Raw genomic sequence first — 144,179 nt, 5'->3', positions numbered from 1 at the left:
CAGTAAAGGCAGTCAGCACCTCTGAAGTGTTAGGAAGAGGTGTGTGTTCTCTGCACTGCTATCCACTGCAGAGGGCTGCCATCTCATTTGTTTTTGAAGATTTGTGTCAGTGTAGCTGCAGTCAGGGATGTACACAGGATTTTGAGGATACAGAGTCTAAGTTCAAAGCACCCCACCTTGTACCCTGTATTATTTGAATTTTCTATGTTTTATTTGTTCGGGTAAATTATATTTTTATTTTATTAAATTTTATTGCATGACATGATGGTTTAAATGCGTTTTCAAAGCTCTCTTTACCCATAAATTCTACTGGAAGAAAAGTGAAATAGTCGAATTTAGCCTTACAAAAATTGTTAAAACATAACTTACATTTTTACATTACATTACATTCAAATGTTAAATATCTCACATGTGAATAACACATTTGCCTGTATATAAATTTATTCAACATTTTACAACATGTGTGTGTGTGTGTGTATTAATATGTGAGAAAGATTATCAACACCTGAAATAGGTTTTATATTTATCTCGACGGCGACTGCCAAACTGGAGATGCCAATTTTTTTGGTTGCCATTTTGCCAATTTGTGATACACCGTTACTGCAACAGTCTGTATGTCATATACTCAAATGAATAAATACATAGAATAAAATGAATAAATGGAAACTGAAACTGTGAAATTCCCTCTTCCTTATACATATGCAGAGCTGATTTTTGGGGTTAGGGTTAGAATTGCTGTCCGTCAATAGAATGATGTAAAACCAAGGCTGTTGTTGTTGAGGTTGTGGATGCACAAACAATGCTGAACACGTGAAGTGGATCTTCTCACATGTGATATTTAAGATTTCATGTGATTCATTGTGATTCATTTTTGAACATGTGAAATGTGTGTGTCAGCCAATAGGCTACCCACCATATGTACATTTTAATTCTAGAAACACAGCCACAACGCCAACATGATGACAAATTAGACCTTTTTCATCTGCATTTGTTATCATTGAGCGCAGCACAGTAAATATTTTACCATTAGAATTTTTGAAGGCATCGTTGTTGATGGTGTTGTTGTTGGGGAGTTATCATCCTGCTGCAGTTTTGACATCCATCTTCCATTAAATTTGCCATCCTTCCCCCTCACACCTGACACAGCTGCCTCTTTACATGTCAAGTTGATTCCTTCTGTGTCTCTTGCACAGAACAGAACCACATGAAATCTACAATGTAGAGAGACAGAGCTTTTTTTATTTAACATTCCTTTTCTCATGTCCCATCATTGCCTCCAACTTCCAACTGCTTTCTGTGAAAATAGCCAAAATCAATTGTTTCCAGTCAAGTTGGCAAAATGAGGTGTGTCCCGCTAGAACAGAATTTTGCCATGTAACACAAATTTAGCCCCTGCATCATTTCCTTTCCCCTTTGTCCTGACACTGCAGCTGAATGACAATAGGACTGGAGGTGTCTCAGCATCACTCATTTCTGCAATGCCTGAAGAGAGGGGAAGATTGAATGCCTCTCCAGGCATCTTCATGTGTTGTCTCCCAAATACAATCAGCAAGGGCACTGAGCAGTGAGGTGCCACATACCTCTTCCCCCTGGGGTTGGAATTTGCATGGAGATAATGTTGATCAAAGCAGGCATCACCTCCTTTTTCTCAACACATCTATCACACAACAGTTGGAAAGACTAGCATGGATTTTAGCTGCAGAGGAATATTTGTGAAAGGCTGGGAGAGACAAGGGATGCTGAGGGTTTAAAATGCTTTTAGTGACATCTCACTGCATGAGAGATCACGAACTGAATACTGGCTTTGATGAAAGATAGGCTTGTGAAAGAGCAAAGATTGACTCTTTTTATTACTGAATCTTATGTTCTCATTAAAAGGTGGTACTACATTATCCATTATCTCATTATTTATAATGAGACTGAAAGTTTTGGAAGAGCAATTGGCCCATTCTTTCTCTGGAAAGTCGATTTTACATGCAGTAAAACTCACCCACATTAATTGAGTACACTCAGGAATCTTACTGCAACAGTCTTACTTGTTCTGGTATTACCAGTAGCTTATGTATTTTTGATGTTAGCTAATTTTAGCCAACATTAGATATTGCTGCACAACTAACACTGCTGACTCTGAGGACTGACTTTAAGAGGCTTCTCTTCTTGTGCTGCTGTTACACTGTTACATCTTTTAGCATAAAATGTTGCATAGTGTTTTGGCATTTCATTATTTTCCATTCCAAAATCCAAAAACACCTTAACTCAGGGAACCTGTTTGTTGTCCAGTTCCACTCGCTTCCAGTCATGTCGCTCACTGATAACTGTACCAAAAGAATGTTGGAAAATGGAGGAAAATGTAATGTTCCATTGCCTTTTAATTCTTTTATTAGTGGCCACAGTGGCTGCTGCTCAACGAGTTTAGTTTAGTCTCACTTTTGAGCTTTCCCAACATTACTGTATTGCACAGCGCTCTCATACTCATAGCCCATGCCCTCAGATTTGAAAACTGTGTCCTTGCCCCTATGTGCTTAAATGATTGAAACGTACAGTAAATACAACAGTACCCAAAGAAAGCTTTGAAACATCCAAAGCACAACACAGTATAGCATAAAATCAAGCCTGCAATCTTGCACTCAGCAGACCTGGTTTGCATGTGAAAAGCACAACAAATACGTTACACAGTGAAGGGGTGTGCACGCTGTAAATTGTCCGGGTGCTGCACTACGCATAGTGTAACTCCACCTCTTTGTTCACATCAATGTAGGAAAGCAATATTTGAAGGAACTGCTCATCCAGAATACTTCACACTCAACATTCCTTGGATCTTCAGCAGTACACCTGCCAAGTTTGAAATCCATCGGATGAGAGACAGAGACAGAGAGACAGACAGATATACAGTATATAAGTTTCTTTAATAGTTCTTTTCAAATTTTCATTGTTGAAAACAACAGAGAATAGATGATAAAGGTAGTAAGGATAGAGAATGATGAAAGTGTACTTTCACTCTAAAGAACAGACAAATTACATAAATACACTGAATTTATTTTTTCAAAGCATGCCCTTTTCTCTGGCACAGATATGTGTGTCTGGAACATGAAAGACATAAACACCATATAAATATAAAAACAAGCTCAGTACAGTCAGTATGTCCTGGATCAATGCATATCATATTTTGAATTAGGCACAACTATAAATCAGATACTGATTAATTAGTGGAAGTCAGATATTGGCTGAAAAATGTCATTAAACTAATTGTCAGTTTATCCCCAGTAATTATACTTAATCCTGAAGTTTAATATGATTTAATATTCATCAGAGTTAAAACTGCATCTGGCTGTTGATCTGAGTTCATTCCAACAGTCAGAAAATACATTCACCACTGCAGAATCTCTCTCTCTCTACATACATATACACATATTCACACACAGACTTACTATATTAAACAGAACTGTACTGTGTGAAGCACCTTGTAACTCTGGTTTTGAAAGGTGCTATAGATTGAAAGTTTATTATTTATTTATTATTACTTTAAGATTCTTGCAGGCTTGAGAGGAGCTGAGCTGTTGTTACTCCCTCTCAATACTGGCCTAATAAATCAGTCATCCACTGATAAACATCTCTCCTCAGACCTCAGACCAGTCCAATCAGCTGGCTGGTGTGAAGAGGGGAAAAGGAGAGCGCGTCAGAGTAAGTCAGGTAGACACAGTTGAGCCTGTAGGGCTTGAAGGAATCTGTGAGTTGTGTGTCAATATGAAATTTTAATGATGGCGGGTGGCTGGGCATGAGTGCTGAAACGTCTGTATTAGGAGCTGCAGCTCTTGGCAGGCTGGGAGTCCTTGGAGAGACAGATGTAGAGCTCATCCAGGGGAGGAGAGCTTTGATCAGCTCCTCTTATTTCCATATCGCAATACGCCAACTGCTCTTCTCTCTAAATGAAAGACGACATGGATTATGAGTCACTGGGCTCAAGCGGCAGAGCTGCATGTGCCTGCTTCTTGGACAAAAAATGAGAATGATGATCCATTATACTGTTTAGTTCATCTTGTGCCAGTGCAGCATTATTTTCAACATTGTGTATCCCACCTGTACTGTCTTGGGCGACAAAGAAGACTTGGGTCAAGTAAAGAACATGGTTATGGTTCTAAAAAAAGAACTTTGATGTCCGTCTTTTGTACACCCTCCCTCCTCCATATGCCTCTGACAACAGCTCCAAAAAATCCTGTAAAGTATTAAATACGGATGTGTTTTTGGCCTTGATCCCAACCTGAGTGCTTCAAAATTGGGTCTGCGTGCAATCTGACATTACAACTTGAATAGGAGTTAAGATAGAACTTCATCCCAAAAGATTTTTTATGCCAAAGATGTCTCACACACAACATATTTCTCATGAGCTACTCATGAACAAATCCTGATACGATGTTTCAAAGGATGTTTTACCAGAGAAGATGTACTGTAACACAACAGTAAGTGTTACAGAGAGGAGCCTCTTTTCTCTATGGCAACAGTCAGTGCTGGCTACAAATGAGAAGCTGCTACATTTTTGTATACTGCTATGTGCTAATAAGAAGGCTAGCTGGTCTTGGAGCTCAGTGAATCTTTTATTAAGGGCTTCAGAGCTCAAAGCCTCTACGCAGCACTACGCCCAAATAATTACATGCACTCAAAGCACATGGGCAGCATATTAGCATGCTGAGCTGGACATGAGTACAGTAAAGAAAGGACTAGAATTTGATCCTCTTTATTTTAGTCAATACCAGTTTATTAAAACATATAACATATATCAATACTGATCTCTGCCTCTATCCATCTCTGGTGTTAAATATTTAGAGACATGTTAGTGTAGTCAGTATAAAATGGTTAAGTATGTTGATTTCTTGCATGCTAACTGCAAAGACTGTGTTTAAGTTTGTTATGTTTTACTGTTAGGTGACCTGGAGGTCATACTAATTATTACAGGAGCAAAGGAGAATGTCAGGTGATGTAAAATGAAGAGAGAGGAAGTCTGCGTAGGGAGGAGGTCAGGGTGGATGGATGGGTCGATGAAACACAGGACTTTGACACAAGAGATAACTGTCTTTAGGTTGAAAGACGTGTAAGTTTGAGGGTATATGTGTTGTGTTGCAGAGGTGTCTACTAAAGTCACCATACTAACCAGTTAGCCTCAGCCCATCCCATCTTGTAATACTACTTTCTACCTCATCCCTCTCTGTACCCTCATCCCTAAATATGAGGGTGAAGTAGTAACTGCATGTGGGCTATAAACCTGCGTTGCAGCCATGCTCTCAACGACATTCCTAAACTCTCTCATCAAGCTTAGCTATTGATGCTGCATAGCACTTTCATAATATTGATTAGGGCCTCCCTTTCCTCTTAAAACAGCCTGAATTCTTCATGTAGTGGATTCTACAAAATGTTGGAAATGTTCTTTGAGATTCTGATTCACGTTGACATGTTTACATAATTTCTACAAATTTGTCAGGTGAGCATTATGCTACCAATCTCCTGTTCTACCACACCCTAAAGGTGTTCTATTGGATTTAGATCTGGTGACTGGGGAGACCATTGAAGTACAGTGAACCCACGTTCATGAAATCAGTTTGAGACGACTTTTGCTTTGTGACATGGAGCATTATCCTGCTGGAAGTAGCCATTAGAGGATGGTACACTGTGGCCATGAAGGGATGAACATGGTCAGCAACAATACTAAGATAAGCTGTGTTATTCAAACCATATTTGACTGGTACTGAGGGGCCCAGAGTGTGCCAAGAAAACATTCTGGCCTGGACTGTAGACTCAAGGCAGGTTGCATCCAGAGATTCATGCTGTTGATGCCAAATTTTAGACCCTACCATCTGTGGGCTTCAACAGAAATTGAGATTAATCAGACAAGGCTATGTTTTTCCACTCTTCACCTTTCCAGTGCAGATACTGTGCCCACTACAGCCTTAGATTTCTGTTCTAGGCTGAGTGGTCTTCTGCTGTTGTGGCCTATCCACCTCGTGGTTTGATGTGTTGTTCACTCTGAGATGCTTTTCTTCTCTCTACAGTTGGAAAGAGTGGTTATCTGAGTCACCTTTCTGTTAGTTCAAACTGGCCTGTCCACTCTTCTCTGGCTCTCAATAACCAGACATCTCTGTCTGCAGAATGAGAGGCTGTTGTGCATGAAAATCCCTGGAGAACAGCAGTTTCAGAAACACTCAGACCAGCCCATCTGGCACCAACAATCATGCCACAGTCAAAGTCACTGAAACCAAATTTTTTCCTCATTCTGATGTTTGATGTAAACATTAACAGAAGCTCCTGATCTGTATCTGAAGGATTTTATGCATTGCACTGCTGCCACAAGATTTGGTTGTTTAACAACAAGCAGGTGTACAGGTGCTCCTTTTTAAGTTTGTGAATTTGTCAATCAGGGAGAAGGAGCAGATGTAATTGTGAACAGGTGATTGATTTCTCTTTGGAAAAACAACATATCTGACACAAATTATTGCTCCAAGCAGAATATTTTCATGTCTTAAAATGCGTGGAAGAGATCTTAAATGATCGATGTTCATTTTTGCACTGATGAAGCCGGGTTGAAAGTGGACCTTGAGTTGGGATTTTTATAAAGATACATTCCCGGTCACTGGCTGGGAGGAGAATTTTGGGATTTGGTCTACTTTTTGGTGTTGGAAGGCAGAAAAGAGAAAAGCAAAGACAGCAGTTACTAACAGCCAAACTCAACATTTAACATCAATCACCTGCATTCATAGAAAATAACTACTTTGATGTGTTCCACAGTGTATATGGAGCACTGTGGTTGATATGGTATGCAGTGTGTGCTCCTGATTGAACAGTATACTTGTCTCCTTCTTTAATGCAGGAAACTCTGTATGTTTGATGAATGGAGCTCTTTTCTCTCCACTATGTTGTATGTTAATCTCCTTCCCACTGCCTGGTTGTTGTTGTTTTTTTGGGGGGGGGGTTCACTTTGGCGCTGAGTTGATAGACTATTCCTCAGGGCTCTAGCATGCATTGTATGCTTCTGGCATCAGGGGATCAGGAGTAAAAAAAACACATAAAGGAGGGAGGAGAGGCAGTGGTAGATAGACAGGGAGAGAGTCATGACAGTTGTATGACCCCCAGCTTTTTCCTGGAGCCACAGTGGAGATGATTTTTGATCACGGCTATTACTGTATCTCTGCATGCTTAATATTAATCTGCATCACTTAATGTTCCTTTTGTCTCCAAATAGAATCAGATGGGATGGAGATGTCTTCATTTCTGATTTGTACATGCTCTGACACCTTCACTTTTTTATTCCACTCTGGTTATGCCACATCACAATATCTCTCCGTCCTCCACGTGCTTGCCTGAGCACCAACTCCATCCTCCCCCATTGGCCCAATTTTTGCTGCATAGCTGACCCATTACAGTGTGGTGATTGTTTGTTTGGCCTAGAATGATGACAATGATGGCCACCAAATAAAGTATGTCATTGAGTCAGTGTGAGTCAGAATGAAGGGATTTACAGAGGCTTTGCTGACTGCTTTCATATCATAAATAAGGCATGAAAATGAATCATTAAACTCCATTTGAAAAAAAAAAAAAGATGATAATGAGCTCTCTGGACACTTTCCTGCAGATATTTACTTGAAATGTGTTAAATCTGAGCAGCACATCCTGTACCAGATTCCTACAGCACAAGACAAAACGATTGGCAAATGTCATTACCTCGTGACTTTGATGGACAGTGGCCTGAAAGTCTCTGTCTCATAAATTCAACCGTTAACCTTCCAGAATAAAGAAGTCACTTTGAATTTATTACATGAGCAGTTCTATGGTAACTGAGTGTACAGTTGGTGTTGAGATTTAATTAGATCTTTTTTTCTTTTTCTTTTTTGGTTTTCATTTTTTGCTTGTCAGATTTATGATATTATCAGCTTCTTTACTGTCACAGCATTTAGCCAGTTTTGAGATATCAACCAAGTATTCTGGCTTTGAAGTTGACTTGGATGCACATATAGAATTAAAAATGTTTTTACACATGACCACAGCAATATCCAACAGCTACAGTGATTTATGTAATATTCATTTACACTTATTACACGTTTATTCTTAAGGCAAAGACTCATTTAGAATCTCCTTATCCTTGTCTCCTCCTTGTCTCTTCTCCATTGTTTACAAGGCAAGAAAATGCTAAAAACCTGCAATTATATCTTACAAAATACATTTCAAATTCATCCATAGCATTGAAACTTAAAATGCAGTACTGAAAGCAGCTCTACTGAATATTTCTATAGCAACAGTGTATCAAATGACAACGTGAAAACAACGTGACCATGTGAAAGGGGTCATAGCGATGAACCTACAGAATTATCACCTGAATCTCCAGCTGCCCCAGGCTTTACGAAGGCTGGTAGTAAGTTTCTGCTCACTGTTTAGCCGTCTGGTCCACAGCATTACTGTTCTGCTTTCATAGCATTTTTTTCCGGCATCGCAGACAGCTGTTTTTCAGAGCACTACCTTTGCACTACTTCTTCACTAACCAGTAGAAGAAAGACATAGTGAGAGCCCAGCTCCCTCAGGGGTTGGTAGAGACCAAAAACTGTCCATAGGAAGTGAAATTCATTTAAAATAAAATGAAATTTAGTTTGCTCACATATTCTTTTATATATTATAATAAGTACAGGTCATTGTGTATATCGTTCATTTTCACATAAATATACCTGAATGACCATGGTTTATTACTCTGAATGATGTTTGGTCAAAAAGATATATAGTGTATTGCTATTGTCATTGTTCCCTTTATTGCATTTCAATAGTTTTAGTAACCTTCCTGGGTATTCCTGCAGAAGCAGAAACAGACGCTGAAAAAGATTAAGGGTCAACAATGAGTCTCACCCATTTTTGTGAAGAATGAGGCTGTTACAATGTGCCAACAACACAGCTGAAGACCCAGCTAGGACCCAATAGCAATATAAGCAGCCTTAACTACACATGTCTATGGAGTTTGATACATTATGCTAAGATGCAAAGACCAGTGTTTTGCAACACAAACTCTATACCACCACCATTTTCAGCTGTTCTGAAACTGAAGAAACTGTTCTGCTCCGAAGCCAAAATATGACAAAGCATTATCAGTATTCCATTAGACATTTCCTCACAAGGTATTTGTGTTGGATCTCTGCTTCAATACCACAACTCTTCTCCACTCCATCATTCTCCTAAGTGCTGTTGTCATAACAGGGCTTTTGGTTTATATCCTGAATACTATTTTTTACCTGAACATGAATGTAGTTTTAGGTATAGTTCTGTAGCTTGTCTATGTGGAAACAGGACAGAGTAGATATTCACCATATGTGCTGAAAGAATAAAACAAAATCTTGAAAATGTAAATGAGATTTTTATCAATCGCAGATCATGCTGGTTACCAGCAAAGACAACATGGCTGGTATTGTTTTTTTTTTTTTTTTTTTTTTTTTTTTTTTTTTTTTTTTTGTTATTGTTCTTTAAGACACCCACAAATACTGAAGAATTTAATTAACCAAAGATTTTAATGTAGAAGGTACTAGCCCTTCCTGGTGGCCCAGTTGTTAAAATGCATATACAACATCAAGGTCCATGGTTCAGTTACAGTTGATGCAATTACTATAATGAGGAATGGTCGTGGTTAAAAGAAACAATGATGGCTGTTGTTTTCAAATGGGAAACAACAGCAGTTTCCTGTATGAAAGTCTTGTATTTTGCTGACCCATCTACCTTCCTCCTTTGATTCTACCATCATTACCATGGTCACTAGACAATATAATGGGGCCATTGCCCAGACAACCTATGAGCAGTCTTGATATTTGCAGATGTGCTGACTTTCCATTTAGCTCCATTGGAAGTCAAAGTTATCAGTCATGCACTGAAATAAATGTATTTTCATGATTGATTACCAGCCATTAGTTAATGTTGCTTATCAACATTAGCTAATTAATGTTATCAACATTAACTAATTAATGTTGATTAGCATATATTAGCATGCTAAGAAGCTAAACCAAGATAGTCAACAATCCCTGAATGGTGCTTGCAGCATTGTAATTGTAGTGTTTGCATTAATCTGTCTTGGTGCAGTGGTTAGCACTGTTGCCTCATAGCAAGAAGGTTCTGGGATCAAACCTTCGGCTGGGGCTTTTCTGTTCCCCCTTGTACTTGCGTGGGTTTTCTGTGGGTACTCTATATCACTTATCCATTAAGGGTCGCGGAAGGGGGGGGGCTGGAGCCTATCCTGGGGGTACAGGGTACACCCTGGACAGATTGCAGTTTTGTTTGTCTCTATATGTTGGCCCTGTAATAGACTGGCAGCCTGTCCAGTGTGTACTCTACCCAGCTCCAGCCCCTGATTACCTTCAAAACATGTCATTCATCTCAAAACAGCATTACGCCTAAGTACAGCCTCTGAATGTCGTTAACATGGTTGACTCAGTCAAATTTTGGTTATTGTTCTGTATATTACCAGATTACAAAGTCAGTTTTAATGTTTTAATAATAATATTTTAGTAATATTAGAAATTATTTCAAAAGCACTGTTACAACTCAAACTCTGATCACAGCTTTCAGCTCTGGTGCTGATTACAATTCTCTAGTTGCAGCAGTAAAACTCATCTCAGTTAGTCTGCTGGTTGGCCCCAAAAAGAATTTCTTGTACACATGCATAGATGTGGGATCCAGTTGTGAATGCCTTTTGAGCCTGACTGCTGTATCATTTGGAGTTAAGCTCAGTTGGTAAAGCACAGATTTACCACACCACAGATCCCAGCCTCTAATCCCAAGTGAGGCAATTTAATACCAAGCTGCGCACAGCTTATCACTAAGTACTGTGTTTGTTTCACTGCCATTCTGTGACCATGAGTTTGACTGACTTTGACAACAACATAGTTTCTGCTTGGTTTCTTCCCTTATTTCCTCCCGTCAAATGTCTGAGTATCTAAGCTCCATAATGAGCATTATTATGTCACAAAAATTAAAAGACTGAGTTGAGGAACCTAAACTAGCACCCTGACTGTCAAAAACATATTCACGTCAAGAGTTAATCTTTTTTCAGCCATATTTCATACCAGAGAAAAACAAAGAAATCCACTTATAAATGCAAACATTACAGGAAGGTTCTGCAAAACTCTGTACACAGCTACTTTTTAGATGTCATAAACAACTGTTCATCAAAGTGAATGGGGCAAACATATGTCATTATATTTGACAAGTGCACCTCTATTGTAATTTAGCATCATAAATGTATTTTTCCCTTAAGGAACTTAAAGATGGACAAATATTCAACAACCCTGCATGCGTCTGTGGGAACATATAGATTAGTTCCTGAAAGTTTCCTGTGCTGCCCAAAATATCTGTTGTTCAGAAGATGATTTGGCTGCTTGACCTTTTGAGCTACATTTTGCAAAGTTATGTCTCTATTGGTCCATCGGTTGGCAGCCTGCATAAATTGTCCTTCAGATGTTTGCCAGAGAAACATCACGATATCGATGACAATATAGCGTCTCCTCTCAAACTAAACCCACACAGAACAACTGTACCAGACTAGATTAGAGAGAGCAGTTCTGTTCAAACAGAAATGCTTAATGTATTATTGACTTGATTGACTTAATGTATTTACTGAGGTGACTCAGTCTGTGTATAAGTGTACACATAGTTAGTGACAGCTGTTGCCTCAAAATGGAATAGGCATAAACATTTAAAATGCATTATGAAAATTAGACTAATGTGCTTATGTGTCACCAAATCTCATTACTAAAATTTGACTAACAATGAGATATATTTTCATCAAAATCATCATCAAATCAAAATCAACTCCATGGTGATTTCAGACTGTTACATTTAACAGAAACTACAATCTTTCCCTTAACCAAACTGCTTTTGTTGCTTAAACTTAATCACAGATGGGACTGTGGATGTTAACTCTGGTCTCTGGTGTACGCACGCCATCCGCCTCAGCCACCCCAGCCACTGCTGTATCTATAATCTGCTTGTAATGCATAACCATGCTCCTCAAGTAAAGTGTAACTTAAACAGTTTGTCAGACTTTGGAAAGTTCTGCTGGAGCTCATGAGCAGGCAGAGCTAATTGGATGGATAGAGCTTAATCAGGACAACAGCTCTATTGAGGACAAGGATATTCCATGCAAAGCAGACAACAGGATACTGAGGGGGGAACAGGAAGCAGAAGACAGAGTCTGGCGACTGTTCCCAGCACCACTTGTACAAGCAAGGTGATGAGCCGAGCTGGTCGATTGCCTTGGGGTGTGAACCCGGTTCTTCTTACTTGAGCATACATATACACTGCTTGGAAGTGCATAAAGCTGAGATAAAGAGCTGAGTTTGTAGATCTGTGAGTGAGCCTTAGTGAGAAATGAAACAGTATTGTGCCTGGCTTGGCTCCAGGCTCAGTGAGGGAACGGACAGCTCAGGGTGGCTGAGAGTTTATGAAAACAGCAGAGGATATAGCTGTGATGGCTTGTCTTTAAGCGTTTCTCTACAAATCTGAAAGAGGGCTTATGTCCTTCAGTGCTGGTGTTAAAATGCTGCGCCTCCCGTTTTTATTGGTATCTTATCAGAAACTCTTCTTTGCTGTTTTTATACCAAACTCCACTAATTACACCATTATGTAATGACCCCGTCCTGTTGGCCCTGATGAAATGAGAAATATAATGCTCAGCATATTAGATGTCAGAGACCTGATGGAAGCACTGTTTGCCTGTCAGCTGCTTGTCACTGAGGAAAGAGAGCATATTCTTCCAGTCATGCTGATGCTGATGATAAAATCAGCATATTAAACATGTTTTCTTTAGAGCTAAAGCTGGAAAATATAATGTCATGATTAGCAGTTAGCGCTTCCTCTTGAATACAGCTTCCATTTTGTGCCAAAGCCAGGCAATGATAAGGCTGAGAGGCTGTATGGAAGGGACTTACTAAAAGCTGTAATCCACATTTCGTGGTCTGGAGCAGTCTAAAATTGAGTTCTTCCTTCTTCAGATTTAAACCTAGTTCATAATGTAGTTCATGTAGTGGTTTCATGCATGGTATGTCTGACAAAATCGACCTGACTTAATTTTATGCTCATGTAAATCTAACAAATATAAAGTTATGTGTGACTCTTGCATAAATATTCTACACTTTTTTGGCATGTTTACCTGAGTTCTGAGGCTCTTCAGGTAAGCAACTACTAATTTGAGAATTCTCTATAATGGCAGAGGTTCAAAATAATGCTTAGACAACATCTGGTTTGCTCAAAATGTTTTTCAGAATGAATGCAAACTGAATTTCAGAAGATTACATACAAAGTTGATGGAAAGACAGAAAATTACATAAATGTGTCCTGGACGGCTCAAATTGAAGTCTTAATAAAGACTTCAGACTTCTTCACAAACACTTGAAGAAACAAGCAGAAAAAGGAGAGAAACTGGACAAGTGGAGTACCTGGTCAATGCGTATGTTAATGGATGGTTCCAGCTATTGTCTACACAGCTGGTATATTGGATGTTGGAGGCAAATAAATATGGTAAAAAAAATAGTCCACTGTTTATATAATATAATAGTCCAAATTTGCATTAATAATGCTAGTTCAAAATCTGTGTTTGATGTTCCTGTTGAACTGGCAGGAGGTCAAAACACATCCCTGATCAGCAATGACTCTATCATAAGAAACATCAAATCAAAATCTGCTATGACCCATTGCTTCCCAGGTGCTGAAACAGACATTATTCCCTCCAATAAGTTAGACATGCTTTTTGTCACAGAAACTTCGAATTCATAGAAGTTACACCTCCTGGTTATGTATATTTCCATCAGCTCAGGTTTTCTGGTTGCAGTGGTGGTGTTGCTGTAATGTAAAGGGATATTTCAACTTGCTCTCCTGCTTTCTTTGGTGCTCTCTCTACTGTATGTTGTGTTATAGTTTATAGACTTCCAAATCAGGACAAAGTTCTAAGTTGTCTGTTGTCATGTCGACAACATGACAACAGACAACTTACAGTATGAGGTGATGAATATGTACAATATTCCTGATGTCTTCAGTAGTGTGGGAATGTGTGTGTGAACTGTTTCATGTATGCATGTCTTTCTCTGTGACTGTGGGTGCATGTGAATTAATAAAGCAAGTTGCACTCTAGCTGTATAAAAACTGATACTCATGACTGGCTTCTGATTTCAGGTGACTTATTACTTACTGGCCTTTTGTTTAGCAGTTTCATTCTACATGAAATCTCTTTGTCTGACCACAGGGTTATTTTATTTGACACTAAGCTTCTTCTATCCATACCAAAACTGCCTGCCCTGACTTGGCCCATATTATCAACTCTCCCACACCCAGCCTTTTTTCCAGTGGCTATAGTGCAGATCCCACAGCCTCTGGTATTGAATCCTCCTCCACTCATTTAAACACTGATGAATTAATAGACCTCTTCCACAACTCTTGTCTTTGTCTGTCTATCCTAGACTCCACTGACCTTGAGCTAGGAAGATTAAGGTAGATCCCTGGGTGAACAAATCCACACGCTCTATTATTACTGCTGGACGGCAGAACGTAAGTGGATAAAAGGCAGACTGCATGTCTCCTATGAAAAGGAGCTTCTAACCAAGAACCAATCTTGTATTAAAGATGTAGAAGCAAAATACCTGTCAGATATTATTGCTAAGAGCAGCCATAACTCCAGGATCCTTTTTAGCACCATGAACTCTATAGTCAACACCTCCACAAATTCCTCCCCAATCAGCTGTGCAGTCAAAAGATTTCTTTCTAAACACAATTGACAGCACTGGGTCAAATATTTCCCACTGGCTATTGATGACCCTTCTGCTTTTACACACTCTCTTTACTCCTGCTTGGACGGGGGCAAGCAAGAAGCCCTCTTACTGTCAGCACTGTTGGCTTCTTTCGGACAAAGCTCCTAAAGTAGTCATCTGAAGCAAGTGGTCCTGTCTTGTTTTAATCATACTGTAGATCATCCATTCCTTAAGAAGCCTGGTTGTAACCCAGCTATTCCGTATCAATTTAAGGTTTTAGAAATGCTTGTTTTTTGATCAGATTCTGTCCTTTTTAAAAACTAAAACAATGTTTTTGAGGAATTCTAGTCATTCTGGTTCTGTGAATGGTAAATGGACTGCACTTATCTAGTGCTTTTCTAATCCGACCACTCACAGCACTTTACAGTACAGCTGACATTCAGCCATTCACACACACATTCATACGGCACTTATTCTGTATATGAGGTATTCTACCACACACACTCATTCACACACAGATGACACATCTGAGGCAATGATAGTTAACCTCCTCTGTGCTGCAGATACCAGTAAATGATCTTAATTCTTCTAGATCTCAGCGCAGCTTTTGAAATAATTGACCACAAGATTCTCCTGCATTGCCTGGCAGTTTAAAATCCTTGTAATTGTCTACATATCACTCCATGGTCGAACCTCTACATGCAGTATATCATAGAACTTCTCACCCCTTACGGCACCACCAGACCCCTCAGATCCTCACCACTGTAGCATGTTGGCTGTGCCCTGTTGCCCTGGAATAACCTCCTGGAGGTCATTAGACAGCCTGAGTCTGCTGATGCTTTTAGGACACATTATAACCCACATTTATTGTTGGAGTTTTTACTGCATTTATTGTTATATGTATCCAATTCCTTGGTTTAAAACTTTTGTTTTAACATATAACTTGTTGAAATAGCACAATATTAAAATACTGTCTATATCACAACTAAAAAGTCCTCCAGAGTTCATGAGTAAATACATTGTTAGCAATGACCCATAAACATTTTCTGATCAAATGATTCCATCCTCTTTAAGGTATATTCATCATAATGGGTTTATACAGATCCAGTGTCTATTCTTTAGGTGGTCACTCATGCAAGTAGATATCAAGACTTTCAGGTAAGACTAGTCAGCTCTTGGAATAGTAGGGTGATGGAAAAATCACTTTTAATGTGTTTTGTCCACTTTAATCATGCTAAATAAAATTCACAATGAGGGAGAAAGGCTATCTATTTGACAGTGAGCAAATACAGAGTGTCATGAGCAGGGTCCTATTGTTTAGAGCAATTATACCTAGGTTTCATTTAACCTGATTACTTAATATCGCTGCCATCTAAAGTGTCCTGAAACATGTCTTTCTTCTAGTCTTCTTCTAGTCCTTCATAATGCAGTTAAAAGTTCATGTCCAGTGTTTATGGACTTGTAGGTAATCAGTGTATATGCAGTATACAGCATGCATACTGTACCTGCCTGAGTAGATTCACACATCACACCGGTGACAGAGGAATGGCTGCCTGTAACATATCCTTCAGAAGTTATCATCACAGCCATCACATCCATACGTGTGTGTCCTGAGGAGACTGTGGCTATGGTTGGTTAGTCACACTTAGCATGATTAGGAGCAGCTTTGAGACATTTTCCCAATATGCCTCTGTGTGGAGATAATAACACCCAGAGGAACAGATTCAGTTTGGACACCTCTCTGAGCCTATCAGACATGCAGGTGTCTGTATTTGTGGATGTCATTGCCATTGTAAATCATTGAAAAAACATATCCATCTTAATAAAGGTTTGGTGCATAAATTTGTCTGACCTTCATTTCTGTCTTTCATACAGTATATCCCCAACATGAAGTATACAGCTGATGCTTTCACTGTCTAATAATATGACCATCAGAAATGATAAGCCTGTCTCCTCATGTAGATATCACGTAATGCATGTGAGAACATTGTATGTGCAGAAGATGCTGTTGGTTCCACTATTGGGCTCTTTGGGCTTGACCCACATCAAGGACAAAAAGTCAGGATTTTGACTACTTTTTAAAAACTTGACACCTTAGTCTTCCTCCATATTCAAGACTAAACAAGTGGAGTACCCATTTAAGTATTGTTTTCCTGCTTGTTATTACTTTGGTCTGTTGTGCTATTGCTGTTCATTGTGCAATGAACAGCAAAAGAAGAAAGACTTACAGTATGAGGTGATGAATATGTACAATATTCCTGATGTCTTCAGTAGTGTGGGAATGTGTGTGTGAACTGTTTCATGTATGCATGTCTTTCTCTGTGACTGTGGGTGCATGTGAATTAATAAAGCAAGTTGCACTCTAGCGTCTGTATAAAAACTGATACTCACAATGGGTCCCGAGACTCCCAGCTGGAGCAGCTCCACGCTCAACATGAAACAGCCAGGACCCCCTCATGTCTACCACACTGAAAAGTTCCCTAATGAATAATGCACATCAAGACAGGCAAAAAAACAAAAAACAAAAAACCTTTATATCTCCTGTATGAATAATGAAGGTAATGTGTTTGTGGGGTTTGTCTGATTAGGTGAGAGCCTGTCATATATCCTGAGGGTGCGAGCCTGCTCATTTTGATTTCCATTTTTCACCTGAAAATGATGCAGAGATTATTTTGTAATTGATCCCAGTGTGACAGATGTACAATCAATTGTTGTCATGCTGTTGTCAAGCCCCTCCAGCTTCTGATGGATGACACTGTCAGTACCTGTATTGCCATTCAGGTGTATTGACCTTTCTCTGAGGCATGTTAGCACCAGTTGGCCCAGTCATTATGGCTGTGAGCCAGATGCCAGGGGTCAGTATAAGTGGAGCCTCCATCTATCAGAGGGAGCCGAGAGCTGCTAAACCAATTGGGAAGAGAGATACTAAAGGGTGGAGATGAGAGAAAAACAAGGAGCAGAAAAAAAGAGATAAACATAGAATGTACTGCACAGATGCAGATGTACAGTAGAGAATTTTTGAAGGCTGACACAGATTTTACCGTGCAAAATTTGTACCTGGCCTGCTCAGCATTTGCTGATTGAACAGCCTCTTGTTTTAAGCCAGTGTGCAACTCGGTCGGTTTCTAATCCAGCTCCAAAAATGGCCATTGTTCAATCCACTCAAGTATTACAGGAAGTATTAGAGTAAACACAATGATGGCAGAAGCTCTTGGCAAGAAACCGGCAAGAAAAAATGTTTGGCAAATTACAAATAGCCCTTTAAAGTTGCTCTTCAGAACCAGAGCCACAGTGAGAAAATAAAGTGTTTGTGAAAAGTTATATGAGCTCCAAACACTCCAAAACAAAGACATTAATAGTCATCACTATAGTGCATTTTGTATATATGAAGAAATTACAGATGGGAAAACATTACAATAAAAGAACGCAAAGAATAAAAATCAAAACTAAAGAACTGCACTGTTTTCTCTTCCATAATCAGGCCAAAAATATGATATCCCAAACTGATAACATCCCAGATGAACTGCCTGAAGTTATGCACAGTTTCTAATGTATAATTCTGTATAATTAGGTTACAGTATTTGGGTTGCTCCAGTGATGTGTTGCTGTCTAAGCTGTGTAAGTGAGGGCCAGAACAGTCTCTGTCATATATTCATATGAATGGATGTACTGTGTATTCAGATATCACTGTAGATACTGTTATACTTTTTGTTTCTCATTTCTCATAATCTCATTTCTCATACTCTGATCAAATGCCCATATCGCTCCTGAAGTTCAAACAGTAAACACAGCTTACTGAGCAGTCCTCATTGTGTGTACTGCAGTAGTACATGTGAGTGGCCCCATCCGACTGTCATTTCTACATGCACTAACTTGTTGTTTTTAATGTCGTCTATTTTTATTCAGTTCGTGTTCAGTGACTGTGGCTGTTATCAGCTTTCTATCTGCTACAGCAGCAGGAGCTACATTTCTAAATTAAGCCTCATGAATTATTCTTGTATTGCATTACCTCTTGTTTCTCACTACAATGAAAGAAGAAAGTTTTCTTAAAAGAGATTGTTTAGAAGTAGTAAGACCAAAGATGCATCTGCAGAAGACACAGTAACTACTGTGTGAACAACACCAGACTGCAGAAAGTAATGTTGCAGTATAAACTTTTCATAGAGTATTCCCAGATGAATCTTCATTCCACCTCTGTATGGACTCCTCCACTACTCTTTTCACCTCCATTCTCTTTAACATGCCCAATCATTAGAGCAGCATTGTAAAGCCTTCCACATGTACTGTTATGAAGTTCCAGCGTCTTCCTATTAAGTATAAGTTTGGAGTGGGTTTGGACTGTTACCGAAAAGCATTAGCAGGACTTAAATAATTCCATTGACTTGCTGTTAATTGGATAATTTAATAAATTCCAAGTAAATAATTGATTCCACCAGAGCAATAATACTCCAAATTGATAAACAAGCCAGGAACTGATGACCTGTGTCAAAGTGGCTCATCTGTGCAAAAAGGCACTCACTACTTTCTGCAGTGATTCGAAATAATTTCATTACAATGGCACAGTGTGTTCCACAGAGGCTGTTTCCTTATTGAGAGCTGCAAAGCATTGCCATGGCTACACTACAAGTACATAAGAAGCACATTACAGACTTTGCTCTATGAGTGCTTTTCCTTTCATGGTTGCTATTAATTGATGCTTTTATCCAAAGATGTATATAGCTTATCTACATGAGTTTAGTTTAACTGCATAATCAATGTTCAAACAATTTAAGGTATTTCAAGATGATTAGATGTCTATAAAAAAAGTTTTGATAGTTTTCCCCACCCATTAATATTAACAAATATTATTTTAATTTCATTTTAATTTATTTCATTTCGGTGTAGTGGTCACATCCATACCAAGCCATTTTCCATACATATGTATTACAAAAGGAAAAGCTGCGCATTTTGGCATGTTTGTTGGTTGCACATTCTTGCCCACACTGTTTGCTGCAAATCCTGAAATCCTGAAGTCAAGCATCAGAAGTTAACTGACAATGTGCAAATACTACTGGCCTAGTTTTTGAGTTTTTTTTTTTCTTTACTAGTTTTTGAGTGAACTGCAAGAGTAGTCTTATATGTCACTGTCTATAGCACAAGGCATTTATCCATTGCTGCATAGGCCACTTAAAAAAACTGGGGCACCACTACACCACTGGGTTTACATGATCTCGCTAAACTGTTGATTTTTTTTACAACCTGTCTGATCATTGAAACTGATTGATGAGCAAGATAAATGATTTGTTGTAGTGTTGCCTCTGTGTTTTCAGATCTTAGCAATTACACTGAATAAAAAGTTGTTATAATTGAAAAAACACAGTGCCCATCAAAAGTGAAAAAATCCTGCATCATCATTAGTGCATCAAATTTTTGGTGAATGCATTACATTACAAAGCATTAATATCACTACAGTCACTGTAGCACTGTATATTGGTACAGAGTGGTCTCATAAGGTTGTCGGCAAAAAAGTTTAACTTGATTAGAGTGAAATGATGCTGTCACAATAAGTTTTGCAAAGTTGTTAAATCCTTCCTCATATAGTGCTATAAACTGCTGTGCAGTGTTCTGGTGTCTGGTAAGCCTTCAACAAGCACCCAGTAATTGAGAGCAGAACCTGCTGAATATGTGTATGTTTTCTCTGTCCTTCTTGATTAAACTGTTACAGTGTTGTCTGTATGACAGCAGGGAACCCCAGGGGAGATAGGGATGCTGGAGCCAAACAAGCAACTCTTTCCACTGGCTACAGCATCTCTTATCTCCCACTGCTTCAACCTGTTACTGAGACACCAGACACCCTGTATGACTACTTTGATACAGGAAGCAGTGAAAGTAAGTGTGTGCAGTCCAGTATCAGTATATACTTTCAAGGACAAGAAAACAACTGTAGTATCAGTTATCCAATAAATACATGCAGAAGACAATCATGCCCCATCGTGTCCATTATACCAGGGGTTAATGACACTTTAGTAGTATAAGCCTTTTTATTGGTAAGCACAACCACATCCTAGACTCCTTCAAATGTGCTCTGCCTTTGCAGAAAGAAGTCACTGTTCCCCTCCAAGAAACTGTCCCACATAACAATAAATAACCCCACATAACAAAGTGTTGTTATGTAGCTAAGCTAAGTGTCTCCTGGTTCTAGCTTCATGTGGAGCATGCAGACATGGCAGAGATAGAAATCTGCTACTTTAACCCTTTAACTACCCCACCAAGAAAAAAGCAATAGAAATTTTTTTTGTTTGCATTTCTTATTGCCTTGGGTGAGTAATAACCACAATCTTTTTTTTTTTCAACAGACCCTTTAGTTTTTAAAATATTGACCTCTACCAAATGGTGGAGATGTCACTTAATGGTAACGTACGAAAATTCATACAAATACCACAAATAATAGAAAAAGTCATATAAAATGCTAATTTAGAAAGAAATTAATAACACAAAAATATTCAGGGCATTGGACAGTCTTTATTTCAGTAAGTATGCCACAAAATATTGAGCGATTTCATTTCAATAAAGGAAAATATTGCATCAAACAAGGAATACTGCATTTGTAAATGTTTCATCTTGACTAAATCTGTGTTAAAGTGCAACAACAACACTAATGTTTGTGAGGCACAATATCCATATTTTTTATGGGTTAACTGAACTAGTCTTGCTGGTTTATATTTGACCTTTGAAAAAGACCTTTGAAAACAGTAAAACACGGCCAAACATATCAAAACATTCTCTTTCCAATCTTTTCACCCCAACGCACCTCATCTGGGTGACTGTACAACAGTACAAATGCTTTTTGAGCATTAGACCTACTTTACTTTTGGTGATATGCCACAAAGCATTCCTGGTTTGAGTTCAAACACAGGAAAACGTTACATTTCTGACATCACCTTGACACACCCTTTGGACAAAGGTTGCATCGTCCCTGCTTGTCACAGTGAAGAGGCCAGTGTCCCAAGTTGTCATAGCACACATCTGGTTGTGGTTTTGGTCGTGAGGGTCTGGGTGTGTGTAGCCTTTCCCCTGTGGTAGTTGAGAGCTCAATGATGGTCGGCCAACTTTGGATGCTGGCTTGTTGACTTGATTCAAACTCTGGGCGACAGCCAGGCGGAACCTTTTGAGAGACATCGGTTTCTGCTTCAGTAGGTCACAGACGCTCTTGTAGACCAGCCAGGAATTGGCGATGCACAGGTCAAGGATGTATCCGAACAAGGGAGTATACCATCTCCTTGACTTGGCTGGGGTCTTTGTACAGGTGTACCAGCATGTCAGAAAGATCAATTCCTCCATGTGCTCATTGTAGGCAAGGATGACTGATGGGCATGGGATTGCAGTCTTTGCTCTGGACTCTTTGCTCCACCATTTGACAGATGAAAGAGGCATGATCCCACAGGCATTGCTCAGAAGGTTGACATATTTCTTGTCAAACCATTTTACTGCAATCACCCCTTCAGCAGACCTGTAATCACAGGCTCCACGGCCTGGAGACCCCTTGATAGAGCAGCAAGTCGTGGATGATGCCAGATAAGCTTGCTCGGCAGAACAGTAAAGCACTTATTTGGCTTGTTGGCAATATATTGGCAGAGAGTGCCAGCCCTCATGCCTTTATATGCTACCATGACCTCATCCACACTGTACTTGTTAGTGGATGGTATCAGGAGACACTGGTGATGAAGCATCTCAAAGAGGGGACGGATTTTGTAAAATCGATCCAGACTCTCATTGATGTGCTGATTATCACTGAAATGAATGTACCTGCGTAACAGCTGGAATCTCTTCCTTGGCATGATGTCAGCGTTTATGTTGAAACGGGACTCATGGTGCCAGTAGTCCTCCAACGATGGGAAGTTGGAGGACTACTGTGAAAACACCCATATAGAGAAGGATTGCTAAGAAATCCTCAACTTTTTGATGTATGATAAGATTTGTATGATAAGCAATATGTTCAATCATCTCATCAGTGAAGAGCATTTTGAAGTACTGGAAGGGTGTGTGTACATCCTCGAGGGGTTTAAATCTTGAATCTGGAACCTTGACTTCCTCAATGTCTTCATGCTTCCAGATTCTTCATTACATTATTAAACATGTTAGCAGACACATGAAAAAGCTGCTTCTCCATGTAATAACAAGATAAGCCTTCAAACCCAGCCCCAGCATTCCCAGCCGACACTGGGTGAGAGGCAGGGTACACCCTGGACAGGTTGCCAGTCTATCACAGGGCTGACATATAAAGACAATCATTCACACTGACATTCACACCTGCAGGCAATTTAGAATTATCTGCAAGACCTCCCTGAATGAATAAGGATATTTAAAAACAGACTGGAAAAACAGATCTGCAGTGATGATATTTTGTACCCATGGCAATAGCATTTCTTCTCACAGTGATTTTGCTTGTCCTGCAAGCACTGGCATATCTACATGGGATTTTTTTGTGTATAGTAATAATGTTTTCATCCAGGGTGTTGGTGTTTCTTTCTTCACTGATTCTTCTATTCTCCTAAAATTTATGTACAACTAAACTGAAACAGCCAATGCATTAAATTTCATAGAATAATTTGATTCTAATAATTTAATTTGCATATTCAGCAAGTTAATACTAAACATACCAGTTCATAGACAGTATATTTGATTTCCCATCAAAATATCTGATCTTGTAGTATCTATTTGTAATGACTTCAGCAATATCACCCTTTTTTATGATTATGTTTGGACACCGATTATATTTGGTTAAGTTGAGGTAAAGATCTGGTTTAATACAGAAGTGACCTCAGACACAACATGTTTATTTACATTTAACCAAAGTGATTCTGTCATTCTGTTCATTCCAGTCATTTATGTTACCTACAAAATCTATTTTTTCTTGAAGTTTATCTGTCTATAAATGTAATTTCTAAGAGACAGGGTAGCCCATGGCAATAGACCTCACAAAATATTTCTACAAATGACAATGATGGTTTTGGATGCAGCAACCCAATTTGTACCCGCTGGTCTTTGAAAACACACAATGGTCTTTATGCTCACCTGTTTAACACAGAGATCAGAACAGATCATATTCTATGACAGTTTCAGTTTATGCTGTGAGTAGAGAGAAATCCAGACACAGAGTAAAAGTTCATACTATAACCCTGTCCTTCTGTCTCCTCTCACCTCTCCTCTGCCCTCCACAATAGCATGCAGTACAGAAAAGACGCTATCTGGTAGTCATTAATTACAAAGTGCGGTTACAGATCACCTTAATGGCCCCCTTAGAGCATTATGAACATTATGAGCACAATTTTAATGCAGCAGTTTATAATTCAGTATTTAGCAGAGCAGACTGATCACATTTCAGTGCCTGCTTGTCTTCATCTGCACCCCAAGTCAGACGGCAGCAACCTTGGCATGAGGAGACTCAGCGTGGATGCCTACAGTGAAAAGAGCTACAGCTGATTTATGGGGACAAATCCTCTGCAGGGAATAACTTGGGCATTCCCTGAAACCTTGGGAATCAGTTTTAGCAGCTGAACCAAGTAATGTTGTCAGGGGGTTCTTTCTTAAACCTCCCCAAAATCCACAAATGGTGGAGGTAAGGGAAAGAAAAAAGAAAAATCCCGGGAAAAACTCACAGGCGTAGTCAGAAGATAATATGGTGCTCTTATTTGCTTTATTTTGCCAGCCTCCCAAAGTGCAAATAGTGATAACTTTTTTACAGTGCGAAAATTAGTAACAACCAAAGAAACAATGCAAAAAAAAAACATCAAGAAAAAAAATAAGCTGAATAGAGTTCTTCAGTAACTCAGTAAGCATGAGCCACTAGTTGTTACCTCCTCTGCAACCAAACCAGCACTCCCTTCCCTGGGCCACAGCAGCCCCTTATAAATCCATAGCCCCTCCTTCCAGGCTCCAGAATTAATAGAAAAACACCTTTTTTTTCCCCTAACAATGCCTCTAAAGGCTCCACAACATAAATATAAATTAAACAAAAATTAACTGTGTTTTTATAAATGCAGTTCCTTTCATCCACAATGCAGGACTGGAAAATTTCAGATAAAATAAACGACGACCAGAAATATATATATATATCAGATTGGTCACATGACACCGAAACCCCGCGAGAACATGGCATATAATAGCGGCAAATGCTATGCCCCCGTTTTGCCGCATCATGCTCCGCAACCAGAACGACTGCTATGCCGCCGGTGAGTAACATGTTTAAATGTATGTTTAAAGAGACATAGAACTACCAGGTGTGCAGCCCTGGTCGCTCTACTTCAACAGGAATGGGAACATGACTGACTGATTGGAAAGTTTGTTAACTGGGGAAAACGGGATGGATCAGAAGTTTTATGTGTGTGCGTGTATGTATGCCGGTACATGTGTGTGCGCTCCCCGCCGTCAGTGACGGAGCCGCTCCGTCACAAATGTTATTTTATTACTTGACACTTTTTTTTCCCATCTGTAGCAACAAGTAGTATGTCTTTGCAACAAGGTCAAGTACTTGTTGTTGCACTTATGTGTTTTCAACCAACCAGGCAATCAAAGGATGCTTGAAGGAAACTGGTTTAGTCCCCCTGCTTTCTTTATCAATTCTCTGTGAAGTTGTCTTTGTAAGGAAAGACGTGTTGGGAATAAATACATTCCTAACAAAGCTAAGCTAGATATGAAGCAAACATCCACAAGGCCAAGAATGTCACTTACTAGGAAGTAAAACCAAGTCGTTTTACTGGATTTCACCATTAACACAATACATCACAACATGCTTCCACTCCTCGTTCACTGAGTTCATAACTTCCTTTGCAACAGATCACAGTCTTTTAAAAATAGGCACAGTAACATCATCAGCCATCATCACCAGTACCAGTGCTATGGTGCCCCCCCCCAAAAGCTATGTCCTCAACCCCTTCTATTACACTATCAGCCTTTCATCCATCAACACTCCATTTCTTTCTACTTCACACAAAGGTGCACTGACAACTGCCTCCAGAAGAGCACAAGAACTGGTCATTAGCTCATAGAACACACCCCAAACAGGACTAAAGCCCACCTCCACCCACAGCAAGACAGTTGAATAAGGCAGCAGCTTCAAATATCTTGGACTCATTATTGACAATAAACTCAGCTTTGATCAACACCTCACTTCACATTACATAAACAATCCAAGCTGAGGATCCATGTCATATGCAAACTCGGAGCACTTTCTGTTGCTGCTTGCCTATTGCTTTTGCCTTACAAAAGCTTAATTCAACCTATCCTGTTGTGCTGTTCTCCTTGTTTCTTCACAATATTAACTGTCTCCAACAAAAAATACACTCATCAGGATTACTTGTACTGCTTCCAAGATTATCTGCCTCCCTTCCCCCAACCTCCCAGACATGAATGACACAGTCATCGTTCACAGTGTTTATTCATCCTCCAAATTAACGCTTTGTATTATTGCTGTCTGGTTGGCAGACAGCAATAGGGCTTAAAAATGGAGAAGAGCTCGTTTTGGCAGAAGTTTTGTCCCCTCTGTCGAAGCAGCCCTAAACAAACTGCAGTGTTGACACTGTGTGTATATGCTGTATATGTATATGGGTTGAGACATGGGTAGGGAAATGAAAGTTGGGTGTCTTATCTATATGTTTTGAATGTGTACAGGCTGAGAAAACAAATCTCCCCTTAGGACTATAAAGGTGTATCTGTCTTATGTGATATTAGGTGATCACCAGAGATATGATAACTCATGGCTGATGTGTGTCTGTGTTGCAGTGTTAATGGAACAAGACTCTGAGTCAACCAGGCTGACACCAGACTCCACCACCATGCATCTCTGGAGTGCTGAGGTGGTACTGCACCTGCTCCAGACACACTAACTGCAGCCAGGGGGTCACCTGATGGCCTCCCAGCCTCAATATACATCAGCTCGCTCAGTGCTCAGTGCACCCTTTGCCCATTGCTGTGATGAAGACCGCCAGCCGCGCCCAGCCCCGCAGCAGTTCTCCGCTGGTACAGATGAGGCACTACACACCTGGGCTCTATCCTTTCCTGTTCCCTTCAGTCATCAGCTCCCTGCCCCAGCTGCCACTGCCATCACCTCAGAGGCTGCAGATCCAGCAGCCATCCAGCAGTGGCAGCACACCTTCGCCTGTTGGTGAGTACTGCTGCTGCACCTCCACTAGTACTGGTTGTATAACACAACATAAAATTATGGAACCTATAAAATAGTCAACTCAAAAGGTAGAAGAATGGCATAGTGGCGGGTAAGGTGACTTATTTTTGATCTTAACTCTGACCTGCTCCTCCAGTATCACATTGCTATTTTAATTTTACAGCCTGCCATACTGTTGCTCCTGCATTGCTCAGTGTATTGACTGGGGAAAAAGTATACTACACTGACATTTTGAGAGTTGACTTGGCTCCTTTCAACAGATGGATCAACTTGTAGATTTTTAAGTATGGAGACTGTGCTGATCTTCCATCAAGTGAAGCCATCATCTAGTTCTTTTCCTGTAATGTTTCAGGTCATTATTTTTGCTGTAGGATGAACCCCTGACCAACCAGTCTGTCTTCCTTTGTTACCTGCCTGTTTCTCACCATCAAGATAGTAATATACAGAACTAACTCCTGCAGTGCAGTATTGTCCATAATAATGCATCACAGGGTGAAGTAACACAGTTTGTACTGACAGAGTAAGTAATCAGCCCAAGTTGGGGCACCTGTAGGAACTGTTTGCATTAACTTTTACAGCTTAATTTGCCTCCATTGCTGCAGGAAAGATGTAAATAAACCAATTTTTTCAGCCCCGAAAAAAGGCCTGTTTTATATGAAATTGACATGATTTTTCAGTTTCTGGTGACCAAAACCTTTTTCTTTTGCCCTTTTTTTCTTAACCTCAGGCAGTTCACTGCTGACCTTTGTTCCATTTAAAGTTATTCACTTGACTTGAACTGTTTACATTTCAATAAAAACTGGAATAATGGTGGTGGTCTAAAACTTTTGAACTGTAGTGTATGTTTCATAGCAGGAAGTAGTATGATGTTATTGCTTGTTGTTATTGCTGCGACTCAGGTTGAGATAAGTGCACTGGCAAAAATTCATGTTCTGTCCCACGAACAGTCACTTTTTCTGACACTTAAGTCTTTAACCAAGTGTTCTACTATACACCAACTATACCTTAACTACAGCTGATCTGATCATACTGAATCATCAGTGTTGCTCACTGGATTAATGGTTGTTGCCATTGGTGCTCAACTTACAGGTGTCCTGATTGAAAGCATACTGAAAGGCTGCAAATGCCACAGAAACATTTACGATGTGATAACTGCTGTGGCACCAGGTTAATTCAGGTAGCCCAGACCTCCCTGTCCCCTGCAACGTTTTCCAGCTCCTCCTGAGAGATCCTGAGGCATTCCCAGGCCAGATGAGATATATCATCTCTCCACTCTGTTCTGGGTCTATACCCTGGGATCTCCTACCAGTTGGACATGCCCAGAACACCTCCCATGGAAGGGGCCCTGGAGGCATCCTGATCAAATAGGAAAACTCATTTCAGCCACATGTATCAGCAGTGTCAGTCTTTCTCACCCTCTCCTTCACCCTAAGATATTTAAATTCCTTAACTTGGGGCAGAAACTCTGTCCCAATGTGAAGAGAGCAATCCACAGTTTTCTGGCAGAGAACCATGGCCTCAGACTTGAAGGAACCACCCCAATGCATGCTAAAGCCACATTGTGATGGAGCCAACAGAACCACATCATCGGCAAATAGCAGAGAAGCAATTCTTTGGCATCCAAACTGAATAATCTCCTCCCTCTGGCTGTGCCTTTTAAAAAAACACTTCCCTTGGCAGGTTGAGCAGTGTGATTTGAGTATATCCCCTGTTCCCCCTTTTAAAAAACCACCACCCTGGTTTGCCAATCCAGAGGTCAATCTGACCTCCATGTGACACTGAAGAGGTGTGTAAACAAAGACAGCCCAATAATTCAAACCCAGCTTCCTCCTTAGAGGACATATTGGTCAGGTTCAGGAATTCCTCAAAGTGTTCCTTTCACTGCCTGATGATGTCCACAGTTCAAGTCAGCACCTCTCCTGCCCTTCTGAAAACAGCCTGAGCCCTGCTTTACCATTCCTGAGAGGCCAGAGCCTCCTTGAGGCCAACTGGAAGTCCTTCCCCGTGGCCTCTTCGATCTCCACCCACACCCAGATTTTAATTATGTGAACCGTGTTTTGTACTGAAGCAAACAGTTGGCCAAAGAAATAAATTTAAGTTACAAGAATCCAGAAATGAAATTAAGAACTGCTATTGTGGTGTTATAAATGATGAAGCAGCTGGTTAGTGATAAGTACTGCTGTGATTGTGTAGCTTAAAAAATAATGAATAATACAAAAAAAATCCTACATATTCCTTGACTTAATTTCCAAAATCAATGAATATTCCTAAGAATTAACATGAAGAAAATGATTTGAATCAGCAAAGCAATGTATAATTTGCCCCTCTGGCTGGCTCACCCTTATCCAAAGCAGAGGGCTTAAGCCCATTGCATGTTTCTTGCACTGGACTTTGTAAACTTGAGTGTAGACTAGAACATTTTAACAATTATGTAATAGCAGCTGGCATGCCAATCTAAGACCTCCATCTCCAAATGTGAAACAAACTTTTTTTTCCCTTTTCTGCATTGGAAAGCAGTGGAAACTCCTCCAATCACAAGAGCATGGCTTGTGTTATATGTGCACATTAATTGTTGTGGACAATGCACACATAGCTGCAGAGGAGTTGGCATACACTTTGCTGTGAACCCATGCTGAGGCCTTTAAAGAGAATTTTACAGTCTGTTTCCATGTATGGGAGCACTACTGCATATGTGAAAAGGGTGTGTAAAGCCATTTGTGTGAGGTGATATCCCTTAAAATCTTGTGGAAACAGACAGATCTTTGTAGCCTGCCCTAGTGCATCATGCTAAAGGCTGTGTTAGCCACTACTAGCAGGACACTCCAAGAATTTAACACATCAAGGTCAGTTAATCTGTCATGTCTCATATCTGATGATGCGATTGAGTTCTCTTGGATTGGGCTTGAAGTCTAGAAATTCATAACAGATATATGACTAACATACATAGAGAAAGATACAGTAGATTACATTATGGAATACCCCATAAATATCACAAAATGTTTTCAAAATGTTGAAAATTGAGGCTTTTGTAACAGAACAGTCTTTTTCCCTACAACAATAGGCTCCACTCTAAAACATTCTTGATATGAATCTTGATAAGCACTTTAATTCTTAAAGAAAATCAATTGCAATCACTAACAATCACAAAATTAAAAAAATTAAGCACTTGGCCTCAGTGTTTGTGGAACAATAAGGTCAGATCCAGCATGATGGAGATCTTAGAGAACAGTAAGTAGTCCAGAACATCACATTTCCCTGGATTTTTTTGTTGCTGTAAGTGGCCCCTGATGTTCTCCATTACTGTAGCAATACTTTGACACCCTGTGGTTTGTGTTGCCTACACATGAGCTCTGCTGTTTTCAACACTGAGCTCCACATATTTACTCCATCTGTTTTCCTCCCTTCTCTTCACCATCTAAAAATCTGCTCTGACATGAAAACCAACAGGCACGTTCACCCAGGGGGAATTCTTCTCCCAGTGAGAAGCTCAGGTGTGCAGCTCTGTGTGCTGCTGAACTCTGAAGTGTAAATAGACACAACATTGAGAGTCCAGGAAATTTCAATATTGGTTGTTTTTGTTGAGCTGAGTTTTTATTCCTGTTGATGGGTTTCCTCCTCCTCAAATGAAATGTGGATTTTCCAAATCAAACTGGAAAGTCCTAACTCTCAAAACTCAACTAAGATCAGCAAGTGTGTTTATGATGAAAACCTTATTGTACAGCATTAACTTAGCTTTCTCCTCTGTTTGGATGATAATCTGGATAAAAAATAAAATTTTATGAATACTGTAAACTCTCAAATAACACTGGCGATCTGTCCAGAGTGTATCCTGCCTCTCGCTCAGTGTCAGCTGGGATAGGCTCCAGCCCCTCTGCAATCATTAAGGGGGGGGGGTCATTTTAGGTTTGCTGTTATCTTTACAAAGTGTAATTTACAGACTTATTATCACATTATCATATTATGCTTCATGCCACACTTGCCCTCTGTTTGTACATATCTTGTTCTTATTTGAACATTTATTTCAATTTACTCTCTTTTGCTGTTTATTTGTTTGCTGTCAAGCTACTGTCAGTAAACGCCAACACCTCCTGCACAGATGGTTTATATTAAAGGTCCTTTTATATAACTTATCTATCAACATCTGTTGCTGTGTGTGACATAATTTCTTGTAATTGGCCGAACCTGTCTTGTTGCTCGCAAAAACAGAGTTTTTGACCTGGGAGCAAATGAAATAATATGCAGCAATTCAGCAGAGCAAAAATGTAGAATAATATATTTTTTTGAAGGACATGGAAACTGGATTTCCCTCCACTTTTTGTTTCAGTGACAGTAGCTTAACAGCAAACAAATGAATGTCAATGGAGAGCTTTAATAATTCTACCTACTCCAAGGTTTTTTTTTAATCCAGCCTTTACGTAGGACTGGCCTTCATTTGTTTGTGCCTTGATACTGTTTTAATACCAGAAATTCACTGTATCTAGTCAGACCATATTTCTCTGCCTTCATTGTCTCTGACCCCTCGTCACAGGTCACATATCACATGTCTATGAGTTGAGAGCAGTTCAATCATAGAGTAAGGCTCAGGCTGATGTATTTGAATAATTTTAGATGCAACAAAGTAAATCTATGCAAAATTTCATCAGAAAAAGCAAAAAATGGAGCTAAGTCCAAAAATCTGTGTAGCAAAATTCGACCTCTTTTGCTGGTAGTTGGGATTTTGAGATCTCTTTTTTACATTTTTTCTGTCCATGTGGTGCCCCAGCTCTAAGGCTGGTAATCACTGAGTTAGTCCACTCTTGTTATATTGCAACTATACCTGTAATAAAACTATATCAAAATAAAAAAAAAAAGTTTTATTTTTAAGAATACCATAGCACAAGTCAGTCCCTGAAGTTGAAAGTATGATGAAGGGAATGTCAATACATTAACATGATCTTGTCTCTCTGACTGGGGCAGGACAAAGTATAGGCATGAAATATGCAGCACTATTCATATACAAAGTGACAACAAAAACAAAAAGTAGATAAAAAGAGAACAGATCCTGTCTTCTCCTTGATCATCCTTTGGTGTGTGAAACAGACTGTATTATTTACAACATTAGAGACAAAGGAATAAATTCATGCCTATCTGATATATCTGAACACATCTGAACTTTGGACATTAAGGAGATGAAAACAGATGAAACAAACAGTAAGATAATGGGCACTGCTGTTGAGTATGATTTGTGGATTCACAAATGATGTGGGCCATCACAGCATCCCCGGGACACGCTCAAACACTTAGTGTTGTTGGGTCAGCGGCCCAGCACGCCTGCCTACCACCCTCCGCCTCCACTGGGGGATTCACAAAGGAAACTGAACTCTACTGCGAACATAACACACCTCCTGGGAACTGCAGTGGCCCAGTCAACATTACTGTGTGTGCGCGCGTGTGTGTATGTGTACGATAAAGATAAAAAGAAAATATTCTAATCAAGAACATGCATTAATACAGTTCTGAATTTTAAATTCACAACAATTTCTCTAAAACACAGCGTGGTTTTTTAAAGCCTACTGCTGATGCCAGCCTGTTTGAAGTTGCATTTCTGTACAGTGTGTTTAAGAATATTTTCATACAAATAAAAACTGGCAAAAATAATCAGCATTTACCTCTTAAACTTTAAACTCTTATTATTCTCCTTTGAACAGCCTTACCACAGGTATGTTACGTTTTAATCCTCACATATACAGTATATCACATCTTACCATTTTGCAAACCATGCTGCCTGTTGTTGAGTTTGAGACTTTTTACCCCGATCTATATGTGTAATACTGTAGTGGGTTACATAGCTGAAGCGCGAGCCCAAATATTGATTTACACGTCTTTCAAAGATGAATAAAATCCAGTAGCTGTGGAAACTCTGTGCTGTACAGTCCATCAAGTACCTTCGAAGTTAAAAACTATTTTCACATACTGCAGTAGTAGTTTACGTACAAGTTACATCAAGCTGTTGTGTTCATTAAAGCTATATTAAAGTTATACCATTACAAGAGATAACTCTTTAGATAAGATTGACAACACATCATACACAATGCTGTGATCAGCACAGCATATTCTTTTCAGTGAAAAGAGTATCTTAAAGAAACTCAGAAATTAAATATAAAATAGAAGACTGTAGACCACTGTAATTAGAAATGCATTTATGTGGGTTCTGGTGGGTTGTTTGTGCTCCATCAGCACGTATGACCTACCCATAACTGTGCCTTTTGTCTTATTTCAGCATGAGTCATGTTGCTGCCTACTTCCTGGTTCTGGTGAAATAATGAAATATTAGAGTTTTAGTAACAGATGCCAAAACACTGCATGGAAGTTTATAATACTTTGACACAGGACTGTACAACTCTGGAAATTTATCACACCAGTGATTATTTTACTCTTTTTTTTGTATCACAACAAATGCTTAAAGAGCCTGCCTATTTTTTTCAAAGCAGAACAAAAGTTGGTCTGGATGTGGCCTTTACCTAATGATGGTTCTGCTTGTACCTCCATAATAATAAACTCTATGTACTTGCTTTAATCTCTCATTTTAAGTTAGGATTAAACTTATAATATACAACCCAAAAATCACTAATTCTAAATTCACCCAATTTACATCACTGCAGTATTGTAGTATATAATTTAATAATGGGTAATGATTTAGTGCCCATGTGTAGAAATCTACCCAAGACAGGGGACTAGTTTAACCCAATAACTATTACAAATAAGACTAAGGCTTGGTCAGAACAACCCATTGGTACAGATGAGAGTAACCATGTTTTGCATCTGTGCTATACTAACCAAACTGGATTCACCTTCAACCCAGTGATGTTTAATTTGTTGTATTAGCAAAATCTACAATGAATATCAAAAAAGTTACAATCTGCATCTTATCAGTTCTGCAGGGGTGAGTCTCTGGCTGGTGATGTTAGCCAAGTGTATAAGGCTCATTCTAGTTTTAGCACATTATGCCATAGAATGAAGAAGCAGAAAGAGTAGAGAAAAAATGGTTGTCATTTGCTAATTTAATTGTTCATCAAAGGTCAGTAAAACCAGTTTAAAAACACAGTATTTGTCAGTGAAACTAAATTAAACACAGATACAGACGTCATTAGTAGATTCTAAAACAGTACAAAAAAGCATCACATATGTAGCATGTCAGCAAGCTGATTTAATGCATCCTGTCATTCACGCACCTCCATCCTCTCCCCATCTGTTCCATCCCCTCTCCATGCTCTCCTCCCATCTGGCCAAGGGGGAAGCTACCTGTACTTCCAACCTGTCAGTGTCCCACCTGCTCACAACCCCAACAGATTATCAAAGCCTTCATCTGACAGTCCAATGTCGACTTGCTCCTCGTCTTATACCGAGTTGCTTACAGAAACATTCCTGCCCCGTGGCCCAGGAAATGTTTCTTTCATTCTCTCTCCTCCCTGAAATCCATGTGGTGTAGCATCAGGCCTCAAACAGAGAGTGTCCTGTCAGCTGTGATAAGCAGGCAGCTATTTGAGGGTAAGTATTAATGTTTTTGAGGTAAATCTGAAGTATAGTTGAGCCTAATCCATCACAGTGGGAAGTACTGTACTCAAATAAAATGAATGGAAATTGGGCTCTTTAGAGGTGATAGAGCTGAATTTAAAGGGTCAGTTCATCCAAATGTTAAAATTATAAGAAATGTCACTTACAGTACCTCTACTGGTATCTTACCCTGCAGAAAGTATCACTGTGTGTGTCGCTGTGGATAATCCACGCTACAGTGTGGACTGCTTTCATAGAGACTACTTAAAATGGGTGATGCAGGTTTTCGATGCTGTGGACCACAAATAAAATTTCTTTCAGTTTCACTGTATTAGAGCAAAACTACCAAAATATGTGTGAGATATAGGTGGAGAGGTCCTAGTTTATGCTGTACTTTAACATTGGTTCATAGGCTAAGCAAATGGTAAAGCATGGTCAGCATAATGTACATTTCCACATTTCTATAGTGATCAATACTGTTCTTATTCAATTATCAATTCAGGTCTCTATCTTTTTCTCCCAGAGTTCATCTCTCAGTGAAACAGTATTTCCTGACAGAAAGGAGAAACTCAGATCAGCTTTTTGATGGGCTTCTAATGTGAAACATCTGCGACAAGTGAAAATTGCTTAAAGACACTGAAAAAACCTCAACAAGAATTGAATTGAATTAATTTAGTTTAATAGTATTTGTGTTAAAAAGACAAACCCAGAGCAGCAGAGCAGAGCAGCACAGTGGTGGTATAACATGACTCAGTTGTTGTACTGGTGAATTATCCATCCATCCATTATCTATTCTGCTTGTCCTCTAAGGGTTGTGGCAGCCTGGAGCCAATCCCATCTGACACTGGGCAAGAGGCAGGGTACACCCTTGACAAAAAGTGAGTCTATCACAGGGCTGATAGACTTTCATGCTCACATTCACACCTACAGGCAATTTAGAGTCACCAATGAACCTGCATGTCTTAAGACTGTGGGTAGAAACCCACACAGGCACAGGGAGAACATACAAACTCCACACAGAAAATCCCTGGGCGAACCAGGCCTTGAACCCAGAGGTGACATCATTCCTATTGTTACAGATAAAAAAGTGGCTAAGCCACGACCTGCAGCCAGTGGAGGTTATTTTGATACTGGTTTACATTTGTTAACTTAAGCCAACACTCACATAGATGTGCTATACCACTCGAGGGAATTTAAGAAAAACGACCCTTAAATTCCATCCATCACTCAAAGAGCAGATTTTTTTCTATGATTATTGTTTTCTTTAAGATGATCACTGACTGAAGGTCACCTTTTTATCTACTGCCACATTTCACATAAGATGTTGAAATTTGCTGCATGTCACCTTTAAAGCAGCAGACGCACTTAAAGCGTGATGCATGGGCTCAGGGAGCAGTGTCAGACAGAATTCATAATGCAATTACACAGGAAGGAAGCTTTCTCAAAATGTCTTTGTAATAAAATCCATCTGTGCAGCAGTTACTCAGGCTTGAGGAATGCTACATTATAGGAATGTATGGACATACAGGCTACACATTTTTAAAAAATGCTTAATGCTGTCTGAGACTGACACAACATGTCTGCATGGCACCTAATTTTAAAAGAGACTCAGCCGTCAGTTTGCTCTCACACTCTCACACCTACACATTCATCTTTCCCCCCCAAGATTTATCCCCTCCTCTTTCCCTACTCCGTCTTTTGTCTGCCTTGCTCATTTCATGTCACTGTCTGCCTGACTGTCTGTCAGTGTTTCCCTGTTGTTATTTTAGAATCCATCGCCGGGTATTTAGGTCACATGCAGTTTCTAGCCCTGGCAAAGTATGAATAATGCAGACTTCTCTCATTACACCATGTGCTAACCCTCTGGATTGAAAATCAATGTGCACTCAAGTGGCTGGCAAATGAATGGAGCTAACTCCCCAGCCTTTCTGCCAAGAGAGGCAAAGGAGAGCAAGGACTACATTTCATAGTGTAACCTGAAGGTTTAACAACATTTCTATTTTAACAGGGTCCAAGCCTTTACCAAATATAATATCTGCAAAAGGTAGCGTGTCTTCATTTCACTGAGGGCTGAATGTGATGAGAACTAGGCTTGTGAAATAAACAAAGTAGGAAAAAAAAAAAAGATTATTGGCTATCGACAATGCATAGAGGAATGTCTGAAAATGAGACCATTGTCAGGGCCGTATGACTGATTGAAAAAGGGGCTGGGAGTTTTTTTTACCCCCACTGTTTCCAACCTTGCAGTGTACTCCCTCCTACAGTTCAACCACAGTTCACATTGCCAGGAGTCTCTGCACCACCCGCCCCCACCTTCCCCGTGTAGCGCTTGGAGAATCCTATGCATTATGCATATATGCAGCCACACATTCCATACATATATTAAAACAGTGTTTACAACATGATACACAGTTTTTCTGGGGTTTGGAAAGGTGCCCGAACAACTGCTGCAAGCAACAGTGGTTATCCACTGTGATCACATCGTCCATCCTTTTTTTTTTTTTTTTTTTTTTTAATGGGAAAGACTCCCTGACATCTGGCACACATCTGGAGCTGTTTAATGAGAGGCTCAGTCTGCCCTGACTCTTTACTCCAAGCCCACCATCAATCCCCTTCATTCTTGACTTCTTGTGAGACTTCAACCCTCATCTCTTTACCGGCAAAAACCAAACGATATTGATACATGAATGATTATGGTCTGTTAGGGAAAAATTATAAAATCTAATTGGGGAAAGCTTCAGTTTGGAAATGCATCTTATGGCATTCACTCCCCAAAGCAATAAGCAACCTGTGATCAGAGCTGTGTTGATTACAGAGCTTACTGTAGTTTATTGATATGATTTCTGTGCCTCGCACCTGAGGGCAGACCAAAAGCTTTTCTGCTGTTTTCGTCTCCGAGCCATGAGAATCTGCTCGATAATAGGGAGGAGAGATTGTTGCTGGGACTGAATCCAAGCTCATTTTAGATTTCTCTTCTGGAAAAAACAAAACAAAAAACTTCTGACTTCTTTGCCAAAAACAAAATGGTACAATTCTTAAAGTGATGCTGGTGTTTTGTCAGAGGTACGAATCCAAATGCACATCTTAACGTATGTCCTTCCCTGCCTGTGGTCACAGTGCATTCTCCATGGTAGCCACCCATAAATCAAGAAAATGGCTCCTTTTGTATGTTCATTAATAGGCACAACATGCATCCATACAAAACCCCAACTATTCTTTGAATATACTTTGATTGAAAGCCGGCCTTTTTAACAGTGGTATTCTTATTCTCGCCTTGTAGCAGCTTGTCTAGCTGTCCGGGCTCTTATTTATTACCCCTTGAAGATGAGACAATGAAAAAGCAGTTCTCAGAGCTCTGTTTGCATTGAGAGGCCCGCAGCACAAAGCAGCAAGAGAGCATCTCATTGTTCGACAGGGCCAGCAGAGATGCGGCTCGCTTCAAAGATCGCTTCTTTTTTGGTGGTGGTGGGTGGTAAGGGTGTGGAGGAGGGGCTCCATGACCAGGAGGAGTAGATTTCATCACAGGAAGGGATGTGGGGGCAGGGAAAGTGGGGTGGAGCTGGAGATCCAGGAGTCAAACACAGGCCAACGTGAACTTTCCTGTGCTATATTTGGGTTCTCATCTATAGGAAGCTTTACTGCACCCAAGTTTGTGCCCTTCAGAGGATGCAAACACTTTGAAATATGGTTTAGGTTTGAGATTTAAATAAATGATCACAGGACGTGTATCCTGTTGTTGAAATTGCAGTTTTTATAAGAGTCTCAAGTGGCAATTCATAATCAAAGCAAACAGGGCCAAAGTCCAGTTTTCACACTGTGTTTCCCCTCGTTTGATCTGGACTCAGAAATGGGAAAAGGGGGTTGAAAATGAATGGGATTCTTAAGCTTTCCACAGAGAAGCTATTTAATGTGTGACCGTGAGTTGTGTGTATGAACCTGCAATTATAAGGCAGAGAGCCCAAGTCTGCACTCAGAGATAAGTTGGACGGATGTTCGCTCTCATTCATAGAGAGCCAATGCGCTTTACTCTGCTAAATGGGCTACGGATACTCCTCAACATGCAGCCTGACTGTAAAATACACACAGAGATGGAAAACACAGATGTCAGTGAAAAGGCACAAGCATGTGAGTGCATTTAAGGAGTGTGTACAATCTCATGCACCATTTTTAATTTGTAGGCAGTGTTATCTGACATTCTGGAAAGTGACTGCAAGTGATCATCATTCAAAGTTGGAAACTTTCCATGAGTGTTAACAGGGATATATATATATATATATATATATATATATATATATATAGGATATATAGGAATTAACAGGAATAAACTGGAAATCTGCTAAATTGCAGGTTAGACTATGACAAGGAACTTAAATGTAGTTTATGTAACATCTTGCAGCATAATCTAACAACCAGCTTTAATGCAAATTGAGTTAAATTTCTACTCTCATTACTAATAATAATATTGTACTTAAATGTATTCCTGAGAATTCCTGAAAATAGCAACATGGTTACAGGTTCAAAACAAATCCCTGGAGTGTTTGTTGAAAATATGCATCACAATTTACAGACTGACTCGACCTGGATGTCCTGTATTTACCAAAGTTGTGAGCTCACACAACTTTCCTGCTTTGTGTTCACTTTTCTTTTTACCCTCAAACAAAGAGGTTTAGATAATCTGGATAAATGTTTGGTTTGTTCGATTTTCCCACTTATGACCAGTTGTTTTGGACTTCACTTCAGTGAAATTATCAGATTCCCAGATGTCATGTCCCAGATGTCCAGTACCAATATTTTTTTTTTTTTGAAAAATTTAACTCAAAAAACACCAATGCTTGTCAACTATGATATGATTAAGAGCCTCATCACCTGTCACCTGAAAGCTATGCTGTTACTTTGCCATCACTGCTGCTGCTGTTTACATAGCATTACCCAGAATGCAACACAACTTCTCTTCTGCCAATTCCACTCATTTGAATGCTTAAACTCAAGTGAGAATTCAATGCAATTATATTTTTCCCCTCATTTATCCAAACGACTCATCTTCTGAACTGAATCTGGATCACAAGCAGAGTACTTCAAACTAGAGCAATCAATTCACTTAAAAAGAAACATTTGACTCTAGATCTTGAAAAAAACAGCAGTCTCAAGCACCCGGGAACAAACATAGGTAATAAAATGCAGCTCTTTGAAAGACAAAAGACATTATGAATATATGCCTGTATGAAAAGGCAAGCAAGAACATCATTTGACTAAAAGTGCAGTTTGTCATCTGAACTAGATTTTGACTCGATTACTATCCTCTGCTCCACTGCTGATAATCCAGACACACATTCAAAGCAGTCCTATATAGCATATAGCTCCTGCTGTACTGCCAGTATATATCCAGTTCCTGATCCAGTATCCCTGGGGGCACCCATCCCTGGCTTCCCTCAACTTCTGATGCCCATGCTACCCACCTAGCACTGGTATCAGTAAACTAGTCCTGGTCCTCGTGGCAGATCATGAGTCGCTGCCCTGTTCAGCTCCCCTGTGCTTGAATCACTGAACCTGGGTCTAGATCAGATACTCAGGCAGGCACAGATTTGCAGCTGAGCGATAGGTTTGTTGTTCTGGATGAACCTCAGAGCCCCGAGATGACAGTGCCTCTGCTACTGAAGTCCTCAACTCACCATCCACTGCAGTTGTTGTCACAGACCTCCAAGCCAGTAGCCCAGCCCCTAACCACTTCCAGCCACAGTAACCTCCCCAGGCACATGTATATCAGTTATCAGAAACCACTGAGCACCTAAAATACCGGGAAGCATGTCACCCTGCCAAGATGCTTTTAAATGTAGTGTCTCTCTCAAATAAATAATTTGTTGTAAATGATTTAATTTATTTCATTATTAGAACTGTTTTTTTGTTTTTTTTTACTGAAACCTGGCTAAGACATGAGGAAAAGAGCACACTCCTGGAGGTTTGTCTTTCCCCAAGCTACTGGTTGAGGAGAGGGACTGATGGTTGAACTTTTGAACTGCAGATTTTTACCTTGTGAAAAATTCCTGACCTGTGAATTACTACAGCACAAGACTGAAATGTCAGGTCCGTTATCCTGCGTCCTCCTAAATGCAATAATAATTTTATCTTTGAATTTTTTTGATCTGTTGTCTACTTTAGTAACCAAATCACATTAGGTGATTTTATCATCCATGTCTGTTGCCTCTCAAAGCACTAACTAACTAACTTTCAACACTTCACTGATTTTCAGTTTTATACAGTATGTTACGGAGCCTACACATACCTATGGTCATACCCTTGATCTAATTATAGCATCAGGTCTCAACACCCTGAATCTCCACATAGGTGGCAATAATTTATCAGATCATTGAGCCATTGTTTTTGCCTCCTCACTCTCCTATCAAACTCCAAATCTACAATGCCTGGAGTTGACGTCTGCCATATCACACTGTCCACCGCCAAGCAGTTCTCTGAGGCCTTTATTGATTCTACCCTTCTATTAGTCTCTGTAACTCCCTCTTCTGGCCTGGAAACAGAGCAGCTACTCAATGCATTCAATACCACTTGCACAAATCTCCTAGACTCCTTAGCTCCTGTCAAGGTGAAAAAAATTTAAGGCTAAACATCAGCCCTGGATTAACCATATCACTCCTTCTCTAAGGTAAGTGTGTGGAGGAGCTGAGTGAGAGTGGAAAAAAGACAGACTGCAGGTGTCATATGAACATCTTAAAAATTGCCTGGCCATATATCAGCTTTCTGTAAAGAAAATTTGTCTGTGTTTTTATTCAACATAATAAATTCAATTTTATAAACTGTCCCCCTATGGAGCCCGGGAAGGACCAAGAAGAAAAAAAAAAAATCTGAAGACTAAAAAAATATAAACTTTCCCAAAAGTTTCTCGAGAAAGTTTTGCAAGATCTCAAGAAAATTTCATGAGATCTTGCAAAAGTACATCTTTTTTTTCCAGCCTTAAGGTTTTTTTTCCCTCCATGTCTCCTCCTGGGCTTTGTAAAACTCCTGTCCAACTCCCTGTTTTAACTATTTTGAGCCCTTTTCACATACCTTCCTGTAAGTGAAGCAAATACTTGATACATTTGGGGCCTGTTTTTGTTTCCATCATAAAAAAGTTGTCTTTTCACAACTTGCCCCCTTTTTTTTACTTTAGACAGAAATACTTTAGACAAATTTGAATCAGCTTTCAGGAGTCTGCTGTAATAAGAGTAACAAATGACCCTACCGAAGCCATTTTCATCCTATTAAACTTTTACTGCTTTTGATATAAATTAGTTGATTATTGTATACTTCCGAACTGTCTTAAGCATCTGGAAGGCATTTAGGGTCAGGCCGCAGAGAACCCACAGGCACAGGGAGAACATGGAAACTCCACACAGAGAAGCCCTGGTTGCACTGTGGTCCGAATCATGAACCTTCTTGCTGTGAGACAACAGTGCTAACCTCTGCACCACCAGCTCCATTCTATTCTCTATTTTATTTTCACTATATATGCAGACAACATGCTGTAGTTCCTGTTTAAACCAAACAATAGTCACAATCTGTAGTCTAGCTAGTTGTTATTGTTTTGAGGATATTAAATGCTGGATGGACAAAAATGTCCTTCCCCTAAATGAAAGTAAAACAAACCTTCCCATTACCTGTCCTGCCAGCAGTGAAAGTCTTCACTGACACCAAGAAGAGAAATTTGATCTCTTTTATATTGGCCTCCCTTCACTGTTTACCAGTCAAATAAAGGACTGATTTTTAATATTCTCTCACTTGTTCTAAAGCTCTGCATGATTTGGTTCCAGCATATATTATCCATCTCTGTTCTTCTTTCCCAGTCAAAATCCAAAGGTGACTGAACCGTCTCCCAGATTGTGAAATAGTTCAGCCCTCTCTGTCAGATCTTCCCCATCTATCACCACTAAATCTTGGTTAAAGCACTAGACTAGACAAGACTAGAGACTAGATGCCATGTTTGTGTATGTTTTACACTTGAATATTAATCCATTCCATGTGAGTTGGCCAACTGAACTGTGGTTAAAATATGGTTAGGGTTATGTACTGTCACTAAAAAAAAAAACTTGGTTTAATGTTGTGAAAGATTGAGGTTCATTTATTGTGTTTTTAAAGCGTGAATCACCCTGACCTCCACAATCGTACTTTGTACAAGAAAAATGAGATGTTGCCATCAACTTTGAGCACTGGATGTAAATCATGCAAAACAGATATGCTCAATATGAACATATTTAATAAATAACAACAATACTGGGCTGGATAAACTGGAATTATCCATTTATATAGATTCATGTTAACTGCCCCCAGTAAACAAACAAGTAAATATAGATATCACATGGCTAGGTCACATTTGGAAATGTGAAAAGAGCCAGTTCCCACAGATGCTCTGAGCCCTGCTGTCTCTGCTGTGATCTGTCACACTGTGGCATACTCATCAACCCGTTGTATTTGCAGTGTGTCTGCCTCAGACGAGCCTTTGTATAGCTACAGTGCTATATTTAGCCTCTGGTCACAACTTAGCTCTTAGCTCATCAATTACAATAGGCTGAGCGCGTTCTGTGAACATGCTGCTACTAAATGAATGCTTGTTGGTATAACGGTAGGCTGAAGCGATAGCATTATCAAGACTGCATGGCCTTGACATAGCAGCTTCTTTCTTCTTCAGTCTCTTCATTTGCTACTTGGCTGCAGGTCTCTGGCCTCCACCAACCTGCACAATCCATGAACAGATCCCTCTAGTCGAGTGAGTTTGTCACTGTGGAGCCTTTTCCTTTTTTTTTGATCAAGAACACAAACAAAAGGTTGTTTATGTGTGGAGCTGGGATAGCTGTGTCTGTTTGAAAGGCAGACAGGGTTTGAAAGGCGCTAAGCCACATACTCTTGGGTTCTGCAGAACAGTGGCAGCAGCACTGTAGAGCTCCAGCGACTGATAAACAACCACTGGATGTATGGAGCTGATGCTGAAAACAGCCAAGAGAGACAAAAGACTGACAGAGAACAAACAGCTCAGTGACAGACTGATGATTTTACTCGCAACAACATTGTACTCTCTTGACACCTTTCCAATATGGTTAAAATTTTATCTGCAAAAAATATCCCAATTGGAGAATTTATATTAATGACTCGTGGGTCATAATTATTGTTGCTACAGTACACAGCTCTACAGTTGTAAATAAATTGATCCATTTGCATCCAAGGCACAAAATTTCAAATGGTTCTCAAATAGAGTGGTTCCCAGTCTTTTTGGTTTGTATTCCATTACAATGAAGCACTCTATACTTGTAACCCCTTGTCACAGGTTATTCCTCTACTGTACATATGAGCTCTGAGAAATTCAATTTAAGAGTCAATAATACTTCTCAGGCTTAATCAAGAAAAGAAGATCAACAAATAACAAATAATTTTTTTGTAACAAGAAAACAGAAAAACTACTAGAGTAAAACAATTGGCCAAATTATCTTAAATAAAGATCCCACCTGCTAGCTTTTTCCAGAGCATCCATCAATTTTGATCTTCAGCCTTTTTGTCTTTCAACTCACCAAAGTTGCATACCAGGTCACATTATGACAACTGAACCTGAGTAGACTCTTAGATGCAGTTGAATGCTGAAGTTGAGATTATTTTGTCTAAACTACTTTTCCCAAGGTCAACACTTTACTATGACATTTAGAACTAAAAGGAACCACTAGGAACCACCTCTAATATATGCTAATATATGGTTCAGTGTGGGCATTTGACATATAAATATTTGAAACTCTACACCCAAAATCTTATGTTGACTCTAGGATTAGAAAGCTAAATAAGAGGAAAAGGGAAAACTTTTGAAAAGCGGATTTTTGAAGACAGTGAGCAAGACAAGAGAAGAATGAGTGGAGCAGAGGGAAAGGTTCAGTGTTGAGGTTGGGGTAAGGGGATATTAGCTATACTTTGGGCAGGGCTCTAGTCCGGGTCATTGTTGGCCTTCGGGAAGGCCCTTCTGCATGCCTGTCCTCTGTGTGACCCCTACTTTAGGACCGCAAGACTTATTGGAGTAATCAGCCCCTGTCGGCACGTTGGTTATGTTGCATGGACTCAATCCAGTAAATGTGAATGGGACGTGTAATAGTACCTGATGAAAAGTAAGTTTGTTTGCACAGAAAAGAATGCCTCTGAGTTTTTCTTTTTGCCCACATTATTTCACTCCCCTTTGTTTGTATCAGGAATGGGAAACTATTGCATATACTGTACAGTGGAGGCAGGGGAAGATAAACCCAGGCCTGGATTCACTGCAAAACCATCTTCTCAGTCATAACTCTTCATGGTTTCAAAAATAACAAAGCAAATCTAATGCAAGGACAGGAAACATACACAGCATCTTCACGATCTACAGACATTCAAATCATATATAATGTCACACTCCATAATTTTTCCTCTGCAGGACAACATGCTACCTTTGTTCACAAGATATCTAAATCCAGCCAACAGGTGAATAGGTTACTTGATAGGTGATTTTAGTGACCTATTCCAAATTTGTGCTGTGCGAAATTTTCAGTGTAAAGAAGTAAATTAAGGGTCTCCTTACTCCATCATACCATGATCTTTGTGTAAAATGAGTTTTTGTGTGACAGGTCAGTCTCTCTTTGCATCTTGTCTAAACAGACCTAAACACTTTGACTTTTCATTTTTTGGCCAATAAAAATAACAGCACAATAACACAGTGGCAGATGCTACGCTGAGTCTTCAGCCATAGTACTGCAGTGCATTCAGAGGTGTTTTATACAGACTATAAATGGAGACAATTACATTCTGTGGCTGCTCTTGCTAGAAGAGGGTACCCAGCTGCATTTGGTCCAACTACAGAATGTGTTCGATAAAGAAAGATAGAAGTCATTTGTGTGTTATGATCTTAAGCACATTGTGTTTGTACTTGACATAGATGAAAATCAGATCACATGTAATGACCAACTGATGCAGAAAACCAGGTTCAAAATTCCAAAGGGTTCACCCAGTTTTTTGGTATCATTTTTGTACTTTTGATAAATCTGCATCTGCTTTTAGATATGCCATGATAGTACATACAGCCTACAGTGATCACACATTTAAAAACTGAGAAAGCATTGAGTCTGTACAATACTGTCAGTATTTGCTTGTGCCTCATAACTGTATGGAGTCTGTGCTTGTTATTGTGTTACTGTACAGCGATGTTTCAAAGTCCTCTTCCTCAGACTCTGGGGGAAGAAAACAGCAGAAAAGGAGGCTGAAAAGTATTGATTTTCTGGCACCGCCCTGCTTAGATTATGAAATGCCAATACGAGGATTCCACCCTGACTCTGTGGTTCATGCCAAGTTCACTTGTCATTTTCTATAATTCTGACAAAATCAAGATGCTTAACCATGATGTAGTTAGCCATGCTTGGCCGCCCTAGGGCTTTCTGATTGAATTAGGCGTCTGTGGTCTGCCATTTGGTACCAGCCTGCAGTACCCCAACCTGGGGGCAGACACGTGTGTGTGTGTGTATGTATACATATTTCCCAGCTAATAAATAGAATCAACAAAAACTGTTCTAAAACATAATGAACATGTAAAAAGGAGAAGTTTAGTACGTCTTATTCACAGATAACTGCAGCCTGTAGATTTTCTGTTGTGTTGGTGCAGTGTTCCTAATAATGGCTGCATTCTGTTCAAGTGTCCCAGTAAGCCGTGACAGTGTGACAGTGAGATAGCATGAGCAATATCAGGACCCTGAAACTGAAGCAACCAAAGGGAAATTTTTCATCATTCTATTATTCATGTGTGCTTTTCCTATTGTCACATGTTGGAATGTCTTTGGTGAAAAAGGCCTGCGCTGAACAGATTATAAGAAACTTTTTGTGGTATCTTTAAGAGATCAATATGCCTTTGTATTAAACAAGTTCCTCTTAGGAAAATGAAGGAAAATCCATCCATGCATTATCTATGCAGCTTATTCTTTGATGGTCACTGGGGACTGAAGCCTATCACAGCTGAGTGAGAGGCAGGGTCAGATCACCAGTCTATCACAGAGCTGACATGTGGAGACAAACAACCATTCACACTCACATTCATACCTATGGCCAGTCAACCTAACTTAAATGTCTTTGGACAGTGGGAGGAAGCCGGAGTACCCGGAGAGAACCCATGCAGGCATAGAGAGAACCCAGAAGCTTCTTGCTGTGAGGGAACCACTGTTTTAAGGAAAATATTCAATAGTTCAACATTTTGACACATATGCTTAAAGAGATGGAGCTGGAATGTGTTATCCTAGCTTAGCATAAAGACTGGAAGCCTTGCTCTGTCCAGAGTAAAAAACATACAACTACTGAAACTTGGTAATTTACAGGAAAACAAATGTCAACATGAGACATTGTGGTTTTATACTGAGTTATGTAGCAGAACTACTTCTTCACTAACAACAGTTTATCCATCCATTCAGTATCTTTGTGCAGCATATTGAGCTATGGAGTGTGTTGCCAGATACAGAAATAGTGCTTTCACACATGCACTGCAGAATACCTATCGAAATCAGTTCAACCAGACATTAAACAACTTGTGCAAAGTCTGCATTCCAACCTGAGGAGCTGTAGTGTGTAATGGGCAACTCTGGACAAAGGCTGGATCTATGCTCATATGAGAAAATAGTTTAAGTCAGATTTGTTTCTATACAGACACAATGATACCAAACCTGGCAACCTCACGGTGAAAGCAAGACTCCAGGAAGTTGTACACAGTTGCTGTGCCCAGCTGTTGTTTGCAAAGGAATATTTCCAATATGGATCTACTTCTACAAGCATAAATTGTTGCATTTCTTTTCCTACAAATGAGATGTGTTACAAACTTTGGACAGAGTCAAATTAGCCACTTCCATCTGCTCCCAGTCTTTATGCTAAGCTAGTCACGGCCAGACTGTTACGAAATTAATATTGATAATCATATCTCACTCTCATAAAAGAAGAAAATACAACTGTGTACCAAACTGCTGAAACCTGTAGACAGAAAATGTAATTAAATTTGAAAAATATTATCATTAGTAACTGCGCAATTGCCTCAGAAAAATATTCAATTAGTTTTCTGCAAAATTCTTTGGTTATTTGTTCTGACAGTAATTTTATTTTATTGTCTTTCCACTTCATCATGTTTCTGTGTGTGCGAGTGTGCGATCATGTTTGAGATGGCCATCAATAGAAAGAGAGTGGAGGGAGAGATTACGTGACTTTATACACTAATCCTTGTGAAATCACAGGCTCCGGGGGGTGAGGTGGGGAGATAGGCGAGTGCCTCTCTGATCAGACAGGCTGTGGCTCACCACATGAAGCCGCCTGGATGCACAGTAATCCTTCCCCCGAGCCACAGAGAAGCCCATCTGACTGATAGGCAGGTCCCCTCGCTGCAGATACCAGGCCTCTGCCTCTAAAACAGTTGATCATGGCCAGGACTGGGCCAGGTTAGGTGAGGGCTGAGGTGATGGTTTAGTGGGGAGAGCTGAGGAGAAAGTTGATTCTGCTGTTAAATTACCAGTGTAATCACAGCAGTGTTACTTCTCATTTGTCCAGAAAATACTGTTTTCTTTCTTAATAGATTTAAAGTGAAATATGTCTCATTTTCAAAGAAATAAAGGTGAGTCATGCTACTTAAATCATTATCAGTGTATATATTATCTGTTTATCTATTATTTGTGACTGATGTAACATATCACACACAGTGATTTAACCCTTAGACCACACAAGAAAAACAACAACATTATTTGTTTGTTAAAATGTCTAAAGGCTAGGGTATGCTTGAAATGTGGCTGTTGCATACAGTTGTCATAGACAGGTGTGAAACACAGTAATTGTTCAAATGAGGATAACAGCACATACCGTCAGATGGTCTTTGCTTGACCTGCACACAAAAAGTGTTGAGTGGAAAAGTTTAATCCTGACTAATTTCTCACCTCTGCACACTTAACCAATCACTGTGTGAATCAGGTGCGCCTTTTGGAAGGTCAAGTTCGGAAATCTTATCTCAAAGTTCATTAATGAAAATTGTGACAAAACATATTCATCAACAACCTTTTTTTACCATGACAAAGATGAGACACTGACAAATGATATCATCCTGGTGATAGGGGCATCATCCGTAAACACTCATTTTGGTTGTTTCAGAAGCCAATAACAGAAATCTTACATTTATAGGGCTTGTTGCATATCCACTTTATTAAGGTTTTCCATTTTGGAATTGGTATCTGAAAGGTCTCTCTGAGAAGGAGATGAATAATAAAAAATAAAATGGGACCCAATTCTTGAACTTTAACACGGTTTTCCACACTATGCATTTCGAGGCCCCAATTTCAATTTCACATCTTCCACACTGTAATGTTGCTGCACCAGGTTTCACTATAGCCTATCCTAGTCAAGATGTCTTTTTCCATAGATAGGATTTTCTAGTTTCTTGTAGCATGTTCTAGGTCTGGCCCAGTATCTTCTCCACAGGGAGCCATCATCAATAGCTGCTTTCACACTGCAACCCTGAACTTATCCAAACATTATCTGGAGGAGCTGTATGTCTGAATGCAAATGACTGAATCAGTTGAATCTGACTTGAACAGACTTTAACCTGGTAGGTCCCAAGTATAAAGTCTGTGTAATGTCCAGTTGTGTCATTATGTGAATAGATTTGGTCGCTGTCCAGCAAATTCACATTCCCTATCTTGCGCTGATCACATGCATGATCTACCCAGACGCCACCACCTAAACCAAACAGAGTATTTCCTGGAGGTGAGAATGCACCTCACGTAGACAATCTCCAGTTGTGGGTTGTGTGTGTGTGAAAGGACTCCAGACAATGATTCTGCAGACATTGTCTGGAATTCATATGTGAAAACGGCTAATCTCATTAGACACGCCTGAACCTCATCTGGCTCCATTCTGTCTACATGAAGGAGCAGTGGTTCTACTCCATGGTCATTCCAAATATCTGAGCTTCTCACACCATTCCCTTGCTCTAGTCATTTTTCTTGAGTTTCAGACTTACACAGGTTCAGATTGCCTTATCACACCGGAAAGTGGCAAGTTGAAATGCAAACAGGCAGGGCAGGAAACTTGATGACATAGTGACCACAAGCTAACAGCTTATACTCCTTTAAAGCAGGTTTACATTGAAGCGGACGGTGAGAGTCAGCACAAGAAAGTCTTAAGTCATGGTAACTTCAGGTCAGGGATGAATTGCTGCCTCAAGTATTCAAATATCTAGGGCTCTAGTTCATGAGCCAGGGTAAGACTGATTGCTACATTGAGAGGCAGATTGCAAGAGGGCCAGCCTTAATGCAAGCATTGTACCAGCTATCTTGGAAAACTCAGAAAACCACAAGGAACTACAACCACTGCTCCTTTTTGTCAGTATGTGCAGAATGAAGGTGCACAGGAATCTGATAAGATGTTATATCAGGATGTCTGTCCTCATCCACTGGATATAGGATGGATGGTACACTGATATGATAGCTTATTATTTTTTAAAACTCTCCTCTTGACGCCTCTGACTCTTCTCTTCATTCCCTTAAAGGTCAGTACTGTCAAAAATCAGAATCAGAATCAGCTTTATTGCTCAAGTAGTTTCCACTGTCTCAGTGTACTCACATAGAGCACACAGTGGATACATGTGAACATAAAGCAAAAAGGACAACAAAGCTGAGTAAAGATAAATAAACTTCTATCTATATGATTCAAGATCAATTTAATTATCATTATGCAACACAAGATTTCACAATAAAATTAAGATAAGATAAAATAATCCTTTATTAGTCCCAAGCTGATGCTTACTGGCCTAAGCTAATCGGCTAGACATATGTAGTCCCTCCACACTATTCAAAAAACATATACATCTGAATTTGAAAATGCATTTGAAGGAACTGACTACATTTGAGAACCAAGTATCACTGATGTAAACACAGGTCTGCTTCCCTTTGTCCCACTGGTGACCTGTGCTCTGTCCACCCATCATGCAATAGGTCAATCAGATGTTGTGATGGAGCCAGGTCTCTACAAAGCATGGGCACAACAGACTTTGATTTCCTATTGCTCAGTGAGTTTTACTTCATTTATTTTAGTTTCCTAAAATAAAATAAATAATAAAACAAAAATGTAGCAAAATCCAAGGGAGCTACTGATGCACCACATTACTGTGGTTACAAGTCAACCAGCTTCTGAGGAGTTGAAGTTGGAAGAGGTTGTGTCTAGGAAGTGAAGGGTCTGTAGTGATTTTCCCTGCTCACCTCCTGACTCTGGAGGTGTACAAGTCCTGGATGGTGGTTGCTGTAGTCTGTTCTTATCTTGTTTAGTTGCCAAACTAAACCAGACAGTGATGGATGTGGTCGATGATTGCACTGTAGAACTCAGATCAGCAGCTCCTGAGGCAGGTTGAACTTCCTGAGCAGGCGCAGGACAGTCTTCTGTCATTCAGTTCACGTTCACCAGGTTTTGTTGCACCAGGAAACTGTTCCACCTCCATCTGTATGCAGACATGGACATCCTACAATGTGCACATGTGTCATATAAAAAGCTAAAAGCAACAGTGGGGAGGGGTGAGATGACTGCAGGAGGTGCAGTTGGTGTGTGAGAGGTGTAATTGTTGGTTATCACACATGAAGTCAGTGGATGATTGTTATTTTTAACTGCAGGACACATGTGTTCAGGGGGGTGGGGTGTATCTCAAACAGTACATAGAGCCTACAGGTTCCACTATAACTACCAAAGAATATGGTAATTAGTCTGACATTGTTTGAATGTGATCAAATCAGGCTTTGTTTGTGTTGAACAGCACAGGGACATCACGCAAATCTTATTCAGGACATGATGGGCAGTACCTGCTTTTCCTCTCTCATGTCACCATCTCCCTTTCTTTTTCTCTCAGTCTCCTCATCTTGTCCTATCTCTCCTCCTTTCCCAAAGCAGAGTTTTGATCAGCGTCTTCAGTGTTTTCTCTTTTCTTCTGTTTCAGTGAAGAAAGCCAAACACAGGGTCTGTCAGTTAAGTTCCATAGTTACCTGTATCACTATTCAGCACATTCAGCTGCCTGTCAAGTTGTTGACATCATTAAATTATGTTGCGTAAAGATTTTGTAGTTACGACAAGGTAATTCACTCAACACAGCAACACACATGCACGCGTTTATCAGCTGAGAAAGTTGGTGATCTTGGTGTTGTACAATATCTTTGCAACACCAAACAATTACTTCACAACTTTTACTATATACACCAAGAAAAAAAACACTGAGGTCCAAACCTCAGTGACCTGTGTAGGTGGTACATGGGGGGATGGCATCCGCCTTAAAATCACCTGCTGCCTATAGTTAAACATATTCAGGTTGTCAGCCAGCTGATGCTTCTCCACACTGCTGGGGGATGGTTTCCTTTAGCTGGTGATTTTGTCCAGGCCTCCCCATGCTGACGCTGGGTCGTTAGCTGAGAACATGTTTTTCAGCTTCTCAGTGTAGCCGCTCTTTGCTACTCTGATCTCCTCGGTCAGTGTGTCCCCACTTCTGTAGGTCTCCTCCTTGGCCTGATAGAGCAGCTTAAGGTTAGTTGTAAGCCATGGCTTATTGTTGTTGAATGTGGAGATGTTAGTGGGTACACACATCTTCTCACATTCTTGACCACAGGCAAATTTTAGTTTCTACTTGTAAGTCAGTAAAAGATGATCCAGACAGAGTGGTAGGCATCCCATATGGTATACCAGTGGTCCAGTGCCTTTTTATCCCTCATGGAACATTTAATATGCGGTCTGCATTTTGGATGAGGTTGAAGTCTGGATGATTATGTTCTATGCTGGTTATCTGGTCAGCCAGGTGTTGGCTGTAGTAGGATGTAAACTCCCACCAGAATAAAAGAGGAAAATTCCTACAGCAAATAAAAGCGTTTGCAGTTTATGATGAGTTTCTAGGTTTGGACTACACATTTTCCTTAACATCATTTTCCTCAGTGAAGATGAAAAGCTATCCTAGGGTGGATTCACCAAACCAGGTTTCAGTGAAACTCAAGAGCAGCAGCATCTATTTTGTTGGGACAGCGATTCACCAGGTTGAATGGATGGGAGCACTGTTAAAAATCTGCGCTGTCATAACTTCACCAAGATATTATATTCAAACAAACAAACTTCCCGTGTTTGTGAAGACTGTAGAATGTCAGATAAGGTGGAACAGATAAAAAAGTGAATGCACGAGAGAACAAAGAACTAGAGGCAACAATCTGTGGGGCCATCTTTTCCTCTCTGGAGGTTTTCAGTTGTATTTCCACAAATTTGCTCATCAAATTTCACCAGTTGAACACAAAAGCCCTGCATGATTACTCTGATTACCCAATGAACAAATCCACTGATGGATGCAATCTGAAGTTTTGGAAAATCTGATATATCCAAAGACTGGGTACTGGTCACACTGACAGACTGACAGAGAGACTGAATCTCTCTGCAGAGTGTAATGATTAAAAAGTTATGAGTTCTTATCTCCGTAGATAAAATACATGTAAAACTAAAAACCGATTACCACATTAACAAATTTCCACAAAAGCTTTTGCCAGACAGTGAGCAAACAAATTGTGTTAGACTGATGATCACATTGTATTACATTATCTTACAATATGGAGAAGAAATACACCCACACACTCATGCATGTGGCGACACATAGACACACACACAATCTCACAGATTTGATTGGAAATGAAAATGATCCTTCAGCCAGTGTTTTGTAGGAGACAGAGAAGTAAACAATGGAGGCAGTCACATTGAGACACTTAGACAGAAGTGTAATTACTGCTTCTCCATCGACCCAAATTTCCAGCAGGGGACCCATTGCTAAAGGTAGTTAGGCTGTTACGAGTAAATGAGCTCACTTTATTGCCTTCTAGTTTGTAATGGGTCTCTCTTCCATACCTCTGGCCAGCAGTACACGTCTTTAACCAATCACAATCAGCCTGCACAGTCAATGTTTATTAGCTATTGTCTTGTACAGAGCAGACAATAATGTGCACTTGACTTGAAATGCCCTGTCATGACCATGGGAGGCTTGTGCTTATAACTTTAACTTAGCACAGTTCAATCTATAACTGTGCAGCTGAGGGGGAGAGGTGGTTTATTAAATCTGTTGATCATGTCTCCTGCACAGCAGCAAAACTAATATATTCATGCATGAGATTTGGTTTTTGTTTATGTGTTGATAAAATATCTGCATTTGTCAGTTTGGACATATTTCTATTGTGGAGTATATCAGGTACCCAACCAAGCACTTTTAGTGAAAGATGTTATGTGAAGCTTCATTTGCAATCAGTTCATTATAAATATTTGGTCATAAACCAAAGACTTGCACAGGACAAAAGACAACATTTCTGGTAATCCATTTAATAGTAGTCAGTCACTTTCATTTCCTCTGTGCTCAACCAATCATATCACTTGGCATTTTGTTCTCAGGCACATCATCCTCCTGCATTTTGGACTTATTTTTATACACATGTACATGTAATTAGCAAATGTTAGCATGCTAACACATTGAACTAAAATGGGGAACATGGCAAACATTACTTGCTACAGGAGTCCACATAGTTTTATGCTCCTGAGGAAGAGAATAAAATTATTTATTGGGACATTGATTTGACATTGGCATTGACAGTGTACTTATTTGTAGATGTATTGAATGTCTCCTGCACCTGTTTGTTTACCCTGACTGTGCGCACATTTAGTCTCTCCTCAGTAGGCAATCAAATCCAGAGCGGGAAAGTGGGAAAAAAACTAACTAATAAATTACATTATGTAGACGTAGACTACTGACAGAATCAAAATGCTCAATGCTCAAATAGTATCAAAAATAGGGTTTGATTTCATGAAGTTCTTCTGTGCAGAGCAGGAGGACATCATTAGTCTATCTGCTACAGGCCTGCAGTGTGCCTGGATCTGTCCAAAGACAAAAGAGCAGATAAACAAAATCTATTGGGCCTGAATGTGCTCAGTATATTCTACAGAAATCTAATCTGTAGATTGTAGAATATTTTGTGAATAATATGACAATAATTTGCCCAGTGGCTGCACTACCAGAATTATGTGACCAAACTGGAAAGGAATCATCCTCTTAGGAGCATGAATGTGCTCAGAAAATGGGATTCAAATTATTAATAAAATAAAATAATAAAGAAAAGCAGTTTTGCCAGATGTTGTCAAGCAGCCCACTATCTGCGTAAATTATGTTCTGCGGTGCATGATTTACATCCCAGAGCAGCACAGTGGTGCAGTGGTTTGCACTGTTGCCTTACAAACACACACACACACACACACACACACACACACACATACACATACACACACACAAGAAGGTTCCAGGGTTTGAATCCTGGTTCATCCAGGACTTATCAATGGAGTTTGCATGCTCTCCCTGTGCCTGTGTGGGTTCTCCACAGCTTCCTCCCACAGTCCAGACATACAGGATAGCTTAGTTGGTGACTCTAAATTGCTCTTAGGTGTGAATGTGAGTGTGAACTGTTGTTTGTCTCTATATGCCACCTGGCATGGACTGGCGATCTGTCCAGGGTGTATCCTGCCTCTCAGCCAATGTCAGCTGGGATAGGCTCCAGCACCCCCGCGACCCTTAAGGTATAGATAATGAATGGTTTACATCCAGTTCCAAGTGTTTTAATTTGGTTTGCTTGGACTTTTCTCCATGTGAATAGAGACCGAACCAAGGCTTCAATGAGTCTTGTTTAATCAGATTTTCCACAATTTACAATGGCATATAGCAGTTTGGGGTGAAAGAGCTGTCTATAAGCGATCAAGTAAAAGCACTGAGTCTGTGTTTTTTATTATTGTTGAAATATATTGTTGTGAGAGTCCTGTGCTGAGTGAGAAGGAAGGGGACGCAGACAGCTCCTATCAGGGCCATGCGGTCACAGGGAACTAGTGAATTGTAGGACAGGAATTCCCTTTTCGTTATGAGACAGTAACTGAAGCAAACATACACACAATCAGTGGACAAAGTTCACAGTGCAGTCTCCTGACACTCAGTAACACAACTCTGAAACAAAAATGTCACTCCCCACTGCGAATAGGGTTGTGTCACTATATGTAATCTAACAAAAACAGTGGAATCTGTCAGAGACTGTAAGTTTTAGTAACTGGACAGCTTGCTGTTGTAAATGAATGCCCTAGTATGAAACTGTGGGTAAAGACAGCAACAGCTGCGCCTCAGCTAAGGGGTTTGGAGCTAGGGTTATTTGTGTAACCAACAACTGAAAAAAGATAAATAGCTTTTCAGTGAGAGTTTTAAAGTTGAAATGTGTATCATATTTGTGTGAATCTGGACATACAAAGCAGTTAATGATTGGACAAGGAAAGTGGATCAAAGATCTACAGTAAGGAACTAATGTTGCTGATAGTTACAGTTTTCTCTTTTTAATTAAAGTTTTACTGACAGCAAAAATCATTGCTGTATCACTTTTTGATTTGAGAATTGCATTGCAAGGTAAATCCTCCCACACATACTCCACTTGACCTGCACATTTTACATTCTTCAGTATCTCAATGTCAAACCACTTCCTGCTTTTGTGTATCCTCCACATTATCTTTTCCTGATGGGAAAGTTGATTTTTTTTTTTTTTTTTTTTTTTTTTTTTGCACTTTTCGTGCAGGCAGCAAATACTCAAAAAAGCACTTTGTGTGGCTATTCACAAACTTTTGGGCTGTTGTTTGCTGAAGTGAGGATATGTAGTTGTGCTGCAACAAATACATTTTGTGAAAAACAAAATATATTGAAGGGATTATGAATATTTTTTCAGTCCTTTGGGTTTGCTTGGCTTGTGATTTTTAGAATAAAGTATTCCTGTGCTTTCTGCACCCCTTCAGATTTGCTGTCTTATGCTGGCTCTTAGCTTTGTTCAGTCTGTCCACAGAGGCGGAAAAGCTCTTTGAATGTTCGAGCCACACCAGAATAATACAGCACTTTATGGAATGTTTTTTCTTTCTTTCTACTAAAGAATGGTCACCTGATGCAAATGCTCCATTCACTGTGGAAAATGTTTTTTTTTTTTTTTTTTTTTTTTAACAAAGCCAGTTTTTGTTGGTATAATAAAAACCTGCTTCAAATGATCCACTGAAGGATGCTTGAGGTTTAACTGTGCTGTAGGCATAATATGAATCAATGCTTTAAATACAACCTGAAAAGAATAAGCTGTTGATCCTCTGCCTGTTCACACCTCTGCATATGTTCTACATAAATAGAATATAGATGTTTTTAAAGCTTATGTAACTGTATGTTTCATTTTTAATAAGATAAAGAATATTTGAAATAGGACTGTATTTAGATCCATAAATACTCCCTTACTGTGAAGAATTTATGCTAATGATGCATACTGAAATGAAATAATCTTCAGTTTCACTCTGTGTATCATATTGCGACACAATGGCATAATTCCGATGCACGCTTTGGCATGATACTTAACCTGAGTGGAAAATGTATTTGCTTCTGCCATGCAGCTTCAATTAAATTACCAATAGGCTAAGTGCAAGTGTAACTAAATATAGCTGTTACAGGGTTTGACCCACCGATGAATTGTGAGCAACAAATTCAGTTCAGCTCATAAATATGCTATGAAATAAGGCTTTCTTGTGAACAAGAAATGGGAATTCAACGTGCACCTGAAGCTGCAGATTCGGTGGGTAAGTTATCCACCCACTAGTTGTGTTGAAACACAGTGAAAATAGCAGCCGTTGCATGTGTGTCATCCTTGAAGCTGTCAGGCTTTACCCGGCCTTATTAAATGATCAGCTACGCTGTGTATTGTCACAGCCTGGTGAGTTTTGGCAGTGGCAGCCACGAGCTGATGCCACTGACACTGAGCACTGATGCCAAAAAGTGGCTTATCTTGATGGATGGGTTCATTATCACCTTCTAATTACAGGTGGATTTTCAGGTATATTCATTACCTGTGCTGACCGGGGTTGTGTGTACGTGTGTGTATGTATGTGTGTGTATCCATGGGTTACTGTTACACTGGCTGAACTGCAGGGGGTCAGCTGGTGTGTGCAGGGGGGGTGGGGGGGGGTCCAGGGGTTCCTGTTTCAGCTCTGCTGTAGGCTCTCTGCAATATTCATGAGCTCCGTGGGGATCAATGTGCTGTGTAGCGCTCAGGCCAGCTCTGCCTCTCAAAATTTCTTCTTTACTCCATCAAAGGCTATCACAAGTGTTAGTATGTGTGTGGTTTTCAGCACACAGCTAACTCTGGCTAATGTATATTATCATACAGTATAAATGTTGTATGTGAAACTAACCATTTACAGTGTTTGCTCATTAAGGGGAACTACAGCAATGAAGTATTACACTTCCATATAACTGAGGAATGTGAGGGATAGATTAAAAAAGGATTGGTCAAAACTGAAGCAGAGAGGTCAAGATAGTCTAACTTTTATGGGTCAGTGGGTCATGTAACTTGATAGACATAAGATCCTACCTACCTGGAAAACTTCCTTGTCTGTCCATGTCAACTCCATGGCCAAGTTTGTAACAGCCATCACTCCTGGCCATCAGTCATAATAAAATCTGATGCACCAACTTAATCTGTGCATGCCCCGTTTCTGTTAAACACTGCTTTACAAGGGAGAACATGCAACAGGTTTTAATGAACTCATCAGTTTACCTAGTCTGTTTAAACCACTGCTTATCTACTGGGGTTGGATACCCCCAACAAATCACAAATCTGAGGGGTCACAAGATGATTAACAAGATTAGGAAATGCATAAATTTTCCCGAATTTTTGGAATATTTGCTTTGTTCTTATGAAATACTGTTGAAGTGGCACAGTCTGAGAAATGAACATCACACTGGTCAAACTGCTATGAAGGACACAGCACCACTGATGTAACTCACTTATTTGAATATACACTGTCCCAATTGTAAAGTTGTGGGCAATAATGACGTTACATTCCTAGATCTTAGCCATCTTAGCCATTTATGTATGTATATAAGAAAGCATGAACCTTCTCTACATTAAATTAATAAGATAACATAAATGCTGAGGTCCTTGATGGCCATCAAGTGTATATAGTTTAAGCTATAATAAGAACTCTTGTCTTGGCATCTTAATACATATCTTATCAAGCACTGCAACATATTATCCATTTTTAAATGCTGTACATGCTCCAGAAATAAAAAGAAAACATGAATCTAATAATAAATGGCATAAATATTAAAGCATTTTTAATATTTTGCCAGCAAAATACAAATTACCAGGCTATCTAATCCTACGTTCAGTGCATCCTTGACAAATGTATATTGACTAAAATAATGTAAAATATATTATTTCCACAAAATCATCACAAAAAACTTCACTGCAGAGAAGCCAATAAATGACATTTGCTGATGCCTCTTTTGTTTTTAATAATAAATTAGATTTTTTAAAAATATGTTTGGGACATACATGTAGAGTATGAGTATGAGTTTGATATTGTTTTGGTGTTGTTTAAATGTGTCCCATGTTGGTGGGCAGAATTGGTTACCACTCACTCTAACAAACTTTGTTCTCTATGAAGAAGTGTAGAACAAATATTTTCTCTGGGTTAGACCACAGGGAATGGTGAAGAGGTAGCAGATAGGGAAAAAATTTAAATATAAGTTTTGGAGAAAGTATTTCTTCCCCTTGATGAGTATCTTAAGATTGCAGCCACACAAGATGTTTAGATGGGGACATTAGTAAGGGCTCACAGCACAACTCATTTTTGCCACAGGGCACCCTGGTGGATCAATCCGACCATAGATACAGCCTTGAGTGGTGAGTTGACACTGATCAAGCATGACAGGTGTAGTGAATAACATTGATCATCTCGTTACAATGCAATATTCAGCTGGGAAAGCTTGGGTCCTGGCATTCATCTTGATGTTATTTGACACATACCACCCACCTAAACTGAAGGAACTGAGCATCTGTGGGATGCATCAAAACGAGCCAGATTCATGGAAGCCCCACCTTGCAACCTACTGGACCCAAAAAATCTGCTGCCAGTGTGCTGGTGCCAGACACCACAGGACACCCCAAGAGGTTTCCTGATGCTCAATCAGGTCGGGGTCTGGGGAGGCAAGGTTAACACCTCTTGGTCTTGGTTGTATTCCTCGAGCCATTTCTGGGCAGTTTTTGCACACCCACCCCCAAGCTGCCTTGGGGAGTGAGCTTGGTCTGCAATAATGTTTAGGTAGGTGGTGCATCCAGATGAATGTCAGGGCCCAAGGTTTCCCAGCAGAACATCACACTGTGACAAGATGAATGTTATTCACTTCACCTGTCAGTGGTTTAAATGTTGTGGCTGAGTAGAGTATATCTGCTGCTATAATTTCAACTATTTTTGAAAAGGCATGTAGTTTTGTCTCCAAACGACAGCTATGTGTGCCTCCTAGGACAGTAAAGTCTAAGTTGTTATAGGTGGTTTAATAGCTCCATAAGGCAGAAATAGACAGGTCTAACTGCAGGTTTTCCACACAGGCACTGCTACAATGCTCTATCTCTGTCATAATGCTGATGGGAGGTGAAGCAGCTGATATCTCATTTTTCAGTTAAAGACTAGGTTGCAAACCCATGTAGAAGTTGAGTCCTACAGAAATGGTTAATAAGACACAAGTCTGTTTTTTCTAAAGACCCAGATTCAAGTAAAAGATGAAGAGAGAGAGAGAGAGAGAATATGTAAAGTGAGAAGGTTGAAGAAGGCTCCCTGGAATTTGTGAATATTAGGACAAAAAGTTGTGTTAATCAAAGAGGCCACGCACAGGTTATTTGATTACGTTTTATTGCTGTTCTATGATCTTATAGCTTGATGAGGCACAGGTATGTTTACTTACCTAACCTGTGGTGGTTGTATGGGATCACACATGCATGTACTGTGAGGAATAATGATCAGTATCAGAATATGATATAATGCATAATGCATAATGTGCACAGTATGTAGGAGGTGAATATTTAACAGAGTAGCTGGACAGTTAATGACATTATGATATGATTTATATCATTTTCAGGTTATTATGTGCAAAGAAACTCATCTTTGCTACTAATGCACAGATGTGTAATGCTTCACAGTTTGGGTCATTTTGTACTGCATCAGCCACTGCTTTGCTAAAAACAGTAAATGATGAGATGGCAAAGCTACTGTATGTGTATGGCATATGATTCAGCTGACTCTCATTCAGTTCATGGGGTTTGCAGTCTTGTATAATGAGTCAGCATGAGCACCTCATGCTGTTGCACATCATTGTGTAGTACCAACATCACTCTCAGTCAGGCTGTTTCCTAACATATAATTTCTTCTTAACTTGCTGCATTTAAAAAACATTATATTAAGACTAAATGTAATAGTAATGGTAGCAAAATATACATAAAGACACAGCAGTAAAGTCCTATTTAGAGTGTTATATTGTATTGTTTGATTTTTAATAGCTTTACATTAATGGGCAAGCAGCATTTTAATGTTGTACCCGCTCAATGTAGAACAAAATGAAACTGCTTATAGACTGTTGAGTACTTTAATCTGTCACAATGGCTCAGATGTATAGGTTTATAATAGATTTTATATAAATTTATCACAGCATTTAGTAGAAGTCAATTATGACTGGATGATTTGGTGGCTTGTAAAGTTGTGGGGAAAATAAACATCTGTGATCACTAAAAAGAGATGAACCACAATTTAAAATGTAATTTTCAGAGTATTAAGTAGTTGATGATGTTGTCTTCCATACTGATTCTTAATATTCCTCATATTATTATTCTGACTAAGCTCATCATGAAAACATGTACAGTCACATACCACAATTCGGTCCCATTTCATGTAACTCAGCCAGTACATCAGGATCAAATATCATCAGTGCATTTTCTTAAGGAAGTGCTTTTCTCATTTTTTATTTTTATTTGAATGTATTAATATTGTAAATTATAATCCTTGCATCCTACCTTTACCAGTGGGGAGCCGATACAAACTGTAAAAGTACCTTGGCATTGTTCTCAACCATAAGCTTAAATGTGGGCTGATCTCATAAGCACTACAACACATCAAAGAATGTACTTTTTTAAAGAAACTGTTACTCTTTAATGCCCCACAATAAAATGCTTCAAATGTTACAGTGCTTTAGCCTTCTGCATTATCGACTGGCATGGCAATGCCACTGAGGCACAGAAAAAGTATGTCAGAAAAATGGTTACAACAGCATGGAATGCATTTCCAGAGGCAGGCTGGTAGCTAAAGAAAACAACATTGTGTGTGACAGGAGGCATCCCCTCGCCTCTTCATTCAAACTGTTGCCATCTGGGCGACTATATTGTTCCTGTCTATTCACCTAAAACAGATCCAAATTTGAATTCGTTCCACAAGTTATTAAGTTTTTAAACAAGTAATGCACATAGTAACTGAGCAGGATGACCAGCCTTCTCTGATGCATGGTGGGAGACATGAGTTTGGGCATGTGTGTGAGTATGTCTGTGGTATGTCTTCATAAAATATTCAGACTCCTTCACTTTTCACATTTTCTTATGTTGCAGCTTAATGCTGAAGTTTAATTCTTTTTTTTCTCATTTCAGTCTACACTCAACATCCTGTAATAACACTGCAGGGTTTAAGGGTATTTTCTTATATCTGATATCTTTACTTTATATCTGTACTTTGCTCCATTCAGCTTTCGATAAACCCTGACCAGTCTCCCTTTCCCTTGGTTTCATTAGATCAGATAGCTTCTCATAGTCTGAGGGTCCTTAAGGTGAGGTTTTGGCAAACTCCAAGCAGCTTTCATGTGTCTTTCACTGAGGAGACTTCTGTCCGGCCAGTCTGCCAAAAAGTCCAGATTGTGACAATTGTTCATAAAGAAGTTTCTCCCATCTCCACACAGGATACTGGTGCTCTGCCAGAGTGACCATCAGGTTCTTGGTCACCTCTGCTACCAAGTCCTGGTTGTTCCAAACTTCCTCTATTTAAGAATTATGGAGACCACTGTGACTCTTGGGACCTTCAATACAGCCAAGTTATTTTGTAGCCGTCCCCAGATCTGGGCCTCAACACAATCCTGTCTCTGAGCTCTGCAGACAGTTCCTCCGACCTCACAGCTTGGTTTTTGCTCTGATATGCATTGTCTGCTGTGGGACCTTATATAGACAGGTGTTTGCCTTTCCAAATGATGTCCAATCAATTGAATATACCATGGTGGAAATGGGAGAAACCTGAGCTAAACTTCAAGTGCCATGGCAAAGGGTCTGAATACTTATGTCAGTGTGATTTTTCAGTTTTTCCTTTTTTAAAAACACATTTGCAGAAGTTCTAGTTATTCATTTTGTCATTATGGAGAATTGAGTGCAGATTGATGAGGAAAAAAGTTTATTTTGCATGTTTTGTGATTATACTGCAAAACCATTTCCCCCACAGGGGACAAATAGAATATTGATCTCTCTATAGGTTAATAATATAACAGGCTTATAACAGGCTTTTGGGTCAATACTCTCAGTAGTTGCTCACAAAACAGGTGTTATTAGTTTGGTAAAGTTCAGACTTGATCTTGTAATTGTTCACCAAGAATTTGTGTCATTTTAATGAAGAGCAAAAGACAAACAAGAGGCTCAAGAAATGTCAAATAAATTTGCCGCCTGTAAAACATTCTAAAATAATGTTTCCTTTGAAATGACACTTGTACGACCTCATGATTGATCACACCAGCCAGATAATAACAAGCCAGCCATCAGTCATGTGTGCAGTTTATCATCAAAGCTGTTGGCAAGCTGGACAAAGCCACAATCTTTAACTTGAAAAAAAAAAAAAATCCTGTTTAAAATGTTGGGGACTGTGCAGTACAAACATTCAAATTTCATGTTTCACATTATGCACACTGTAACAAATGTGAATAGTCTCATTTTAATCACTTTTACAGTTTATGAGTTGTATACTGTTATGCAGCCCAATGCAGAAGTGTTTTAAACTCCATTGACTTATATTTCATCTCAGCCAGTTAGTTTCATTATACAGTCAAGCAGAAACCAATAAGCATGATTACTGCAGTTGCATGCATTTTACTCAGGAAATACTTCCCAGCATTTTAAAAAAGATTTTGTAAAAATAATACTAATTTATACAACATAAACACCTGACACATTGTTCTTGTAAGTTGTTTGGTGAGGTGCGAACTGATCCAAAACTGATCTCTGATTATTATTATTTTTTATTAATAGGCAACAAAATCCCATGAAGGAATTCAAAATAAAGCTCAGCTGAGTCCAAATTGTAAAAAAACCTATTAAATTGTCATCTTCAAAACTTCTAATCGATAATTTGTGTAATTTTAATGAAGAGCCACATAGGAACCTCCAGAAATGCCAAAATGAAGTTTCCATAACATTCAGAAGTAATGCTTCCTCTAAAATGAATGTGTTTTGACCTCCTGATTGATGACACTGAATGATTAATGACAGGCCATCCAGTCATCCTGCAGATTGTCGAGATGAATGTGATAATGCAGATTAGACACAGACTTTTCTGTCTTTCTTTACTTTGAGTTAAACATTATTATTTTAAAACTACATAAATCAGTACTGTTGGTGTTGTTTATGACCATTCATCTCTGTTAAAAAAAAGGGCACTTTCCTGTCGTTGTCCATAAAAAAGCAACACATATCAGAGCGCAGACAGAACTGCAGTCATACTTGCTCAGATTAAAATGATTAAAAAAAAAAAAAAGAAACTCTTTAATTTTTTTTTGGAACCGTCGTGTAGCCTATTTTATTCTTCCCAACATACAAAAAAAAAAAATCTTTATCATGTTTCCCCTGCGTTTCTCCTCTCCTGCCTTGTTCCGCGCTAGGGAGCTGCAGTGATGTCAGCCTGCCTGGGTCATTTGAAGGTCAGCAGCCTCGGAAGGGTTCATAGAAAGTTCACTCGCATATATTAGGCTATTCAATCTTTCATTCTCTGTGGCAAAACTAGTTGGAAATGAGCTGCACAGGGGGACGGATAACCCATTCGTCATCGGAGAGGAGAACATGTGCTTTTAAACGCCGTCCGTGTCATTTTTGATATTACAAAAGAAAGATCGTCCGGTTCAGGCGGGTTTTTTTTTTTTTTTTTAAACTGCTGCTTACCCCAGTCTACGGTACCGCGACGAGGCGACTGACTGAAAACACGTCGGGATGTTATTATTATTATGTAAGAGTCCAGTTTAGACGTCCGTGGCAGCGCTCGGAGTGGACACGGTGCGGTGGTGGGAAAAAAAAAATGGCAAATGAGTATTTAGAGGAAGCCATTGAACATTTTGGTCCGAAATAATTCATGATTCCGGTGCGGGACGAATGAGAAGAAGAGGAGCGAAATCCGCCGCGCCAAGAAGAAGAAGAAGGAGAGGAAGAGGAGGAGGAGGAGGAGGAGAGGAGGAGGAGGGTAGAAGTAGGCTCGTGGAGTTTGATGGAGTTCTGTGCGCTTATGCCGTTGATTTTTTTTTTTCATCTGTAACGCACAAGAGTAGTTGAACGACGCGCCGTCAACATGTTTGACTGCATGGACGTGCTGGCCGTGAGTCCCGGGCAGATGTTGGATTTCTACACGCCCAGCCCGTCCTCCTGCATGCTGCAGGAAAAGGCTCTGAAAGCCTGCATCAGCGGACTGGCGCACAGAGAGTGGCAGCACCGCCGGAGCGCACACTGTAGGTCCAACTTATCATCATCATCATGTTGTTGTTGTTGTTGTTGTTGTTGTTGCTGTTGCTGTTAGGAGCTGTAAGGATGAGCAGCTGAACAACGATGGGTCAGTTCAAGCTGAGTCCACCATCCACACGATTCATAACAAGTTGGCACAGAGGGCCCGCAGGTCTGATTATTATGGTGGAAAGTCCACCAGCACTTTTGCTCCTTCTTAACTAGCCAGGAAATGTAAAAGTTTTAGGGGAACTCTGAGTGCAGCATGCACGAGAGCATCACATATCATAAATATATGAGGAGGGATATTTTTAAAAATACATCAGCTGTTTCACAGGGACAATATTTCATGGAGCAGCTCAATGACATAATAAATTGTAAATTTCTGGTGCTTGTCTGATTCCAAAAAAAAAAAAAAGAAGTTTGTTTCTGTAGAAAACTCTCCATAACCTCCATCCTACCGTACCGCACGCCTCCATAAATTCTCAGCAGCCTGTATGGCTTGTCCCAGATCAGTACAGTTCAGAGAGCAGCAGGCTGGAGGAATGCAGAGAGTAAACACAGGCGGCGTTTCCACACCTCCTCCCCGGCCGCACATGACAGGAGGAGCGGCTGACGAGCCGCGACCTGCGCTCCCTGACACTGATTTAGATAAATGACCCCGCGGACTTGTCAGCACGATTAGCGGGGTGCTATCGGAACATGTCAAAACCTTGCGTTTTAAACTGGCCAGGGCTGATAGATGGGTGGCTGCTAGTTTTTGTACCAGGTGAATAAGTGGACGCTCTAAGGCCAACTGCACTCTTTGGAATAACAGAGCTGATTCCCCCTGCTGAGAAAAACAGGAGACTGAAATATTAAATTAAAAGTAACATTAAGGCGATACTGTATTTAAAATAGCAATAATAAGTAACTAAAGACCATCAAGCATAATCTTAATTATTACAATAATTGCACAAAAGGTGCAGGGTGATTTGTCGTGCATTGAAATACCTGACTAAAGGTGTTACCTTGGTGCCATGTATTGTCGTCTTCGGAACTGGATAAATTTCATTCCCTAACCATGTGCTCATGAGACACTTGTCTGTTTGTTTTTCACTGTCGCTGCTGCTGCTCTGTGATTTATCCTCATCTGATAATGACCAGCCTCCAGCTGTCATTCCTCAGGGCAGTCAGTCGAGAGGCTCTTCTTCTTAGAAGGAGGAAAAAATGCAAAAGTTACAGCCGCCACCTTTAACTTGAAGCTTCTTCACAGTCGCTCTGCTGCAGCTCAGGGTTTGATGGAAACGCTTCTGTTGGCAGAATTTGAGTGATCAGGCAAAACTGCAGCTGATTAACATTTATCTTACAAATTAATTGACTGATTATTTTCTCAATTAATGCTTTTCTATCTAAAATGTCAAGAAATCATGAAAAAATCCAACGCTAGTTCCCCGAGTGCAAGGTGGCATCTTTGAATTACAACAGTTATAAATCTGTATACAGGTATATATTCAATTTACTATTGCATATGACACAGAAAAGCAGAAAATCTTTACATTTGAGGAGCTCGAACCAGCAAATTAATGGCAAATTTGACAAACGAACTGTACAATTAATTGATTATCAAAATTATTGCTATGAATTTCATGTGGATCTACTAATTAGTTAATCATCTAGGCTAATTGAGCTTTAAAACAGAATGATAAGAATACAACAGTGAGTTAAAAGGTTTTATTGACACGATGTATACAGGCAGTGTTCACTATATTTAGAAAATAAATCTTAAAACGTTTATTTAACTTTAGACTAAAGAAAATGTAATTTCGCCATTGCAAATATATTAGCATCTGATTTCTTAAATACTCCCGTGCATTCTCGGATGATCTTCACGGATGGTCTGTAAGAGGCATTTTCGAAATAGTGGTGCCCACTTTGCTCAGTGCATGCCTACTGCTCTCATGATATTTTGACCAGACGGTAAAAGATGGTTTCAAAATGCTGTTCTTGTTATTAGGATATCTCCCATTCAGTTATTCTTTGTTAAATTACACAGTCTATAATTTTAAATTTCTTACATGAAGGTCTAAATGCTGCTTTTATTGCACTGGTTTCTGTTATTGTAGTAACTGAAACCATTGTAGTTTTCTACCTTATTTATTTTATATTAAGTCTCTGTGTTTACCTTGTCCTGGAGTATGAATTGGTCATTGCTCATGATGTCAAAGCTTTTTTAAAAAAAATCAAATAGAAGTTCTTGAAATACTTGAAAATGGCCTTAATCCCATAGACCACAATAATTCAGTTTCCAATAAATCCATAGGAGGACAACGTACTCTAATAAAGCTGAAATTACACTAATCATGAGAGTGGACTGAGGAGAATATTGTAACATTTAGAAATTATTCATATGTACCTAATATGTACCTTTTAAGTGGTTTGTAAATTGTCAAATGAATCAATGTAAGGCAAAATTGCAAAAGTCATTTTGGACTCAACAGGTATAAATAGTGAGTGTTCCTTTAAAATGTTGCTAGTGCAGCGGGTCTTTGACAGAGCTGTTGGCATGAGTTAACACTACTGAGGTCAAGTCCTAGTTCCCCCATTTCCCCCTAACCTCCCAGATTTATTTTTCCCAGACGCCAAAATGTGATTAGCCGAATTTCATCCTCCTTTTTTTGTATTTACATAAAGGTCAAAATGTTGCTCTCTCCACACTGCCAGGAACAGAATTCTGCCAAAGAATTATTGAAGCCTTTACTTATTTACTGGACTACAAGCAGGCAAAATTAAAGACAGTTCCTCAAAAATGACTGAATCATACTATAACAGAACCACCATATCTATGTTTTAAATTGTTGGAAGTTCCATGTTGCTAAAAAAAATCTTAATTCCCCCGAAATTAGTGACTACACAGCCCTGTCAATAGTAGCTACGGCCCTGCACCTTTTCCACTGTCATACTGAGGACACTGCGGAGCCTGTTTGATTGTCATAGAATTCAATTATTACCAAATAAAGCCTATATTTTCTCTCATGGCATTTGATATAATGTTTGGTTTACATTGGTTAACCAACCTAAAGTCATTATCCATACCCCATCAAATTAAAAATAGCAGCACACAGAGGTTTGTTTCATGTGCTATGCAATTAGACAGTCAGTGCCCTTTAACACATATGCTCAAACTGGCCTTTTAAGACAGGATTCATGAAGCACTAAATGGGACAGAAGAAGATACTGCTGATCCTCTTTTTTTCTCACGATGAACTCGTCCTCAGCCTGTAAAGCTGCGCGTTGGCCTTTAGTTCAGTCAGACAGGACACCCCTGCCCTTTTCCTGTTTGAATAAGGCACCGTTTAAATTAGACTTTGATTTTAGAAAGCTTCTCCCAGGGTCATTGAAATGTTGGTGTATTAATTTATTTATTCAGGATAATGGAAACCTCCTGGGTGTTAATTAGCTGCATTGACAAAGAGCCGACCATTAATGCACTTCCTCTTCCAGTTTAGATGTTAATTACGAATGATCAAGGACCTCCGTTATAAAGCGGTCTTTGCAGCTGAGGAATCATTGCATATGATACCTGCGCTGTGTAAATAAAAATAAATTTCACGTTAAAAGCATTGTCATTTTATCAAAACAAATCCAAAGACTAATAAGTGGAAAGGTGATTGTCTATAGAGACCGCCGCTATTGTGACTTAAAACGACAGTGTGATGTTCCAGCCTGATATGTATTGTACAGTCAATGTGTGTTATGGGATAATTGGGGCCTTTTTGTCTTCAAGGCTTAAGCGCCTCTGATGTGGACATGAAAGGCCATTAGCACAGCTTGAACACCAAGCTAATTTAGTGGGCATGTGAAATGAAAGGCGGATGGGGGGAAATAAAAAGCCGCGTACAACAGCGAAATGAAAGGAGAGCTGTCTGATGCCAGGCATGTTTAATTGTCATGATTAGGACAGTGTTAGGGTCCCACCAGGGTTACACTGATACTGTGTATCAGCAGTGAAACTGGCCTTTTAAAAAATGTCTAAATGTCATACTACACTATTGCAGCCTAAACTGCTGTAGGCTCTCGCTTCAACACAGCTGCAGAAAAAGCACATTTTCATGTTTTATTTCTTCAAGAGTGATTAATTTCATTATGTTATGGTTGTAGTAAAATATATTTTTTAAATGTGGTTCCAGTGGAGAATTTTACTCGCACATGATGGTTCAGTCGCTGTTTCACAGGCTTCTGGAACCTCATAAAAACACAACATCACATTTCTTTTTTGCCATTATTGCCAGGTGAGTTTAGTTGTATAGCATCCTTCAACAACAAGGAAACTCACAGTGCTTGTGTAAGACATTAAAAGACATTAGGAAGATATAAATGCATATAAGTAGGTTTAAAAATAGAGAAATAAAATACAAGCTAAAAATAAATCATAATTAAATAAAATAGAACAAAAGAATTTTAAAAATAATACTGGATCGTAAGAGATGAATAAAAAGCACTAGATTTACTTTAATAAGTAACACCTAACAGTATTCAGAAATTCAATAAATCCTTATAAGACAGTGTAATACAACATATACTGTTATGATATTAACATATTTTAAGTAAGCCTGATAAATATGACCTTCTTTGCACTTTAGATTAATTAATTAAAATTTTCATCAGCAGGTTTGTTGATTATTTTCCTGCTGTCCTATATTACCTTATCTTCTTTATGTCCTACATATTCTCATGTTTATTATTATTTGCTTGTTGCTCATAACAGAATGTTCACATAAAATACAAGGGGACCTGTAGTAAAGAGCTGCATTGTCATTAATAGAAATATATATACATATCTATGTATTTTCTAGGGACAACGATATATTGGTAATGATAAGTCAAAACCTAAACAATTCTAACATTATAAGATTCTAAATAACAGCTGAATTAACGACTTCACACTAAAAATCTCAGCCTAAAAAAGTGAATATCAAACGTGGGTGATTTGTTTACTGATGTTTCGTTTATAGGCTGAGAAAGTGAAAGTGTCCAGAATTTTCCTAAGCTGGGACACAGACAGTCCGTATGGATCAATGAGGTATTAGCACCTTTACATTTGTCGCAGCTGGGGTTGACTTTGGGATACATTTTATCCAATTTACCTTTTGAAATGTGGCTCTGTAGTCTATTGAGTGAGTGACTATAACCACCTTTTCAGTCATCATGTTAGTTACTGTGGTTGGGTTGGGTGGGAGTGGAAGTTTGCGATTTGTTCCTGATTTATGTCGAAGAACACGACCTGCCATTGTAAAATTATTTGTCTTTACGTGAAAGAAGTCACAGTTTTATTATTTATCACAGTATTTTTATATTTTCTTTCCAATGTGTCCCTCAGCTCAAACATTATGAGTTTTGAACTGGATTTTTTCCCTCGTTTGCCACACCCATCCCTGGAGCACCCAGCTTCTCTTCTTTTGACTGTTTTCTAACAGAGCCAACATCAGAATCCAGTTACATCTAAAAGTGCTGGCAGGGAGAGAATAAAATCAGACCTGCTCTCTGCTTTTAAGGCCATGAATTCCTGCAGATTAAAAAGAAACCTCCTGCATTTTAACAGCCTTATTCCTTTTCCGGCGTTCCTTCCCTGAGCTTACTCGTCTATCATCTGCTTTTATGGCTGTCTTAACTTCTCAGTCAGTTTTTATGAAAGCTTTGAAGTGGCTTGCACCTGTTGTGTTCGGCATGTAGAGTTGGAGAGCTTCCTTTCAACGTGTGGTTTGACCTCAGTGCTGCAGTCACCCCGGGGTTGCCATGAGGTCACAGAGGGGGTCAGATGGAGCGGGTAGGGGTAGATTTAGTCAGTTGACTTCCTGGGAATCTCTAAACACTGGTGATATAGTAATAATTTGTCAGTGCACAATATCTGGGCGCTTTATTTTGTAAAATGTAGAATAGATTTTGAAGCCCTGATGAAAAGCAGATCCTCCACTCTTCCAACTGCTCTGCTCTGACATTTCCCCAGCAGACATGAAGTCAAATGACTATTTGTTATTGCTCTTTTTTCTTGTCCTTGAGTGTTTAAAAGTCTTCCAAATATTCCTCTCTGTGAAACACACTGACGAAGAGCGCCAAGCTGCTTCTAATTTGGTGTACTTTGAGTGAACTTTGGCTATTTCCTCTGACTGGGCCTGCTGTATGTGAGCTATGCACTCGGCACTCCTGCAGAGAAAACCTGGAAGAAAAACACTTCCAGACTGGATAGAGCGTCAGCTGAGTGGAGGAAGAAGAGGAGAAAGAGGGGGAGGTGGAGGAGAGGGACTGGATCCACTGCTATTCCTATTCCCCTAATCCTCTTAGGCTATACCCACCACTCCACATCCAAATCACCACAGCTTTCTCCTGAACACAAACCAAATACACAAACACCCCGAGGAACTGCTTCTCTTTTTCTTATACCCCCTCTTGGTTTTGTCCTTTTTCTCTCCTTCTTCCTGCCTCTGGTGATCTGTTATAATTTCTCAGGTTTAATTCAGTCACTGCGATTTATGGCTCTAGCGTTCAATTGATATTTATTTGAAAATTAAAATCAAGCCTTAGATTTTATATACACCTTTCTTTCCATTACATGCAGCAGCTTTGCCCTAATTTCAAATGCGGCATCATTGTGCTAAATTGCCTGTGTGCTGCGACAGACTTTGCTTTAGGTTCTTTGCCATCTGTTGTGTGGTTGTGTGGACCATGTAATTTTATATCTCACTGGTTTTCAGACTGGAGGAACGAGGTTGGGATATAAGGATGTAGTTATATTTAGATGATATTTCGATTCTACATTATCTAACCTCACATCCTGCCACATATCACTCATTTTGAGCCTGAACCAGGTTCGGTGTTTGGGGGTTTCTTAAGCTGATTTTGGTGCAAATTTTCTGGTAGGAATGCCGCCAATAGACCTCATACAGTATGATGACTATAGTAAAGCTAAAACGTTCCAAAGTTTCAGTTCACCCCCCCCCCCCCAAAAAAAAATCTCTTAGCTCCAGAGGTATTTAGCTATGCAAATTCTTGTGGTTTCCTCTGTAAAGCTTTTGGGATCACCTCCACACAGACAATAGAAGTGAATGGTGACATTAGATGAATCCAGCAGCGACACCTCTTTCCAGAGGCAATGTCCCCAGGTAGAAAGTAGGTGTTAATGAGAAAATGTTTTTTGCCCTAATTTTGATTAACTGGACCTTCAAAGGATTTACTTTATAATTTTAACTTCATTCAAATGGATTTGCTCTGTGAATTGACTGCAGGTACATAGTGCTAATGCCACAGACGTGCAGGTTTAGATGAACAAAGGGATATTAAAGCTCCATTGTGTAAATTTAAATTAACAGAAAAGTAGGAAGTGACTACAGTCCTACTCAGCTCTACACTACGTTTTAACCTCTTCCAGTTCATTATTTACACTGGTGCATGAGGACAATGTGTGTGACAGTAAAGCTCATCAGTGGATCTACAATCAGATGCAGCAGTTTGTGCCAGATAAATGAACTCATTCTCTCTCATCGGGGTTAGGTTCAGAAGCCACATGACAAAAACTGCTGTGTGCCCTCACACCCTCACGCCCTCCTGTGCTATACAGGATTATTGACAACATTTAGGTGTGCTAACCTTCAGAAAATTACCTCCTACAGTGGTTAATAATAATCTGGCAATTTTGTTAATTGCTTTTAATCTATTAAAAGTACAAGTATAAGATAAGTTGTAATAAATCAAAATGATTCTTTAGTCAACATCATGAAACATAGTGAATGTTGCTAGTAATGGCACACGATTGACTTGATTTGTTAAAGTCACACCAAGACAGGATGAGATTATCATATCATGTCTTCATGATGTTGTAAGACAACATGAAGTCTCTCAGTGCATGTGCACTTTCATCAGCTGTGTGTGTTTTTTGAGCTCATCCCTCATACTAGCTGATATTTAACAAAATACAGTATCAATAGCTCAGCATATCAGTGCAGTCCATGTGTCAGTGCTCTCAGTCCCAGTGGACAGACCAATCAGAGGAGCTGTTTTCTTTAGACTTTCCCCTCATTCAGCCAGCAGCCTCCAGCAGGGAGTGTGTTCTTTCCTGTTTGACCCCTCTGGCAGGTTCAGCCAGAGGCTAAGGGTTCAGCAACCGTGGCAGCCACGCATTTTTCTCTGCCTGCATTTAACCCAGACTCACCATATGCACTTGTCTGTCACCAGCCTTTATTCCTCTAATGGAGCTTTCTGTGTATGTTAACATGCAGGGAAGTCGACTCAAAGTTTAATCATGCAGAAAATGGAAAAAGACTCCCCTGCACCTGATAGGGTCTGTACACCACCATACAGGTACCTTTTGACCACCCCCATGCACTCACACACACACACACACACACACACACACACTCTGATGGGTGTAATGCATCTATGTTTATGCATCCCATCTGTCTGCAGGTGGTCACACTGCCTCTCAGGTGCAGCCATGAGTTTCAAATAGGCAGCAGGGTTGAATTGTTGGCGCTGCCTCTCCTCAGTGTGGGACTACCCAACTATCACAAATGCTCCAGAGGCATATCAGTAGCAAAAGTATTTTTCCTCTAGATGTATGTTAAAGTGTACTACACAACCTGGGGAAGCTAATAGACAGTTTTTGTGCTCCAGTAGTCATACATCCTCATCATCACCTAATGTGAACACCTTGTTTCACTTATTGTATGCTTGATATGGGAGGTTCTGTGATATTGTGTTTTTTTTCTGTGGAAACAGGAGAAAGGGATGAATGGAGCTTGTGGGGAAAATGAGCCACTACTTTTATCCAAGCAGCCATACACACAGTGAGCTGCATGATCGTGAAATTAAATAATGACAGCAGTTGTAAATTGGTGCACACCGTTAAACGCAGCAATATAAATGAAATTCTAAGAGAAAATTTTAAGGGAAATAGTAGGCATGGGCCGCCATGAGATTCTGACTGTATGATAACCTTAAGCAGAAATATCACGGTTTCGCGGTATTACTAAAATGAGTTATTTTGCCTGAAATGCCTGGTAAGAAAAACAACTTTTCTCGAGGGAGTCCCTGAGGGAGTCCTACACTTTCTGTCTTTGACGAGTCATTTTAAGGTGGGAGGAAAACAGCTTATACTGTAGGAATGTTATGACGGAAAATATTAGTGGCTTGTCTTTTTCAGACCACAGTGTGCCGTGAAACCGGTAACTGGCCCATGCCTAGGAAATAGTGAGATTATGAAGAGAAATTATAACAATAGCAAAGAAATAAATCAATAAAGCACAAGTAAAACAAAGAAAAAATAAATCCTTCATTCGACTCTCTGAGCTAACCCATGCTTAGCAAACCAGCTGGATGTTGCTAGATGTACCTACACTACCACACATTACAATTGGCACTGGAACATCTTCCACTGAACCTCTCCTCAGACAGCCTAAGCTTAACCGGAACACAGACTGAACTTAAATGCTTCCCACACTTCTTCACTGTGGAGGTCCTTTGTGTTAAGACTTACAGTATATTGTTTTGGCAGTGATTGTACTGTGATGAAGTAGTAGGATATTTCTTCCTCTCATACAGCACTAGATTATTGAGTGACTTTTTGGTTTCTGCTGCATGTGTAAATTGTAACCTGATACAGCTAAGTGTATTTTGTATTTTTTGTTCACAATACACACTATTCCTCAGCGTACAACTCCCTCCAGATAGTAATTGAGCTTCACCCACTTGCTTCACCCTTGGAAGGCTAGCAGAAGTTCTAGGCCATGTTGAGACCACTGACTCTGCAGCCCCTTGAAACACTCCACTGAGAACTAAAAGTGACTTTAATGTCACATGCATGGATGCCATGCTTGACACAGGTGTGTCAAGGTGTGTCACACAGGTGTGTCAAGCATGGCATCCAAGTGAACGACAATTATGACATCAGTGGGTGGATTCCCACGTCAGCCTTGCATCCCAGTTCGCCAACTACTGACCCTTTTTTTTGCTATAATCCCCAACCTGTCATCCCCTTTCACCCTGGGAATGATTTTCCTTTTCAAAGCCTCAATATCCATCCATATCCCCTGTATTCATTGATGACTTCCCTCGCCCTATGAGGATGATAACTCTGGAGTCTGATCTTTCCTTAAAGGAGGAGCTATCGATGTCCTGCTACATAGCTGAAGCGAGACTTGAGGAGGAGAGACAAAGTGGTGTATGTACCTGTTTGACACCATGTTTGATGGTCACCTCAGACATACTAATAAAGCCGAACACGTGATTGATATTATATATGTATACGGCCTGTGAGCTCAATCTCACACTTTCAAGTTCTCACGCTGCCCAAACAGTTCTCACACCAAAACCAGATGAACCGTATTATGGATGGTTATCTACCGTGTTGATAGACAGGTGCTCAAGCTCACAGCCAGCGAGCACTAGCCAATCACAGCACAGTAGGGCGGGAGTTGCTGCATGTCTTGCAAAAACTTAACCCAGATGGTGCTCAAGCAAACCAGTCACACTCCCATCTAACCTGGCTGAAGAAAAGTGACTGTGGCAGATATTAATTATGGATAAATTAATTAACGAACTCAGGGCTTACAAACTAACATTATTTAATATTTGTATGAATAAATGCTCTGTAAGGTACAGAGTAAGTTTAAAATTGCTTAAGCTGTGGAAACAGCTAGCTAGCTTACATTAGCTATCTAACGTCAAGTGCACAGCAGAGAGAAGAAGGAAAGCAACGTGTTGTAGGTACTCCGTTTTTCTATGCAACTAGCTACTGTGAATTTTTTCAGGATAAACTGTTAATCAAGATGACAAGTTTATTGAGATACTTTGAGAAGGTAAAAGGGAAAGAAAGAGATGAGGGACTGGCATTAGCATCAGTTCAGAGGAAGACAGAGGCAGCAGGAATGAGAATGAGGGAAAATGGAGAAGATGAGACACAAGTGCAGTGTTCAGAGATGAGACTATCACAGGTAACTTGACTAGCTCACAATACCATAGTAGCCAAAATTGCTAGCCAGCTGTTTTAGCTTTTGCTATCAAAGATTGCTGTTTACCACACTTACATCCACATGTTGATTCCAAGTTTGTAATTTGTTATGATTTGTGTGTAATATGTTAAGTCAATGTCTACACTTCAATTAAATATCTATAACTCTTCCCCATATACCAGAGAGAGAAAGTGTGTGAATGGAACTTTATTGGGTCAGTGTTTGTCTAACATTGTGAAACTGTGTGCTATATCATTAAATCTAAGGTCCTGCTTCTTTCAAGTGTTAGCACCTGCATACTTGTTAAAACCATGATGGTGAATTGAGTTCAAATATGTGCCTGTGATTTAGTGTGCATACCTGTGATTTAGCCCATTGCAGCAAAATCCCACTCCAGCCAGGTACCCAAAGTTGGCAATCCTGCATTAAAAGTTTTGTTGTTATTATTGGCTTTGTGACTTGCTAGCTTGCTCGTGTTTACTAGCTAGCTAAGTTTTAGCTTTTTTTTAGCCAAAGTTAAGCATGCTATAAAATTAGCAACATCTAAATATCACATCACAAACATTGATTAGCTGAGGCAGATGTGGTCCCAGGGCTGTCATACAAAATCAGCTGATGGACACACTCTTACCATGCTGACAGAATTGACTTGAAATAGGCAGTTTCAACGTGTTATTCAACTATGCATGAAAAAACTGAAGGATAGGAAATGCTATGTAATAATTTGTAGACACTCACACGCTGTAATTTTGTTTCATGTTTTCCTTTTGTATCCTGCCAAAGCAGTTTAGACTGCTTGTTTACTTTCACTGCTTGCTTGAGAAAATTGTTCCCATCTCTTTTCAGTTCAAAAGTGACTTTGAGGTTTTGTTTAGAACAAAATCCCAAAAAAATCCACTGTAATAGGTAAGAGGTATTTTTTGTTCATTATGTCTAGACACTGGTAATAGCTGTGGCCAGAGGCATTATGCTTTTGGGTTGTCCATCCATCTGTCCATCCGTTCATCTGTCCCATTCTCATGAACATGATATCTCAGTAACACAAAAAATGCATTTTTGGCTTTGTAAACACAATATTCCTTCAGGGAATTTCTTTGGCACAAACAATTATGAATTGTTTGGAATTTGGTGATCAAAGGTCAAAGTCACTGTAACCACACAAGACATGTCTTTGGCCATAACTTAGAAGAGTTCACACACTAAATAACTTTAGCTGTACTAGTTGGCTGGTTGTATGCTGATATTTAATCGGTATGCTGAGCTTCACGTCTTACCCTGCCTTTCATTATGTATATGTCTGTGTGTAGGTATGTGGTAGATACAGGGCTGTTGCTTCTTGTACAGCTGAAGGCAGCCTTCTTGTCACAGCCAGTCTAGTTTATGTGCTTTTCCTGCAATGTTCAATAGCACCAAAAGGCGGTACCTTCTTTGTTTTTTGTTGTGTTAAGCTAGTTGTACGTACATACTGATATACTGTTCTGACAGAGATGCTCATCAGTAATGACCTGGTGATGGTTGTGTTGTCCATGTTCTGCTGCTCATGTGTGACTAGTGAACGTAGTGCTGTGAAGACCTGAGACCTGGCATAGTACAGTCAGTATTACGTACTGTAGGATAAAATATCATAAAACCCCTCATTCCTGTGTCTCTCTGAACTAATCCGCTATTCTGGAACTAATGCTAAGTAGACTAGCGTCCTGTTGCTAGTGGTCCACCCACACTACCACACATTACAATGTGCTGAGAACAACAACCATTCATTCTGACATTCACACCTACTGGGGGATTTAGAGTAAATAATGAATTTAACCTGGACTATGGGAAAGAACTGGAGCACCTGCATGGGGAGAATAAACCCAAACCCAAAACCTTTTACTTGTTTTTCTTTAGTGACAGCAGCCCTTAAATTTGTGTGCACTGGTTGGAATTTTTGGTATGAGCTGATGACTGCAATATCTGTGTGGGTCACTTCTGTATCATTCCTATTACAGCAGCCTAACAGGGTGTTTTGTGTACACTACTGTGTAAGTTTGGTCCAGCTGAAGGGCCACCATCTGTGTGACCTCAGCACTTTGTCACACTGTGTTTAAAACCATGGAATAAAATATATCTAAGGTTAAAAGATGTTGCTGTGAGTTTTTGACAGTAGGACAATGTGCCACATATGACCACATCAGGATCCATGAGAGAAAAACAGCTAGCTAGCTAAATACCCCTGCTCTCTGTGATCAGACCTGACACAAGGCGTGCAAGAGCTCCTGACAACTTGACAGGTGTTGAACTAACTTGAAGGAGAAGTAAGGTTAAGGAGAATCATCGTTTACATTAGTAAGCTAGGTTAGTATCCACTTTCTGAGTAGCATACAAAGCTCAACAGCACACTGGTCCTCTGACGGACTGATGGTTAACACTATGTGTATAATATACTGCATCAAAAATACACACAATAGGTCTCATTTATGTTTTTTACACAAGAGGTGAGAATTTCAATTTCAGTTTTATTTTAAAAGCCTTCTGTAGTGTGTTAACTGAAAGGCAGGAGATTGTAAGAGTGTGTGCTTAATGTGCTTAGATTCAATTATAACATTTAGCACTGTATTACCCATAGGCCTAAAGTTACATTTGTACATACATGCACAAAATGCAGTGTCTGTTTCCTCCCTTCCTAACCTCTCAGATGCGTCAAACCCCTGGCTCATTTCAACAGAGGAAAAACATGTGGTCCAACAAGATGACCTGACTTCAGTGAAAACAAATATCTGTCTCTCTGTCCCCATCAATGAAGCCAAGTATGAAGAAATAACATGGCTGACTTCCTCTGAAGTTATTTACTCTAAGATAAATGCCACTTGGAATTCAGACTAGCAAACTTTTCTAAATCCTAACACAGCACGTAACACTGTCAGTGTTTCATAACAAGTCACAGTGACTTCTCCTTGTTGCCCAGACTTCTCCTCAAACTCAGATAAAAGCGAGGATCGGTAGATTTATAAATCACTTCATATTAATTAACCTTGCTGGTCATCTTACTTTCTCATCCCTTATTACAGAAATAACATCTATCCTCATGTACAGTCCTGTATGTGCCGTAGACTTCCCTCACTGAAGATGCTGAATGCAAAGCTGCAAATTTGCCTTGCGCAAAAAGTCACACAGGGAGAATATATCAGAAGATTAGATTAAACCACCAGGGAATTTCATGAAATGACGAGGGTCCAGTAATTATAAGAGCTTGTCCCTTACCATCAGTAATTGAGTTTACTCTGATGAAGTACGGAAGAATGTAATCTAATCAGCAGAGATGCTGGAGAGACTGTCCTCCATTTTCTATGCAGATAGGTTTGTGTTCATGAGGGCAGCGCCTGGGTCTCAGCATAGATTCAAAGTCTGGTATGTTTTCACTCCCAGGTGCTAAGTGTGCTATGACTGCTAGCCTCTATATTGATGTATGGTTGGTACTTTTGTATTGAATATTACAAATTACAAGCTCATCTCCCATAACACTGCTCCCGCATTTTTGAGTGAGATTAGTTGTAACCAAAGAAGATAAGAAAATTGTAGAAAGTATTTTTCACTGCTGGCCTTTCACTTCCTCCATGTGTCTTTGCCAGAAAGCTTTTTTTTTTTTTTTTTTTTGTCGTGACTTGAGATTTGAAATTTACACTGCTATTTTCCAAGAAATAATCCCTTCTCCATAAACAGGAAAACAACACTTACACTGTTCCAGTTAAACTCATAATATACATTATACTTGTTTTTTTTTCATATTAATCAGACTAGATTAATCATGAGTAGTGCTAGAAAACTGATTTCGATGCACAACTCAGAGTTCCCCTCTGACATTTAGAGTGAGAAAATACCATCCAGGAATTTATGTGTGATCGTATCCAGGCCTTTGGAAATAATTCTCTGTGGTGAGCACTTTTGAATAGTGTCTTGTTTACTGATTTTACATGTAAATGTCTTATTAGTTTCAGATGTCTCAATGAGTCATTTAAAAATAAGCCTCTTTATCTTCCTCCTCTTGTTTGTATTTCCTGCAGCCATTGAAACACAGAGCACCAGTTCTGAGGAGCTCGTCCCCAGCCCGCCGTCCCCGCCACCCCCTCCCAGAGTCTACAAGCCCTGCTTCGTCTGCCAGGACAAGTCCTCTGGATACCACTATGGTGTCAGTGCTTGTGAGGGATGCAAGGTAGTATTCTTCTTCCTCATCAGATTAAATAACATGTTTTGTCTTCTGTCTGTGACACTGAGACAAAGGGCATTTTCACTCTGAGTTCATCCAGAGTGGTTATTATTGAATGCTGAAGTGGTTTTCATACAACTGAGAATTAGCAGCTGAGTGAAACTGAGAGCTTTGGTTTCTACAAGGTGAACCAGGAACCCAGACCTTCTTGGTGTGAAGCGACAGTTTACCACCGCACCACCATCCCAGTGAACAGAATAATACAGAGTAATGTTATCAAATTTTTGAGCTACCATTAATAATGCACCACAAACTAAATTCCATTCACCCCTGTTATGATGGGGTAGCCACAGTAGGCCTGTACAAACAAAACCAAAACCTGTGAGACTGAAAGCCAATAGTGAGTGAGTAAATGAGAAAATATGTTTTTTGTATTTTTGGTGAATTGCTCCTTTAAGATATGACAGCGTCTCTGCTCAGTCTCACTCTGAGATTCCCAAATGCTCTACTTTTAGAAATTTCTTCTGACATCTGCCCTGCCAGCATTTATTCTGTCTCCTGTCTTTCGTCTTCCACTTACAGCAGCTGTTGCTTGGCAACCACTCACGCCTGCATGCACATACTGTGTATGTAAATAATATTTAATAGGCTAGTCAGTGAATACGCTGCTAAGTATAGATTTTAAAGTATTACTGAAATGTTCTGTTTGGAGCATTTTGTATGTAAAACAGATGAGCTGAGCGCTAAACGGTAAATACTGACATTAGCCTACTTTGTTAGTGGGAACAATATTGGATACATCAAGTTTTCTGTGAGAATACCTTGCGGACGGCCTGTAAAATTCCTTCATAGCCGATGCAGTTTTCTCCCATGTAGCCAGACTGTGGTGTGATGTCCTCTCTCCTCCCCACCTCTGTAATTGAAGCAGTGGTATGCCAGGAATCCTTTGGAGTTTTTGGCCCAGAGGGAGGTGGTGATCAGTTCACTCACTAGGCTCTGGGTCAGACTAAGTTCTCTGTGGACTCCCATGCCGTTTATGTGCTAATATAAACCTCAACGTAAAGTCCTGTCATGAACTCTGACCTCCCTGCTTTGGTGTGCGAGTAAGGGAGGCCCACTATAAAAAAACAAAACAAAACAAAAAAAAAACAATGGGACTTGTTTGTATTGTTCATAAAAATAGACAGTGCAGTATGTACTGAATGTACTACAAAAACTCAGTGTTGACTTATATAGATAAGTGAAAAATCATTATCATATTGCTGGATCACATGACTGTGGGTCTGAGCACACTGAGTGCAGATTGTGCCTCCCTACTGACAGGTGGTGAAGTGAACTGTCAAAGTACCTCTGAGAATATTAACAATACAAGTTTTAGTCCATCTCTCCACTCACTCAAAATGACACAGATAAGAAAATATTTAAAATCTGACTCAAGAGAATAATGAATAACTCAGTAATCCGTAACCTATAAGATCTCAGTTTACAATTATGTACATCTAAGAAAAACTACAACTATAAACTTCACAATTTAGAAGAAGGAATCAGAGAATGTTTGCATTTTCAAATGATAAATGATTTGATTTGAATACTCATTTAAAATAAAATTCATTCCAGCACAAGATCAAACCTACAAAGCACCAACAGAAAACAGCTTTAGTAGGTGTTGGTTGTGCTATTATCAGAGTTTGATTCTAGCGTGAGTAGCAGTGATACCCAGTAGCAGATTTGCTGTGTGGACAGAGCTTATTTGAATTGTTAAAAAATGGTGCAGGCATATGGGCCTCCAGAAGTGCATGCATATGCAACAGATGACAGTTTCATCTGTGCTGACCCAAAGTCAAGAAATTCTCCAAAGTCAAGGCACCCTTCACATTCAGTCACCCCTACACTTCCTGCCCGTTTGACATGTTTCACAGCGTCCTTCTGAAAACACCAGATGAAAACTCAACAAAATGTCACAGGTACCATGGGGCCACTTCAAAGATACCAGAAGGAATCTGATTAAGTTCCTGTAACTTTACCTGATTCATCTGTTCTGTTTGCTGTAACTGACACTCTCCTCTTTTCACTCCTGTGACAAACACATGAAGAAAAGACTGAATAAAAGTAGTATTCTAGACTCTGTCTTGTTACATCTGCTTTCAAATACAAGGAACTGCTGGCTATCAGATTTCTGTCTACCTGTAAAACCTTGCCTTTTGGCATCAGTTCCTGTAGTTTATGTTTCTCTGCTAAGCCCACCACAATTCACACAGAAGAGGAAACCTAAAGGTTTGGTTGAGCCAGATTACCAAAACCATAAAATTCTACATTTTCCAATTTAGCTTTTTCCAGCAACTGTATCCCTGTCTACACACGTTCAACAGATTTCACAGGGACTATTTCTTCACCTGAAAGTTGTTCTGATGAAAATACAGCAAAGTTTGTTGAAACATATAAAACCCCTTTTGAACGTGCATGTTATATAAATGTGCTGGCAATTTTACAAGTTGCTCTCATTTCTGAATACATGATTGTGACTGTTTCGTAAAAACATTTGTGTAATTCTTCCAGCATGCCATAAGTCTGAAGCCAATGCAGTCACATGAACATAAAGGCTGCAACAGCAACGTAACAACACAACATAAAAAACCTCACTTAATATTTTTTTATTAATGATGGATCAAAATGTGTAATGTGAAAGGATATAGTGGTAATGACAAAAGAAGTTTCCCTCAGCTCCACAGAGCTTTTTAGCATCATTTTTGTTTAGTGGCCCAATTTTGTGCTCACTCTTATCATCCCCTGTTTCCAGCAACAACTGACAGTTTTGTTCTGATATGAATCTCTAACATACTCTCCGAAAACTACCAGCACCAAACAGCAGACAGAGACAGTTAACAACTAGCTGGGGAACATAGTGGAACATTTAGCAGCTAAAGAGACGGGAGCTGGGCGAGCCCAAAACTAGCTAAAAGGAGAGCGGATATTAATCTTACATTTATCAGGTGGACACAAACATTGCTGCAAATGCATGCTAATGTTGCTCTTTGCTAACTTCAGGAAATGGTAGTCTTGTCCCACTCCTCCAAGGGGCCCAAAAAAATCCCAGAATATTAAAAAAACAGGGAAGGCAGCTTTATTGATCTTGTTCTTGGTCCATTAAATAAATCAAATAATACTGTTAATACTGTAGGTTATGAAGTTTTTACTTTATTTTTTACTTAAAATTGGAAATAAAGGACTCGGTGTAATGATCATATCAGTGTATGTTACACCGATCAGTTTTAATACTGTAATACCCATGAGCGTCAGCAAATTCAAAACACTTGGTCATCGCAGTTGGAAACAAAACATGGCGCCATAGCAGCTCAGCTCTGTCTGTGATATTAAAAGTGAACTACTTTAAGCTGTAGATTGTGGTATCAGTTTTCTCAAAAGTAAAATGTTCAACTTTTGCCTGCAGTTAGCTGTGCAGATGACAGACATTTTAAGCTTGGTGGTTGAATGTTTCTTGACAAAATGAACCATAGACACTGTAATTAACTTCTGCCGTGAGGCTTTTATGTACACTGGTTTGTACCTTTGACTTCTTATCAAACAACCAGATATCATCTAATGCAGTTATTAATCTTTTGTACTGATGATTTAAGTGGGAGAGTTTCATGGTAATCCAGGCTGTAGAGGAACAGTGGGTCATGTAACATTATATATGAGGAAAATGAATGGGACTTTTGCTTCTGGAACCAAAAAATACAGTGGCCTCAGAAATTCAGACCCCTTTACATTTTTCATATCTTAATGTCTTGTAGATTTATTTTTAATTTTTCATCATCACTCTACTCTCATTCACTAAATGAAAGATTTTTGCCATTTGAAAATATCTAAAACAATTAAATATTGAAGGATTCCAACCCTGTTGTGGCACATCCTTTTTGCTTTAATTAACCTTCATTTGTCTAGAACTTGATTGGAGTCCACCCGTGGCAAACTGAATCAATTGGACATTGTTTATAAAGGCACACGCCTCTGTATATAAGGTCCCTCAAATCACACTCATGTCAGAACAAAAATCAGGCCATAAAGTCAAAGTCTTTAGACCTCTGGGATAAAAATTGTGGTTAGGCACAGGGCAAGGGTACAAAATCATTTCTAAAACTTTGAGTGTTTCCGGCATTGTAATTTTTGGTTATCCATCCATCCATCTGTCCCATTCTTCTAAATGTGATATCTCAGCAATGCTTGAAAAAACATTCACTTGGACTCAGGGATGAACTGATTAGATTTTGGTGGTCAAAGGCTGTAGTCACAGTGACCTCACATTCTTGTAAGCAAGATATAAGGAATGTCCTAAAATCTGGCATAGACATTCATTTGGACTCAAGGATGAACTCACTAAACACATTCTTGCCCAGAACTTAAGAATTTGTACATTAATTGATGGCAACTGTACTGGTTAGCAGTGGCATAAAATGGCCAGGTGGTAATTCTAGTTGTGAAATGGAAAAAGTTTGGAACCAGTGAGTAACCAGGCCTTCTGACCTTGTCTGAAGGGTGACCAAGAATGCACTCTAACAGTGCTTCAGAAATCTTGCACAGAGGTGAGACAACCTGCCAGAAGGGGGATGGAGTTTGCCAAATGGCAATCATTTTCTCAGGAGTTTGAGAGCATGAGAAAAAAAGATTCTCTGGTGTGAAAAAAAATTGAACCCTTTGGGTAAAACACTATGTGTGGAACACACAATATCACCTGGCTAATAACATCCCTATGGTGAAGCCCTATGAGACCTGACAGTGACAGTTGATGCTTAACTTCCCATTTGACAGAGCTTGAGAGGATCTGCCAGGAAGAATGGGATAAACTACCCAAAATTCAGGTGTGTAAAACTTCTACAGACTTTCCAAAGATAACTTGCTGTAATTACTGTCAAATGGGCATCAAAGTACAAAGTACTGAATTAAGGGTCTGAATATTTTTGTAAATGAGAGATTTCAGTTCTTGATTTTGAAACACATTATTTAGTCTAGATTGTCGAGCAAAAATACATTATTCATTACAATTACAACACAAGTGCAAAATATGAAGGTAACTAAATACTTTCTGAAGCCACTGTGGCTCTTCCACCCAGTAACTCTTTTCAGTCTTACCAGCACTCACTCCCTACATTTTTAACTTTTATGCAACAACATGGATGACCTTCACCAGTAAAGATACAGAAATTAGTCCCAGTCCAACTTCTTGTAATTTCACGCTTGTGGACCATCTGACATTATAAAATACACATCAGACTTCTCTTACTACATTTACTCATTTGGCAGATACTTTTATCCAAAGTGACTTATAAGTGAGGGACAACACCAAAGCTTCAGTGCAGAGACCTTGTACTAAGTACTAAATCTGTTGAATAAGTGCAAGGAGATCAGGTAAAGAAGTTCACTGAAAGTGCACAGTAAGTACTAGTTAGATGTGTTAGGAGGTGTTAGGAGAGGAGGTGCTCTCAGAGATGATTCTCAAGGAGATTCTTGAAGATAGAGAGGAACGTCCCTGCTCTGTTAGCATTTGGGAGCTCGTCACCTTGTTTGCAGGGATGGCAATGCCAGATAGTATTCCTTTGAGGAACGCAGTAGCCGAGAAGAAGCATAAGCCTGTATGACTGTGTCTGAGTAAATGGGTGCAGACCCCAAAATTACTCTCTAGACAAGTATTAGTGACTTGAATTTGATTCAGGCAGCCATTGGTAGCCAGTGACAGTCAATGAGCAGCAGAGAAACACCCCATTCTTGGATGATCATGCATTCTGAACTATCTGTAAGGGTTTTGCTGTGGGTGAAGGGAATGGAGGTGAAAGTGACAAAGCAATCACTTTTACAGATAGATGAAGCTGGAAATGTTACATATTCCATTCCTGGAAAAATGCCTTGTGTAGTATGCAATGTTCTAGTGCTATAGCCCTTCATCTGTACTGTATTTAGGTGGAAACAGAAATCTTACAGACAAATATCCCAAATCCTGGACAAATACTAGATACAAGAAAGGTAATTTGGTGATTTAGCATAGTTTTTCAGACTAGATGCAGAACAGTTTAGAAAATTACATCTTAATGTTGTTTTGCATAAGCCCTGAAATGTCCAGAAAGAAAGACGGCTTGAATCTGTACGCGTGTCGTCAGTGCTGACAGGCCTTTGGGGATGAAGACAAAACTTTGAGCCGTGAACACTCCTCCCCCGCTCTCTGTTCTGTGTTGGATCTTGAGACGTTGACACAGTGGGATTAGTTTGATGGAACTGGTTTGACAAGCGGGAGACCATAACCTCTGTGAATAAAGCACAATTCAGAATGCTCTCGCTGGAAAAGAAACACTCCTCTTTCTGAACCCCCAACCCTCTCTGCTCTCTTTCTTTTCCACCTCTAACCCACATTCAGGGATTGAATAGAGGAATACATTTACCTGTATTCACCCAGAAATCTAGTTTCTTACCAAAGCAGAATTTAGAGAATTTAAATTTTAGTTTTAGTTTAGTTTTTTAATTTCTTTTCAGCCGCAGACAAATACAGCCATGATCAAATACACATCTTTTTTCTCCTGGAAAAATGGACATTATTTTTCTCTCTAGGTCACTGAAAAATATATACAGAGTTGTAATCTATGTGTTGGTGTGTGGACTTGCTCCACATCAAAGAATAGTAATTCTGTTCTGGTAGTTAACAAAGACCTTCTACCAAAGACCTCCTGTACAGCTGTAACAGGAGGAGAGCTACCTGTGCTCTGGTCAAGATTAGGTTCTCCACCATCAGCAGCAAAGCTACTAGCATCCTTGCCTCTGTCGTGGGGAGAAATGTGGCACTTGGGATAAAATCGGTAGATAACTGCAGTCCATTTATTGGCATTTATTACCATTTCCAACAGCATACTTTAAATTTAACATACTGCACAGTACAGGATTTTATTACCAGTTGACAGTAATAGTTCACAACATCCTGACTCACATACTGCTCTAACAGCTGTGCATAACAAAACAAAAGTTGCCTCAGTCCACATCTATGGCCAAGTGTGGAAGTGGGTGTCAGGCTTGTGAAGAAGCTCACAATTTCATAATAACTCACATAAACTTTTTTTTAAAGAACCCAAGAGAACACATACTGTACCTCAGTCAAAGCTGTTGTTTTAATAATACAGCATCGAGAAAAAAATGTTATTGTATCCATACCTGAATCAAAACACACAGAAAATCACATATGATCACAATCACAATACGAGGCCACATCTGGTTACTGTGGTTTAATGCAGCAGCTGAAAAAAAGACCAAAATGTTTAAATTATCCTTTGATGTTGAACCATCTAGGATCTAATTAATACCCAGGACCATTCCTAGATGTCGAAATTAGATTTGGGGAGAGTCTCAAAAATTGGCCTAATTTTATTAATTTATTATTTACCTGGGCCGTTGTGCACCATTACAGCTTTTTCTCATTCTTTTTGTAGTAGAGTATAGAATAATAATTGTGTGGTGTTAATTTAGGTCTGCTCTCTTTTGGTGTTCCACACAGCATGGACCCACCCTATTGTCAAAGAATATCTTGCACAGTGGTTTGAGATATCATGCTGACTAACAGGACTAAAAATATAATCTCATTGACTGGTTGAGTTTCTGGCCCTGGGATTAATGCAAATAGTATAAATGAAAGTAGCAGTAGTATGCACATACAGTTGACATTTAAATTAAAAGAATGAAAAATCCTTGTTTGCCATTTGTCAATCATTCATAGTTAACTCTCCTATGTATTTCCCACTATAGCCCTGCCTACATCCACGGCAGTGCTTGGCCCAGCAGCAGCCTCCTCACATCTCATAATCCCTCTCCCCCCATGCTCTTTTCATATCTTTATTTACTCCCTGCTGCCCGCTGCTGTGGTGGGACGCTGATGATGAAGAGCCCAGTTGAGCTGGCTAGAGAGATAGAGAGCAAAAAGAGGACATGGATCTGCCGGGGCCTTTCTCTGACTGCGTTCTGCCTGTCACCATAATCTATACAGCTCCCCTCGGTGCTAACACTCACTCCATAATGTGATTTGTCAACGTTGTACAACATAAAAGAAGTGTGAGTGCTAATAGAGAGAGAAAAATCAAACATAGAGGGTCAGCACTGCAGAGGTGTGACAGGAAATAGATATGATTGTTATGCCACAACATCCTTCTACTCTCCCCACAGTGCAATCTGGAATCTTAAGTTTTGTGTATGCTGTGTGTATCACCTGGAGTGTACTGTATATTTGGACAGAGCTTAGGTTGTTGACGATGTGTGAAGTAACAGTATGTGAAGTGTTGAGGGCGGGTTGCAGTTTGAGGATTGTATCTTTTCTACTGTTTGTCAGAGGAAGTAGCACTCACCTGCTCAGACAGGTATTGTGAATGTAAATGATGGTCCTTTAGTGCTTTGATTTAATGTGCACATTTGTCATGAAGGAGATGCTGTGGTGTATTTATTGTGATCATATTTGTTTAGGAAAACACTAGTTACAGCATAGATCAAGATGCAGTGGGATTTTTTTATATGTAGCATGATTGTGATTTAATGTTTATTGTCCAATATTCAAGCATCATTCCGTTCAGTCTCCGTATGCTTTTCTGAAATTATTCTTAATGAAACAATGAGAAAATCCCTGTCATTACTTGTCAACACATTTGTCAGTCAAAAAACTATACTAACTACTTGGTTTACTTAGCTGTTTAAAGTGGAGAAAAACCTACCTATAGAAACTGCATAATTTTATATTATGATGTGATAAGTTAGAATCATCACCAGTAGAAAAATTAGATAGCTAACTGACTGACTCAAATTCTAACCCGCTCAGCTCTGACTCAGCCCAGTTTAGGATATTAGGAACACCATGCTAATACTGGCCAGTGCCTACATTTGCTCTGTCCATGTTGATTTGACTGCATCACATCATTTCTACAGATTTGTCAGCTGCACATTGATGCTGCCAATCTCCTGTTCTACCACATCCCAAAGGTGTTCTACTGGATTCAGATCTGCTGACTGGAGAGACCACTGAAGTTTACTGAACTCACTGTCATGTTCATGAAACCAGTCTTAGATGACTTTTGCTTTGTGACATGGTGCATTATCATACTGGAAGTAGCCATTAGAAGATGGTACATTGTGGCCATAAAGGGATTTGCATAGGGAGCAGCAGTACTCACTATGTATGGCACTAAGTTGTGCCATTCAAACCATGATTGGTTGGTATTAAGGGCCCAAAGTGTGCCAAGAAAACCTTCCCCACACCATTACACCACCAGCAGCAGCCTGGACACAGGACAGGTTGGGTCCATGGTTTCGTGGTGTTGGCTCCAACTTCTAACCCCTAACCCTAACCCTAACCCTAATCCATCTTCATGCCTCAGCAGAAATCCGGATCCATCAGACCAGACTAAATTTCCAGTCTTCAGCTGTCCAGTTCTGGTGAGCCTGTGTCCACTGCAGCCTCAGATTTCTGCTCTTGGCTGACAGGAGTGGAACCTGATGTGGTCTTCTGAATTTGTTATCTGGTTGGCAAACAAGATCAAAGTCACACCCTGATCAAGCTTACTTTGAATTGCAGCACCATGTGATGTGACTGGGCACTTACATACAGATATATCAAATAGAACCCAATAATATTACTACTAATACTATTAGTATTAATAGTTTGTTTTTACAATGCTGCGTAGTAATTGTCTCTAGGCAACAGTGAGCTGTTATTTTCTGTCTGCACTCAGGACTTCACTGACAAGAACAACCAAACACAGAGGAACAAGGAACAGAAACATGTCAAAGCTGCCATCCAGCAAGGGAGGAGCAGGATACACCCAACCAAGTTTAAGTGGCGATATTCTGCTGAAACTTTAACAAAGTAAAAGTTAAAGAAGTTTAAAAATTGCCATTGTTAAGATAAAAATGAGCTCAGTTGACATGTATTCAGAGTAACTCTAAAAACGACACCCCAGTTCTGCCCAGAGAAAGTTACCACTGCTTTAAAATCATAGCAAACACTGTATAAGAAGCATGAGTCAGTTTAGACAGCTTATTCTGTGTCCATGCTCTACCTGGGTCCACACTGGTGGTAATTACAAGGGGAACTGAGGATTAAGAACATTAACTGTTGGCCCTTGATATTATCCAGCTCTACCAGATTTTTAAGCACCTGCATTCCAACATGCTGTTATTGCACTGTTACTTGTTTTGATCACAAACCTGACACAGAAAAATCTGACCAAGACACATTCTCTGCAGAATATTTTAAACTGTTAAATAGACAATAAATGTATGATAAGCTAATACCACTCAAAATTTTATCTCAACCAATTTATCATTGGGCCATACATTGGGCCACCACATGGTGCTGCAAAATCCAAAGTAAGCTTGATGACATAGTGACTACTTTCCCTCTTGTTTGCCAACCAGATAGCAAATTAACAAAGTTTATTCAAGTGGACATATTCATTCAATATTTGCTGTATAGACTCTCGTCATGTGTTGGATCAGCAGGGGTCTTGTAATGCTAAACAGTTCTCTGTGTGCAAAGATGAGCCGTGCACTCTGGCATTGGTGCAAATTAGCATCTTCAAAGCTGCACCTTTTGCAACAGCAAATTTAGCATTATACCCACAAGCTAATGCACTGATAGTGGTAATTCCACTGAAGCTCTGCTTTGTGCAAAATTACTTGTGTGTCCGCATGCTAATTCTCTGAAGTTGGTGATTTGATTAATTTGATATTTTTCTTGGATAAATCAATTCAATACATTCAATTCAATGTTCAATTAAATTCAGTTAAATTCAGTGTTATTTATACAACAAAAGTCATCTCAAGGCACTTTTCATATAGAGCAGGTCTAGACCATACTAGGGTGGTCCAATGTAAAAAAAAAAAAGAAGTAAAGTGATACCAATAATACAGTGGTAGTAATGATAGTGATAATTAAAGTATTCTTATGTATTTGAGCTAAAATCTATAAAGGGAGGTTTTTTCCACCTCAGTAGCTGTGGAGAGCCTAACCATCGTCACATGTTACACCTGGCAAAATGTGTTCATCTTGGAAACACAATACTGTGACACATTACTGTTTCTGCTGTGCTGGATGGGACAGGTCAGCAACAGGTCTGACTCTGTGCGGTGTGTGTTAATGTGTAAGTGAGCAGGATGGAGGCCTCCCACTGGAGAGCAGGAGAGCCTAAAGATGGCTTCTGATTGCTGCGGGGGCCCCTGCCAGGTCTGAGACAGAAAGATGAGCGCTGAATGGCGACCAGCAACCTGAAGAATAGGGCCACAGTGGGGCGTCTGTGAAGGGCCGGGTGATCTGAAACCTCCTCATTCTGTCCTCTGTTGTCTTTTCATGACTCTCGTTCGGTCTCTAGTTCTGTGTCTCTGCAGCTATTCAGAGCTGGTTTGGTGAGTCACACAGCTCTTCTGTTCAGGCCTCTCACTAGCTATGTGTCTCTTTTCTTCCTCCTCTTGTTCTCTTCCTCTTTTTTGCCCTCTCCTTTTTTCTTTCCCCTTATCTTACATTTCAGTTGCTACCGTATCTCCTGGTCCATCTGTACATTTCAGGTGTTTGGATGGACCGATAAGCACTGATTGAGCGCCGGTGGAGAAAGGGGGAGAAATATAAGAGAAGAGTGGGGGTCTGAGAGAGCTGTGTCTTATTTCCATGTTGTAGCTGTTGACTGCCACTCTGTTTGGGCCTTATCTGTTGAGGTTTCACATTTGCCACAGTGACAATACAGGTCTTTGTGCAGGCTGGGTTCCTTTCTTTTCCTGTTGTTCTGTATTTTCAGTTGATACAGCAGGTGAACCACAACACCACTGCCGTCCCCATTTTGTGTTTCCAAAATGTCAACTTATAGCTTCTACAAAACCCACTTGGCACACATACTCAGCCATTGATGTGTTCACTGGAGAAAGTGTGGGTATATGGAATACAGTATAAAAATGAAAAACCTTTTATCTCTACATTTGCCCAACCCCTTATTTTGACATAAGAAACACAAAGTTGGACTGGACTAATTGGACTTAGGAGTTTTCACATGACTGTAGCCAGTGAAATGTTCCTGCTTCACTCATTGTCCTCCTTTTCCAACTTTCTATCTGTCAACCCTGTTCCCTTCCTGAACTCTGCTGTGTCTATCCAGTAAACTGCAGGTGTAAGTAATAGCCTGGACTGGATAAACTGGATAATTATCACCCTCCACCCCCCCTCTTCCTACTTTCCACTCTACCTCTTCTCCTCATTTTTCTGGAACCCCCCAGGGTCTCCAGTGTCCTCTCCACTTTCCACAGCAGTGATAAGATGTCGACACGATTAAGAGTGAAAGCTAATCCGCCTCTCTGCCTCTCTTCTCTCGGCTGTACCGAATGCTCAGGCAACACAAAACGCGGCAGCCGAGTCCAAAGAGGCGGACGGCTAGTGGAGGCAGGAGTGGAGAGAGAGAAAGAGAGAGGGAGAGAGAGAGAAAGAGAGAGAGAGAGAAAGAGGAGGAGGCCAGGTGGACAAGGGGTTGGCTTGTAGCTAAATAATTAATGGGCGGCACTTTCGTTTTTTAATCTGTAAATGAGAAGGCCTAAGATGGCAGGGCCGTCGCTCTGACACCCTATCCCCGGCCCATTAAGATAACAAGATGTTGGATAATGATCTTGGTTAAGGTGCAGTTTATCAGTCCAGGGGGAAGTGGCCTCGTCTCCCAGGTGGCTGGGCTTGTGTCCCCTGATGCACTGACATTGCATCTCAACAGGACTGTATCTACAGAGCAGCAAAAAGAGAGTTCTGGTATGAAGATCCCTGTTGTTGTCAACGTAAACACAATTCAAGGAGATTCAAGGCTTTAACTGATGTATTCATGATTTATATAATGTTATATTCAGCCATGGAAAATACTTTTGAATGTACATTTGACTGGCTGGTGCAGTAAGCCTTGTATTAACTCAATTGAGAAACTTATCTCTAGATAAAATAATTAAACAGATGGTTTTTGCCAATCCAAACTTGACACGTGGATATTTTGATTAATCCAACAATTCTGTGAATTAGTTATTGGCCTAAAGCAGTCCTGATGTCTGGATGCCCATTCCAGATGTGCACTCCAGGACTCATGTTCAGAGGTGAAACAGAAAAAATCGAATAAATTCATCCTCAACTTCAGCTTTTTTTATTCCATGTATTCTTATTCCTTGTCAAAAAATGGTGCCCACAGTGCAACTTGTGCACAGACAGTTTGGTTGGAGAACTGGGGGTGTTCTGCTACTTGTTACCATGTAGCCTGGAGCCTCTACCATCAAGCTTCACACTGTTTGTTTTTTTTTGTTGTTAATTTTCAAACTTCTTGTCTTCAGCCCTAACCAATGCTGACACAACTGATGTCACTTGAGGACATTTTATAGGACTTCACACATTTCCGTATAGAGACACAAAAGGCTGTAAGCAGCTTTTTTTCCTCTCTCATTTTTTCATTCTCAGTAGTAGCAGCAGCAAATTACTTGACAAGGAATAACCATAGGAAAATACTGATCTGGTTAAAAAACAAAACAAAAAAAACACTAGTATTAGAAGTACAAAAACATTTTTATTTCTAAAAAAGATAAGATTGAAAAATGATAATAATTTGTACACATATATTGCAGTAAACACAAATGTATTTTTGTGTCCACAAACACAATCTGACCTCTATAAGTGATAAATATCCCTCACAGTATATGCTTAACGTCAGGCAACATTTGAATTTGAAATACTTGGCTGGGTTGTGTGTGTAAGTGGGTTCTGACACACTTCACTCATCCTGCTTCCTGCCTCTGCAATCTGACATGTTTTTGTCATTATGTTTTTATATAAAAATGATATAGAATTAGGACCTATTCAACCACTCCAAATCATGTATTTTCCTGTACAAAGGCACAGCATCCACATAAGAGTATGATGGATAAAATGCTGTTTAATGAAAAGCTATGTACAGGGAGCTCTTAACCTTTAGTGCTTTGAGATTAGATTTTACATAATCATGAATGTATTTCACTGTTTTTACTACTATTGGTCTCTGTAAAGAATTTTAGTGCCCAGTGGTCCATGGTCCTTTTTTAATGTTCTTGATCTAAACAAGACAGAATTGAGGAATATTGAATTCACATCACGTTCAAAGGATTTCTGTCTTGACACAAAAGCCATTGCAGCAGCTTTGATAGAAAAATATTTAAATTACCTCCAAGAAATGACACTAGTTGTACTGCTGTACACTGCAGACAGATACTGTAGGAGGGTAAACTGAGTTTAGCAGCTCTGCCCTCCTCTGCATCCTTGTGTATGAGGTGTGATTCTTTCTCAGCGTGTCCCCGCAGCTGAAACCTCTGATCCTATAATTTATTTAGCCCCAGCAACCCCCCCCCCCCCCCCACCCCACACACACACACACACACACACACACCACCTCGCTACAGTCAACCAAGGTAAACACCTTTGTACAACACTCAGCTCAGGGGTGTCCTTTGGTTGCACATCTCTAAGCTTCAAATGAGTAAACCCGCAGGGCACACGCTGGCAAATGTCAGAGCAGACAGTCTCAGGTCAACACTTGTGTCCTGTGGTGGCAGAGAGGAATGAAAAGAAAAAAGACAGAGAATATACTGATGAGGAAAAACAAAGAGGGTGGAAAAGGAGAAAATCAAGGCAAAAGAGCAGATGTGATGATTGTGTGAGTCTCAGTGTCATCTCAGACACTGATGGTGTTTCCCTGGAGGGTTGGAGAGATGAAGTGATGTCGTGACATCTGTTCACTACTGCTGCTCAGTAACCACCAGAGATACACAATGTTACACATGCAGCTCATGTTCAAATTAAACTATGACCGGGGGAACAACCATAAAAAACTTACAGCTTATGACTTATAGCTTTTAGGATTATATAGCTAATGGTCAGATCTGTTCACCTAACCTGCATGTCTTAAGACTGTGGGAGGAAGCTCCATTCCCCACATGCTCCCAGTCAGCAACCATCATCTTGGTGTCTAAGAAGTATCCCATGTGCTACCTATCCAGTTTGGCTGCTACACCTCCAGCACCACCGCACTGAGTACTGGCACTCCTCAGGGCTGTGTACTCAGTCCACTCCTGTTCACACCGCTGACATACAACTGCACTGCATCTGTAAATCTCAACTGCATCATTTAGTTTTCTGATGACACAACAGTGGTAGGCCTCATCAACAGCAATGTTGAAACAGCTTACAGTTGTTCTGATGGCATCCTTTATTTGGGACTGTCCAGTAGTCTTTCCCCTCAAAGGACAACAGTATGAAGACAGGTTGCTGCCATTAGTCAGTGCCATAAATTTGCATTCCAAAGTTAAAGATTTGCTTTACCTCTGTCTACATATCTATTAATCATGGCTGTTTCGCGGTTTCTAGATATTTTAGCCACTTTGGGGCAGGGCAACAAGCTGCCAACATAATATTGATACATTATCACCCTTGAAAGTTTGTATGGCAAATGTTTAAGCAAAGAACTGCATATTAAAACAAGCAGCAGACACAGAGCAACACATGGAAGTCATCTTATAAGAGAGCTTATAAGAGAGTTTGTTGGGGGTCCATAAAACCAGTGAGCTAAGTAATAATAAAATGCTACAGCCGCAAAGTTGCAAAGTAATTCTCCATGGGTTTCACATTACACATAGTTGTTTGATCTATTGTTAATGTAAAAATATTCATTACTACAGCTTAAAAGTTGCTTTTGATTTACCCCTGTGAATTAGTGTTGGTTCAGCCAAATCATGACAGAACTTTTTTTTTAATCAATTGTCTGGTGCTTTAAAGCAGCATTAAAATTACATTTGAAGAAATAATAGCAGAGTCTTCTTCCAGAAATAGTCGCTCTGCTATTCCAGAGACCCAGTTGCCAGGAATCTATAACCAATGCTAGAAAATTTTGTTTCCTTTTCTCCATCAGTATGTATATTTAATGTAATATATCCATGATGTGGATGAGGAAAGTTTAAATGAGGAGTCTCATTTAGGCCTTGAACAACAAACCTTACCCCAAATAGCTGAAGCTCACAAAATGCAAATCTGTCTTGGGAAACAGTCTGCAGTAAGTGCAAAATACACAAAGTATAACCAGTATAACCATGCACACTGTACAGCTCTTATCACACACACACACACACACACACACACACACACACACACGTAGATTTCCAAGGCTAAATGACCTGCATGCTCTCAGCCTTGAATGACATAAGTACCTGAGTAGCCTTGGGTTCTGCACCCAACCTGAACACAGTTATATGGCCGCTAATGGTGATGCAGGCCGCTTCCATGGTCATCCATCAGACCTCACAGGTAATGTCTACCAACTCACTTGGCTTACATCAGCCAGGATAAAGGCCTCTATTAAGAAAATGAATAATACCAACTGAGAGGAGGTGACCTCAGACTGGTCATGTGTCATCAAGGCTGAGGCACGATTGGCTGCTTTTGGTTAGTATCTGTGCTACCAAGGGGGTGGCGCAGCGCTTGACGGATGCTTGAGGCTGAGGCGAGATGGGCTACAGAGTCAGCCGTTTCACTCCTGTGATCTAATCTGTTACCCATCGTGCATCCTGCTTCACTAATGAAAAGGCAAGGTCCCATCCGTCACAGGCAGCTATGGTAAATGGAATTTTAACCCTACCCCACCCCCAACCACCCTCCACACTCAGTGCAAAAGGGCCTGTATGATGGACGATCATTACAAAAGACCCCAGAGCTACGGAAAATTCATATCAAAAGGAAAAAAAAATCAGTGAAGACTCCGGCTTCCTACAGATGCTCCTCTGCTCTCTGTCATTCTTCTCAGCAACAGACGTAGCTGAGCTCAGCCTCTGTTCCTGTCCAAGACTTTAAAGGAGGATCCACACTGTCTTTATTATTACTATCCTTTAAGCAGGCAGTCCAGAGCATTTGGAGTGCATGGCTAAATGTGGTTGTAGATGAAGCGAGCTCAGGTTGGCCTTGTATTTCTTAAATGGAAGCCATCACACTGGTTGAAATTATTCAAAAGCTGGAGTCATGTCTTTGGTCAGGGAATATTGCAAAGACTTTGTTAACTAAAGATAGATCCATGAATATTTTTTTAATTTTTTTGCTAGAGAAATATGTAAAATTGCTTTTTTTGCTGTAAAATGCCACTACTCATTCCATGTTATAGGTCCTGCTGCAGCAATCACAGCTCATGCTCCTTGTAATACAAAGCAAAGATAAAAATGTGAGAAATGCAACTAAGTGGACTAATTATTTGACAGAGACCTTCAGAGTATTTAGTTGAATGTTAAATGTTTAAAACTGTATTGTTGCTTAAAGATGTATTTTTCTAATCAAGGTCTCACTATATTGTGAACAACTCAAAATAAATGTAAATAAATTCCCAGTTGTGCACTTAATAGCTGAAAAGTATACTCTGTACACAAACATATACGTAGCTGACACTGATACTGTGTCAGGTTCAAAAGGATGTTGCACAGTGTTTAGTGAGAAAAGGAATGAAATTTTGAAATAAAAAAGACTGACTAAAAGATTGTGTGTGTGTGTGTGTGTGTGTGTGTGTGTGTGTGTGAAACAGGATTAGAGAAGATGAAGTGAAATTTAAATTAAATAGCATTTCTGTCTGATTATCAGGCTGGCATATTATCAAACAAATTCCAAAAATAATAACTTGCTTAATTAGAAACTGATTACTTAATTATTTAAAACCTGAGTAAACCTGTCCTGTGGGGCCCTGATGGGTATACATTATAGCCCTAACTGAACATTTATGAAATTCAAAAGACAGTCGATCCTCTATTTAAAGCTTTTTAACCAGTGTTGAGAATGTGGTTATCGTGGATTATTTTAGTTTTCTAGTCATCTAAATGTTGAAATTTCATCTTGTGATCTTGATGTGAACCCCAGAGCTCAAAGCCTCAAACTGTAACAATTTTCTCTGAATGCACTGCTCTTCTTCTGTCACAATTTTTGATGGAGCTACATGTCTTCAGTGCTTAGTTACTTTTTAGCATTAAATACTCAATGAGCCCAATTAAGATCCATTACACCACTGAATTACAATGAAAGCGGCCTTTTGAAAGAAAGTGGCTTTGGTCTTCCACAGAAGCTCAATGTCACCTTGTCAGGTTCAGATGTGGTGTTCCAAACCAAAGTCCTCCGTTACTCTTCCATACTCCACCAGCAGCCTCACTGTTTGATACCCTGAGGTTCTTCACTCTGTGTCTGCTTAAATCCAGCATTTGAAGCTCTGCAGAGCTCCCAGCAGGGACACACTGCCTCTCTTTTCTATCAGCCATAATGGCAATTGTTGTATGGACTCGTCAGACGGACATTTTAATGGTGCTGACTGGTTGTTGTAGAAAATAGCTGGCCTCAGAAGATAAGAAGCGAAATAAGGTTAACTTCATGAGAGTCTTTTTTGCATGAATGCCTCCCATTCTCTGTCTGTATCTGTCTCCTCAGGGTTTTTTCCGCCGAAGCATCCAGAAGAACATGGTGTATACGTGTCACCGGGAGAAGAACTGCATTATCAACAAGGTGACAAGGAACCGCTGTCAGTACTGCCGCCTGCAGAAGTGCTTTTCAGTGGGAATGTCCAAAGAGTGTGAGTTTCAGACTCAGTTTACACACTGTACTGATATGGGCTTAATTTGAATATTGTGTTGAGTTTGAAAGGAAAGGTTTGGTGTCCTGTGGTTTCTTTTCCACCACCAGGTTTTTTTTATTTAGAATTGGAATTAATTTGGAATACCAATGCAAAAAAGCACCTACATTAATTTAATTTTAATTTTTTTAATTAAATTTTTCTGTTTTCTTGTAACATTAGTTGTGGTTGTGTGTTCCAGGCTTGTTTGTTCATCTTTTTCCACCTCCCCCAGGCCTCCCCTGGTAGCTCCGTGTTAAACATTACTTGTTTTGCATTTGCTCATAGAGGGCTAAAAACGTCTGCAAGAGAGCCCTCATCCAGCTGACGATTTGACAGTGGGACAGCCCTAAGCCCTTACAGACTTAGTGGAAACACACCTCAAAGTCTTTGAGTCTATGAATGTGAACATTGGGACTAGGCAAAGGAGCTGTCGGTCAAACACCATCTGTATCACCCCATGCGATGCAGAAAAGAAGTCTAATCAGGCAAAAGTGAAAACACCTGTCAGGATGCACCAGGGAATGGGTAGGGCCTTTTAAGGAGCATACCAGTTAAAATTGCAGCATGGACAGCATTGTAAGATCATATTCAGTCAACAGCTGCACTGGATTATTACTCAAATGGCTTCATTGATATCAGTATGATGCAGGGATGATCAATCATCCATGCTAGAGCTGCTGCAGAAGGGTGATTGTTATAGTAGCAGAGTTGATCTAAGTCATACATCATTCAGTCTTAGGGATGTTACCAATACTGTATATACTAACCAGTACTGCAAGCAGTGAGCGAGAGCTGCAGCATTCCTTCTTCTGTCAAACATCCACATAAAGTGGTTTCTGAGAAATGATGTGATGAGCAGATAAAAACAAATGAGTAAACAAACATGAATGAACAACCTGAGCCTAAAATAAAATATATTACTTTTCTCTAAAATACAAGCGATTTCAGACACTCTAGGGAAATCCTGTCATTTGCTGCTGTCGAGGGCCCCACGCTCCCTCTACTCCATTGTCATCAATAGGAAGAGTTTGCATTTCACAGGTTATTGGCATCCTTTGATTGTATCAGCATTTATAGCCCAGGTCCAATTCATGCTCCATTAGCTCTATGCTCCTTTCTCTGATGCTGTTTCACACCTCAGCAGAGGAGTCATGGAAAAGATGATGTCTTTATATCCTCAGGCTAAACCCCCCACAGGGCTACTGATGAGAACTGAGACCATTCCCTATCCTATATTCATGGGTGGAGGTGATATGGTTGTGTCCATGGCTTCAGAAGGTCCACACTGACTGCATGTTGTAATCATTGTTGGGACTTAGGGTTTACAATTTTGTCACTCACCTTTTAGCAACCCTTGCTGATTTGTAAGCTATGGTATTGTTTTATTATTGTATTATAGTACTGAGAAAGACCCAGAGATGGTCAAGTTAAATGTCAAAATGTGACAAATATGCATGATATCATATAATTATTTAGGTTGCTGTTACTCGCTATATTCCATAAGTTGTAATTATTTAATCAACAGGAATATTTTTGTTTTTCATTTCATATTGTTTCATTTAATTTTTTAATTAATGGGTTTGAATTTGGAACAGTACAAATAAACATCTTGCACAAGTTACATTTTTCCTGTAAACTCAACCCTAGGTACTGAGCTCACAAAAGATAATCACATGCATACAACTTAAACCTGCACTCACAATCACAGATTAAACCACAAATGACAATGAGCAACATGATTGTGTAGAAGTGTGTGAAGATAAAATAAAATGCAAATAAAATAAATTAAAATGAAATGAAATAAAAACAATAATACGAAATAAAAAAGAATACAAAACAAATAAAATAAATTCCTTAACTGTATACATTTATGGACCGTAATCATAAATCTTTATGATAATTTATAAAGAAAAAAAATATATATATAAAAGTGTTTGCTCAAACTGAAGCATTGTAGCTTGAAAAAATTCACTTCCACTTAAGTTTCAACACGCCTTTAGGAGCACCCTAATACATTAATGTATTAATGTATCCACAATTTCCTAATGTATTTACAAGATAAAAGATTAATATCACTTCATTCAGTAACCAGACATAAACACATAATCAGACAGTATCGAACATCCCCATTCAGTTCTGGCCGTACATTTAGAAACTGTTCCCAGCTTTTATTGTCTGTAGAGTTGGAGACGTCCAATATGGCCACCACAGGTCATATACCACCTGAAAAGAATGTTGCAGTGGTAGTTATTTCATAATGAAAGTAACGTGTTGACATTTCAGTCTAAGGCCTGAGTCAGGAGATGGAATAGAAACATCTGCTTTTGGAACAAGACAAGTGCCATTATGTGCCTTTGGAGAAAACTGAACTGCTACTTGGAATGGAACACAAGGGGAGCATTGTTGTGTGTGTGTGTGTGTGTGTGTGTCACCAGCAGGTATGTGATTGAATGCATCCTTACACAAGTTGTGTCTTTGTATTTATTTCAGCGATCACGAGTTTCATAATGTCAGAGTACTGCTGTAATCCATTACTTATCTGGTGAATCTGCAGATGACCTGTTTAGACATACACTGTGCATTGATGTGATGATACAGAAGTTTGAGAGAAATTAGGTTTTGAAAGAAAATACTCTGGATGCACTGAAGTTTCTGGCAGCCAATATTCAGTATGTCACTTTAATGTGCAATAGTTTATAATAGTTTACAAAAGATTGTTTACGGTTTTGTGAGAGGATCAAAATTTGGAGGTGTATCAGATAAGGAGACTCTAGCTTTTAGGTATGTGTAAAACATTTGTGTGTGTGTGTGTGTTGCAAGATGATGAAGCTTTATACAGCGGTGGCTAATATAGACTTAGACTAGACTTTATTGATCCCTTGGGATGACTCCCTCAGGGAAATTAAGCACTCCCTCAGGGTAACAAAGGAGATGAACTGGTATCAAACACCACTGTGGAACCACACTGTGTTGGGACAAGCCCTAGAGCACTGGACAGAACACCAGTGTCTGTCAACATCAACATGATATGTTGAAGAGGAGATCTCTCTGAGGTCGACGATGGTGGGACTCCTCTGAGTGGCAGTGAGGGCAAAGGTAGAGCTGAACTGGAGGATAGCAGTGAAGGTGGGACCTCTCTGGAGGATGGGCAGGAGACTGGGGTTAGGGGCAGAATGCATGACAGGCAGAACAGGAGGGCAGGCAAACTGATGATCTGGCAGAGCCATCTGATGATCTGGTTGTATGTCAACAGAGATGGTAACCTGATGACCTGACAGGTCAGAGGCTACTTCAAGAGGATGCAGTCTGGAGGCCAGCCAATTCAGGGGCATGGCAGCAGGCTAGCTGATTAAGCAAGAGGTAGGAAGTGTAGAAGCCTGAGTTTAACCCACTGGGGTGCAGGCTTGAGGTTAGCTGAATCAGGGGCAGAACCAGGCAGCTGGTTATGTGACTATAGTGTGGGCGAAAAGTTATTAAGCCCAAGGTTAGCCAACTAGGTTGCAGGCTGGAAGCTAGCACACCTAAGGTCAACCAATGGAGGTCCAGGCTGGTGGCTAGTTGACAGTGGCTAGTTGTAACACCTGTAATTCCTGACTGACATTACTGCATGAAAGACATCAGGAGACACTATGAACCTGTATTCAATCATGAATTTGAATTGCAACGTGAATATAGAAGGCAAAAATATGAGATACTTGGCTGCGAACATTCAGAAGCTGAAGCTCCACTGCAGGCTGGTTGTGGACATATTTTTTAGGATGTTTGTGGGATAGTTTGTGGTCCTGTTGGGGATGTGCATCTGAGGAGGCAGAGGACCAACCTCCTTTAGAAAAAAATTTCATCGCTTTTTCGTCCTGTAGTATTTGTGTTCTGTGTGAAAGTAGTAATAACAAAACAACAGCTTGAAAAATTAAATTGACGTACAAATTAATCATGTGAAAAAAGCACCCTTAGTGTGAAAAGGCCTAGGTTTGATGCCAAATAAGTGTATATAGCAAAAACTATTTAGTCTTTTCAGTGAGGAAAAAGCTTCTAAACTAGCAGCGAAACCATCATGAGACAATGTTAGCACCTCTAAGTTGCATATGTGGCACCCTCTCCTCCCCTGTCCCAAGTTCATATTTTCATGGTGCAGGTTTCCTATCTGACAACCCCTTCCACTCCCCTGCCCCATTAGGACCATTTGCTTAGACTCAAAGCTCTGGCAGCAGCAAAGACTTATCACTGGTCCTCAACACCCACCTGGTTAGTGTTAGGGAGCTGCCATGTTAAGTGCTGTGGCAAGTGGCCCGGGCTGGACCACGTGGGTTCCAGATAGATGGTGTTTATTTACCGCTGCATCTGTTTGCTTACAGAGACACTGTGCAGAGCTTGGCAGAACGCAGATGGCTGGCTGGTGGCTTTACAACAATGGCCATCATCCATGCTTGCTGCCCCCAAACCACACAACATCCTGCTAAAGCAGCAGCAGGAAAAAAACTGCCAGGCTGCACCAGGGAGCTAGAAGCAGCTGTGAAAAAGAAATAAAGAGGAGGACAAAAGACAGAGGGTGGGACATTGCTCTTTGACTAAAGGAGGAGGAGATGAGCGTCTTGGACAACTGTGGGATGGGAGTGTGACAGTAGGCATTGCTGTGAAGAGTGTATTTACCAGCGTGTCTGATTCCCACTCTCTTCATCCCTTGGTTTAACACTCTGGAGAGCACTTCAAAAACACTCGTTCATTCAAAGTGCTCCCTCAAAGCGTCCACCCAGCCACTCTGTCAGATGGCAAACACACCAGCTCCAGCAAATGCTTAAAACACATTTTTCAGCTTTTGGTTCTGGACTGAAATCAGATGGTTTGTGCAGCAGTGTTCAAATGTTTTCATGTCAGAGACCACCAGAGTCTCAGTGAGTGAAGATGGAAAAAGGTTAAGGTTATCTGTAAACACTATATTTGTACTTGGATTGATTTTGACTTGGAAGACTTTGTTACATGCAGTTAATTACATTTTGGTAGTAATGTGGATATGGGACTATTAGGGAATATTAAATTATGTTTTGTCAACCGTAATCATCATGTTGCATCAATGTACTAGTGCTTCAGGGGCATTCGGAATTTCAAATTCATATTATTTCATCTGGAAAAAACTAATTGGATTATGAATTTTTCTTTTTCAAGTTATTTTTTAGGGCATTTTCTGCCTTTATTTGAACATTGATTGTGGAGATAGACAAGAAAGGCATCGGAGGGAGGGAGAGAATTACATGTAGCATGTCTTTGGTATTTTGGTGAGGACTTGATCACCTAACCATGTGAGCCACTGGAGTACGCTCTGGATTATGGTTTTAAGGACTTCTGAGAGACTGACTTGTCAAGTGTGTAAAGCTGCACTGATATTATATATTAATGAATAATATCTTTATTAAGGAAGAAGAATCAAATGACTGTTGATGTGATTCTAGTAATGAACTCATAGTTATCCCATGAGTCTGCAGCTCATCACAGTTTAGCATCTTTCAGCTCATTGTTTTAGTTTTGGCCCACAACTTGTGTTTCGGTTTAGTGTCTGTGAAAAAGTTCTGGTACACCCACTGCACACCATCTGCTCAGAACCAAACAGCAGAGGGACAAAAGTTGGTGTAGAAAGTATAACATCTGCCAAGTTAAAGAACCACCTACATTTCTCAGGGGAAGACCCTAACAGTGAATATTATATTTACATTCATTAGGTCACCATAAACACAACTTGACAATCAATTTTATAAGGCTATAATATGTCAAATGTGTGTCAGGAGGTTTATGTTATACTAGAGTTCTGTCCCCACATGGCCAAAAAACGGTTATTAAAGTAGCTTTAAGTCATTTATCAAACAGAAATGTCAGTTATTGCTGCCCAACTCGAGGATTTGCTGCTTTTTACTCTTTTGTTTTCCGACTACATTTAAAAAATGCAGTGACCTCAATCATTGACACCATGCATGCCAGTACAGACAGCTCTTGGCAAACAAAACCACAGGATCATTCAGAAATTTTTTTTTTTGCCACAAAGCAACATAATACTTCAATGCAGAGTGCTGGCCACTCAAACACATTTAGGCACACATACCTGCTAGATAGCCTTGGGTACAATGTATTTCTACTGTTTACTTCATGATCATCAGAGTAGAGAATAAAAAGACTGTTGCAATGATAACTGTCCAGACTTGTAAAATCTTGTTTCATGGTAATTATAAGCAGCTGTGCAGGACTGTATTTCATCATTTCAGATGTACCTGAAACAACAACCTCCACACCAGTGCAACCTCTTGTGTTTTTTAACAAAAGTGCTGTTTTCAGCCTGAATGCCCATTTGGCTCCTAGAGCGTCATAAAATTTTACATAAAAAACAGCACTCAGAGATCCAAATAGATCCTCATAGGCCAGTAAAGATAAAAGTGCAGATACCTTTCATGTGGAAGTTAGGAGTAGTGATCACTGACTCTAAATTATGATAAGAGTCCCTGGCTGGATGGGTTCCCTTTTTGTGGTTATTAAAAAGCCATATATTTTAATAGCCTCTTGTCTGATGCATCATTTCAATGTGTCTGCTCATACTCGCAGTAATTTGCTTGGAGTGCAATGGTAATTGATTGCGCTGGGTGAGTGGGGGGTGCACTTGCCATATCACTGTCTTCCTAAATCACATCTCGTGGCTCGTCCGCCTGTATGAGGACCACAACCCCCTTGCCAGACACACATCGTCACTACACTGTGACAAATGACATACACACACTTGAACAGATTGCTGACCATCCCCCATGAAGTTCACGGACCACCCCAGCATTTCAACAGAATTAGCCAGAGCTTTGAGAGATTTTACGCTGCTCTTTTAGATGGCACTCAGTTGGTATTTTTTCTAATCATCATGAGGCTCATCAAAAAGGCTGATTTTTTGTGGTCATGACTAAGTGTGACCAAGACTTTTAGTTCCAGATAGCCACACTGGAGGGTAAGGTATTAAGCTGTTGCAAAGAGGAGGAGACAAAATTGTTCACATGTTGAGATAATGGCATGTATTTTCAGACAGGCTCTCCTTGGAAACATATATAATAATGCATGTTGTTAAAATGTAAAGTGACTGAAATTTAAGAAAAGAAAAAAAGCTGACCAGTTACTGCTTGAAGTGGATGTGAATGTCAGTTTCAAAAAGTTACAGAGAGGGTTAGATACAGATCCCTCACATGATCACATGATATATGCACGTTTGATTTCACGTAGTAATTAATATCACATCTTATAAACTTGGTACATGAGGTTTAGGATGAAATGTGTATGTGAAAAGCAAATTATGATTATATTTCACATTTAGAGACATAGTCTTCACAGGTCCTCATTTATAAGGCCAGTACGTTGTACCAGTACCAGTGTCGTCAGCAAACGGTGTGGGGCCAATAGGTCCACACGTGTTTTGTCTAAGTGCACTGGAGAGATTATATAGCAGGTCTATTGCTCCATTCTTTTTCTCCCATATGAATCTGTGAAGTAATTAACATTGTCACTGTCCAAATTTGCTTTACTATCTGTATAATCACAGTTGATAGTACTGGAATCTTTTATATATATATTTATATATACACACACACGGTATATACACTGCCATATAATGGACATGTAGGTCAAAGATGTAGGTCAAAATGTAAGGAGTGATTAATGTCAGCACATTATTGCTGCAGTAATCAGCACAATGAGACTCTGAGAAACATAAAATCATGTTGACTGGCTTATGTTTTGATGCATTGAGATGGTCAGACAATGGGGGCACAAATGATGTGAGATACTGCTATACATTATAGCTAATGAATGAATGAATGTATTTTCTCACATACTTTATGTTAATAACATATTATTTTATGCTAATAACATAATAACAAAAGAATAAAACGTGAAACAAGCAAGCCAATTACACAGCCTGTGTAGACAGTTGGACTGATTAAAATAGCATATATTCCATCAGATGAATAACTGAAAAACATGGCTCAGTACTTTATGTGTAAAAGTCACCAAAAACATCTATAAGTTAGCAACACTGTTTAGCTCGGATTTGTCCCCAACTCCTGATGGAACTATCTGAGCAAGAGCAAGACTGCACTTTGGGTAAAAGTCTTGTCTTTTTCTTTTCTTGTTTTGGGCAAAACATAAACATCCAGACATCCTCTGTATGTACAGCAGTGCCTGTGATGGTTGGTCCCAGAGTGATATCTTTTCTAGGCCCCCCTGCCCTGACCAACTCTCACTTGGCGTCCTCTTTTCCCATTGAACCATCTTCTAGCTGTGATATTCAGGCTGTGGAATACCTTCCCCAAACAACTCACAACAGCTTGCTCCCCCCCCTCCATTGTGCTTTTCATGTTGTTTCATTTTATATTGTTGTACATTTCCTGCATTTTGCTCCCTATGTCTTTTAGTTATGTCACAGTTAGTGTGTGAATGCACTTGTCACTGAATGCCTGTGGAAATCTTAGTTCACAGCTCTGATATACTAACTTTCTGGGCTTTAAAATGTGTTCAAGTAGGCCAATGTTTGTATACACACATACACACACACACACAGCGTGTGTGTATTCACATTTGTACATCTGTTTTAAAGGTTTCCAATCCTGACATTAGTGTGTGACTATAAAGGAGTTTATTGTAAACTAGGGCAGAGGATGTGACTGTTGTCAGCCAAGGAAGGTCCCTTGGGTGTCTCAGCACTGACAATGGGCCTGGCTCTTTCTCTCCAGCTCCACTTCTTATTATTTTAAAGGGAAGCATACAACTGATTAGATACTTGTGATGTTCCAGTGATCATGCTGTGTATTAGGCAATAAACCTGGTTGGTTTGCATGAATCTCCTGCTGTGATGGACTTCAAAGATCTGCTCCTTATGAAGCAAAGGACTCTATAGCTCCTGACTGTTTGTTCAGTGGGACTCTCTCCTAGAGGTTTCTGTGCCTGTGTTATTTAGTCAAAGATTGAAACCTTATTGCACTTGTTAGGTTTGTAAGGTTCAGTTGGATAAAGGCGATACCATGTCCTTCCATGCACCAATCAGAGTTCACTAATGGGGTTGGTTATCTCTGCTTCCAGGCCACTGCCAAATCTGATTAGATCACATCCATGGAGTCCTGTTGAACTGTGTGAGTGTTAAATTCCATGATGAGTGAGTTGTAACAAAGGGTGTTGTTTTCTTTAACCTTATCTTTGATTGTTCCTTATTTAGTCAGGAATATTTATGGTTACAGAGAATTCTTAAAGGATCTAATTACAGAAATTGAATATAATATATATAAGTATTGTTAGGAATAGACACAAGATTTGGACCCAAAAGCACAACTCCAGACTATTCCTGTTGCTCAGCCTTTGTTTAATTCAGTTCAGGGTTCGGTACACGGGAAATCAATCAGAGAATGTCAAACAAATCCAAAGAGGAGAAGCACAAGGGAAGTCCAGGGAAACAAGCTGTAGTCATACACGAGGAGTCTAACAAAGGAAAATGCTGGTTCTCTCAGAAGAAGTACTAGAGACGAACTGGCGCTGAGTTTAGGAGATGGGCTGATTATATGCAGGTGGTGGGGAACACCAGGTGGAAAAAATCAGGGCGGAGTCAACAATTAAACCAGAAAGGAAACACACAAAGGTTTAAGTAAACACTATCAAAATAAAACAGGAAGTGAAAAAAGGGCAGGGAAACACAGTACAACTGAAATGATGCAAACTTGATAAACATACTGAACCAAATTAACAAATCTGACGAGACACAACAAGTATATTTTTATTTAAAACTAATAATTGATAGGTTTTCATTTGCTTTGAACGAGCCATTTATATCTACATAGGGAACGAATCTCCTTCCAAGAGTCCAACACGTTGTCTACAGTAGCCCAGGACGGACAAACCAAACCATACAATGGCTCTATATACTGTTTTTACATTGGCGCCGCAGTTTAATACAGCTTATTAGATGTCAGTTATTACCTACCAGTTTTACAGACTAACAACTAAATACAATATTTAAATGTGCAGTGTTTCCTCTATGTTGACTGTAAGAGGTAGCAGGTTGTGCTGCGGGTTGGGTGAGCGGGGGTTGTATAATAATGAATACTAATCCACAAACTTGCAGGAGAGGACTAGGGCTAGTTTCCATGCCATCAGCAGCAGAGCCACTGCCGTCACTGTGCTTGTGTTTTTAAAAAATTGCTGATATTTTGGCCTAGCATTCATATGTTTGAGGTCAGTATCTTTACAGAAACTTACAGGGACTTATAATGCATGTAGGAGCTTTTCTTCCACTTAACACAATGAGTTGTCAACCTGTCTTCCTCTGGACTCTGACACACTAATGGGTGGGGGGGTTCTCTCACATTGACTGTCCCTGCACTTCCTTGTCGTTTCCCTTCTGCCTGTTGGCCCTGTTCTTTACTTAAATGTAGAGACATTGCACATTTTATATGAGAGGAGATGAGGTAAACATTATTTGTAAGCATCAGAGTGATTAAAGACCAAAGCTCACCATTATTGTGGATGAAAGCACCTCATTAAGCAAAAAGTCTTGTCTTATTGTGTACCTCAGAATGTCAGTTGATAGCTCAGATAGCTAGTGACCTTCTTCTTAGATCTATTGAGTTAGAAAATGGAATCACTGGACCACTGAACTCCCTGCTGAAACATGGTTTTGATGATGCTTTTCTTAAAGACTGTGTTGTGGGATTCTGCTCAGATGGAGCCTCTATAATGGTAGGCAAAAATGGGGTGTTCTCAGAACTGAAAAGTAAATTCCCAGGCCTCATTGGCTAGCATTGTCTGAATCATAGCTTAGAGGTGTCTTTATCAGATGCAGTTAAGCTCTGCACAGAGACCGACCTACTTCACAGCTTTTCTTGACAAGTTATACTGTCTGTCACCAAAGAACTTAAGGCAGACCGATGCTATAGAATCTGAAGTAGCTGTATGTTTGAGAGGGACTGGTTGAGTTGTAGGAATAAGGTGGACGATTTCATCTTTCAGAGCAGTAAATAGGGACTAATGTTGCACTATACAATTACATCATAGCTGGAAGTAAAGATGTGACACAGCAGCAAAGTTGAGGTCAGCTGATTTTGTATTTTCTGTTGAATAAAGTACAAAGTCACTCTTGTCCTTCTATAAGTTTAATTCAACATCTGACCATTTTTATCATTTCACAGCACAAAGGATGTAGTCAATCTATTCAACTCAATACAGTTAAATTGTATTTATATATGGCACCATATACTTTTCATACAGAACAGGTCTAAACCTTACTCTTTATATTATTATATTTACAGACACCCAACAATTCCCACCATGAGCAGCACTAGGAGACAGTGACAAGGAAAAACATCCTTTTAAGAGGCAGAAACCTCGAGCAGAACCAGACTCAGGGTGGGCGGCCAGCTGCCTCATTTAGGTTGAGAAAGAGAGAACATAATGCAGATTCCATGGAAAAATGTAAGGTGGTATCAATAATATAATGGTGGTAATAATAGTAATGACAATCAAAGTAGTAATTGCAATAGTAACAATACAAGAAGCAGTGCTAATAATTTCTAATTCTAGCAGCAGGTGTTGAGTGGAGTTGTAGGAGCAGCAGGAGACTTGTCATCACAGATCAGACTCTACAGCTCCAGAGGCAGAAATACCTGCAGAAAGAGACAGAAGAGGAGAGAGAGACGGAAGAGCACAATACTATGAGAAAGGGAAGATATCGGGTTAGTGACATGTATTTATGGAATATGAATCAAGCCTGAGTCAGCCCTAACTATAACGCTTTATCAAAAAGGAAAGTTTTAAAAGTGCAGAGGGTGTCTCCCCAAACTGGGAAAAGGTTCCACAATAGAGGAGCCTGATAGCTGAAAGCTCTGCCTCCCATTCTATTCCTGGAAACTCTCTGAACCACCAGTAAACCAGCATTCTGGGAACGCAATGTTCTAGTGGGATTGTAGGGAACTATGAGATCTTAAAAGGCTCATTATAAGCTCATAAAGGATTCTCTGGTGTTAGGGATTTTCAGGAAGATGCCAGTGTCTACAAGCCCCCTTCAAAATTTAACAATGCAGTGGAAACCATTTCTGTGAGTATGAGACATGTGTCTTGGAAAAGAATACTGTAGTGACACCATCGCACAGGCAGAGGGTAGCTACCAGAAGGTGTCTGTATAGGCTTCCCCATATCAGCCCATATTACCGATACTTTTATGGGAAGATGATCATCAGCCCAAGGTACTGTTTAAGGTTCATATGTAGCCATGTGGGAAACTCCACCTCACCCATCTTTTGTATATTTGGAGATTAAAAAATCATTGTATTTTGATGTACAGTGTATAATGTTATTAAAAACTAGCAAGCAACATTACAGAAAGCAAAGGCTGTAGAGATTAGTGCACCTAAGACAAGATTTCAAATGTAGTGATTAAACCTATACCTCAGTCTTGCATGTTCTGATTATTTCATTTTTATTTGACTAGTTATTAGTAATATATTTCATTTTGGTGCTTGGGGTCTCTCAATCAAATCAATAACAAAAGATGAGGTTTGGTGATGTGTAGAATCATGGGATTGTGGGCCCACCACTGCCATCGCTGCAGTCAGCTTCTCCCAGTTAGGATTCCTTCAGTGTCATTAGTTGAGGAGGTTTTTATCAGCAGCCAAATTAACAGCAGAGGTCTCCTCCTCTCCAAAATAAATGAACCAGATGATTAAATTTGATTAAAAATTAAAAGCTCTGAATGAAGCAGTTTCACATCAAAAATCAGTTTCATTGACTCTGTTTGGCTGCTGTTAACATTTACTCAGCTTGTTTCTCTGATAACTTAAGATCCAGATGTCTGATGACTAAAATCTTTTGTCAAGGTAAATATATAGTTAAAAAATTATCAAGATCAAAAAAGTGTATCATATAAATAACACTGGATCAAATATGAATTTTGACACCTCTGGCAGCCTCAAAGCTGATGACCTAATGACCAAGTGAAACAGACCCTGATTAAAATAATGGCTGTTACTAGGTTTGACAATTGCTGGAAACATTTGGGATAGTGTAAGTACACAGCTCAATAATAGCATAGGTCTAGTCAGTTTTAGACTTCTTGATGCATAAAAATTATTATACCTTTAAATTATAAGTAGTAAATGAAATTAAGTTTGTTGTGGTAGAGTTTCTACTTTCTTCTTAATTCTATTTTAATCCATCAAAATGTATCTATATTTTATAAACTGATATAAATGTGTTTTGGATGTAATCTTCAAAGTAACTGCTGATGTTAAATAAATGTAGCAGGCAATAAGTAAAATTTTTCTTGCAGAGATATAGTGGGGTAGAAGGATAAAATAGCTTTAAATGCAAAGATTATAATGTAATATTTCCTAGATTAGATATATGCAAATAAATAGCATTCAGAATATTTTATGTTGTAATTGAAGAACCCCTGCATGCTCAACCTTCACCTAATGTAGCAGTACTTAACACATCTGACCTCAACTTACCCCAGATAAGCCACTTAAAAAAGCACCAAACTAACTTTACGAGGAAACTAATGGAAATGGGAAATTAATTTAAAATGGCCACACAAATGACACAATCCATTTGTTAAGCATTTGAGTTTTTGCAGCCACTTCTGTTTTCTCCCGTTTTGAGACTTTGCCAGTGGCACTAAGCTGACAGAGACTGGTTCAGCTGATAGAACAGTCTGCAGCATGAAACTTTCTGTCCTTATGTAAGGTCTCAGTTTCTAAACTTGACAACTTGCTGCATCTCTAAAAAGTAACTAGAAAAATGCTTACAGGCAACAAAGTTCTGTTGTTCCTGTCTTTTATTTAATTTCAATCCACCAACACCCACATTTGCTATGATGATCAAGTCATCCATTCGCAACTATCATTAATCCTAATCCTTTGTTTTCCTTCAGCTGTTCGAAATGACCGGAATAAAAAGAAGAAAGAGAGCCCAAAGCCGGAGCTGGCAGAGAGCTACGAGCTGACAGCCGAGCTGGAGACCATCATTGAAAAGATTCGTAAGGCCCATCAAGAAACCTTCCCCTCCCTGTGCCAGCTTGGCAAATACACCACGGTAAGTTTACCGTCCTGCAGTGCCTGAAAAAGTGCACCTCTTTTTGAATCTTAAACATAACTGAGCTACACTGTTTCTTTGATCCCTGTGACTCTGTATTGTCCAGCGACAAGGTTTGTTTCTTTGATCCAGTCCTGTAAACTAACCCTGAGTGCTGAGCTCATAATGATAATCAATCTCCTGTACTGTACTCTAAATCCCCATCTAATGCAGCTTCTAAGCTGAGATGTACACAACTGACTGTTCAGGCAAATCCTCATCAGCACTCCTCTTTCTTTTCTCAATACTTATTGATTTGACATTAAGCATGATGGAAAGACAGTAAAAGTAATGCATCATAATAGCACTGTTCAACTAACATATCATCCCCCAGGCTCCCTCTGTTGAGACAAATCTGAGATGGTGGAAGGATTTGTTTACCCCATGTTGCAACAGTGAGAGGGGGAAAACATCAAACCCTAATCAGTGAAATGTTTGCCAGCCAGGCAGCCTCCCATCTGGTTGAGGGAGACATCGACTCAAGCCTCTAGTTTTTGACTTGTCTGAAAAGTCAAATAAATACGGCTAATCCATCTTGCAACATTATCTGATTTTGAAAATCAAATGACAGATTCATGCACTGGTGTGCAACGGAGCTAAGCCGGGTGTCGAGAATGCTTGTCAGGTTTTGTGAGGGCTTTGTCCCCCCCCCCCCCCCCCGCCATCTCCCAGCAGAAGTCAAGGTTGAGAGTTCTGTGCTGTCCCTGAACCCTCAAACATGGGGGACCGGTGCTAAACTAACAAGCCATGAAAGACCAGATAGTAAAGGGATGCTAATCCATGCAGGGCCTTGGAGAAGAAGCGCCTTTGCTGTCCAGTCTCAAAGCGCCCGACCCGATATAGAAAGGACTGTACATTCCGCTCATCTGAGTGACAGCAAAGTTCTCCCTCCCAAGAGGGACGCTTCTGTTCTCATCATGACTCAGTGCAAAAGTTAGAGGTCATACAAATGGCAAGAAAACCTCCAGAGCGAGCGCTCGACATGGCAAACCCGTATTCGGCTGGATTTTGTGATTCTTTGTCAGACAAACAGTTGGAGCTGCAGGACGGCTGATAGCTCCAGAGCGAGTAGAGATGGCAGCACTTTGATTGACACATACGCATGGCAGCATTGTGCAGGGAGCTGACAGTATCTAATATGTTTGTTTTTAAGTTGACTTACATATAGATTAGTCGGCGGGAGTGAGCCGTGATTGACAGAGGCGCTCCACAAACACTCTTTTGTAGGGAGCACTGGAGAGCAGGAGGGGGGAGGTGTGTGGTTAATGATTTGGTGGAGCTTGTTTTGGAAATCTCATGACGCCTGTCAATCATGTAAAAATACTGTTTACACTAAGATAAACAAATCTACTCAGCAGCTATAATGTGCAGTAATGTCTCCCTTGTTGCAGTGATGAGAATCATTTAGTCACTGACAATAAACTTTAGAGCAGAGACGGGTAAGAAATACTAAAACAGAGCAAATTGGCATACAGTGCAGCTCTTAGCTCTCCGCTGTGTGCAGCTGTACCATGCTGTTACTGTTATTTAAATGTACAGTCAGCTTCCATTTCCACCACTCTGTTTCTCCCCTTTCAGTCCAAACACAAAGCTGCTAATCGCTGTAACCCTTCTCTACTCCGCCCTCATCCCATTCAATCTCCCACAAGACTCTTCCTGATTTTACAAAATAATCAGTCTGTATTGAAGCAAAATCCATAGCTGAAAATAGTAGGACATGATAGCAAAAATATTGCTCCCAAGTTATGATATAAGCCAGTGTTTACTGTTTGTTGGAATTGCAGTCGGGCCTCAGATAAAGCCTTAAATCTGGATCAGTGGTAATTATGCTTGCTCACAGACTGTGAGAAGTTCCTTATTATTAGTGATTGGATCCTGATGCGCCTTTTGAGTCCTCCTCATCGGAAACAGAAGAGAAGCTCCTGCGCCCCCAGATTAGGTTAAAGCTCCAATTATGTGGTGAAATATTCAAATCCTAGTCTGCAGCGATTTAGGAGTTCATTGCTGGGTTAGCAGAGATAGCTGCGCCAGTGAGAGGGCTTAGCTCGACAATGAATAATGCTTCATTGACAGTGATGGCGATGAAAAACGAGCCTGGCAGTTTCAAAGACAAAATAAAATATTAGTGCTCAGTGGGGCCCGGTGGCTCCGAGCGGCGGCTGCTGCTGTACAGTACATGGCCCTGCCTGGAGATATTAGCCACATTAGAGTTTTGTCAGCCATCGCTATCCGTCACAGGTGCTGGCTGCTTTTACTGCTTTTTCCCTTTCTGTGTCTGTATACACAAGCCTGTTGGCGTACGGCAGAGCGCTCATTTCTACACTGCCAGCTTCTTTTCTAATGTCGCAACTTCTCTAATTTGTTTGGATAAATGTTCTTAAATGAAATTAGAATTCCCCGGCAACTTCCTTGTTTTGCCGTATTGAATTATGGGACTGGTGTAATTGACTAAAATTGCGAGTTGGGGGATGGCGGGGGGGGGGAGGATCCAACTGCAAATTATCTCACCTTCCTCCCTCTTCAGCTCCCCCCTTTTTTCCCCCTCTCCCTCTCCAGCCAGAGGGAAGAATAAGATAAGTTGCTTTAATATCAGCCACCTCCAACCCCCCAATATGTGCTTTGTGAAAACACACTCCCTCTCTCTCTCTCTCTCTCTCTCTCTCTCTCTCACACACACACACACACACACACACACACACGCATGTCTCAGCACCTCTACCTCCTCCGTCCCCATCAAATCAGACGTCAATCAGTGGAATGTGCATCCATAGTGCTGTTGTGTCGACTGCAGCTCGTTGTCTGTGATTTAAGCACAGCCCTAATGTGCCTCTCACTTAACCCCAGATCATATTTAATGATCTCTCTCGCTCACTCTCTCTCTGCTCTTCTCTGTCTCCCTTTATCTCCCTCTCTCTCGGGTGGCCACACAATAGATTGTTTGCTCGTGACAGTGCCCAGCAGCTGCGGTGCTAACTGCCTCACAGTAACAACCTCAGGGGGATTGATGTGCTGTAAAGAAGGCGGTGGGGGGGCTGTAGCTGTCTTCACAGTAGCTTCAGTGGGCTGGTTGGGGCTGTCAGAGTCTGGAAGGTGCTGCTGTGTTCAAGCCCTCTCACACTAAAACAGCTGCTGGGGCTGGCCGTAGACTGACGCTGAAGTTTGCCAACATATCGAGTGCATTTTGGATTTTCAGTGAGGGATGTCAGAATAGTCTGTCAGTTTTTCCACTTGTTTCTTTTACTTTGGCTTCAGGAGAGAGAGTCTGTGAAACCTGCATCATATTCCTTCACATGATCATTCTGAGAGAAACCAGTTTGACGCCCAGAAATTACATAAAGTGGTTGGTAGTATCCTGTGAAATTTGGGGAGGTTTAGTGGGGAAATTTGGAGTGAGCTAATGGACAAACTTTTGTTCATTTATGGTCTACAATTTAAAACTTTAATATGCTGAGTATTCTGTATTTTACCACTTTTAGATACCATTCAAAATTTAATTGCTGGCAACTGGGATACGTAAGCCTTTAGACCTATATAATTTAAACCTTAATGATTGAAAAAAAAATCTAATAATTAGAATAAATATTAATAACAACTTTAGAGACCTTGTTTGTTTTGTACACTGGTGTATAATGACAGTTTTGGCCAGTGTCAGTCCAAAACCCGTGGCAGCACTATTTGATTGCTGATTTGATTATTTGTGTTGAGGCTTTAAATTCTCAAATAGCAACCTCTACCCCAACTGCAGAAACAATAAGCTACTGTTTCTACTGAGAACCTGGAATAAAATAAAAGTATTTTATTTTAAAAAGCTCAATTTTAATAAGATCAAGTTATAGCTTATTTGTAAGCTTATTATCTTTGTTAATATTAACTGAGTCATTAATTAGACATTCATGTCACAAGAGAAACTGTTTTCATTCCTATTTTTCATCACTGGTAAGGTACTGTCATTGAAACTCAGCACTTTCAGCAACAGATATTGGTACAGGTAACTCCATCCAACATTTGTTCATGCTCCATGCCCCAACTTTAATTACAGAATTAAAGTAAACTAATAATTTTGGAGGGGCAGCACGGTGGTGCAGTGGTTAGCTCTGTCACCTCACAGCAAGAGGGTTCCATGTTTGAACCCTGGTTTGCCCGGGGCCTGGAGTTTACATGTTCTCCCTCTGCTGGGTACTCTGGCTTCCTCCCACAGTCCAAAGACATGCAGTTTAATCGGTGACTCTAAGTATCTGTAGGTGTGAATGTGAGTGTGAATGGTTGTTTGTCTCTGTGTTGGACCTGTGATAGACTGGTGATCTGTACAGGGTGTACCCCGCCTCTGACCCAGTGTCAGCTGGGATAAGCTCCAGCACCCCCTCAACACTTACAGATAAGCAGTATAGATAATGGATAGATAATATTTTTGGCATTTCCAAGATGTTTCTTTTGTGTATTCTCAGCTGTTTTTTGATTAGGCTTTCTTTAAAAGGTTGAAATGTTGAAGTTCACATAACTGATCAGTTATTGCAGTAGTTCTTGTGAACACACTGCAAAAAGCAGTTCATGCTGCCTACATTTAATATGTAGATTTTGCCCAACTAATCATATGCACAGACCATATAAATGAATTTCTTAAGTCTGGGTTCCAGTGTGGAGTTGTTGGACTGAATGCTTATCCAGAGGCTTTTCTACTCTGACAAGAACAAAACACAGACACAAATGGGCAGAAATGGATTGATTACATAACAACTCATGAAAATCAACTCTTTTCTTTTTGTCTGGGTTTTGATTTAGTTATGTAATGCTTTGTTTTCTTGGACTGTCAGTGTCATCAGTTTTATTTATTATTTGCCTGTTTATACAATACACCTCTCGTCCAGTGTTAGCTGGGATTGGCTCACCCTGTGACCCTCAAAGGATAAATGGTATACATGATGGATGTTAATAAAAGATTTTATAATTGCAAAGACTAACAACAAAAAATAAGCAGATGTAATGAATTAAATTTTAAGTTGCAACAGATCATATCTATAATAGGGGCTAAAATACACAAAGACCATGTTTTCTCTCTGTCCACTCTGATCAGTATCTTCTGTTTGTCTGTAAATGTAGTTTGGTATTTTATTTTATTTTATTTTATCTTTATGGAACTGACTTCAATACAATTGTTTATGCTGAATAAACAGCCCAAGTGTCCAAGGAGTTTGTTTGGAGACAACAGGCACTCTAATGTCTCTGTAGTTGTATTCATTATCTGAAAATAAAAAGCCTATGCAGCAGTCAATTACAGCTGCACAAAGGCTTTGTTTCTGTCTCTCCTGAGGCCTGTGAATCACACTGTGTACAATCCTAACACATAACCATGTTTCTTCAGGGCTGGGCTGTGGCACAAACCTTTTTGATTCTGTCAAGAGCACTTTTCCTATATTTCTTTACTATTTGTTTACATGCTCAAACTCTTGCCCATAAGGCTAGGATTAGCACACAAACAATTATAATCTTTCATGTCTTTATTGAACACACGGATGAAACATTCGCAGTGATGGTGGAAAGAATAAGTGAAGCCTCGGATTGAATAACTGGTTGAACCTGCTTTGGTAGCAGTAACCGGAATTTAAGACCAAGCTGCTCTTTGGCAAACTTCAGGTGTGCTGTGATGTCTGAGAGCAGTGTCTTCCTCTGTGGTGTCCATAGCAGGACTCCATGCTCTATGCAACCATGTACCATGATTTGTGTATGATAGACTCATAGAGATGTTAACTAGCTCCAGTGTTATTAGTTAAAATAGACTGTGTTCATTATTGTGACTTTTATGAAGATCTAACCATATTTTAAGACAAATTTATACGTAAACAGAGATAATCTCCAAACGATTCACTTACTTTTTCTCACTGCTGTATATTGTATGTATGTAAACCTATTCAGAGAGATTTGCCAGTTTAAAAGGTCAAAACAGCAGCTTCTTGGTCCTGTCCTGGTATTTCTAGTGTCCAACCTACATAGTAGTTTTTGTAAAGACTGACCCTCCTCAGTGTTTTAAGTGTTAGTGCGTGCCACCTCCTTCTCTGTAAGTGTGTGCCGTGTGTCCTTGCTACACGTGGAGACTCGCTCATGTAGAACAGATGGGCTATTCCATGTAACCCATCTGAAAACAAAATGGTCCTCAGATGCTCCATCCCACCACACACCACAGCTTTGCCTCTGCTACACCCAAACAGTTCTCCAACTGCTGCTCATTCTCCCCTCTGTCCAAATCTGTCTATCATACTGTCTCCTGCTCTGATGACCTTTCCTTTCCCTCCTTGTCCTCTCCCTTTTGAAATTGCTGCAGCCCCTAATCCACAGCAAATAGTAGCTAAACATTTTTCTCAACCATTGCAGAATCACCACTTTGAATGCGTGTCTTATCCTGTGCCTCAGACTAACTGCGGGTAATGATGAAGCTAAAAAAATGAAGGGGAACATTACTCTGGTATAAAAGAGATGCTATAGGGATATAGGAGAAAGGCAGACAGAGACAGAGCAAAGTTTCTAACAAGTGGAGGGGAGTGCTAACAGTGGTATTTTTAGAAGTAAGTTCTACTTGCAAGGACATGACTCAAAATTGTGTCCTTATCAAGGTAAAACAGCATTTAGACAAGAGTTCTAGCCACCAGAATTAAAGGATAATTCTCTTTGTAATTTTTGTGGTTCGAGTCATCATTAGTATTGGTGTAGAATTATATTCACTAAGTTATTAGCTGAGATCTGGGACCACAGTGGCAGTGCTAAAAAAAACAAAAACAAAAAAAAAAACAGGCCAATGGGGATAGAAACATGCAAGCAAGCAATCAGAAGATCCAAACCCAAATTCTGTCATTTCTCAAGACCCAAGGCTATATATTTATTATATTTCTGGTGTGAGGATGGGCTACATGTTCTAGGTCTGTTCTACATGGTGTTCCAGAGGAGGTTCCCAAATCAAGTCAAATTTAATCAAGTACACCTATTAAGAATAATATAACGACTTCTTTAAAAGGTACCATTTTTTCAAATTTCAAACGTTCATGAACTATTTCATGAGCAGTTCTTACAGTTGTACAGTGCAGATAACCTAGGCTATGAAAGTGCAGCCTGCCTCTTTGTTCAATTACCTGCCTCTGTCACATGACCCAGCCTGATGTTGTGGTCTCTCAAGAGTCTCCCTGGCCACACGTTGTGTCTCTTTCTGCTACCCAGGGTGCATAGGCCTTTTCTGCAGCATTATTTACATGGATTTCCATTCAGCTGTTATTATATGCATTGTAAATATGAGCATTAAGGATGAGAGTGGAATTCTAAATGAAGTTCAAATATAATAAAAAATGATCTACTCTTGGCTCAGGTGAAACAGCTGAAGTATCAATAACAGCAAACTGTGACGAAGTACATTGAATAGGGACTTAATGATAGTGATAGTCATAACTCACAATCATTGCCCGAGCTTCCACAAAACAGACAAACAAGGTGAAAACATCAGATCTGTGTGGACTAATGAGAAGATTGTAACCTTTCTCACATTGATAGATGAAACAAACAAATGTCATATATTTCCATCATCCTTATTTTCCACTTGGTTTTCCACTGGCAGTTTGGCCAGTGTTCTTTTAACGACATCATCTCTGCAATGGTTATTGTTGTATGTTCACTTTTAATAGTAGGAAAAACACATGTCTTAGTAATAGCATTAATGATTGTTTTGTTCTTTTCCAGTATCTAAGTAAGCCATGGCAGTGTGACAGTGAGTCAGCATGTACAATAGCAGGACTCTGAATGGAAGCAGTGAAATGGAATTCAGCCATCATTCATTTTATTATTTACCCTTACAACAGATGATATATGCATGAACATGGACAAACTTGAATCTGACCCAAGCCTTGGAGCTTTTTGCCCATCAAGTCCCACTGGGTTCAGGTTGGGTAGCTAAACTCTATCCAAAAACCCGTTAAACTGTCTGACCAACTTGTCTTTATGTTTCTTGCCTTGTCAGACTTTTTTTTTCTTGGGGGTGGGGTGGGGGGGCTTTTTCGCCTTTATTCAGATTGGACAGTGTAGAGAGACAGGAAACAGGGAGAGAGAGTAGGGGAATGACATGCAGTAAAGGTTCGGTCAAACTGAGAGTCGATTCAGGGACCAGTTGCTCAGGGCACTAAGGCCCAGGTGGTATGTGCCCTAGCCATTCGGTTATCGGGGCGCCCCACTGTCAGACTTTTTTATAACAATGTTGCTATGTTCCATGATCATAATCATCACTTTTATGAGTATATTGTTACCTCTACTGATAGAATAATGCCAAAACTACAAAAATGATATACAAAAATGAGTTATCCTTTTAAACTAATACTGTTGAAAGTTACCAAATTATTATCTAAAATAAGAGAAACAACATAACAGAGGTGGATGACACCATCTGTGATGTGATATGTGATCAAAGGCCATAAGTCAACAAACTGATGCATCAGTCTCACCTTAGATTACACATCACCTCACTTGAGTCCCAGAATTCAAGCAACAGTCCTACTGCCCACCCATATTTAATTTCTCTTTCTGTGCTCTCTCTTCTCTTATATTACTTCCACTTTTTCCTCTTTCTGCACGTTGAGATCAGCTATACCTTTATTGTTCCCTGGCTTTCACCCATCCCTCTCCCCTCTAGTGTTTGTGTAGGTTCTGGACTATATAGCTGTATTAATGGCACCTCTGGCTTCAAACCACTCTGTGCTACCTGTCACAGCTCTGTTTCTGCATGCCATCATTGCCAAAGCATCCCACTGACACTGTTACGCTCATTATTGCAAGGCCCAGCCACCCGGCCACCCTGCTCAGCTCAGCTCAGCGTATTCACAACAACAATCCTGCCAGTGTTTTTGAGAGCTCAGGTCTTATGGAGCCTATTTACTGTATGTAACTGTGACACATATAGAGCAGAGTGAAGAGGGTGCACTGAGGAGATCATTAGCAACAGTCTGTGCAATGACAAAAGTAGCTGCCTCTTTGCCTGATGCCTTGTTCTCTGTTTGTGTGTGTGTGTTTGCATATATGTGTGTGTGTGTGTGTACGTGTGTGTTACAGAACTCGAGTGCAGACCACCGTGTGAGGCTGGACCTGGGCCTGTGGGACAAGTTCAGTGAGCTGGCCACTAAGTGCATTATCAAGATCGTGGAATTTGCCAAACGAGTGCCTGGCTTCACGGGGCTGACCATCGCGGACCAGATCACGCTCCTGAAAGCTGCCTGCCTGGACATTTTAGTGAGTGTTAATACTTTTATTTTCTGGGAACAAACTTGTTATTTGTTATTTGGGGAAGTGAAAAGTGTAAATATTCTTCATATTAAAAGTTTAACTGCAACTACAAGATGTCTCCTGCTACAGTCCATGTGAATTGGTGTTTTCAAGTTTCCACAGCAAACTTTGTGTAAGTTGTATACTGGCTCTAAACTAGTTGTGATGCTTAAAGTGGCTGCAATTTTTCTCTTATAATAATGTATGAAATGACAACATGAGCACAATGTGAATTTAATGTGAAAGGTAGTAATAACCCTGCAGAGAAACGACCTGAATATGCAAAACAGCAGACTGACACAGTTAGCCACGAGTTTATGAACCTAAGCGGCTATTTGGCAGCTAAAGAGTCAGATGTTTCCATCAGGAGTTGGTACAGAAAAAGAACAAAGAAGAGAGTGAATACTGGACTTACATTCAGACACAAACACAACTCCAAATGAATGTAAGCTTGGTTTGTAACAGCCATAACATTATGACCACTGACAGGTGAGCTAAATAACATTGATTATCTCATTAGAATGGCGCGTGGCAGTGATATATTAGGCAGCAAGTGAACATTTTGTCGTTGAAGTTGATCTGTTGGAAGCAGAAAAAATGGGCAAGCATAAGGATTTGAGCAACTTTGACAAGGGTTAAATTGTAATGACTAGATGACTGGGTCAGAGCTTCTCCAAAACTGCAGCTCTTGTAGGGGTGTTCCCAGTCTGCTGTGGTCAAGACCTACCAAAAGTGGTCCAAGGAAAGGAAAACTGGTGAACCATCGACAGGGTCATGGACAGCCAAGGCTCATTGATGCATGTGGGGAGTGAAGGCTGGCCCATGTTGTCTGATCCAGTAGAAGAGCTACTGTAGCTTAAATTGCATAAAAACAAAAAGGTAATGCTGTGGGATGTGCTGGAAAAACAAGTCTGAGTCTGAACTAGAACTACAGAACTGCCACTGACAGCTTGGTTCTAGATACCACAGCATACCCTCAGAGGTCTAGTGGAATCCATGTCTTGACGGGTCGGTGATGTTTTGGCGGCACGAGGGGGACCTACATAATATTTGGCAGGTCCCACACATGCTGGATCAGACTGTATAGTGACATCCTGGGGATGTATTATCACTGGATCAGCTGATTGTAAATTTGTGACAGTATTGTAACTCTAACATTAAGTCAGTTGATAGTTGGCTGCTGCAGTGTTCGATGCCCACTTGAGCTGACATATGTGCGTGTTTCATGTTTCCAAAACGTTCCATTAATTGAACTCATAAATCCATAAGCTGGCATGAAAAACAAGATCTTAGCATACTTTCATGTTTGCATAGTGCTTCACTGCACAGTGTTCCACTCACAGTCACTCTCTTAACTTTTCATGTATATTAATTATACTGTGAACTAGTTTCTCTTAAATAGAGTCACTGCAAGATGCACAGTTAAGATGTTCCAGAGGAGAGAAATCTCTCCTGAAATATTCAGTAATGAGCTAAAAACCTCTCCAAAACTGTTCACAGCAGTGACATAACACAGTTATATAAACACACCTCTTTACTGAATAGGGAGTCCTCTGTTTCAATATATTGTAATATTTATTTTCTAGTTTTCTTGTTCCTTGGTGTGAAAGAATCTATAAATTCTTTTATTCTTTTGGTGAGTTAATAGCCTCAGATCTCTAAGGTAGTGGTAGGTTTAACCCATAGACTGTATACAGTATATACAGTCTATGGTTTAACCTCCAGCCCAGCTCCCATTAGGCCAATCCTCAATCCTTATTGGGTGACCTCTTCGGCTGGCCAGTGGGAGTCAGGATGATCCGATTAATTGATCGTGCCGGTGAGTTCAGTTCTTCATGTGGAGCAAGTGTCTGTAGTGGAAATAAGATTAAACACACAGAAACATTTCTCAGCCCCTTCTCTTTTCTGGGATAGTTGCCTGTGTTTTCATATTGGACAGTCACTCGTCCTGCATTTGTTAATGATGCTGTTTTCTTTATGGAGTACAGATGCGAAAATGTCTGCAAAGTCTGCTGGCTGCCAGTGGGTAAATGTTTGTTTGTTATTTAGGAGTTGTGAGTGGAGCAGTGTGCTAATGTAGCCACAGTAATGAGATGGAAAAAGGCAAAATGACTGTCTCTCTTCCTCCTCTGCCTCTCTTGGCTGCTGTGGGGTGTGGGGGGTATATTTCTGCTAATACAATTGATTAATTGTCACGCGCACACACACACACACACACACACACATATAGATTGGACTTCTCATCCAATGGTTTTTCTTAGCTTTTATTATTTTCTACATTGTAGATTAATACTAAAGACATTACAACTATTAAGGAACACATATGGAAATATGTAGTAAACACAAAAGTGTCTCCTCAGTGCACCCTCTTCACCAGAATATGTTTTGCATTTTAAAGTAGCCACCTTTTGCTTTGATGGCAGCTTTGCACACTCTTGACCTTCTCTCAGTCAGATTCATGACGTAGTCACCTGGAGTGGTTTTCCAACAGTCTTGAAGGAGGTGCTGAGCACTCACTTGTTGGCACACATACATTACACCAAACACGTAATGGTGTGTGATATTATTTCTTGGCATACTTTGAGCCCATTAATAATCAGATAATAATCAGTCATCCTTTCAAGGCAACAGTTTACCATCTTCCAATGGCTACTTTCAGCCATGATAGTGCACCATGTCATAAAGCAAAAGTCAGCTCATACTGGTTACTTGTGACAGTGAGTTTAGTGTTCTTTGACTGCCTTCCCAGTCAATACATGTGAATCCAATAGCCTATGGGATGTGGTAGAACAGGAGATTGGCAGCATGAATGTGCAACTGACACATCTGTAGAAATGATGTGATGCAGTCAAATCAACATGGAGCAGAATCTCAGAGGAAAGTTTCCAACATCTGGTGGAATCCATGAAAAACAGACTGGTTTAAGAGCAAGGAGGGGCCTTACTCAGTATTATTAGTATGGTGTTAAGAAAGCAGTCTGTGAGTATATCTCTCTTAAAGCACAACTTGGACACACATAAATTATGTATGAATTAATATTCATAAACCCGTTAATTATAATCCATAAACACTTAATAAAGGTTTTTTTCAAGTTATCCCTGCAGCCTGGTATATATGTCTGTAAAAGACATGCACTATAATAGAGGAAATTATACACAGGATGATCTGCATTTTGTTGAGGCAATCTATGATTAACGCATTCATGAAGATGCATACTAATGTGAGGTGTAAATGCAAAGTAGGTAAAACATCCAGATATATCATGGAGTTGTTATTCAGTGTGTGTTTTTGACAAGTTGAGCTTCTGTGGCAGTGCCATATTAATAAATGGATTTTGGACTTTTTATTGACTAAGTCATACTTGTCAGATGTGACAAAGCAGCAGAGCAGCAATGAAATCCCAGGGACACAGAGGTGAGAAGTTGAAGGCCAGCTGTGATGACTTTCTGGCTCTTGCTCAGCCATGAGCATCCGCTCACCAGCACATTTCTGCGGTGAAGGGCGTAGATATTGTGCACAGGGGCTGGATGAGGGAGTGTCAGAGTAAAGATCAAACACTATACACTGTGTGTGTGTGTGTGTGTGTGTGTGTGTGTGTATGTCTAAGCGCAGGCCTGGCCAGCCGGTGTGAGTACCGCCAGTAGCCATGTTTTATTCTGTTTCATGTTGCAGACACGCCTGCCACTCACTGTCAGAAGCATCCCACTCAAATAGCTTCAAAGGCTACTGTAGGCTTCACATCCACCATCAGTAGCTTCATTAGGTGTTCACACACACACACATGCACACACACACACGTACATACAGACACAGTGCAGCAGGGAGACACAAAGGTTATTTTCTTTGAGTGCGTGGAAGGTCATTGTTTTGGTTGTGCTTATTGTCTGTGCTGCTCTTTATGGGAAACTTGGTTAGACCTGGTTCAGACTTGTGACATGAAGTCCCCTCAAGGGTTTAGAATGAGATTGCATGTGAGAAGGTTGTTTAAGTTAATTATGTGAGGGCAGTTTGATTTTCTTTGTATATCTTTGTCCTATTTCATTCTTATTAAAGGCTCAGTTCACCCAAATTACTATTACTAGTATTTTCTCACTTTAACGATGCATGAAATTTTTTGGACACTTGGGGGCAGCAGAACAAGCCGAAAACAACATTCGACATATTCTTACCATATAAATTTGCTCCAGCCAAGTTATCACGCAATTGCCTATTTACACATTATGGAGGCACATAGCAACATTGTAATCATTTAGAGTCGTGTCTATGGTTACTTAACTAATTTACATTCAGTATTTGCTGTTTTTAGCTCCTCTTTCTCTTGGTAAAATATCTGGCTCTTTACCTACTTTATAATAACACTGTGCTTTCAAGAGCTAGTTGCTACTGCTGTCCCTGTTTATTGCTGGACAGGTAGTGAACAGTGGGTTTATCACAGCTTCTTCACTGAAAACTGCTGCCTGCTGCTAATGGAAATTAGGTCAATAAGAGTGGAGTTTGTGGGAAGACAACGAATTTCACATTATACATATTTATATGATCCATTATGAAAATGAGAATACTGATTAATGCAGCTTTAAACTGAAATGTTTTAATATGTGTACGAAAACAAAAGCAAAGCAAAAATCTCGAAGATCTGGACAAAACAAGCAAAAGTATTAGCATAGTTAGATACCACTGTAGTGTGAGTGTTTGTTTGTTTTTTATTTGCTGTTGTTTTGTATAGACTATTAAAACATAATCCATAGTGTAGCATAGTTTAAAACTGATGCCAGTTTTAGCAGGTTTTCCTCAAATCAGTACCACTTTTTCCTTAATAAAAGGTTTTTGTAAATGGTAAGTAATGGCTTTATTAGTTTTTTTAATTCAGAAAATCATTTTCTAATGCTTTATAGTGATAACAGTGATAAAACCATAAATAAGAACAAATAATTAGTATTCAGCAGACGAAGTAGAAAGCAGTAGAATTTTATATTTTAATTTATTTTTATGTTTTCTGGTTTATAATATGGAATATAGCAGGAAACACATTTTCCTGCTATATCTTTCCGGTTTAACCAAACCAAAGGTTACATACACACACAAAAACAATTCAATTTAAACACTATAGATAAACACTATAATTTTCAAGTCACTTAAAGTTTCCTGTCCACTAAATCTCTGCTTTCTCTCTCTCCCTGTCAGATCCTGCGCATCTGTACGAGGTACACCCCCGACCAGGACACCATGACCTTCTCGGATGGGCTGACCCTCAACCGGACGCAGATGCACAATGCTGGCTTCGGCCCACTCACAGACTTGGTGTTCACTTTTGCCAACCAGCTGCTGCCCATCGAGATGGACGACACAGAGACAGGCCTCCTCAGCGCCATCTGTCTCATCTCTGGAGGTGAGCAAGCCGTGGCAGAGCGCTCGGTACTTAGTGAAGGGAGGGGAGGGGACAGCAAGAAAGAAGGACAAGATAAGAAGAGAACTCTCAAAGAAAGGAGGAAAGGAAATGATACAAGATATAAATGTAAAGCACTGGTTTTCTTAGCAGTACTTGTCACATGATGTGCACATCGTATGTTGTTTCAGCTTCCTCTGCTGCCCCCAAGTGGCCAAAAAATACATTTATGCAACTTTAAAATGAGAAAATATTGCAAGTAATTTGGGTGAACCAAACCTTTAATAAGAACAACACAAAGACATTAAATCAAGAAGAAAGTCAAACAGTAACAACCATCTCACATACTAGTCAGAAGTTGCATATATTGTGTTTAACCATGAGCATTTCAACCAATGAGCCAAAGAAGTTACTTTCTCATTCAGTTAGATTTTAAAGTACAACTTTTATTCTTATTTCTGCTCTCTTACTCTTATTTTTAAAAAAAACAAAAAACAAACAAACAAACAGAAAAACAAGTAACATTGTTTTTTTCTTACAGCTGAAAAGTTGAAGTCATAAGCAGTAAAATACACCCTTGCTCAAGTCAGTACACTCACACTTTTGCCATTACAGCCTTACCTGGTCTGGTATGACCTGTATCTTATGTTTTTCCCCTCATCAGTCTACACTCAATGCCTCAGTATCACATAGCATTCAGACCCCCTGCTATGACACTTTCTATTTTGCTCAGGTACCTCCCATTTCTCTGGATTGTCTTTGAGATGTTTCTACACCTTGACTGGAGTCTACCTGTGGTCAGTTCAAATGACTGGACATGATTTGGGAAAGCACACACCTGCCCCTTTACAAGAGACACTCAACATTACTCAGTAGTGAGCAGTAAATTGAGATTTAAGACACTTACTTACCATCATCATTTTATGTCATCACTGATAAGTCACACAACAGTAATTTTCCCATCTATAAAATACAGCAGTTTCTTTTTTTTATTCCGCTGTGGAATTTGTGCAGGCACTACTTAGTGAATACACTTAACACACTTAAAGTAAATAACACTGGCAGACATAAATGTACTACACTTCTCCCGTTCCACACACCCTGTTACCTAAAGATGACGTCTTTAATGCAGCTGATTCAAGATAAAGAGCAGAGGAGGGCAGTTGTGATAGATGTACCGATTCCTGCCGACAGTAACATCAGAGAGTCTGTGGACAGGATTGAGAAGTACGAGGGGCTGAAGGAACAACTGCAACAAATGTGAACTCCTAAGTGTTTCCAGTGGTAGTAAGAGCGTTAGGAGTTGTGGTGGAATGAATAAACTGACACAAATTCAAACCATGTTTGACTGCTCAGACAGTTAATGTAAACACTGAGCTGCAGACCAGAGAGACTGTGAGAGTTAACCAGCCTCCACCTGTGTCTGAAACCAGGTTAGGCACAGGTTACTATCAGTGAAGCAGCACTATTCTGACTGCCAAACATGGGAAGGAGAGAGAGAACAGAGATGATGTACAGGTATTTCACTGTGGCATCAGTTAGATAAGTGGAATGTTTGAACTGAATCCAACCCAAGAGGAAATGAGCCTGCTCTGTTTCCCAGCAAAATACCCAAGGCATGACTAATGCCCTCATGTCGGACTACACACACATCAACACTGGAGTCTGTTCACCCTCACTCACACACACACACACGCACACACACACACACACACACACACACACCAAGTTTTACTGATATGTCCACCAAAAGTTACACAGCTTCAGTTCTAATTATCACTCTCCCTTCTACCCGTCATTTTCATCAGCGCTCAGGTTCCATCACTTCTGGATTTTCATTCAACAATATATATTTATATACTCAATCCCCAGAGCCTTGGCAAATATTACAGGCTCTTGCATAATCCATGGAAAGTGCAAGACACCTCTGATTGCATCTGTAATCACACACCTTGACTGCAGGTCCAGCAGCTGCTGATTTCAGTGCACACACTGCCACCCTAAGGCCTAATGGTGGAGTGTGCATTCAAGAACAGACATGAAATGAAATGCAGTGACATTAAGTGACATTCAGTTAATTCATAATTGAGTCGACATGCCAGAAAAATACACATCACAATTCCTCGATTCCACATTGACTTCCTCAGTTGTTGTTTTTTTATAACCAGCAGTCAAACACCAGAAATGTTCAAGTTATAATCATATGAAACAGACAAGGAGCAAATTTTAATGTCTTGAGAGGCTTGAAAAGGCAAATGTTTAGCATTTTTGCTTAATAAGTGACCAATTAATCAATTATTGTGTCAGTGTATTTTCTGTCAGTTGACTATCACCTTCAGGTCTATCAGGTCAGTCATTCCAAATTATGCTCAAACTAAGAGAAAATAATCTTAAAGGATATTTTCACATTTTTTAAATCTACCTTAAAACATTAGACAAATCAAGTAGATATCTCTGGAAGTTACAGTCTTTTCAGTAAAAAAAAATCCCATAGTTGTACCTTGTTGAGCTGTGGTGGAAGGACAGTCAGAAAAAAGGGACTTATGCACTGAAAACTCTGGAAGATATAAATTTGATTTGACTAACTATGAGGTTTTGGGTTTCTGTATTTCTCTAGGTGACGACTGTGATGTGTGGAATAAGAATGGGTTTCATTTGTGTAGCTCTGGCCATCACCTCTGTTGGTTATGATAACATTGTACTCACTGAAGATATATTTGGTGAGATCTCCAGATGTGTAACATCTCTGAAAATAGGTCCAGTGAGGTAACAAACACAAACACTTGCTCCATTGGATCAATTTCTTTAAAGTCTAAGATCACAGCAATTACTTTAGTGAGTACTGTGTTTAACCAGTTGCCAATGATACAAAAATTAAACCCAAGTCGTGATACACCATAGTTTTTCTTTAAAGCTTTTTAATGGGATGTAAAAGGGGAAATCCTGAAATCAGTCCTGGTAAAATGTAATTGTACCAAGGAGTCCACTATACTGCTTGAAGATGTTATTTGAGTATGTAATGTTACCCTCAGGGTATGAATCATGCAAAAGTGAAAAATGCTACGCATACTACCTTGAACACTTATTTGTGTAATCTGCTGGACTCTGTAGTCCAATGGTAGAGAAACTATAGTTTTATGAAAACAAAATCAAGGTAGGTTGTCACCACACTGCCAGTGGCTGAATATGATATAAAATAAATCCAAATAAAAGGATTATCATGATGACTACACAAGAGGTCTCAGTTGAAGAATTCAGAGGAAATATGGAGCTAGATAGTGTAAAACACTGGACTGAGCATTGAGCATGTGCTCTGGTGCAGCTGGACTACTGAGTCATTACTATGTGCAGAAAAGTAGTTTCTGGATTGATGCATGGCCTTGAATACCACATTTGCTTTTCAGTTTTGACTTAAAAAGCTCAGTTATCAGAGCTGAACACTACCACTCAGAATAAAGGATTCAAATTAGTGTTCTGCTCAAGTTATCTAATTGTAACCATCACTGCAATTTCCCCTCTGCAGCAAATGAGTTGACATAATGAGATAAAGTCTTCGCTCTTAATCAAACCAGGCTTCACGCTGTGATACATATATTAGCCTCTAGCTTGTCTGCATCAGATAAAGCAAAGACATGGATTTGTCATAGTTGAGCCTCAAGTCTAACTTGATTTGTGTGTGTGTGTGTGTGTGTGTGTGTGTGTGTGTGTGTGTGTGTGTGTGTGTGTGTGTGTAATCAGATCGTCAGGACCTAGAGGAGCCCTCCAAGGTGGACCAGCTCCAGGAGCCTCTCTTGGAAGCTCTGAAGATCTATGTGAGGAAGCGTCGGCCCAGCAAACCGCACATGTTCCCCAAAACCCTAATGAAGATCACAGACCTGCGCAGCATCAGTGCTAAAGGTGAGAAGGGTGTCACCACGATTCAAGACTCACAAGTCTTACTGCAATGCAACATGGAGATAATGTTTTCTGACGTGGGCTGGTGACAATCTGGAGACAACCAATCATGCTTGTTTTGAAACAGAGGCTGCTTTCTACTACAACGCAACTATATAAAAGCACTTTAAATAAATGTATATGTCTCTTGAGGGAGTAGAGGGCAGCTTTTTCATTGTTGAGATGGAGATGCACTGTTCATGCCAAAAGGAAAAACAATCAACTGTGACAGTCTGGAATCTTCTAGGCTGAATTAAGTCTTGACAGCTAGATTAATTAGCTAGCTAGTGCTAGCTCACAGTCAGTATCGTATGTGCTGATGGAGAAGGACAAGCTAATGAAGTCCACAAAGTAGATAGCTAGACAGGTAGAACAGACCCCTTTATTGTTATTAAACACTGTGACATTTTTGTGGGCGGAGCTTAAGTGGAGGCAACACCAGCAAGCATGTTTTGTTGGCTTGTGTTTTTGTTTGTTTGTTTTGGTTAACAATTGCTGAAGAAAATATGAGTTTATCTGAATATGTACAGTGTGATCTGATCTTCATTTAAGTCACGAGGACAGACAAATGCAATGTGCTTCAACTAATAACTCACATACAATTCTAATCTTTCATTTACTGAACGCACCCATTGAACATACACAGTCCTGGTGGAAAAAGTATGTGAATCCTTGTATTGAATAAGTGGCTGAACCTTCTTTGGCAGCAATAACCTCAATAAAGCACTTCCAGTAGCTAATATCAGACCTGCACAATGTTCAGGAGGAATTTTTTCGACCATTATTTCATAAATGACCTGCATCAGCTTAGTGATGTTCTTGCATGGTGTCTGGTGTGAACAGTTTTAATCTAAAACAAGGTGCTCTTTGGCAAACCTCAGGCATGCAGGATTTTTTATTTTATTTTAAATTTTTTAACCTCATTGAGGATTCTTTTGTGCCTTTGGAATAATCTTGGCTCAGCGAGACCAAGCCACTGAACTAAATCATCTCCGTTTGTAGAGAGTTTGTCTGACAGGACTGATGAACTAAAATGTAAACAATTAATTCAGTTAATTAAACTAAGCTGACACCATCTGTATTTAAGATTCAGTCTAGTTGTGTCTTTACTTTTAATTCATTTTATTTCTACATTAACACTTCCCAGTTCCCGGTGGATCCTGATAATGTTTACTATTTCAGTCTTGGTCATATTAAACATTTTAATGTTTCTTCTCCATCCAAGGACAAGGTAAGTCAAGACACTTTTATCACATACCAGCATTTAAACCAGGCTCAAATATCCAGGATTTAGAGAATTTTCACCACCCACCTGAGAGTAATAAAGCTCCATAAATGGACAAACAACTCCCCAAACTAAAAGAAATCTGAAATCCACATGACTTCACAAAAACATCTTGGACTCAGAGTCCGCAAGTGCAGAACCCACAGCAAGAAACCAGCAAGTAACATTCGACAATGACCTTACATTCGAAAAAACAAGCTGCAAAAAATAATTCAGTCAGTTTTTTATCAGCTGAGAGACATCACAAGTATCATTATATTGTCTCAGGTGGATTATTGTCATTTATTGTATTCAGGGTTGCACCAAAAACATGATCTCACACCTTCAGAAAAAAATATCATGGGTAGGGCTCTAAACACAAAGTGCAGTAGCTACAGCTTTTCAGTACTTTACTACCATCAAACATAGATCACTGTCCTTCCAACCACTACAGCTGCACTCCTCTATATATGGTGTTTGGATTTTGCAGTGCAGTGACTGTAACCTTCTGCACACTAGATGATGGGCATCACATAAAGTGAATCAAGCATTATCGTATGTATTGGACAAAACATGCATCAGTGTGAATTTCTTCTTTTATGAACCCAGACCTCATGTTCTCCTGCAGACATGTTTATCCCTCTGATGGAGGATTGGAGATTTTGAGGGAACTAAGGTCTTCAGTTATTATCCATCCACGATCAATGGCTGCGCTATGAGGAGTCACTTCTGGTTTCAACCTGTGCAGTCTCCTCTCCATAAACTATGTTTTTTATTTTCAGGTTTCTATTCACCAATCACCTCCATTTTCATTTTATAATGTAAAATGAATAGATATAATAGATCTAATACATGAGAATTCAGTCTAAATGATATATAGTAATACAGTCAACAGACATGAGATTTACATAAATAATGGGAGTGAGAGTTTAAAAAAATGCCCAAACATGAGTTGAAGCCTGGATGAGAATACAGTGAGTGCCTGTGGAGAGCTCTTCATTTGCTCTGTCTGAGCTCAGCTTGAGATGCATGAATTGACTTTGACAGAAGAACTGGGATGAGAATAGATTCAGCTCAGAGAGACAGCTCTCTTATTTCTCGGCCTGAGATCTAGAAAAGGCACAGAAGTTGTGGGAATCTCAGAATTATTTTAGAGCTTGATGAGATCTCTCTTGAAACTTAAAAGGAAGCTAATTTAAGACTTTGTGCATTTTTCTGTTCTGAGAGACAGGAGATATAAGCCGGAGTCTCAGAGTTGTCTAAGAGAAAAAAAAAAGAAACATTTTTGAGAGCTCCTCTTTAATTTTCTTTTCCTCTGGGAATTACAAAGAATGTCAGATGCAGCAGGTGACAAGGAACACGAGGAGCGAGCACGTTACCTTGACTTTACTTTCTCTATACTGGCTGCCTGTAAAACACTATTGATTTTAAATATCTGATGTTAACTTTTAATGCACGTTCTGGACTGGCTCACAGTGCTGAGCCTCTAACCCCATTTGAGCTTGAGTGTACTCTGTGATCCTCAGATACCTCTATGGAACCCTCCACAGACCTTGGCCCCTTGACTTTTGAATGACCTGCCTGAAGAAATGATTGTAGACACTATACTTTATCTCTGATATCTCTCCTTTAACTTGTCTTTTTGAAATGTTGCATTGGTTTATCTGATTGCATTACCAGCTTACTCTCTTAGTGATGCTTTTTTCTCTTCTTTGTCCTTTCAAGTAGCTTAGCATTGCTTTTAAATTTCACACATTTGATCAAAAAATCATGTTGACTTAACTCATTAGTATGTATAAGTATGTGCCTTAAAACCCACTAATAACAGAAACACAGATATTTTTGGATCTGTCAACCATCTCTGGTGGTTTTCATCTGTGAATGGAGTTCGCTCAGTTGTCATAGAGATGGCGTATCCGTGATCAAGTGTATTAGCTCGGTTGAATATGGGAGAGACTGTAAAATGCCTCTGGAGCTGTAGAGTCTGATCTGTGATGACAAGTCTCCTGCTGCTCCTACAACTCCACTCAACACCTGCTGCTAGAATTAGAAATTACTTGTACTGCTATTAGTAGTATTGCTATGTTAGCAGTTAATACTTTAATTATCACTACTATCATTACTACTGCTGTATTATTGGTATCATTTTGCATTTTCTATAAAAGTGAAAAGTGCCTTGAAATGACTTTTGTTATGATTGGGCGCTATATAAATCAAATTGAATTGAAATGAATTAAAATATTGTCACATGTAACACTGAAGTGACATTGACAGTGACATTATGAGAAATGTAGTTGGAAGCTTGGAAAAAAAGCTAGCAAGTGAACTTGGAATTGGGATTTTTTTTTTTTTTTTTCAAAATATTTTTTTGAAGGTTAAGAAAGAATTTTAAAGCTCCAGATTTATGTCTTTTTCATTTCATTGTCTTGCAGGAGCAGAGCGGGTTATCTCTCTTAAGATGGAGATCCCAGGTTCCATGCCACCGCTCATCCAGGAGATGTTGGAAAACTCAGAGGGCCAAGACAGCCAGAGCAGCAGCAGCAGCAGCAGCAGCAGCAGCAGCAGCACTTCAGCCGAGACAGGGGCCAGCCCCAGCAGCAAGGGCAGCCCCAATGAGGACACCGCTGCTGTGGAGTCACCGGAGTCCTTGGACACCGAGGGGGCTACGGCCACACCACCCAGCGATGAGCCCTAAGGAGCGCCTGCGGGTGCCTCTGAGATTTACTTTGACATTTCTTTGCACAAAAAAAAAATAAAAGACCAGCCGGGCGAGGCGTCGACCCCCTATAACCTCTCTGCCCCGACTCTCCGACGCTTGGTATTACGTTATCTTTATATTCTTCCTCTCCCATTGCCCTAATATTCCCTCCTTAAAAAGAAAATGTCGACACGGAGGCCTCAAAGGATCAGTGCTTTGTGTATAATTCTGAATTGAGCTCTTTTGGCATGGTGTCTCTGGGACTGTGACAGGAAGGGTGTGGCCCTCACAAACCGCCAGAGATGATACTCCTCAGGTCTCCTGTGTAACTTCTTATCTGCATGATGGGAGTTGGATAAGTGGTTTTACTCCTCTCTCTCTCACTATCTCTTACTCTTTCCTCATCTCTTTTCATCTCTCATATTGTTGGCATACGTACATTGTACATACCATGGTATGGTTAGATCTCTGTTTCTATGATGAATTTTGTGGTGCTTTTTTCATTGTCTTAAATATTATCTTTGAGGCGATACATCAAGGTTTAAAGAGGGACTAATTGTAAGTCCTTCAAAAGTTATCTAGAATGTTATTGCATATAGACATTATGGAAGTCTAATATTTTATATTTGTTCCTATATTTAAAACTGTTCTTGTCTTTATCGGTTCATGTCTCTACATGAATGAGTGTACATCCACACCGCCAGAATGCAAAGCTTCTCTCCATATCGACAGCCGAGTCTGTTCAACTGTTTCCTCAAACGAGGGAAGCGCAACAGCAAAAGCCTTTGACACACACTCATCAGGCCGACCGTGTCTGTTTAACTTTTCTGTCTCGGCATGAACCGCAGAGACCCGATGTAGCAGATTGGATTTAGAATCAGCCTGTCTATGAAATTAACTCATTTGATGGCTGTGTCTCCTCAGTAAATCAGTTTACCTCACTGTCAAAGCAAATTGGGGAAAGCAGCTTGTTGACAGATACCAGAGATTTTTCTGCAACAGGCTGTGATCACATAGGACAACCTATATTTTTATGAGACCATGATTCAACATTAACTGTGGTTGGTTAAGTGGTTTCACGAGTTTAACAAGCCCGTGTTGTGCTACAGTTTGTCCCCATAAAAAATCTGTTCCCCTGAAGGATTGTGCTTATTTTCACTAGCCTCAAAGCACTAGTGTCCACTGACTGTATGAGGAAAATGTCTGGCTTCACTTTACACTGCTTGCTATTTATTAATCTGATTTCCACCAGTATGATTTCCTTGTTCAGTGGACAAAGGACAAGTTCAGAATAATCGCCAGGGAAACTAATTTATCAGAGAATACAAAGGAAAACAAATGTTGGTGCAGCAACAATGAAACTGAGATGAAAAAAGTCATTGAAACGGGCGTCAAGTATCCACATTCTCTGTTTCACTGGCTTGTTGTTCTCCTGCTAACAAGCAAGACAACATTCATCTCCCTGGTCTGGTTTAATCTAGCTAGCATAAAACACTGTTAGCTTCTGGCCATACAAGAAAAAGTAAGACTGGCAACAAAACCCCCATCTTTACTGACCTCAGCGAGGCTGTGTTTAATTGCATTTTATCTTTTCAATTGTAAGAGAATTAATGTGCTAAGTCATCTTTCAAAAGTCAAATAGTCACAACCTTTTATTACATTTGTGTTTTATTGGTCATGCTAATATTGTACTCGCCAGAATCATCTCTGAGATCTGAGAACACAACAAATAGGAAATGATGAAGATTGACAGAAAGTAACATGGGCAGTCACATGATCAGACAGGCTATAAACAAGCCAACAGTAGGTACTATTTGAGAATGTTGGTGCAGATTGTTTGGGTAAGAATGTCTTACTTTCTCTTCCAAATGTATAACCAGAGTTTTTGTTTAAAACACGTATGACCACCTGGGACCTTGTGGTTCTTGTCCTGTCAGGCTTCTTTTTAGCAGAGTTGCGTCCCTAGTCTTTTGATGAGTATGTTGTTATTACTGATAAGAACCATGGGAAATGACAAAGATAAGATCCAAGATGTTATAAAGTTTCAACTAATGGAACTACTTTTTGTAGCTCATGCCACTGCATGTATCGGTTATTATATCAATATTGGAATTCTGCAGCATCACCTAAATTGGTTCAGATAGGACAAGAAGCACAAAGAGACAGCACATCAGACAGGTTCTAAACAAAACCCCTTGTAATTAATTCATTTGGAAAAGAAAACTAAGGCTAAGTGTAAAATTATAACTCAAACTGTGCATCGTGAGTTTACCGCCCAGCTTCCTAGTGGTAGTGTTCGTGGTTTGACGGCTCATGTTTCTTGCCCTGTTAGACCTCTTTATAGTGCTGTTGTGTTTTGACCATCATAACTGGTGGTCAAAAATGCACAATGGACAAAAATAAGGCCAAAGTTGTACTGAAATGTGGGTTTTCTTTTGCCCCTTTGTTGCCTTGGGTCCCTACATTTTTGCTTCCTCTGTTAACTAGCAGTGCTAGGTATTGTGCTTAAGCTTGCACTCTGATCACAGCCAACAGCAGCTTTGACTTTTCCAAAAATTGCCTGAGTGTCAACCTAATGAGTGTGTGTCTACCACCAACAGCATGACTTACGGGGCTCTGCAAACACACATGGGCTCTGTTATGGCCTTATAAGCAGAGCTCCTCAACCCGCTTTCTCTACCTTTTCAGAAGTGTCTTGTTTGAACCGGTGAAACACAGGGGCAATGCAATCCTTAAAACACACTGATGACCGAGCTGCGTTGGTCGGCAAGATTGTACACTAATTTAGAAAGCACATGGTGGGGTGGTATCCACAAATCCGCTCCAAACATTCGCCTTAGACTTCAGACTTGACAATATAAGCTACATTTAATGATGCAAAAGGAGATCCCAGATGACCCTCCACCGCCCTGAGAAGTGCAGTTGAGTAAAGCTTTTCTTTGGACAGCAGATCCAACTGAGCTCTTAATCTCACTGACAGAGAAGTAGACGGTGTGGCGTATCAGATGAGGTGGTCACACTAAAATAAAAAGATTATCCTACAAAGCTGCTTTTCTCTACAGCTGAAGTCACACATTATACTGAACAATGAGAATTAAACTCCATGATAGCCACTTATAAGACCCAGATCCCTCACTGTCCCTGAATAATGGCTTCATTCACTCTAATATCAAGTGGTTGTTCACTTACAGCACAGCACTTACATATGTAAACACGCTGAACCTTTGAAATGTATGCAGCTCTAGTAGTGAAACTTTACTGAAACTATGAAAGCTAACAGCAGTACCCCCTCAACCACAGCACAAGGCCAAAGTTCAACTATAAGCTAGCGAGAATAAAAGTTATACTTCATAAAGAACATTGATATTAAAAACAGCTATGGAAATATCCACACTCCTTTCAGAAACATGTGTATTCTTATCAAAAATGATGCAGTAAGTAGGTCTAGATGAAAACAGGATAGTTTTTTTTTTTTTATAGTTTTACTTCTAATGCGCAAGTTTTTGACATAAATGAAGGTTTATGAGCAGATATTTGTCAAGATACATTTAATACAATGTTTTGACACCAAATTGAGTTTGGATTAAAGAATGAGATTATATTGTGGTGGCATGATACAAACAAGCTGATATCAACCATTGCATTTCATTGGCTGATTGAGAAACATCATCATTTTCAGATAGGTGAATTAAATAAATCTGTGCTCTTTTGGATTGAATTTAGAAATAGAAATAGTTACAAATATGGATTGTGTAACATTGGACCTTTTCAACACAAATTTACAAAACAATGTCATTCGAGGTCCACTTACTCATTCTTCAGTTTTTGACCTTGTCGTGCTTTCCTCATTGGCAGATAGAGTTTGCTAAATTGTAATGGAACTACAGATGTTCAGCTTTTGTTCAACCATGATTCTGAACACTTGTAGGACTTCTCATCCATGTTGACTAAAAGGAGTAGTAGTATTTTGAGAAATGCACTTATTCACTTGAGAGTCAGGAATCAGTTAACTTAGCAGAAAGACTGGAGTGAGTCAGGCTTCGTGTTGAAAAATAAACTCATGCCATGATCCTGGGAAAAGTAGTTGAGAATTTGTCTGGTCAGAATTTATTAAGTTCAAAAAAATCCCAACTCTCCACTCACTAGCTTGTTTCAGAGCTTTCAACCATATCACACTGTCTTCATCCAGTTTGCTGAGTCTAAAATTACTCCCATACTGCACTACAAGTTACCTTTTGCCATGTTACTGGAGTGTCCAAATTCTCTGTGTAAAATCTGTGCTCTTTACAATGTCCTAAAAACATCTAACAATTAAATGGCAAAGCTAGTCGTTTTTGCTAACAGTCCCATGATGCAATGCTTTGCATTCAATTTATGCAAAAATTACAGTTGTGTCACTTCACCTGCCAGTGATGCAAATTGATGATGATTTTAAAAATGTCTCCCATTTACTCCTCCCTAGAGACTGATCTATTGGGCTTCTGTTTGATGGGAAGTAGTAAATGACAGTGTGACTGATATTTCAAGTTTTTACACCTTGACAGTTCATTGACCCTGGGAAGAGCAAATGATAAATTACTACGTTTGATGACACTCAGTTCCTTAAATACAAACGTAGTAATAGTTCAAAACCCAAATGTAACTTTGCCATGTGTTATTTGGCACAAATATGTTCCCATGCATATTGTCCTAAACACCTCAAAATGTTTCCTGGGATAAACTCCATATAAAACTATTGCAGTGACTTGAGTCATTCTGTAAAGTGAGACCCCGGGGCAGTGAAGGGTTCTGGGTCTCAGCAGCACATAATAAAAATCCATCTGCATTCCATCCCTGCCCAGAAATACATATCATAAGGGAAACCAGAGCTCTTTTAGTTTTTTGTTTTAACGTGTTTGAATGTGAAAAATGTCATGGAGTCTGTCAGAAGAATGATATGCAGTGTTAAGGAATACTTACTTCTGTATCAATGTAACATAGGAAATGCTCTTCCTTGATTTTCTGTCTTGATCTCCTGGTGAGAGATGAAGGGAGGCATCTAGATGTTTTTCTTTTCTTTTTTGAAGCTGGAAAACCTTCACAGCCGAAGAATGTCCACATCCACCCCTGCAGCGTCCGGCCAGCCCTCAGGCGCCTGGACACAGCAGGAGCTGTTATCTGTTCCTTTAGGAAACAACTTCACAATGCTGAATTACTCTTCATTTCTGTTGAATGTTGTACCGACGTAACTGTAATACTCTACTATCTAGCTCACAGCAAAGATGTTACATAAATGGTGTGTGCTTTGCATTTCATTTGGCAGCTCTGTGGAATAGACACTCTGTTATTTGTCCTTGGAAACATCAACTCACATCTAAGTGTATAAAAAATAAGGAAGAACTGGATCTTGTTCGGCTGATCTGGGCATCCAGGTCATACTTCACAAAAGACTTGCATATATAATTTTGGACAATGACAAAGAAAAACCCATGAGTGGAGGGATTGGATGACCAAGTCACCTCAGCACCCGATACTGTCAATATGTTCTGTTCTGTCCCACGTCAAACAACAGAGCTGCTCCACCCCTCCTCTGCCAGGAAGCCAATCAGCTGTCATCAATCAATCAAACCCAATCAATCGACAGCTATTTGGTTTGCAGGTCAACTAATGAACTAGGTATTGACTGTGTAAGTGACTAAGTGCTTTAAAAACAAACAGGATTTGATTTAATCAGATTTAATCAGCTGTAGTCCATAGAATATGCCAATAACAAGGCCAAGGAAAAATCACCCTTCAGGTAGTCAGCAGACAACCACCCTCCACTGCGAATATATTACAGCTGCACTACTGAATATTTTTATATTAATAATAGATCATATAACTGTGTAATGTGAAAGGAGTCACTTGTGGTGACAAACCCACAAAGAATTATCACCCAACGTTACAGTTCTATGAAGCAGTTCAGCTTCTTTTAGTGCTTTGTTTCGTTTTATGCAATGCTTGTGTTTCTCTGCTCTCATTGACCTGATTTCCAAGCACAGCTGTTTTCACCGAAACATTCTGATAAACAGTAAGCTGCTGTAACTAACAACACAATAAGAACAGTCAAATTTGGACAGACACATGACTCCAAATGAATGCTAATGCTAATGTTGCTCCATGTTTTGCTGGATTTGTAAATAGATAGATTGATAAATTATTTGCTGTTGGCCATAACTAGAAGGGGGTTTACCCAAAAGACCCCACTGTACATACAGTGGCTTCAGAAAGTATTCAGTTATTCCATCACTTTTGCAAACTGCATTGTTTTGTAAATGTAATTCTAAATGGATCAAACTACCATTTCTGCTCATCTGTCTACATTGAACAACCCATATTGAAAATATGTTCTCCAATGTATTATATACAATCAGAAACTGAAATCTCCCATTTACAAATGTATTCAGACCCTTAATTCAGTACCTTGTAGACACCTCTTTGGCAGCAATTACAGCTTTGAGTCTCTACAAGCTTTGCACACCAGGTTTTGGGCAGTTTATTCCTATTCTTTGTGGCAGATCCTCTGTTAGATCAGATGGGAAGGATCTGCCAACTGCCATTTTCAGGTCTCTCCACAGATGTTCCATGGTGTAAGTCTGGGTCTTGGCTGGGCCACTCAGACCAGTCTCCACTGAGAAGCACCCTCATCTAGCATGATGCTTCTACCAACATGCTTCACTCTAAGGATGCTATTAGTCAGGTGATGAGCAGTGCCTGGTGTTGATGGCACCTGGTAAATTCCAAGTGGGCTGTCATATGCCATTTACACAAAGTCGCTTCCCTCTGGCCACTCTACAATAGGTCTGATTGAAGAAGTACTGCTGACTGCTGAAGCTCTGTGAAAGTAATCATTGGGTTCTTGGTCAGCTCTCTGACCCAGACCCCCGGTTACTCAGTTTGCTTGGATGGCCAGCTCTAAGGGGAATCCTGGTGGTTCCAAATTTCCTCCCTTTCACAATTACTGAAACCACTGTGCCCCTGAGCTTTAGAAATGGCTCTACACCCTTGCCCTGATCTGTGCCTCATCACAATTTTATTGCATCAGTCTACAGAGAGGGCCTTGGATATCATGGCTTGGTTTTTGTCCTGAAGTCAAGCCAAATTCCTGTTGCAGCCAGGTATATAAAAACACATTCATTCCATCATAAATACAACATGAAAGACAACACACCAACATGCAGTGTGAACTGTGGGACCTTGTATTAAGTGGTTGTGTGCCTTTCTAAACTATGTCCAATCGATTCAGTTTGCCACAGGTGGACTCCAATAAAAATGCTAAGCATATTTTAAGAATAATTAAAGCAAACAGGATGCACTTGACCAAAATTCATAGGGTCTGAATATTTTTGTAAATAAAAGATTTCAGTTTTTTTTTAGTAAATTAGCAAAAATAATTTAAATTCTGTTTTTGCTTTATGGGGTATTGAGTGTAGATTGTGATTTTTTACATTTATTTTTAGCATAAGGCTGCACCATTACAAAATGTTTTAAAAAAGTGAAGGGGTCTGAATACTTTCTGAATGCGCTGTATGCTGACATTTATTGAGGCCACTGTCGCTCCTGGGATCACTAAAAGCTTAGTGAAGATTAGCCGATATTTAGCTGAACTGACTAAATTGCAGTTACCATTTGATTTTGATGTGACCACCAACTATGGTTTGCAACCATTTTGCATTCAGTGTTTTGACCCTTAATATGTATCAAGTTTCACCAAGGTATCCCAATATATAATCCACATTACAAGTAGGAGGCTGTTTTGAAGTTTTTCCCACTCATAATACAGTCTCTATCAGCCCCACATACAAATCCAACCCTAGAAGAAATCGGGAGCCAGAACACATGACTGTGAACCTCATTACCAATCATCAACTGTAGCTCTGCTTGTCCTTGGTGTTTCTTGGTAGACATCATTAACTGTCCATGCTCGCCTTTTTTCCATTGGTTACTGAGAACCTCACTACCAGTCATCAGTGTTGTATAGCTGTGTTCATATGAGACAGGATGGTCATATCTTAGTGGGCATGAGGGTGGAGGAGGCAGGAACTGATGTGGATTTATCCCACCAGCCCCTGCTGCTGGCATGTAGGGTGAAGTTGACCTCTGGAGCTGCTCTGGGGTTTGAGCTTTGATATGTTTCTGCTCTCCATTTTAAATATTGTCTTTGTACATTAACATATGCTTTTTATGTTCATATACTGTTTAACTTTACCATGAACTGTCCTGGCAAAGTAATAAAATATATTTATTTTAAAATACTTGTATGTGTGCTCATAATATAACATCTAAGCATCATCATTTTTAAAAAGTTGTAGTAAGATAACATGCTGTTTAAATTGGACTCAAGCTCCAACAGTGGCTTCTGTAGGTTAAAGTGGTTATTATATCATATCAGGGTTAACACAGCAATAATTTTACTATTCTTAAAGCCATACCTATAGTAGATCTAAAATATAGTCGTCTCGGTGATAGAATAAGGTAATTAAATGTACAGAATCAAAAGTATTCATTTCCTGGGGAGTGAATGTGCTTA

The 144,179-nt window shown here is 39.8% G+C and overlaps 1 protein-coding gene across 1 annotated transcript; it reads left to right on the top strand.

Moving 5' to 3' along the window:
- Positions 1 to 64,185: 64,185 nt before the first annotated feature.
- Positions 64,186 to 137,430, top strand: LOC108900257 (retinoic acid receptor alpha-A). Its single transcript, XM_018701227.2, has 8 exons — positions 64,186 to 65,104; positions 80,122 to 80,270; positions 98,758 to 98,899; positions 112,869 to 113,029; positions 122,144 to 122,320; positions 127,535 to 127,739; positions 131,475 to 131,633; positions 135,366 to 137,430. Exons 1-8 carry the CDS (start codon positions 64,948 to 64,950, stop codon positions 135,626 to 135,628), a joined length of 1,413 nt encoding a protein of 470 aa, XP_018556743.1. The 5' UTR covers positions 64,186 to 64,947; the 3' UTR covers positions 135,629 to 137,430.
- Positions 137,431 to 144,179: the final 6,749 nt, after the last annotated feature.

This window comes from Lates calcarifer, linkage group LG3 (genome assembly GCF_001640805.2).
Source record: "Lates calcarifer isolate ASB-BC8 linkage group LG3, TLL_Latcal_v3, whole genome shotgun sequence".
Lineage (NCBI taxonomy): Eukaryota > Metazoa > Chordata > Actinopteri > Centropomidae > Lates > Lates calcarifer.
Note: the sequence above shows the minus strand (reverse complement) of the source record. Positions and strands in the feature narration are given on the sequence as shown.

Coding starts and splice junctions, on each gene's coding strand:
- LOC108900257 (XM_018701227.2), top strand. CDS start 64,948: ATGTTTGACTGCATGGACGTGCTGGCCGTGAGTCCCGGGCAGATGTTG. Junction 122,321..127,534: donor CTGCCTGCCTGGACATTTTA/GTGAGTGTTAAT, acceptor TCTCCCTGTCAG/ATCCTGCGCATCTGTACGAG. Junction 131,634..135,365: donor GCGCAGCATCAGTGCTAAAG/GTGAGAAGGGTG, acceptor ATTGTCTTGCAG/GAGCAGAGCGGGTTATCTCT.